At 32.0% G+C, this 130363-nt stretch overlaps 3 protein-coding genes and 1 long non-coding RNA gene across 9 annotated transcripts; 3 read left to right on the top strand and 1 right to left on the bottom strand.

Annotated features, from left to right (window-relative positions):
• Positions 1 to 10956: 10956 nt before the first annotated feature.
• Positions 10957 to 11361, top strand: LOC127722305 (uncharacterized PE-PGRS family protein PE_PGRS20-like). Its single transcript, XM_052229195.1, has one exon. It carries the CDS (start codon positions 10957 to 10959, stop codon positions 11359 to 11361), a length of 405 nt encoding a protein of 134 aa, XP_052085155.1.
• A 7444-nt stretch (positions 11362 to 18805) lies between these two features.
• LOC127722304 (uncharacterized PE-PGRS family protein PE_PGRS20-like) lies at positions 18806 to 24123 on the top strand. The gene is made up of 3 exons (XM_052229194.1): positions 18806 to 19044; positions 20622 to 20783; positions 22887 to 24123. The coding sequence occupies exons 1-3, from the start codon at positions 18972 to 18974 to the stop codon at positions 23984 to 23986; spliced, it is 1335 nt and encodes a 444-aa protein (XP_052085154.1). The 5' UTR covers positions 18806 to 18971; the 3' UTR covers positions 23987 to 24123.
• Positions 24124 to 35538: 11415 nt separating this feature from the next.
• Positions 35539 to 44912, top strand: LOC127721450 (uncharacterized). Its single transcript, XR_007991257.1, has 4 exons — positions 35539 to 35687; positions 39302 to 39399; positions 43295 to 43371; positions 43982 to 44912. It is a non-coding gene; the product is annotated as an uncharacterized LOC127721450 (long non-coding RNA).
• A 2864-nt stretch (positions 44913 to 47776) lies between these two features.
• LOC127721449 (mantle protein-like) lies at positions 47777 to 74940 on the bottom strand. Of its 6 annotated transcripts, XM_052228186.1 has the most exons (31): positions 74819 to 74940; positions 74460 to 74474; positions 70647 to 70664; positions 68325 to 68336; positions 67820 to 67870; positions 67242 to 67277; positions 66686 to 66727; positions 65665 to 65688; positions 65343 to 65360; positions 64791 to 64826; positions 64302 to 64331; positions 63727 to 63744; positions 63355 to 63366; positions 62909 to 62986; positions 61912 to 61935; positions 61466 to 61507; positions 60596 to 60655; positions 60144 to 60203; positions 59645 to 59656; positions 59197 to 59226; positions 58809 to 58850; positions 57013 to 57036; positions 54237 to 54272; positions 53407 to 53436; positions 52692 to 52727; positions 52059 to 52106; positions 51327 to 51356; positions 50682 to 50729; positions 49184 to 49226; positions 48584 to 48618; positions 47777 to 48112 (listed from the first exon to the last, which is right to left on the bottom strand). In XM_052228186.1, the coding sequence occupies exons 1-29, from the start codon at positions 74850 to 74852 to the stop codon at positions 49204 to 49206; spliced, it is 969 nt and encodes a 322-aa protein (XP_052084146.1). In that variant the 5' UTR covers positions 74853 to 74940; the 3' UTR covers positions 47777 to 48112; positions 48584 to 48618; positions 49184 to 49203. The 6 variants fall into 6 exon arrangements, with proteins under 6 accessions (XP_052084146.1, XP_052084149.1, XP_052084147.1 ...); XM_052228189.1 differs by lacking the exon at positions 50682 to 50729; XM_052228187.1 differs by lacking the exon at positions 51327 to 51356.
• Positions 74941 to 130363: the final 55423 nt, after the last annotated feature.

The raw sequence follows: 130363 nt of genomic DNA, 5'->3' as shown, positions 1-130363 counted from the left end.
CCCGCTATCTATACTTAAGAAATAATTCTTTCATGCCATGCTTTATGCTCATTTTAACATGGGTAGGCATTATATTTGTCAATATCTTTATACCGAGCGTTAGCGAGGTGTAAAATATTGACAAATATAAAGCCTACCCATGTTAAAATTAGCATAAAGCATGGCATGATAGAATTATTTCGATTCTGATAGGAATATTTAGATCTTTTGTACTTCGAAGCGGACCTATAATACACATTCAAAAGGCAGCCATGTTGATTTGATGAACCAAAAAACGTTATAGAAAATCAACAGTTGAACGATAAAAAAATTACCTTATATAACTTACTTTTAGAATGATTTTATTTAATTTACTAGCGAGCAACACCAACAAAACTGTCCATTTCTACCTCCGGCGTTGTTCAAACTACAACTGACGTTGCAATTTCAATTGTGACGTCAATCACGTGCAGCCCATGTTTTATTGTCTTTGTTTTCAAAGCGAAAGAAGGACGTCATTAGAATAGTCAACAAAAGTAACGATACACAAGTTTGAACTCCAATTTATCATAAAATATTATAAATAGGAAAAACTGTTAAATTATCCAATGAAAAACATTCATTTGCAAAGCAAATGCAAATGCATATGATTAAAAGAATCTGACCGATCGGAAAGTGAGAAAATACCGTGTTATTGAACACAGGAGTCAAATTTATTTTGCGGAAAATGATGACAAAAGTCGGCACTTAATTTCGAAGATTAGAATTAAGTATTCAAATATCTGCAAAGGCATTCAAAATTTTAAGCAGACCATGTTTACGTTTAAAGTTTTATGTTCTAATATCGATTTTTGAAATTTTGGGTGAAAATACGATTTTTGAAATAACAAAAATTGCCCCAAAAAAATTCGCGTAAGTATTTGCCTTAAGGTAGATGGGGTGTCTAAATTATAATCCATAGAATTTTTTAATAATTTGCCAAAATGTAGTTTATATCATGCTTTTTTAAAAAAAATAATAAAAAGAATGGGTCACGGGCCTTATTTTCACGCTACAGGTTGTGCAAAATTGACAGATTTTGTATAGATTATGCATGGAAAATCCAATTTTCTGCCATAAAATGAAAACTACACCATAGAATTTTGAGATAAAATATGAGAAGATAGCTCTAATAGTATGCTTTCAGATAAGAAAAAGAAAAAATGGGGTCACCGGACCCGTTTTCTTGCTACATAATAAAATAGGTAAATTCCTAACACATTCTATTGTAAAAGTAACTTTATGTGAATTATCTGCCCTTACATTTGAGTTGCCTCCCCTTATATGGCAAAGTTGGAAAATATAGAATCAAACAAAAGTATTCCGTTTTTTTTGTAAAATACAACCATAAATATGATAAAATATGTCATTTTCTATATTGAAATGAAAATTCTTACACATGAATTACCTACTACTCTCAAAATTTGCACCTTTTATTATAGATCTAGACCGATTGTTTTCTGGTATTTCAAAATCCAAGATGGAGGAAGACACCCTATCTACCTTAAATCAATGGTTTTGATAAGAATATAACTCTGTAAATATTAGACCAATTGGGCAATTATTCACCTTGGTACAGTGTATCCAATTTCACTATATATGGAAAATACATTGCCTTGTATCGTTTCTTTTGTTGACTAAATAAATATATAATTGATCTTTTGAAGAATTTTTGATGGGATTTAGGATCGATAATTGTTTTTCGTTTATTTGGTGCTTACGGGTAGCTCCAGTATTTTTGTTTGGGGAACAATATCGTTCAAATTTAAGTCAAATATGTATATATTGACCATTATAATATTAAAGTATTTCAAATTACTCATTTTTAAGTATAAATTGAAGGAAAATTTAAACGGTTTCTCTAGATATCTAGTTTATTCATATTCCGCCCTCCTTTCAATCTGCCTTAATTCTCCCAATTTGTTTAGTTACTCATTCAGTAATAAGTCCAATATTAATCTCTCCAATAACGTACTATCGAGACTGACTGTTAGTTAGCGATTCTAAAGTCCTGGTAAAATGTGACTGAGCGGACAAAAAATGTTTAAAAGTTAAACAATCCTTGGTTTAGTGACATAATTTAGTAGTGTTTTTAATCCGATATCATGCAGTAATAAAAGTCTGCACATTAATTTTCTTGGACAAAAAATGTCTTTGACATAATTTTACTAGAAAAATTACTACTGAAAGAAAACCTCGCCGCGATATAGCAAGCAAACAATAATCAATCAATAAATCAAGCTTCTGAAAGAAAATCATTTTGATATAAACAATGGATAACGTTTTATTATGTTTGAATTTTTGATAGGTGCACGTACATTGCTCTTTTGTTCTGCGGGTTTCCTTAAAATATGTTTTCTTAATAATAATAACACCGGACTTCCTCGCAAAATTGATGTCACCCGACTTAATTTTATCACGTTTACAACCAGGAAATGGAGAGTATCCTTATTTTACTATATATATGTATATATATATGTATGAAATGTATCAGAAATGAAGTGAAGGGGCCTATTTTCCTAGCAAAATTGATAAGTTCAACATAAACTTTTATAACTAATTTTTCTTTTCAGGCTTTTTTCAGATATCTTCATTTACATATGAGCTTTGTTATAAATTTGAAAATCGTCCTGAATATGCTTGAAATATTTCCTACTGAATGTTTAGCAATCTATCAAACTTGAAATGATATGATTATACATGTCAAAGAAAGAAAGTTGTAAAGGGACATACTTAAGTCTTTTCTTTTAAATCATTGATAATATGAACTTTTATTACTAGAAAAAAACTGATTTTTTCAAATAGTAAACATTGTTCCCAGTCTAGCTTTTGCTTCCTGTTCAACAGGTTTCCGCACTTCAATTGCGCCCTTGGTAAATTAGTCCATGTTCCACGCTGTGAGAAGATGATGTTCATGTACATGTATTTATGGCAAGCCGTTGGGGAATTTATTCCCTATTTATTTATATTAAAAATCATTTATTAATATTAATAGATCCAACTAAATATTTAATATTAAAAAATGATTTTTTTTACTATGATAAAATGATTTTTTAATATTAAAAAAAATTGGTATGATTTTCTAATATTAATTTAAATGATTTTTTGATCTCAATGAATGATTTTTAATATTAAAAAATAGGGAATAAATTCCTCAACAGCTTGCCCATAAGTATATGAACAATTTTCCTAGGCTGAAAATCAGTACTAGCCATTTTTACTTTCCAAATATGGATTTATCTTCTGAGGAAAATTATTTCTTGGACTTAAATTTCTAGTAAAATTATGAACATATACTTATTTACCTAGGAAAAATTCTTGGGGACATGATTCAACTACTGGACTGGCTTTACTGTTACATGTTGTTTACTGTGGTGGAACTAGTTGAATAGCCCGACCTCGAAGATGTCCGGGACCATTTGAATTGTAATCAGCGGTCACTTTGTATTTCAGAAGAAATTCATACTTATTTTTTTCCTTTATGGTATACGTAAAAACATATAGAAAAGTATTCGTTTTACATCACTTCATCCCGGAAATTCTTTCAACACCTAATCCGTCCATCGTTTATGCTTTTAGACTCCGACCAGTTTGTAAACAAACAAATACACCGGCATGGCATTTAACGTGAATTTTCTAAAGTTTCACACTAAAAATGCATCAGAAACGTTCTTATTTTATGTATTTATCTTTGGAGGATTATTTTTGATGTGGTATGAAGCTTTTCACATTCTTCCATACTATGTCAACAAAGGTACAACGAATAACCAAAGCGTTCATTTGTTTTTCGCTATGTGGTTTGCTGTGAATATTTATGGAAACATGTATAAAATGGTATCTGTAGATATTTCAGGAAGACATATCATTTCTCCAACAGGAGATGCACCGAAGGGATGGAAATACTGTCCGGATTGTGTAAAGAACTGGCCGGAAAGATCGCATCACTGCCCACTTTGTGATGTTTGTGTTCTGAAAAGAGACCATCACTGTTTCTTCGCCGGTTACTGTGTTGGTTACCATAATCACCGTTATTACGTTGCCATGGTATTTTACATATCTGTAGCAGCTATTTATGGTAACATTTTCAATTTTGAATTTGTACGTGACGTGAAAGGAGAACTTGGAATTTGGGGGATACTTTCATTCCTCCTCCCACACGTTGGTTTTCTTTTCGGAGGAGACGATTTCTACGTTACTGGTATAACTATGCTGACATTCATCGGTCTTCTATTGCTCATCTTGTTTCTTTGGTTACTTGGAATTCAGATAAATCAAATATTGAAAGGACAAACGAAATATGAAGCAAAGAAGGGGATCACTACATATAGTGTTGGGCTAAAGAGAGTTTTGAGAGAAATCGGCGGCAAAAATTGGTTCCTTATTTTGTTGAATCCATGGATACCGTCCGAGTTACAAGGAGATGGAACTTCATTTGAAAAAAATGAGACAAAAACACTATAACCACATGGTAACATTTGAAATACAGCCGTCAGCGTCAGGAGACTTTAACATTTTAAGCTGGTGCCTTAATTTTGAGCTCAAAACTAAAGAAATCCGTGTTTTTTATTTGCAGCAATTCAAGTTATGCATGTTGGAATAACTAAAACTCAGTAAAATATTTGTATGTTTTAATAGCAATATACATGGCAGTGCTTATTTTTTACATGTTTGAAAGGTTTATTTTTGTATTTTTTTTTTAGTTTTTCATTAAAATGTTAAATCAAGGACATATATAATAGTTATACGTCCTTGGTTAAATGTAACAGTATATAAAAGTAACTTTTTTAGTTTTTCATCAATGACAATTCTTTAACAGTATAATACCCAGTATTTTAGCTACTGGCTGATTCAGATGGAATGTTCCCTTTAAATTACGGCATTGGCATGATACAGACCATCTTACTGTGACAACAGATTGAAGATTTTCAGGCAACAAGTTCCCTCTAGACATTTTCACGCCTTGAAGATTGATTGATTGATTGATTGGTGATTGCTTTACGCTGCATCATACACGTCTTGAAAATATGAGGGTCTGAATGGGGTTTACAGAAAAGAGAAAATCTACAGAAAAATGGGACAAACAATAAAGAAAAGCGAAAAATGTGATAAACAAATAAAGAATATAGAAAATAATGGGGTACTAAATTTAAAAGAAAAGATAATAACGGACACTGAAAAATATAAAGAATAGAGAAAATTTACTTTAAAAAATAAAGAATACAGAAATGAAGGACCGGGCCCCATTCAGACTCTCATAAATTATTAGTATAAAGCTTTATATTTCAGAAGGTAAAAGACCTTGGCTGCTTCATAAGTTCATTGTGTATAGATGCCTTGTATTACGAAGTTTCCTTCTTTCATACATGTATATCCGTTGTCCTTGGCCTTGTGTTCATGGTTCATTGATTGCCGTAAACAAAATGAATTCACGTCAATTTTACATTTACTATGAGTAATTATACTTGGTAAATGGGATCCTTGCAAGGCCTTCATGTCTGTCAGCATGACCAGAAAGGGCCACCTGATCTCGAACTCATTTCTTTGATCCGTAATAAAGGTTAATTTTCGTGATTATGTCCGTTACTCTGACAGATACTGAAGACAGAAGGTCAATCATATTTGGTGTATGGAATTATTGTAAGGTGTACATGTCCATCTGCTTGGGTTCATCGGACTGCATCCTCATTTCTATTGTCCGCCAATGTTGGAGGGCAAAGCGATTGATTTTCTTGTTTCACTAACCAAGTTAAACTTGTGGTACACACTAATAAGATAAGAGATGCTAAACATGCTAAATAGATCGGTAGTGATGAATTAAACAAATTAAAATGGATCCGAAAATAACTTTATCTAAAGTCTAGCGATCAGCACGGTACGATTTATGAACCAGAAGGAATTTAATGTGTCCACGTTGACCTCTATCATGGCGTCAAAGGGGTAATGGCTCCAACTAGGTCAGTCTAAAACTATCTATAACATGGGTTGTACTGACAAAAAAAAAACGTGCACAAGTAAAACCATGATACAGTAGGAAAGAATGCTCACAGTTATCACGGTTACTGAAAGCAGACTCAAAGCTCTTAACCTGATTAATACATCAACACATATAAAAAAATCTTCCCTTCTTACACTCTTATAAATTATATCGACCATTGTACTTCCGAGTAGATGTCGTACAGAAACGTCATGAAGAGTGAGTGAATACATGATTTTTGTCGGTGTCTCTATATCAGATCTAGGGTAAAAAGAGAGGCGGAATATACCAATATGAATAGTAAAACGTATAAGTCGAAATCAACTGACATTGCCATTGCTACAAATGTACAAACGGAAAACAACCAAAAGATAAACAACATTTTATCCAGAACATAACATATAAACCTAAAGACGCAGAAACACAAACCCAAACAAAAACAGGGGGGGGGGGGGTGATTTCAGGTCTTCCGATAAGGTAAGCAGATCCTGCTCCACATGTGGCACCCGTCGTGTTACTCATGTAAGTAAAAACCCGGTCAACCCTTTTTTTATTCATTCATCCGTCTTGAAATAGCCTGATATTATTTTTGTCGTGAAGATATGTCGGATTAAAAGACTAAGGCAGATTTGTCATCAGGTGCTCGGGATTTTTATTTTTTATAACGATATGTGGCTTTTTACTTGCATGTCCACTCGTTTTTCGATCTTTTGCCATGCCGTTGTCACTTTCTCTTCGACCTGTCAGTTTTGAATGGCCCCTTGGTATTTACCACCTTTTTGTGGTCATCGCTTCTGTGGTCTCGTAGTAGCGTGCTCATCTCGAATGCGGGAGGTCGAAGTTTCAATCTAGGAGTGAGTGCGTTTAGAAATAAGAGGAAAGACTGGTTTGCCCGATATCAGAATAATTAGCCCGGGTAGGCCGTGACATATCTCCCTGCGGACTTGTGAACACACATGTTTAAAATTCGACCCAACGTGTCGGTCTAGTATAATCATATCGCATAATTTAATAGGTCCAACTTCTCCTTATATGCATGTAATAGTTGCCACTGGACGTTAAACACTAATCCATTGTTATAATCAGGTTGACTTTGCCTAATGAGGGTGTGGATGGGGGTTTACAGAATAGAGAATAATGGCAAAAATATAAAGAACTGAGAAAAATGGAACAGAAAAAATAAAGAATAGAGAATAATGAGATGCTAAAATATAAAGAATAGAGAATAATGGGCAAAAAGTATAAAGAATAGAGAAAAATGACTTAAAAAATAAAAGAATTCAGAAATGAAGGACCCCCATTTAAATCCTCCTTAATGATCTGTAAGGGCATATACCACTCAAAATACTCTACGAGAAATGACGTTCTACTATTATGTACTAGTTTATAGTAATAGTTGAATATGATAGTGACTTCCTGTAGTCACACACGGAATAAAAGGAGATGAGCGCAATGAGACAGCAGTTATATACATTGTATTATAAACTACGTATCGAAACCACTAAAACACTGCACTATCCACTTAGAAATAACAATTTAAGTTGTTTATTTTTCATACTTATGAACTATGTTTATAATCTTTGTCATATATTATTAATAATTTATCGTAGTTGATGTAACTGGAAGCATGAAGACAAATGTAGTAGTTCCGATTTTGCTCTGCATTTGTCTGGTTTGTGTTTCTGGTCAACGAGTGAGACGTATGTATTCATTATCTCATTTATCTCATTTACACATGAAAACATTAACACACCTTTACAATTTTAAATAGCAAACTGCACATACAATTTTATTATTGATTTAATTCTGGGGCTGGTCAATGGTTTGAGGAGAGAGGTGTAGTTGTACATAATGGTATAAACGTAGCCGAGCGTTGCAAGCCTGAGACTATTTTGACGATTTTCTTTTCTTTTGTAGATACTTAATTGACAGTCGATTATTTTAATAAATTTCAAATTATTCGAAAGAGCACTTCATTAATAACTGACAAATCGCCCGATCGATCTTTATGTTACAGTTATGTTCATCAAGGTTCAAATTTTGTTTATTCTCATATTCTATAGGGAGGCGCCGATGCTTTCAACCTAAAGAAATTGGAGTATGTCGTGCACGCAAAACACGATATTATTTCAACCAAGAGAACGGAAGTTGTGAAGAATTTATCTATGGTGGTTGCCGTGGAAACAGAAATAATTTCTTTTCATTAGAACGTTGCAGAAGAGCATGCGAGTACAAACTATATGAGTTTAAATTATTCTCATGGTACCTCATTGGGTAAGAAGTTCGTAAGGGCAGTGAAGTTATTTAATAAATGTTGCATTACCGCCCTTTACCGGGTGTCCTATTTTTACTAAGCATTTTTTTAAATTTTTTTTAATGAGGATACTTTTTTCTGTATTCAATCAATATTTGTAGGTGTTATGCTATGATTTGATATATTCTTACCTGAACTCGGGCTATATTTGCGAAATTTTTACCTTTACTCAGGCTATAATTTGAGATATCTGTACTCATGCTTTGATTTGATATATTTTACCTGTACTCAGGCTATGATTTGATATATTTTACCTGTACTCATGCTATGATTTGATATATTTTACCTGTACTCATGCTATGATTTGGTATATTCTTACCTGCACTCATGCTATGATTTGGTATATTCTTACCTGTACTCATGCTATGATTTGGTTTATTCTTACCTGTACTCATGCTATGATTTGGTTTATTCTTACCTGTACTCAGGCTATGATTTGAGATATCTTTACTCAGGCTATAATTTGAGATATCTGTACTCGTGCTATGATTAGGGATATTCTTACCAGCACTCAAACTTTGAGATATTCTTTCCTGTAGACCTTGCTTCTTAACTAAGGCAATACTTGGAGATAATAGTTCATGTATGAAGAATGAAATATTATGAAGAATATTATATTTGAGACATTCGGTCCTGTAATCTGAACAATTCATACTAAATCTCTTTCTTGCAATAATACATTTAAGATATTCTTCCTTGCATTATCTTGGAATATATATTTCAAGTTTAAAGTCAAATGTTACTAAGTTGTGTATTGGATAACTTGTGAATTCTTACGGTTCAGCAACAGCTGTTTTGTACGCAACTGGCACTCTGGACTGAATATTAATCTATTAGCGCACAGGGTAACCTTCAAGAATATAACATTATCCTGAAACAATATATGATGCTAAAAGGTAAAAGACAGGAAAATACATAATCCTAAAACAAAACAATATGACACAGGGTAACAGTCAGGAATAACATTATCCCGAAACAATACAATATGCTACCAGGTAACAGTCACGAATAACATTATTCTGAAACAATACAATAAGCCACGGGGTAGCAGTCAGAAATAACATTATTCTGACACAATATAATATGCTACAGGGTAACAGTCAGGAATAACATTACTCTGAAACAATACAATATGCTTTATCCTGAAACAATACATGTTGCTAGAGAGTAACAGTCAGGAATAACATCATTCTGAAACAATAAAATATGCTACAGGGTAAAAGTCAGGAATAACATTATCCTGAAACAACACAATATGCCACAGGGTAACAGTCAGGAATAACATTATCCTGAAACAATAAAATATGCCACACAGGGTAACAATCAGGAAAATACATAATCCTGAAACAATACAATATGCTAAAGGGTAACAGTCAGGAAAATACATAATCCTGAAACAACACAATATGCCACAGGGTAACAGTCAGGAATAACATTATCCTGAAACAACACAATATGCCACAGGGTAACAGTCAGGAATAACATTATCCCGAAACAACACAATATGCCACAGGGTAACAGTCAGGAATAACATTATCCTGAAACAATTCAATATGCCACAGAGTGTAACAGTCAGGAAAATACATAATCCTGAAACAATACAATATGCTAAAGGGTAACAGCCAGAAAAATTCATAATCATGGAACAACACAATATGCAACAGGGTAACAGTCAGGAATAACATTATTCTGAAACAATACAGTATACAACAGGGTAACAGTCAGGAATAACATTATTCTGAAACAACACAATATGCTTTATCCTTAAACAATACATGTTGCTAGAGAGTAACAGTCAGGAATAACATCATTCTGAAAAAATACAGGATGCTACATGCTAACAGTCAAATAACTTTATCCTAAAACAATACATAGAGAATATTATATGGCATTTTGAATATCACATCCGTATCAACCCGGGACATCAATGTAATACCAAGAGCTCTGTTCGAGGGATTATATTGGTTGAGGGTTGATACGGTGTGTGATATTTGAAAATGCCATATCATATACACTTTATTATATAACTCAAGTAAACTTTTTTTTCACGTGACATGACGTAATATACATTAGGGGTGTGATTAAGGCTTTGTAACCGTGACTGATATCGATGACGTGACGTCATATATATTAGGGGTGTGATAAAGGCTTTGCAACCGTGACTGATATCGATATCATGCATCATGGATGGCTGATACCGCATGGTTGACATTGGTCGTATTACACATACAATTTACATGTATTTACTACTAATTATATAATAAAGGAGCTTAATAAATGGGCCAGTGTACTGCAATCGTATAAACCCTCTGTAGAAAGATTTAACTTCAGGAAAAATAATATGTGCTGTATTGGTATATGAAATTCAATATATGGCATTATTGCATAATATATTTTTAACTTTTTTTAAAGAAGTAGAATACCTTGCTATATATTAAAGAATATGGAATAGATATTAGAAGCCGGTGAAAAACTGTTAGTTTGTAAATTGTTTTGTTTAGGTGAACAGGAATACAACCAAAAATTACTCAACAGAGGAAATGGTTTGGATGGCCAAGATGGACAAGACGGCCAGGACGGGTTGTCCCTCAGCGGTTTAGGTGGAAGAGGTGGTAGACGAGGCATAGGAGAAAGAGGTAGAAGAAGAGGTATGGGAGGTAGAGGTGGTTCTGCAGGAAGAACAAGGAATAGCGAAATAGGTGGTGTGGAGAATATCACCTGTCAGGATAACCAAGATAGTTCACACAACATACCACTAAATGGTGGCCGTGAGGATAATGAAGGCCATGGGGGTAATGGTGGCGGTGGAGGTAATGGTGGTAATGGAGGACAAGGTGGTAATGGTGGTCGGGGTGGAGGAGGGGGTAATGGAGGACATGGTGGCAATGGAGGACATGGCGGTAATGGTGGTGGTGGAGGTGGGGGTAATGGAGGCCATGGGGGTAATGGTGGTAGTGGCGGTAATGAGGATGTTTGGAATGACGGTAATGGAGGCGATGGTGGTGGTATTGAAGGACATGACGATGAGTGGTGGTGTTGGCGTTGGGGTAATTAAGGGCAGGGCGGTAATAGTGGTATTTAGAATGATTTTGACAGAAGGATCCGATTCAGATGACTGATAAGGCAGTTACGGTGGACTCATTTTAATTGACAAATAAGCCCTAAAATTTCTAAATACTTTACGCGTTGTTCATTTTAAGAAAATAATAGCATTTATAGCTTCATATTTTTTTTTATTTGCATGAAAACGTGCGACTCTCTGTCATATATACATCATGTTATGTACTTCCGCTAGGAATTCTGAAGAATATGTCAATTGGTCCAACTTTATTTTATGAAGATCGTGTATAATAGACCACTTGAATGTATAAAACCAAAGCCCAATTAAAACGAAAATTGTCATAAGGTTGAGCTATACTTTTGAAGCTTTCAGTGGAGGGTTTTTGGGGATGGGGCGTAGAGGGCGTACATACCCTTTGATTAGAAAATACATGTATATCATTTAAGCTTCAAATCTTCCATTTTTGTCTCGGTATATAATGACTACTGAAATGAAGTTATTAAAGATGGCATTTTTTAGAATTAATATTGATTCACTCATATTGTTAAACCAGTTGTTGGCATGTTACGGGTCATGATATTCTTATACAATTTATAATGGCATGATACTAAAATACCTACGGGAGGGATTGTGCTTGATTTCATATGATGAACACATATTAATCTTTCGATCAGTTTAATTGAGGTCTGGAGCTAGCATGTCAGTAACTGCTATGTTGTTTTGTGTACTGTTGTTTGTCTGTTTGTCTTTTTCTTTTTTAGCCATGGCGTTGTCAAATTATTTTCGACTTATGAGTTTGAATGTTCCTTTGGTATCCGTCGCCTCTCTTTAACTGCTAGTAGTCCTTTGTTGATTTATGTTGATCATTGCAATTTTGCTTAGTTTCTTCTGTTACCAAGTCTAACATCAGACTTCTTTTTTAAACTGAGTTTTACTGAGCGCATTGCTGTATGTTTGTTTATTCCACATTAGATAGATGTATAGGGAGAGGGTTGAGACCTCACAAAACATGTTTGTTCCAGCCGCATTTTTGCACCTGCCCAAAGTCAGGAACCTCTAGCCTTTGTTAGTCTTGTGTGCTTTTTTTCACTCTTATGTTTCGGAGTTTAGTGTGGTGTCTCTTTTGCTGAACTAACATACATTATTGTTTAGGGGTCAGCTGAATCCCGCCTCCAGGTGCAGGATTTCTCGCTGCGTCAAAGACCCATTGGTGGCCTTGGTCTGTTTCTTGCACTTTGGTCGGTTGTAGTCTCTTTAACACATTCCCCGTTTCCATTCTCTATTCTAGTTTTCAGGAATTACGCCCCCTTCAAAAATCCTGGATCCGCCCTGCATTTGTCATTTTTGATAATAATTAACGGTATGCATCATGGGCAGTATACTTGCCTTTAGATAAAGAACTGTTCGTTGGGCTATCCATTGATATACCAAAGCAAGTATATTAGAAATTAGGATATCTGATTTTTCTATTTGAAATTGTATGTATCATATATTTTGACGTTTATAAGATAATGCACTTCCTATTTTAAAGAATAGAAATTAACATTCGTAACAGTGAAGTTATGTATAAGCAATTACAGGTGCACAGTTTACTCAATTTGTAATTCCAACGAAGTGACGTCTAAAATATGTAAGATGAGACCTGTTGGCCATTTGGATAAGTACTCTTTCAAAGTTCATGGAAACGACTTTCATTTTATCATTTCATTTAAAATTTTTTACTTAATTCAGACGGAACACTATTATTTGTTTCTTTCACATATTATCGGATTTCCACGAATAATTAAAATTCAAAATATTCATTTTTCCCTTTGACATGTTAGATGTGCTAATTAAATCATTACAAAAATATTTATTGGTTTAGTTGTGTCCTGTTGTTGCTATCTCATTTACATGTGCCACAAGTGAGTCGGGATCTACTTACCCTTCCAGAGCTCATGAGATCACCCCTGGTTTTTGGTGGGTTTCGTGTTGTTCAGTCTTTAATTTTCTATGTTGTGTTGTATACAGTTGTATGTCTTTTAGTCGTTTTTCGCTTTTTAGAATGGCGTTGTCCATTTGTTTTCGACTTATGAGTTTGAACATCCCTGTGGTATCTTTCGCCTCTCTTTTACGTCTATCTGAGGCTAGTTAAAAGTTAACATTCTAGATACAAATATTTGATTAGTAAATTTGGCTGTACCTGTAGAACACTTATTAAAAACGGTATTTCACATCCTAAATTTTACGGTAATATTAATTGTACTAAAAGCGCGGAAATCACTATGTGATCCGCGTAAACTCATCGAACCTTGAAACAAACTTATTAGTAAAGGTTATCTTACCAATGTTGTAATTAGATCTTTGAATATAGTTTACATTGGCACAAATATCGATTTTGTCATCAGCAAATTAAAACATAACTAAATTTGTATTCTTTTCAAACGTTTTTTTTAGATGTATAAATACACATCCATGCACGTCCATTTTCTATATAGAGATTACTCTATCTATTATAATATATTATATTATACATATTTATTAACAGGTTTACTCCTAACTATCCTAGTGCCTGTCGATACTTTTATTTTGGCATTGCACAAGTCATGTCTTCTTTGACTGTCCATGACGTTAAAACACTAAATCCCTGAGATGTGTTTTAGTTGATTTTAGATCCTGATGCATGATTTATTTATTAATAATTGTTTTTGGCTTTTAACTAGCTTTCAGTAACTGCGAGTACTCTCAAATCGTACTTTCGTGTTAAGTTGACATGTTGATACAATTTGTAATGTATTTTTGTTATTCAATGTTTACTTAATTATTCAGTGTTATATCTAGTCTCACTATTTTGAATATATACCAACTTTGATAAGTGTTTAGTATGACGATAAATTTTCACTTTTGTTCTCGTACTAGGAACAACAAAATTATTTATTTTGTAAAAATTATTTCCGTACTCCATGTATACCTTACAACAAAATTATTTTTATTTACCTGTGTACGTTATTTTACTTGGCGGCATTTTGTCCAAGGTTAATATGCCCAGCTAACACAAACTATTTTCGTGATATTATTGACTGGTTATATATATGTTTATCAGAAATATTTTCAAAAAAATATTTTAAAGACATTTTGTTTACATCAAAAATTAGGTGTGAATGATATTTTACCAATAACATTTCATCCAAATGTTTGATTGCTAATATAAAAACATTAAACGTTTAATAGACATTTTTATAAACGAGAACAGTTATATGTCGAGGAAACATTTCTTTACAATATTCAAACAATATCGGATGGACATTTTTATATTATAATTATAATATATATTTGTAAGATGTGTAAAAGAAATGTTTATAAAACATTTTTGATTAATATCTGCGTAAAGCATAGGTTTTATGTATAATAAAATATCCTTTTGATGTAACATCTAAATAATTTTCTTGTCCTAATTAAAAATATAAGCTGGTATTACTAATGAATATTTCAATAACGTCATAACAATATATTTTTCAATTTTATTTAGAAAATATTAGTTGAAGGCTATTTTATAAACATTTTAACATAATATGTCTTATAGATATTTGTAAGATGTATGCCACAAATGTTTATCAAATGTTTGTTAGTAATATTTGAGTGAAGCATGTGTTTGATATGAAAAAGAAATATTTTTTAGATATCACATTTACATGAATGTCTCCTCATTTTTATAGAAAAGCTTTAATAATTCCAAAGAGGTTATATGAGATAACCTCCTTGATAATTTTAACCTTTGATGAACATTTTAGTCATGTATTATTACCCCGTTTTGAATGGTTTTACACTAGTCATTTTGCGGGCCCTTTATAGCTTGTTGTTCGGTGTGAGCCAAGGCTCCGTGTTGAAGGCCTTACTTTGACCTATAATGGTTTACTTTTACAAATTATGACTTGGATGGAGTTGTCGCATTGGCACTCATACCACATCTTCTGATATCTATGTATAGGAATTTGTCTGTAATTGGTGAATACATTTACGCCACTGTGTTATTTTGCTATGGTCATTAGTTTTCTTGTCTTTCATTTTTGCTTATGTACTTTTTCTATAGAGTGTCTATATGCCATTTGTTTTTCTTTGTTGACACATTTGTTTGTTTTTATAGTGATTAAGATTATAACAATAATGACTGCTGTGTCCCAATTTTTGACGTTTTTACCTATTATGTCTATTTGTTTGTTCACACATTGTTGTCAATATATTGGAATTCTATGCGACTGTCATACAAGTGAGATGTGTAGCTAGCTACACGGTTTACTCCTGGTTTGCCCACTTTTAATTATACCAATTATCTATTAGTAAAGAAAACAAAAAAGACGAAAGGTTTAATGAACATACAATTGTATAGTCTGTTCCAACTTAGGAATATAGTTTATTAGTGTTTTCTATATATTCAGGTATTTTTTATTTTGTACTTCCATTTTCATTCGTATAGAAAAATAACAATTAAATTAAAAAAATTTTTCTCAATAATTTAATATCAATTCAATGGATTCATTTAACTTACATGTACAACTATTGACAAAACAATGACATTCAGTAATAAAAGTGTCTTAATAATTCATTAGTTTCTGAATGATTTTCATGATATAAATACACCAATATATATAATATATATGAATCAAGTTTATAAATGCATTGCATATTAAGGTAATAATAAAGCACATGTCAAAATAAGTAGTATGGGGCACTATATGTATAATGATCGGAAATACAATATTTTATATATATGTATCAAAAGTCACAAAACATTAAATTTACAAAGTCACAAATTACAATATTTCACTAAGTTGTTCAGTTTAAATTGAGAAGGTGGGATGTTGCGTCAGAGTAGTTGATGAGTCCTTGTTGGTATCTGTCTTTCAGTAGTTGGAGTCTATCACTCTGTATCTTCGTCTTTTTGGTGGGCGGGCTCCTCCTGCTGCATACTGGATAATATTACATTCTGTTAGTGCATGGGTCTTCTTCAGTAACTCAATGATCTCATAGATGTAAGGGTGGGCATGTTGGAGTCTCTTCTTGATTTTGTTGTGCCATCCTTCCAGGTGATGCGTGGTCCTTCTGTGTAGTAGTGGTTCCATAGAAAGTGGTATTCTTCAACCCAGAACTCTGTCACGTAATCAGTAAATGATGTTGTTACGGGTATGTTGTCAGCTTCACCTATGTATTCTAAAGTTGTTAGCCAAACATCCTCAACTAGGTGGGGTGGAAATTATAAGAGTTAATACTGTTCAAATGGTGTCATATACAAAGCTTGGCTACTGAACAGTTGCATTTTATATTCTATTTGTTAGAATTGATAGGATATTTTTTATATTAAATTTCAGAACAGTGTATTTATCAAAATTTAAAAAAAGAATAAGTTGAATAAATATAAAGAAATTCAAATGACATTTATTCTAATCTTTTCTTAGTTTCATTATTTTACTTTAAAAAAATTTCAGAATGTACCAATAATTAAAACTATTTGTTGACAAATGCTAAAATTTAATTCACATTTTTGTACACATTTTTAGAATTTTTTTTTTGTCAAATTCAATATATTTTCCTGCTAAAAATTATATCAAATATAAAATATTTTTGCACATTTTCCTTGCTTTAATAGCAGAATATAATATCTTTCATAAAATTTTACAGGTAAAATAATAGGCAAAAAATATGACTATAATTCAGAAATAAACTATAATTGTTAAAACAACAATCCCCCCTATGTTTACATATGCATGTAATTAAAAGTGGGCAAACCAGGATGACACCAGCTACACAACCAGGTTTAATCCACCATTTTCTACATAAGGAAATGCCTGTACCAAGTCAGGAATATGACAATTGTTATCCATTCGTTTGATGTTGCCAATTGATAAAGGACTTTCCGTTTTGAATTTTCCTTGAAGTTCGGTATTTTTGTTATTTTACTTTTTATGTACCTCTTTGTGTCTTTATGTTGTCGAATTGCTCTCTCATTGACGTATGCCAACATTTCCTGTTATTCATATTCAGAAGGTGCACTCAAAACCAATCTTTGTTTAAACTAAACACATAAAAGGTTTGGCATTACAAAACTAAATCGACCTAGCGTACTTCAGTTGGAGCTTTTAAGAGTTGTGTCCAGTATTGGGTCTCTAAAACCCCATATACTTATCACATTGGTAAACGATTATATCACATTCATGTTCGCAATAGGTCTACAGTGCACGTTTACATCTAACAATCATTTTTAGTCGATTTTAAAAAAATGATAATATTGGGGGGAAAAGGAGATAAATGGTCTAAAACATGAAGAATATAAGGACCTCTATCCAGACACTGGTTTATTTCATACGCATGCTAATACCGAATTAAGCAGATGTTAACCTCGTTTCGTTACTATCACGTTTCGTACTTTATGGACATCATAAATCCAGACGCTATAGATCTATTTCTAATGCGTCATTCTATGATGCGGCTGAATGGTCGAAACTAGAATATATGTCGGATTAAAGGACTATAAGAGGACGACCATTTGATTTCGGAAAAGGGGGCGGGGGTTTCTAGATTGACATTTTTTTTCATCTGCTACGCATGCTCATTTATTTTCACTCTTGTACACATTTGTATTCTCAACTTTCTTGCATTAAATGTTGCAGAATATTCATTTTCGTCTTGTCTTGTACAAAGTCATTGTATACAGTTCTTAACAGGCCAAAAACTAATCTTTTTTTTTAAATCCTCCTCTCTTTTTGCTTTTGTAATACCAAACATCCGGGAACCAGTGCGCTCTAATCTGCAATTAAAGGTATGTTGAATTTTTCAGCACAAGTCAGGATAAGGTATTATAGTTCTGACATGAAATAACTGCCACATTATTTGAACTTAAGACAACTGAAGTAGCCATTAACGCTTGAAATTGCAAAATTTAACATAGACAGCAATGAGGCCATAAATAAGTGGTTTTATTCCTTAAGGACACCGCCACAGTGGTCTTGTATTAGAGTGCTCACCTCGTGTGCGAGACTGGGTCGTAGTTTCGATTAAGGAGTGGTTGAGTTCCGGAATAAGCAGAAAGACAAGTCGGCCCGATATCAGAATAACGTGCCTGCGGACTGTTAACTTGTATACAAGCACGTTAAAAATTTGACCCAACTGTCGGTCTAGTATAATCATATGGCATAATTTAATAGGTTCTCGTCCTTATATGCATGTAATAGTTGCCACTGGACGTGAACACTAATCCATTGTCATCTATCTTAAGGTTGGCTTCGGTTAATGACCAGTAGCAATTACTAGTACATGTAGTAGTTATAAGGGCATATAGCACTCAAAATAATCCATTGTCACTTGACGCAATGTACTTTTATGTACTAGTACTGTTAGTAACAATTAAATATTGTTGTAACTTCCTGTAGTCACACCCGATGAGTAGTATTCCTCAATGAGACAACACTTATATACATTGTATTATAAACGACGTATTGAAACCACTGAAACACTACACTATCCACTTAGAAGTGACAATTTATGTGGATTATTTTTCATACTTAGGAACTACGTTAATAGTCTTTGTCATAAATTATTAGTAATTTATTATTGTTGATGTAACTGGAAGCATGAAGACATATGTAATAGTTCAGATTTTGCTCTTCATTTATTTGGTCTGTGTGTCTGGTCAACGAGGGAGACGTATGTATTCATTATATCATTTATATATGAACACATTTACACTTTAAATTAGCAAAAGGCATATGAAATTTCATTATTGATTTTCACGTCTTGTACGTGTTTCTTTTTTGTTGTTGTGTTACTGTCTTTTGACTTTTATCCAACATATTCTGTTATATAATTTGGTTCTTCTGAGAATATAATCAGGTATTCATAATAATTGTTAGTATATGAGCTGTCTGGTGTGTTATTTAATCTCAAGACCAAATTAAGGAAACCCAATAAGTAACTTCACACAGAGTAACGCTTTAAATGGAAATAGGACTTTCAATTTCTCTTTACCACTTTTACCATGAGATCGTAGTTATAAATAGATAAAATTTCAAAATGAAACGAATTTTTATCCTGATGATGCCGCGATGATACAGTTTTCTTCTTTTTAAGAAACAAAACCTATTGAAAAAAGTTTCCAAGAATATCAATTTATCGAATTATGAAAATGAAGCAATAAGCTCCCATATATAGCAGACAAAATCTTGTCCAATCTGTATAAAATTAGATTAATTTGATGCCAATGATATAACTATCCAGCAGAACATAAATGAATTTATGCTTGCAAATGAATAAAGACAAAACTGTATAGAAATAAGATTAATATGTTGCCAGTGAAACAACTATCCACCAGGTAAAAAATGAATGCAAACCGCCTCGTAGGTCTCGTGTTTTCCTCGAGTGCGGGAAGATGTGGCTTCGAACCCGGCGGGGTCAAACCAAAAACTTTAAAATTAGTATTTGCTGCTTCTTCTCTTAGCACATAGCATTAAGGAGTAAGAGCAAAGACTGGTCGGGTCGGAGTCAGACGAATTTGTCCGGGCAGGGTGATAATATATATTTTCCTGCGAGCTGTTACCTTGTGAACTAGCACATTAAAAATAAATCCGGCTCAGCGTGTCGGTCTAGTACAAAGCAGGGTTAATATTCATATTACATAAACATGTTCTAGTCCTTAGTATGCAGCTAATTTTCCGCTGTATGTTAAACAGCCATCCATCATCATCAAAATGAATTCATGCTTGAAAAGAAGTAAATATGTATGGGATGCTTTCCTGTTAATTTGTACATCTACCTCCTATCTATTATCTACCTCCTATCTATTATCTACCTCCTATCTATTATCTACCTCCTATCTATTATCTACCTCCTGTCTATTATCTACCTCCTATCTATTATCTACCTCCTATCTATTATCTACCTCCTGTCTATTATCTACCTCCTGTCTATTATTTAACTCCTATCTATTATTTGCATAACTTGTGTTTCTGAGAATGTTTTAACTCTCCATTACCAACCGAAACAGTGTTTACATGTAAAAGTACAAAAAAGATTTGATAAATAGATTTTTTTTTCTTATTAATGCATGCATTATAATACAAATAAGAATGACGAGATTTATTCGTCGATACTTAATCGACAGTCGATCAAGCTCGATCTCAAATGGTTCGAAAGAGCATTTATTCATTAATTACTGACACTAGCAATCTTACTGTTCCAGTGATGTTCCTCAGTGTTCATATTTTGTTTATTCTCATTCTATATAGGGAGGCGCCGATGCTTTCTACCAAAGGAAATTGGAGTATGTCGTGCTCGTAAAACAAGATATTATTTCAACCAGGAGACTGGAAGTTGTGAAGAATTTATCTATGGTGGTTGCGGCGGAAACAGAAATAATTTCTCTTCATTAGAACGTTGCAGAAGAGCATGTGAGTAGAAACTATATGAGTTTAAATTATTATAACTGTAACTCATTGGGTAAGAAGTTCGTAAGGGCAGTGAAATAAATGTTGCAATACCGCCCTTTACCGTATGGCCTATTTATACTAAGCTTTCCTGTTGTTTTTTTTTATATTAACGATACTTTTTTCTGTATTCAGTTTTTTTTTTTTTTAGGTATCTTTTCTGTATTCAGGCAATACTTTCTGTTATTCTTTCTTATATTCGCGGGAAAAAATTCTGGCTATAACTTGAATTATTTCATATCGGTTAAGAATTAGCTTCTCTTATTGCATAAAAAGGGGCCACATGACATTCTTTTTTCTTCAGTAATAATTTCTATCGGTCTTTAACAGAAAAAAAAACGGACCGGAAACCGGTCGTTAACAGACTTTTACATGTTAATGACCGGTGGGGCGTGGTTTCCCTGTTTAGAGAGATGTCCCTTTAATAAAACATTTTCCTGATTTTATTTTTATATTGAAGTTGTTGAATTGTTTACCATATATTTTTAATTATAAAATTATAGAAAACTTTTTGTTTTCATTTACTGAAAAATTTCATTTAAATGAATGGTAGTGACTTATAGTTATCACAGTGACTATGACTGGTCTTCACTCTTTCCTATAGAAATCGTACAATGACTCGAGTTTGTTTTGAACAATTTGAATTTAAGAGAATTTTTAAAAACATGGTTCCTCAATGAAATAAACATAATAGTTATTGAAGAACTGGTCATTATCGTGATACAAGGACTGCCCGTAGGACAGTGATATTGACTGCGACAGCGATAATGACCTCGCCTACGGCTCAGTCAATACCACTGTCCTTTAGGCAGTCCATATATCACGATAATGACCGGTTTTTCAATAACTATTATGTAAATATTTAACCTGTACTCATGCTATGATTTGATATATTCTTCCCTGTACTCGGGCTATATCTGAGATATTATTACTTGTACGTAGGCAATAACTTGACATATTACATATGGTGTAGTATTCTTCTTTTTTCATTGGTGATTACGATCACTTGATTCAAAGGGTATTTAAGTATATACTATGTTTCTATTTATATATATGACGATCAATATTAAAAATCTTACAAAACGCTATGTTTCTTTTTATATATACATGTATATATATTGACCTTTATACTTACCTAAGGCAATACTTGGAGATAATATTTCATGTATGAAGGATATAATATTTGAGAGTTTCGGTCCTGTAATCTGAACAATACTTTCGAAATCTCTTTCTTGCGACAGTGCATTTAAAATATTTTTCCTTGCATAATCTAAGAATGTATATTTCAAGATTGAAGTCATAATGTTACTTAAATTGTATATTGGATAAATTATTGATTCTTGAGTTCAGCAACAGATGTTTTGAAAGCGACTGCTACTCTTGACTGATTTTTAATCTATAAGCACACAGTGTAACCATCAAGAATAACATTTTCCTGAAAAAATACAGATCAATGCTATAGGGTAACAGTCAGGAATAACATTATCCTGAAAAAAATACAGGATGCTACAGGGTAACAGTAAGAAATAACATTATCCTGAAACAATACATGATGCTGCAGAGTAACAGTCAGAAATAACATCATTCTGAAACAAAACATGATGCTACAGGGTAACGTCAGAAATAACATTATCCTGAAACAATATAGAATGCTACAGGGTAACAGTCATGAATAACATTATCCCGAAACAAAACATGACACTAACTACAGGGCAACAGTCAGGAATAACATTATCCTGAAGCAATTGAGGATGCTATAGGGTAACAGTCAGAAATAAAAAAAAATATCACGAAACAATACAGAACGATACAGGGTAACAGTCAGATATAACATTCTTATGAAACGATACAGGATGTTAACAAATGAGGCAGTGTACAGCATTGAATTTCGTAAAAATCATATGTATTTACAGTTCTAATATATAAAATTACATGTATGGCAATGAAGTATCTAATATATATAAATATATTTTTATAAATTTTAAAACGAAGTGGTTCATAGAATAAATTGCTATAAATTAAAGAACATGGAAAATAACTTCTTAGTTTGTAACTTGTTTTATTCAGGTGAACAGGGATACAACCAAGAATTTCTCAACAGAGGCAATGGCTTGGATGGTCAAGATGGACAAGACGGACAGGACGGACAGGACGGGTTGTCCTTCAGTGGTTTAGGTGGAAGAGGTGGTAGACGAGGCCAGGGAGGAAGAGGTGGTAGACGAGGAATGGGAGGAAGAGGTGGTAGACGTGGAATAGGAGGAAAAGGAGGCTCTGCAGGAAGACCAGGGAATAGCGGATTAGGTGGTGTGCAGAATGTCACTTGGCAGGATAACCAATATAGTTTAGACAACGTATCACTGAATGGTGGCCGTGAGAACAATGGAGGACATGGTGGCGGGGGTGGTAATGGGGGTAGTGGGGGTAGTGGTGGTAGTGGGGGTAATGGTGGTGTTTGGAATGGCGGTAATGGTGGCAGGGGTGGTAATGGGGGTAGTGGGGGTAGTGGTGGTAGTGGGGGTAATGGTGGTGTTTGGAATGGCGGTAATGGTGGCAGGGGTGGTAATGGGGGTAGTGGTGGTAGTGGGAGTAATGGTGGTGTTTGGAATGGCGGTAATGGTGGCATGGGTGGTAATGGGGGTAGTGGTGGTAATGGTGGTGTTTGGAATGGCGGTAATGGGGGCAGGGGTGGTAATGGTGGCAATGGGGGTAATGGAGGACAAGGCGGTAATGGTGGTATTTTGAATGGCGGTAATGGGGACGATTGGGGTAATGAAGAATATGACAGATATGCTGGTGTTTGGAATAGGGGTGATGGGGGCAGAAGGGGTAATGGAGGACAAGGCGGTCATAAGGGTGTTTGGAATGGCGGCAGTGGTGGCGGTGGGGGTAATGGAGGACATGGTGGTAATGGGGGCAGTGGGGGTAACGGAGGACATGGCGGTAATGGAGGACATGGCGGTCATAGGGTTGTTTGGAATGGGGGTAATGGAGGACATGGTGGTAATGGCGGCAGTGGAGGTAATGGAGGACATGGCGGTAATGGGGGTAACGGAGGACATGGCGGTAATGGAGGACATGGCGGTCATAGGGTTGTTTGGAATGGGGGTAATGGAGGACATGGCGGTAATGGGGGTAATGGAGGACATGGTGGTCGTGGGGGTAACTGAAGATTTAATCGTGATTATAACCTTTTGATCCGGTATGACAGCTATAAAGGTGCACGCACTGTAATTGACAAATAAACGCTGAAATATTGAAATATTTTAAGCGTTAATCAATTAAAAAAATTCCAATAGCATTTTAAGATTCATGTTATTTTCTATATGAATGCAATCCTCGTATATATGAGAGTGTGGATGGGGTGTACAGAAATGAGAATAATGGACGAAACGGGCAGACGAATACAGGACAAAAAATATAAAGAATAGAGAAAATTAGGTGAAAAAATAAAGAATTGAAAATAATGGGGTGCTAGAATATAAAGAATTGAGAATACTAGGAATAATTTAGAAAGAATAGAGAAAATGGCTAAAAAAATTAAAGAATACAGAATTGATGTCCCCCCCCCCCATCCAGTCCCTGATATATACACCTCATGTTATATGTTCACAAGTGTTGAAAAGTATCACGACTGAGAGATATATTTTTTTTTATCTTTAGCTAAAGGTAAGTTATATTGGATATTGCAACATAGGAAAGGTAATGTCATAATCGGTATGTTGAAGTAAAATCGGAGCCAATTTATAATCCTTTTTTGTAGTTGTAGTCAAATCTAGGCGTATCTGTTGCATATATTATTCCAAATTCTATGGGATAAATGCAATGAATATATAATCCTCAAACCTAAAACAATTCAAATGATCGACACCATATTTCATATACAAAAAAGGTAAAAAAAATTGGGAGAAATTCGTTTGCGCCTGAAATGCGTCCTTTTGCATCAATGTGTCCTTTTACGCAACTCATTTGCACCAATACTACATTTGCGCCACTAGTATTAACAAGAGGCTCATGAGAGCCTGATATCCCTCACCCGTAATTTCAGTTTCAGGCATTTGACTTATTTGTAGATCTTACTTTGCTGAACAATTTTGTCATTTACACTTTCTCACTTTCTATAATAATATTAAAGATGATACATAACCCAAAAATGTAAAATTTCCTAAAAATTAACTATTTCTGGACAGTGACCCAACAATAAGTTGTCCTATTGGTCTAAAGTTTTCTTGACAGGTAGATCTAACCCTGTTAAACACTTTCACCTATATCAGTTTTGCTCTTACTGCTTTAGTTTTTGAGATGACTTCATTTGACCCCTATGTTCTATTTTTAAAAACTGCCGCCATGTTTTTGAATTGATCAAATCCCCGAATACAATCTATAAACTAGATTCCCTAAGAAACATTGAATTATAGTTTTTAAGTTTCAGAGAAGAAGATTTTTGAAAAAGTAATTAGACTTTCCCAAAAAAAGGAAAAAAAAAAAGTTTTCAGGGCAATAACTCCTTAAGGGGTTAATTGACTATTTTGATCATGTTGACTTATTTGTAGATCTTACTATTTTGTAGTATCATAACAGATAGATCATAACCCATCTATCACTTAAACTCACTTTCACTTTTGCTCTAACTGCTGTAGTTTTTAAGATATAAGCCAAAAACTGCTTTTGTCCCCTATGTTCTATTTTTAAGCATGGCGGCCATGTTTGTAAATCATGGATAAAAACTTCGGATATAACTTATAAACTAGATACTCTAAGGAACATTCAGTTAAAGTTTGGAAGTATTTGGCCCATTGGTTTCAGAGAAGAAGATTTTTTATAAAGTAATAAAATGTAAAAATGTAAAAAAATAAACGTTTCAAGGGCAATAACTCCTTAAGGAGTCAATTGACTAGTTTGATCATTTGACTTATTTGTAATAGTTAGGTTAACTCCTAACTTTCCTACTGCCTGTCGATACTTTTATTTTAGTTTTTAAGTTTCAGAGAAGAAGATTTTTGAAAAAGTAATTAGACTTTCCCAAAAAAAGGAAAAAAAAAAAGTTTTCAGGGCAATAACTCCTTAAGGGGTTAATTGACTATTTTGATCATGTTGACTTATTTGTAGATCTTACTATTTTGTAGTATCATAACAGATAGATCATAACCCATCTATCACTTAAACTCACTTTCACTTTTGCTCTAACTGCTGTAGTTTTTAAGATATAAGCCAAAAACTGCTTTTGTCCCCTATGTTCTATTTTTAAGCATGGCGGCCATGTTTGTAAATCATGGATAAAAACTTCGGATATAACTTATAAACTAGATACTCTAAGGAACATTCAGTTAAAGTTTGGAAGTATTTGGCCCAGTAGTTTCAGAGAAGAAGATTTTTTATAAAGTAATAAAATGTAAAAATGTAAAAAAATAAACGTTTCAAGGGCAATAACTCCTTAAGGAGTCAATTGACTAGTTTGATCATTTGACTTATTTGTAGATCCTACTTAGCTGCACATTTTTGCCATTTACACTTTCTCTCTATCTATTATAATATTAAAGATAATAACCAAAAACAGTATAATTTCTTAAAAATAAACTATTTCGGACAGTAACCCTACAATGGGTGGTCCAATTGGTCTGAATATTCAAGATAATAACCAAAAACTGCAAAATTTCCTTAAAATTATCAATTTAGTTGCAGCAACCCAACAATGGGTTGTTCGGTTCTTCTGAAAATTTCAGGGCGGATAGATCTTGACCTAAACAAAAGTTTTACCCCTGTCAGATTTGCTCTAAATGCTTTAGTTTGTGAGATATAAGCCAAAAACTGCATTTGACCCCTATGTTCTATTTTTAGGCATGGCGGCCATGTTTGTAGATGGATAAAAACTTCGGATATAATTTATAAACTAGATACCCTATGGAACATTCAGTTAAAGTTTGACGGTATTTGGCTCAGTAGTTTCAGAGGAGAAGATTCTGGAAATAGTTTACAACGACGACGACGACGGACGCCAAGTGATGGCATAAGCTCACATGGGGCCTTTCGGGCCCAGATGAGCTAAAGATACCTATCATCATTTGCACCAAAAATAAAGTATAAGATTACGCAATTTTTTCTTAATAAAAACAATAAATGACTTCACTTCTCCTTTTTAACCGGGTATAGGACCAGTAATTGACATTGGCCTAGTTAAGGTCATTGCTTCGGTACTATTTACAAAGACGATTTACTACAAACTTTTCATGATTTTTCCGTTCAAAAGCTCTTCGGATTCACGTAATAGATATAGTGTTAATTTAGTTTACTAGCATTGGGTCGATGCAGCAGCTGGTGGACTGTTAGTTCCCGGCTCAGTGGTCAATGCATCAGTACAATGACATGGTTTATTACAAAATTTCCGTAATTTTTCCGTTGAGAAATAATTAAGAAACTAAGGTTCTAACTCCCTCTGGCAAAGTTGACCTTAGATGAAATTGGCTATTTTAAATCCCTTTCGGTCATACAGCTCTTCGCGTGTTCCTATCTTGTTCATCTTTGGCTTTCAAATAGTGCTCTTTATTTCATCTATTTTTTTAGTAACCACAATTTAATAGGGATTACTATGTACGGTAGATACTAAAATATATGTAAAGGTAAACTGGCGCAAATGAATTCCGTAAATTGGCGCAATTGAAACTTTTGAAAAATAATATTTGGCACACACAAGTGATACATTTTGAGCAAAAAAACTGCTGCCAAATTTATAATGCATATTGGTATGTTGGTTTAATTTTGCTTGAGAAGCCATATATTAGGTCTGAATGGGGATTTCTTTGTTCTTCAACTTTTTAGACAACTTTTCTCTTTTCTTTATATTTTGACCATTATTCTCTATTCTTTAATTTTTTTTCACCCTATTATTCTCTATTCTTTATATTTCTTCACCCTATTATTCCCTATTCTTTATTTTTTAGGGCTTATTTTCTCTATTCTTTATAATTTTTGCCCGGCTTCATTCTGACTATTTGCACATTATTTTCTATTCTGTAAACTCCATCCAGACCCTTCTGTATGTAATAGAAAAGAAAGGATATGGGGTATCCATCCAGGACACAAAACCATTATGGGCACAGCAAAAAACACAAAAAACAAAGAATCAGCGCTTTTATTGCAGTTCTTTATCTCAAAGTCACAATGAGGCCTTCAACACAAAGCAAAAAACTCTACCCCTCACAGTAAGATTAAGACGGTCCCTAGCACCGGTTTGAGTGGAATTCTTGGCAAACTCCACAACCGTGAATTGAAGAACAAAGCCATGGATTAATATCAATAAAATCAATCTGGCATAGAAATCAAACATGTACTGTCATAATTAAGTTTGCTTGAAACGAATAGGAAGTCGGCGAGAACAGAAGTATAGTTGGTTCTCCGAATCAAAGGAATATAAATCGTGATTGTCTGTTTAAAACATATTCATATACATCATGTCAATCTTCAATAAAAAATCTAGACAGCACTTTGTCAATGTCAGTCTCATAAAAGTTTGTGTTAGAATGAGAGTTTTATATATAAATTTCATTAATTAATAATTCATTTATTTATTCATATTTTTTAAGTAATTTTGTCCATCCATAATTATCTTTGAAACACAATATTTAATTTTCTAGAATTTGATGACACAAGTAACAGATATATACACCACATGAGGGTCTGACTGGGGGTCCTCATTTCTGCATTCCATGATTATTTAGACCACTTATTCTCTATTCTTTATATTTCAGCCTATTTTTATATCGTCATTTCTGTGTATCTGTAGTATTATATCGAGGCCACATATTCTACTTATGAACTTTTCAGCTATTCCAAGTTTTAGGTAGCACAGTGAACGAATGCTCACAATTGAAATTCCTACAGCTAAAACTAACAGAAGTAATGTTATTTGTCTTATATTATGGGTTTCGACTGTGACCCCTAAAACAAATAAAACGAGGTCTTCATATTCAAATAACCAGACTGTTTTAGGGAACAGTCATTATTTATCAGCTGAGGGGGTCGGTTCATTTTAGGGGGGGTCATTACCAAACATATCATACAGTTGGGGGGGGTTGCCATCAAAAATTTTATTTGACTGGGGGGGGGGGGGGGGTCACACAATGAAAGTTTTTATGTCTGACAAGCATATAAATTGTTGACGATATTGAAGTGAGTGTGCAATCTTTTAAATAATTTCTGTCATTAAATCATTGGTCATGTACAGCACTAGCAGGATGTCTAAGTTCTCAAGGGTAGTGAATCTGGTCACTCCTTATCACAGTCATCTGTTATGGTTCATTATCCCATGGAACTATCATATTGACTCTGTCAATATAATACTTCCATGATTATCAATAGGATGTGAAAGTTTCCATCCGACTTATCTCAAGATTAACAACTGTATAAAACATTTGTCTCTAGTTTTGACCACAGGAAACAATGAGTTTTAAAAGTTTCTGAACATGTGTATTACAACTTTCTAAAGTGTTCAAATCATTTTGATGCGATTACGGATAGATATACATGTAGGACTGTAAAAGGTGTGTACGTTCTAAAATAATTTGTAAATATGTATAATTATTTTATGAAATTATTACAAAGATATCGAATAATAATAAGAATTTTTAATGTTCAAATCGAGGGCCCTTGTTGGGCAGCATGGCATTCACAAAACAAGACACTGGGGTTTCGTAAAATATTTTTCACATTGAAATAAAATATTGAATGTTCATATAATTATTAACCTACATTTATATTTCTTTATCTCAAATAAATCATGTACATTTTTGTACATATTTGATCCAGGAAGGACTAGAACCATAAAATCAGCAATATTTGTAATGTGCTATTTTTAGTTGCACTTCCAAGAGTGGGATTGAAATAAAAAAATAACTATATGATGAGAAAATTAAAATCCACAAAACATTTATAAAACTTCAAAATTTTAATAAAGGCATTAAAAGAATTGAGACATATTGTTTACTCTTTTTTTATGTTTTTTCATTCACAAATAATTCTGTGTCAGACAGTAAATTTACATATATTCATAATAGAGGGAAAATCATTATTGAAAGTTTTCTTTTTACGTCATTTCATTCATTTATAAGAGCACATGCTCATGTATATAAACAAATTTGGCTAGAATTAGCAGTTTCAAAACCAGGGACAATCTGTATTAAGATATGACTTCATTCTGTTCATGAAGGTTCAAGTTAAAATGCAATATATTTTTTTTCATTTAAATGCTTATTTTGTCCATTTTTCTTCTTGCATGTGTCAGATATTCATATTCGAAAGAAAAGAAAAACAAGAAGAAAAACTCTATTGTATACTCAGGGTTTTCTCAAAGAAGATTACAACTGAAAAATGTTTACTAAAATCAGTTGCATCAGCTTCAAAAGAAAGAACATGGAAGGTCATGATGAAACATCAAGGCAATATAATATTTACAGAATATCACCAGAGACATATATACACATAATATATGTCTCTGATATCACTTACTAGTGTTTGCTAACCAGACAAAGTAAATTATCTTTATCAAATTAATTAGTTCAAGCTACTTATATAAAATAACAGAACTATAGTGTAGAATGTATTATAAAATATCAGTTCAAAATCAAAGAAAATGAGTACTGCAATCAAGGAAAATCTTTTTATGCTGTATTCTGTTACGGAGAGTGTCAATGTCCACATACTTCTCATAGCTATTTTTCAAGTCAATGCCTGCAACTTTGTACTATGTAACTTGCAGTTATCATCTTCTCCCAACTGTTAATGGATAGAGATTTTTGTTTGGTGTGGGGGGGGGGGGTCAAACTTTTCAAACTATGTTCTCAGGGGGGGTCATCATGTGATTCATAAGAATCATGGGGGGGGGGGGGGGTTGCCAACAAAACCTTTTAATGTGAAAAATTTGAACCGACCCCCTCAGCTGATAAATAATGACCATTCCCTTAAGCAGAGACATATATTTGTATACATATTTCACTGTTGTAAGTGAAACAAAGGAAACATAGTTTTTGTAAGTATCAAACAACCGATGTGATTACCGAAAGACCAACGCAAAACGGTTTTTTTTTATCGACCGATAAACGATAAACTGCAAACCCCACTCCCTCGGAAAAAACAATTAGACACACAACCACACAAATCACTTTTATTACAGCTTGCCGAGGAGATGTCATTTTGTTATATATTATTCCGCAAATATGCATATAGACAACGAATCTCTTACGTCAACTTAACAACTGGGCAATGACATGAATACAGTACAACATCACCCAACAGGCGTCCATGCAGAGTCAGCTTTAATATAAGGTTAAAGTATTGCTTTATCACAGGTTACAGTATTGCTTTATATATGGCAAATCAGATGTAGATCCTGGTTGGATTCTGAAACAGGGAAAAGTAGAGTAGGGAAAAGTAACGTTTACTTATGAGTTGGACTTTTAATATATATGTAACTGGATCCATAAATCCGCCTCTGTGTAATTAGGTTTGGTCAGATAGATGAATACATTACATAGTCAAATCAAATCAAACAAATGTCTTTATTCCTAATTAAAGCTAGGGTCCATAAAGTGCATATAAATTAAATCAATACAAATCACAAAGTTCATACAATATCCACACAAACAACACATGCTATCTAACATACATACTGATTGTTGATAAAATAAAATGTTTAGAACAAATATGGAAACATGATTATGAATTTATACAGTACAAAGAGGGATAACTCCATTTGTTTACCTTAACTTGACTGGTGTGTCTCGTTTTTCCTGTCTCATCTGGAAAATTTTATTTAGATACAGACTAAAAACTGTATTAAAATCTAAATCTTCAGATAACAAGATTTTCAGAATTTATGTTTCTAAGATTCGGAAACTGTTAAATCTGATCGACTATATATAATTGTATATTGATATTTATATATACTGAATTAACAGTTATGTTCTTATTCAATACTTCAAACGAACATAAAGCATTTACAAAGTAAAAACTCAACACAGTTTTTGGTTATCAGCTCGCCCCGACAGCACAGAAAGCTTATTTTTATTATAAACAATAAACAAATGTCCAATTTGCTGTCATCGACCGCTGCCATCACATATAAACACAATCTACAATAGAAAAATGTTCTATAAGTTGAAGAAAAAATCATTTCGATTTACATACATGTATTTTATCAACTATTTTCTACATAACATACTGATTCACATTCCTATGAAGTCTTAATAAAAGGGGTGGGTGGGTGGGAAAACGAACCTTTCTGTCGGATAGGCGAACCTCGAATGACAATTCTAGATATCTTATTATAATTTTAGCGCTAAAATTCTAGCATGAAGTTATCATGATTGATATAACTTAAACCGGTAATAACTTACTGATGGTCCAATCAAATTAAACATAAACATGTTTTGATTTAAACACACGTGTTAAAAGTAAACAAATACACGTGTTCCCGAGTAACCTTTATAAATACATGTTAACTCCTAACTATCCCACTGCCTGTCGATACTTTTATTTTGGCATTGCACAAGTCATGTCTCCTTTGACTGTCCATGGCATTAAAACACTAAATCCCTGGGATGTGTTTGAGTTAATTTTAGTCTCTGATGCATGATTTTTTTTATTATTAATTGTTTTTGGCTTTTAACTAGCTTTTAGTAACAGTGAGTACTCTCAAATCGTACTTTGACCTGTTGATACAATTTGTAATGTATTTTTGGTATTTGATGTTTACTTATTCAGTGTTATATCTAGTCTCACTATTTTTAATATATACCACCTTTGATAAGTGTTTAGTATGACGATAAATTTTCACTTTTGTTCTCGTACTAGGAACAACAAAATTATTTATTTTGTAAAAAAATTATTTCCGTACTCCATGTATACCTTACAACAAAATTATTTTTATTTACCTGTGTACGTTATTTTATTTGGTGGCATTTGTCCAAGGTTATGGTTGTCTTTTTGATATTGTTTTACATATAACCCCCTTGTTTTATTAATTTTGTATTTACATTGTGTCATAGATCAAATTTATTCGTTCAGTGTATGTTCACTTGTTTTTGTTAATATGTCTTTTGATTGAGTTAAGCCATTTCAATTGATATTTTATAGTGTGTCTTTCTATGTTGTCATGTTACACTATTGTTTCAGGTAGTGTGAAGGTTGGCGCCTATTAAAACGTTTAAACCCGCTGCATTTGTTTGCACCTGTTCTAAGTCAGGAACCTGATGTTCAGTGGTTGTCGTTTGTTGAAGTGGTTCATAAGTGTTTCTCGTTTCTCGTTTTTTTATATAGATTAGACCGTTGGTATTCCTGTTTGAATGGTTTCAAACTAGTCATTTTTTGGGGCCCTTTATAGCTTGCTGTTCGGTGTGAGCCAATGTTCGTGTTGAAGGCCGTACTTTGACATATTATGGTTTACTTTTACAAATTGTGACTTGGATGGAGAGTTGTCTCATTGGCACTCATACCACATCTTCTTAATTATATCTATGAATCAGCTAGATTCTCTAGACTTTAAGCAACGTATCAGACTGTACTGAATAATACGCCACATGCACGTTTCGTCAAAATATACGGTAGATACATGAGATGTAATTACAGAATAGGTAATACTAATATTGGACAAAAAATGCAGAATTAAGGTTGGCTAGGGCAGAAAATATATAGAATAATGGGGTGCTGAAATATAAAGAATTGAGAATAACTGATAAAAAATATAAAGAATAGAGAAAAAAGGCCGTCAATTTTAAAGAATCATGTGACAGTAATAAAGGACACTCATTACATAAAAACATCTTTTTGGTTTTATGTATGACATCATAGTTTGTCAAAACATTTTCCATATAAGTCCCGACATCACCACTTTATCCGATACGCTAAATCTTGCAAGAATTCAATGGTCGAAACTGAGACTCTTTTCACAAATCTTACGAAAAAAAAACCACTTGTAGGTCATGAAATGATTTCAGTATAAATCGTAAGATATTTTATGAAAAGAGCCTCTGGTCTTTAATTGGAAGGATTAACTTATCTCAGATTTTGTATAAGGGAAATAACTGTAACATGCATGGTATGCCACTGAATTTCCAAACTATCGTAGATGATTTTAGAGAGAGAGAGCAATTCCTTAAACAAAATACATAAGGAAAGTGCAATTAGTTTTTTACGGAACATTAAATACATTCAAATGAAAATGCTCAGTAAACTAAGATTCAACTGCAATTTTATTTTCTTAAATATAAAATTCTTTTAAAATTGCAGATGTAACTTTTCTTATTAGTTGTTAAAAAGTCGTTTAATATTATTCATATCAAACCCTAGTGTTTCAACTTTACTTCATTTATATGACCATACTGTAAAACCAATTTTAACCTATGGATGTGAAGTCTGGGGTATGTTTTCTGTAAACTCAGCTGCATGTAAGAAAAATGATCAATATATTTTAGAAAAGGTGTTTTCAAATGATACATCTGAAAAATCACATATCAAATTTATGAAATATGTACTAGGTGTAAATAAGAAATCCAGTAATCTTGCTGTGACTTCTGAACTAGGGAGATACCCAATGTATTTTTATATTATATTAGCAATGTTAATATATTATCATCGACTAGATAATTCTAAGAACATGTTATTATATGATGCATATTTATGTAGTAAAGAACTTCACAATAATAAAGTGAATACATGGTTCTCAAGTATAGACTGTATTTTACAAAAGCTGGGCATACAAACATGTAATTTAAATACCAGTATCTACTCTTTCACAAAATTTATCAAAGATAAGCTATATAAGAACTATCTCCATTTCTGGAAGGAAAATAGAAATAAAATTTTACAATCAGATCAAGGTAAACTTAATACCTATTTTTCCTTTAAAACTCTATTTTGTTTTGAAAAATATTTGGATCTAAAAGATTTTAGATTAAGGCAATCAATCTGTAATATTAGAATAAGCGCTCATCCATTAAGGATTGAGACTGATAGATATGCCAAAATGTATGTTAATAGAACACTTAGAAAATATTTATACTGTACATTAAATAAAGTTGAAGATGAGATACACTTTGTGACTGAATGTCCACTATATGTTGATAACAGAAATGAGTTTTTTACTGAAATTTCTCTAACTTGTAATAATTTTCAATCTTTAGACAATTTTTCAAAGTTTTCATGGCTATTTACACAAGAAAATTTAAATATGTATAAATGTTTGGGAAAGTATTTATCAAAAAATCTTGAGAGAAGAAGAAGTTTCAAAGATAATAAATGCAAATTAGCCACAAATACACATATTTTGAGTGGTACATGATTTTGAATGGTATATTTCAAAGATGTGAATTGTATTATCTGGTTCTGTCCTGGCCTTTTATAGCATTTTTTAATAGTATTAAACGATGTTGTTTTCTTATATGTCTCTAATTCATGTCTAATCTTATGTACTTGTATGTAATGTGATGAAAGCTCTTTATAGGGCCCTTTAATTGGAAATAAAATATTCTTATTCTTATTCTTATTCTTATTATTGGCGCATCCAATGACAGTTTGAATACATATATTGATCGAATTTAACACTTTCCATAACCATCTTAAGATTGTCAAAATAATGTTGTTACTCAATGCAGTTTAAGCTCGGAAAACGTAACACTTATTTTGTGACATTGATTTTGACTGGTTTACTGTTTGGATTCAATCTCACATTGCCCTTCCGTTTATTTTTATAGATCCAGTAGATACTGACAAACATTTTTTTCGTCACTCAACTTCAGACAAAGTCAAAGAAAATAAAATACTATTCTTGAGTCTTGACAGGAGGATAAAAGTCATGGGAGTGAAAGTACACATTGAATATTGGTTAGCATTTGTTAGGTTGGATGTAAGATAGGTGTTAACTGTGAGAGAGTACAGCAGAAGTAGTAAATTTTCATAGGTTTTTGGTCATTAATCCAAATTTTAAAATTATGACGTCTTGAAAGGCTATAATCGTTACACTCTACCTAGTCCAGGGGGAATCTTTCTGGCCACAACAAATGTTCTTTTCCTGTTTTGCTGGTGGTATTTGGCATTTTTACTTTTGTATGATATATCACCCTCATTTGATTCCCACTTCATAAATAGTTCTTTGTTTCGAAACTGGCAATGATCCTTAGTTGCCATACTTGCTAACCTCTGACAATGAGAAATCATGTCATGACATGACATGACATGTCAAAATGCGTGTGAAAATGCGTGATGTAGATGCAGACTTTTTAATATGAACAATGTTCATAAAATTAAATCACATTTATCATGTTTATATACAAATTTGTTAATATAAAAAACAATATTATACTATAAACTTTTATTGTATTCAACAGTGATCTGTTTTGCTGCTTTTAAAGCAACACCACTAGGAACAAATTCAAAACAACTGCCAGTTTGGTTACATTTACTTGATTACAAGGCACACAATATATCATTGTCAAGTTCTGATCAGAATTCAGTGTGATATTCTTTATAATTGAAAATGCTCTCTCACAGTCAGAATTGATATTGGCTGAACTAAAATAGCTTAATCAAGCTTTGAAAGAGTGTCGTAACGTTTTTTTGCCATCTAAAATGTCATCTATTATCTCTGCCATTGCTCCCAACAAACTATATATATATATCATGTATATGTTGCTATTGCCTGGTCAAAACTAGGTAGTTCATCAGAAGACAGCTGGTACTATGAGAACTGATCAAACAGTTCCGTGATATTTCCATCCCCTATGGCCTGTGGAAATCTGTTGGCTAGATTTGAAACTGAAAAAGAAAAATATTTTATTATTTGATTACCATTAAACACATTAAATGCTTAATCAAATAGCTACATTGTAGTTCTCCTCTCACATGTATTGTTATGATTGCAACATATGGTGCACAATGCATTACTTGTCCCTCGATCATTTAAACTCAACTCCCAAATATAATTTATAAATCTTGAATCTTAGACGTACACATCGTTTTCACTTAACAATCGGCTCTTTAGACGACGGTACAGGTCCTGAAAGCGACCTCTTTCTGTGGACATTTCCCCTACGTGAATTTGAAAGAAAGTCACAAAATCGTAAAAACTAATCACAAACTACCTACCTTAAGTGCTTTTTGCTGTACGTCCATATAGAAAAATAAACAATGGCGACCAAACAATTACTTCGAAATTTTCAGTATTTATCGTCTAATAATAAAAAAAACAGAGAATCGCAATATCACTAACGACCAAAAAATCAAAACAACGAAAAAAGGTGTAATTGCGTGTACAGTGGTGAAAAGTGTGTACACGCCATGTGACAAAGTCCTTGCGTGTAAACCGTTGAAAAAGTGTGTATTACTCACGAATATCATGTCAGTTGGCAACTATGTTGGGTGCCTGTACTAATATTTAGCAATACTTGTTGCATGGTTTCGGGCTGTCCGCCACAATAGGTTATATCGATCAATAGCTGCATAACCATAGCTCATAGGTCCTTATGATATTTTTTGACACTATCTATGGTCCGCAAATTGTCAAAAAATATCATAAGGACCTATGAGCTACGGTTCCGTAATCAACCAATGCATCATACCTCCAGGACTGTTGATTGAAATCTCTGCCTGAACAATGTACAATTGAATCCGATTAGCTAAGATAAAACTAGTGAGGAAGGATTTTCCACTTTCTATTTTGGTAAAGCCAAGAATTTTTTACTAGTCTGTCAGGCATATTGGATTACAAGTTTTGTTTGCCAGAGGCGTAAATTTCAAGGTCAGTAAATCAATGACATCTCACAATTTATTAATGATCCTGTTAGTTCAACGAAAGGGACATAATCATTAAATTTACTCACCTCTCCTGATTACTATTCAGAACCATTAATTCAGGAGCTGCCAAGGAGGTATTTATATCTGTCATATGCTGAACATGAATAGAAACTTTAAAGGAAGCTAGTCATTTCATCACTTAACCATTTTGTATCATTGCCATTTTACCCCAAAATGACCATTTTGTACTCTTACATTGTAATTTGACATTTTGAAACAGTTTGAACAGGAAGCTAGTCATAACCTACCTAAACCATGTAAACCGTTTGGTACTGTTTTCATATTGTGTGCTAGTACCCAAAATTATCATTTCATATAAGTTATTATTAGTTCAAGTATCAATAAAATCAGATTGATCAAGTTTGTTTATTTACAATGAATAATATATATCTAACATGTCTATTAAGGTCACCAGAAGGAATTGATAAATAAATGTATTTACACACCAAAATTTTTCTCTAAAACCATGGAAAAATAATGTTGGTTTCCCCTAACATGTAAAAATAATTAAGGCCTGGCAGACAGGAAAAACTTTTTATTTTATTTTATTTTTTGGTGAAAAATCAGTTTAGCTCTTCCATGTCTACAGAGAACTATGCTGTTAACCTGACAGTAATCTTTTGTTTTACATTCTATATTGTGGTTCAAGCTATGTGAAACTAAAGGAATGTTAATTGAGCAATGTTGACACTCTTTGAAGAGGTAATCAGACAATTTTAAAAAGCATCATTGAAAATTGTCAAATGATACCACAGCAACATTTTTTTTTCATCTGCCAAAAAAAAAAAAAAAAAAAAAGAATGGCCTAAGTTCAGACACACCTGTGCATTTAGTAAAGTTTTAAGGCATGGCAGGAACTAGATAATTGAGTGTTTTCATGTTTTTATTCCCTTTGACTTTTATGATTTTTGTTGTTACATTTAATGTATTTTTTGTATGAACTTGCAGCTCTGGATGAGGTTACTTATCTAAGTATTTAGACCTCCGTAAGGTTATACTGCAGGAGGTTCAGTATGCCAGTGTGTCTGGTACCAAAGGTAGACTCTGTAAGTTACTGGATACAGTCTGTTGTAATACTGTGTTAGTCTACCTACAATACACACATAGTGATCAAGTTAAAAGTCCCCTTTGATTAGTGAATCACTGTGATTGCTGAGGATTTAAAGTGAAAATATCCTAAATTTCAACCTTATGTCATGAATATAATATGTATGGAATATACAGAGAAGTATTGCAGAGTTAATCACTAACAAGTATCTGCATTCACAAGTATTGAAAAAAAACACTAAGTGACATACAATGTATGTTGATTCATAGTTTCGTGTTACTGTGGATACTGTGTAAATACAACATGTGTACAATGTTTTATTAGTTTTTCCATAGATTTTGTGATAAAATAGAAATTAAATATATGGAAATGAACCATGCTGTTTATAAAATAATCCTCTTACAGACACATTGCCTTTTGGTCTTTTTTTCACCAGAAAACACCTTGTTTCACAGTCATTACTGATTCTCCATAAAGGGTGATTTTTGACTGACTCATCTTGTGTGTACTGTACCCACACTTAACCAATAAAAACTGCTGTTTCTTTAGAGTGTATAGATCTGTGTTGTAATGTTGTGTCTGTTTGTTATCTTTACAGTGGCGGGTGAGGTTATGGACCTCGGTATCAGGAGCTTCGCGGGGCTGTCCTTGCTGAGGTTCCTACTGCTGAGGTCACAGGACAAGTTGGAAGGTCATGTAAGTATTAGATCAGTCTGACCCAAACAGTTATTGACCATATAGTAATTTTTCTATTTGCCTTAACCATGTTAACAAATGTTTTCTAATTTTCTCTAGCCCCAACCAATTTTTACTCCCAAAAGTATATTTCATAATATTAACCAATTGCTAAAAAAATCAAAAAGTCATATAAGGGTCATGTCATCCACAAATAGGGGCCTCGGTGGCCGAGTAGTCTAAGTAGTTACTACTGTAATCACTAGCCAGTCAACACTGAGGTTGTGAGTTCGAACCCCGCTCGTGAGGGTGCACTCGACTCCAATCTTAATTGACTAGGATTGTCAGTTTTCCTATCGAAGGTCTGTGGTTTTCTCTGGGCACTCCGGCTTCCTCCACCAATATAAACTGGCCACCATGAAATAGCCCAAAAGCGGTGCTTAAAAGTGGCGTTAAAACACCAAAAATCAAAATCAAATCAAATCATCCACAAATTATTGGAGATAACTCTTGTTAAAGGAAAACATTTGATCATATCCACCACTGAAGAGAAACTACTTTGATTGATTTTAAGATAAGATAATTTATCCTGATTTAGAGTAATTTCTCGCCATTTGATTGTCTGATATTGTCCTAATAAATTTCAGTGCAATTTTTTATTAAGTCAATTATCTCCCTTATACCAGTCAAGGGTGTAACTTAAATAAGTTATTAGAGAAAAATAACATACATTTGTTTAATATTGTGGGCTAAAAAATCATAAAACTGTGATAACATATGTATGTTACATGTTTCAAAGGTGCAATATACATCCTTTATTTTGTTAAATTGTATACAAGTTCTTTTGATATTATAATTGTCTTTATGTATACTAAACTTTAGAAAGATATAACAGTCCATAGTTTGCCAATCATGCATAGTACAGCTATGTTATTACAGAAAATATATGCCTGTAATAACTAAAGGGTGTTATTACAGCTTCTCTACGTCTCTTCAAAGCCTTTTCTCAGACATATATCACTATGTATTTTAATTTATTGTAATAAATAATGATCAGAGCATGTAATGAGGTACTGCGCAAGCTTCCAAATCATTCCCAAGTGTCTCATATAATAAGTTACATGCCTGTAATAACTAAGCCTTGTTATTACAGCTAAGTTTATCACTTAAAATCCTTGTCTCATTGATTTACCATGGTTGATCAAAAATGTATTAATTGAATTGGTTTTCAAGGTTATGTATTAAGTTACTGTTTTAAGAATTCCCAAGTGCCCACTGAAAATAAAAATTTTTATGATACATTTAACTGATAACAAACATATGTTACTACAGATTAAGAAAAAAAGAGTAGACAACTCATGAAAGTATCTGTAATAACACATGTATGTTATTTTTCTCAAATAACTTATTTTAGTTACACCCTTGACTGTATACCATTGACCATGTTGACCTAATAAAAAAAAAAAGGGTTTTTTTTTTTTAGTTTTTTTTTTTTAGTTGCTTCATTTTTCACTGTTTTAGAGTAAATATCTAAATATATTTGGTTGATATTGTCCTAATAATTGAATTTGAATATAATAAGTGTTGATACATGTATAACAAAATCAGGATGAATTCGTTACACAGTGTGCAATTGACCTAATACGAAATTTATCGGGTCAATAAAATTCATATTGGGTTTGGCTTCGCCTCACCCGATATGAATTTTATTGACCCGATAAATTCTCGTATTAGGACAATTGCACACTGTGTAACTAATAGTTTTCTTTTGATGTTAGAAATTTTGTCATGTTCCTACATGTAGAATTGATTTGTTTTAATATAATTTTGTAGGTAGAGTTTTCTCACTTAGCCATTTAGATTTTTTTAACTTCTGACAGTAAAAATGCTGTATTTTCTCTTTTTCTTGAATTTCTCTTGACCACATTGGTCTAACATACCTAATCATGCTAAAAGAGTAGTCATCTATCTTTATAAGTTGTCTTATCTATTCATAAGATGCACATAGAATGATAAACTCTTCATTTCATTTAGTACAGAAATATATGTCTAACATGTTTAGCAGTGTAGAGTAGCTATTTATATTACAAATATTTTCAATACACTTAGCTTATTTAAATCATTTACATTGTAAGCATATTTTCATATAACATGTTCTTAGTCAAACATACATAACTATGCCCTGGCCTTATGGAGGGGGTAATAGGTGTTACCCTTGTCAGACTGTACCTCCTTCCGTCCGTATGTACGTCCCAAAATTGGTTTCAATTTTCTTATTAAGTTTGCCTCAACTAAATGTTATGAAACTTCATGAACTTATACACAATGCTTATTTCCATAAAACACAGATCAAGTTCGAATTTGGGTGGCGTCACTTTTAAAGTTCTCTAGTTATATCCCTTTATAACCTTCAATCCAAGCGGGGGCATCATCTGTGTACCATGGACACATTCTCCATTTATTTTACATTATACTAGAAAATGAATACAGGGAGGCTTGGACAAGATTGCTTTGATGTCTCACAGCCTTTTTTAGGACTTGATGTGGCGGTGTGCAACAACCCCAACAAGACTTGAGCAAGCCTTGAAAAAGGGTTGTCCGACACAAAAGCAATCTCTGACTATGGAGAGGCACACATTAACTGCTTCCAGTATGAGATTTTTTTTTGGTTTGAGTAAGAACATGTAAATAAAACCTAATATATAAGAACTTTTATGTACAGTATCTGTAACACAAAAAATAATAAATAATCCATGTGCATGGGTTATTCAAAGTCTTCATTAAGAATGCTCAATGATTGGAATGCCTAAAATGAATTCATAAAGTATCAATTAGAGCTATAAGATAGTTGCCAAAATTATTTAAGTTTGTTAATCACATGTACTTTTCTGGAAGGGAATGAAACTTACCTATCTTACATATAAAAGAGGGTCTGGATGGGGTTAACAAAATACAGAATAATTGCCTCCCAATATATTAAGGATAGAGAAAAACAGACCAAAAAATCAAGAAAAGAGAAAATAATGGGGTGCTTAGATATAATAAATTAAAAGAATAATTGGAAAAACATAAAGAATAGAGAAAAATGGTCTTAAACAACATTACAGAAATGAAGACCCTGAAAAAATGTATCTACCAAAAAGTTATCAAAATGCACATGTACTTTAAAAGAATATCTATACTATTAAACGAGAAGACCTCATTTTGTGTGTCGCTTCTCTTCCTTCCCCAATAAATTAATCATCATGCCTCTGTGTCCTATAGGTACCATGCATAGTCGCATTTGTCATCCATTCTTATGATTATTCAGTTTGGGTTATTTTGGGAGAAAAACGAAGAAAAAGGCGTCCGGATATTGTTTCCGTCATCAGACCGACTTTTAAGTCATACCCAAGACTTCCTATTTTAAACTTTAAAAGAGGGGGTAAAGGGTTATTTTCGTGCAATGTGTTTTGCCACTTTTTATTTCACGTGCAGCCGTGAAAAAGGTTCGTTATTCACCGTGTTTCTTGAAATCGATAAAAAGATCAACGTGCAAGAAATTTTTAATTGTTCGCTCATCGCGAAATGGCAATTTTATTTCGTGTTCTTCTGTGTAGGTACCACATAAAATCTTTTTCAAAAATTCATCCTACAACAGTTAACATACTTTCAACCAAGCTTTAAATACCCGCGATTTCTCAGGTGTGATCTAGTATAATAGAAAAACAAAGGATATGGAGTATCCATCCATGACACAAAATCAGTACGTACACAGCAAAAAACACACAAAAAATATAGTCTGTAAAGAATTTTTCAATACTAATAAGGGTCTCGCTCTTTTTTTTGCATTAATGATATAGTACTTGAATCATTGATTATGTTTTATTTATGAAAGCTTTTGTAATATTGCATACACTATTATATCTAATTTCAGCATCATTTGAAGTAACAGTGAATGATAAGTTGATCTTCTCTAAACTGAAACTTGGTGGATTCCCTGCAGCTGAAGACGTAGGTTTATTTTTATCTCTGTCACTGTTGTGATTGAAGTATAAAAATAAGAAGATGTGGTATGATTCCCAATGAGACTACTCACAACCAGAGACCAAATGATGTAGAAGTTATCAACTATAAGTTACTGTACGGCCTTCAAAAATGAGCAAAACCCATATTGTAAAGAAAGACATAAAAGGCCCAGACATGACAAACATGACTTATAAAAATATATTTCAAACGAGAAAAATAATGGACAGATTTATGTACAAAACAATTAACAATCAATTTATGAATTGAAACAACAAATGACAACCACTGAATTACAGGCTGCTGATTTGAGACAGGCACATACAGAATGTGATAGGTTAAACATGATTGTGGGAGCCCGACCCTGCCTTTAACCTGGGATTGTAGTGTACTAGTACAACAAACTATAAAAATCAGTTGAAATCGGCCTGACTCATCAGATTGATACAAACACAAAAACAACTAACAAAAACACATTTATAGTTTTTACCTTAACAAAATTCAAGGTTTCCATTAGGAATTGAAAATATTATAATTTTCAAGTATGGACATTATCAAAAATTATTCAGTATAACATGAATCTCATTTTCTTTTCAAGGTAATTGCAAGTATACGGGAAGCAGAGAAGGGTCTAGAAGCAAAAGAAATAACAACAGCTCAAAGCCCAGGATGCAGCATATTGTAAAACAGGAAATGCAATGAATTATGGGAAATTTATACAGGAAGATCAAATGTACAGTGAATGAATGAAAATGTTATTGTTATATAAAATTGGGAAAATTAATTTGTTTGTAATATGCTTCATTCAAATCTGTCCGTTTTGTATGAAAATAAAAACTTAAAATTTGTGTTTTTATTGGATGGTTAAAAAGAGGTTGATTTGAGATGAGTATATTCCAAACAAAAAGATTGTTACAGTTGTCACAATGTGTCTATAATGATATGCATTTTAATTTATTTATTTGTTTATTTCGTAATAATATAGTTTACTTTTGTAATAGGTTGTTGTAAATTTCTTTTAGTCAACACATCAACTTTATCTCACAGTTTGGGATTCAAGTGGTGACATTCATTTTTTATTGATCATAGTACAATACCTCATGAAATATATTAACCTCTCTTTTATTGTTTACATTTTTTGACAAATATTTACACAAAAAAAATGGGGAAAGTTTATTAATTTGCCTTGATTTCATTTCAAGAAATCCTTGATTTTTATACCCACTTTTGAAGCAATAGCAGCAGATATTTAGCATTCAGTAAGCCCTTAAATCAGAATTTTCATGTTAAGTTGAACATTTGCTTCTTAGGTTTTCAAGCTCGTATATTTTATTCCAGAGTTGAGCTTGAAAATATAAAAATTTGCATAAAGGGATTGGAAGATATTTTTTTATGACGGGTTCCTTTAATAAATTAATAAATTTTCATTAAACTAATATAACCTGTATTACATTTTTGTTTTGAACTAGATATTTAAATAGCTAAATTTGTTCTTATTATTTGTTAATAAAATTTCTATACATATAAAATCTTTTTTGTTTAGTCTGCACTGAATGTGACAGTTGATTAGACTTATGTGTAAATTTCAGGCAATCATCATTGTTGTTTTTGAATGCACCATCAACAAACACCTTTGTTAAGTTTTATGATAAGACCAAGACAAGAAAACTCAGTCAATCATCAGAGGTGTTTTTGCAGGGATAAGGCCAAGAAAAAAATGTTGTGTTTTTGGATAAATTGCTGTTCATGTAGACTGCAACGAGTCATTCTAGTTATGACAGATGAGGACAGATATGTTCCAAATGTCATTACCACAATCCCCTTCTCTTTCATTGAATGTGACCTACCGAATAAGACAAATCATTAAAATTGCACTTGAATGAGCAACATGATGGGTGCCACATTTAGTGCAGGATCTGTTTACCCTTCTGGAACACATGAGATAACCCCCCAGTTTTTTTTATTGGGGTTTGTGTTGCTCAGTCTTTTGATTGTTTTTTGTCATTGTGTTGTCAGTTTGTTTTCCACTCATAAGTTTGTTATCTTCCACCTCTCTTTTAGACAAAATATTAAGGCAATCATCAGAATATTTTTGATTACACCATCAACACCTATGTATTATATTTTTAGTATGCTGTGTTTTCTGATTAGTCCATGACAAAAATATGCAGTGTTTTCTGGTAAAATCTGCAATGAATGTCACTGTAGGTGATTCATAGGGTTAAAAATTAATGTTACAGGCAATCATAAGAGGTGTTTTCCATGACATCATCATATAGCTATTATACGGTATGAGTTATGTTCATGTTGAAGACCATACAGTGACCTTTATTTGCTTACACCCACGTCATTTGGGATCTACTGCATAGTTTTCCAATTCACACCCATACCATATCTTTTTATTTTTGATATGAAGGGATTAAAAAAGTACTATAAAAAAAAATATGGAACTCCAAGGAAAATTCAAAATGGAAAGTCCCTCATCCAATGACAAATTCAAAAGCTTAAACACATCAAACAAATGGAAAACAACTCATATTCCTAACTTGGTACAGGCATTTCCTTATGTAGAAAATTGTGGATTAAACCTGGAACCATACAAGATCATAACACCAATAATTTTGAAATAACAAATACTTTGTGAGAAAAAAAATTGTACCAATTCCAATCGAAACTATATCCACTGCCTGGTTAGCTATTCTACCTAAATGTGTTTAGTGAGTACGCATAACATAATACAGTGAGGTATAAATTCCTCATATCGTAGTCTCGCCCATGCAGGATTTTTTTCAATAATATGTGATATGCAGACTACAAAATATGTGTGTGTGCACAACCTGACTTGTTGAGGAAAACCATTTAGTTAAACATTACACAAGTAACAGAAAGTAATGCCAGTTTGTTGTATTAATCTATTTTTCAACCTACAATTTTATCGACAAAGGGAAATAAATCTGGTTCTTTGTTGATAAATACAATGCAGTGTTTCAAGTCAAGTTTACAATGCTAATTGAAAGCAATCGTTCTCTCCTCAGAGTTCACAGACACTTGGATTGGTGTTTACCAATGACTAATACTGTATTTTGAGGAATATGTGTGCGAGTTAACTTTAGTATTTACTACGCGTCTTCCACAGTTTGTATCATTTGAATGCTAGACAAATGACAAACAAACGACCACAGAGTAACTGTGCCTTATTAAGCCCTTTAGGTCAGTTCTATTGTTGATGACCAATTCATTGACAGGTGTGAAGACACATCGAAGTCTTACAAAGTCCTTACGAGGACTCATATTTCCCATGTACACAGATTATACTATCCAGATACCTAATCTGAAAACCACAGGGATATTCCAACTCCAAAGTCGATGACAAACCTATGTGAAAAAAAGAAAACGGACCAAAAGACAAAGAACAGTATACATAAGGCCAAGTAAATTTAATTAGTAGATTTTCATCCAAATTTTTTTAAAAAATGGGGTGGGTGGGAGGATTTTATTTTTTATTTTTTATTAGATATGAAACGCTCTTGTGACGTGTTCTTCATATATGCAAGTGTAATAATAAGGTTCTATCATGTATATACATGTATAACGAATCAAACATACAAAGAAATGCAAAAACCAAAATTTGAAACAGGATGTTATTAATGAAACGAAATTATCGACAGTTACCGGTAACGAAAATGAACAAAATCCGAAAATCGTAAATTTTTCAAAATAAAAAAAATTCGGGCGGAACGATTTGAGAGGGGCGGGCGGGGATGAAAATCTATCAATTAATTTTAATTGGCCTAACAAGAAACTAAAGACTGACTATATTGAAATTGTTGATTGTTAGGAGTTAAGATGTGGTGTAAGATGGAAATATAATTGCTTTGGTTTGGTTTAAGCAGCATATCTTGCATGTTCAAGAGCAAATGGCCACATAACTTGTATTTGATTTATTCTATGTTAGGACAGTAGTGGACATGGTAAATGGTCATGTGATATTTTCAGTTGAAGAAGTGATATGGTTATTTTTCGGGTTTGCTCACATTAGGTACAAAAACAAATCGAAACTCTATTTATAAACAGAATTTGGGTCACTGCATATACAGGTTTACAACTCCCTCAGGCAAACTTGAGCTTAGGCTGATTTTAGCTCCCATTTGGTCGTACAGTGTCTCACGTTTTAAAGTATTTGTACATTCTTTGCTTCATAATTTTGGCTTTGAGCGTTCCTGATGATGGTTAACCAGTAAAAGCTCTTCGGACGCACATACTTAATTTAGTGCTATTTCACTTACTATAGATTTACATGTGACTATGACTGTCTTTCATGTCATTCGCCGCTTTAGAATGTAAAGGACTGAATAGTTGTATTGTTTACACCCAAAATGAGAATAACACGTAGTCATTGGTTGAAGTTTTATTGTTTAGGACGTTTTAACCAATCACAACGTTTTGGTGTACGCTTTTGAAAATATTACAAAAAATACATTAGATTCTGAAACGGCTAACTTCCTGATCAATTGTGAGACCTGTCAGATTTTGATTAATGCAATCAAAAACATAACAACTAATAGAAACCAAGACAAATTTATGTAAAATATATATTTTAGACGCCCGAAGATGATGAATACATACTGAAAAACGATGGCAATATTTAATATCTACATTATATGTAAACAGAACTAAAGCCCCGAACTGTTAAACTGCATGTTTGGCTACAATCTCAATTAAGTGATGCCTGCAAAGAAAAAGAAAAACACGAAATTAACAATCACATTTTTGAAGGAAGTATACAGTAGTCATTTTCAAATCTTTTTAATTGAGATACAATCAACACATTCCATATAAAAATAGCGACAAGGTATGACCATGTTGACTTGATTGATTTGTTTCTTTTACAGAATTACATCTAATTTGAAAAAAAAACACTTTATGTTGTGTATTGTAGACTGTTATTTGTCCTATGAAAGTGTTTCGTTTTTTTGTCATGGCATTGTCAATTCGTTTTCGACTTATGGGATTGAGTATCTCTTTGGTATCTTCCGCTTCTCTTTTAAGTTCATTACTTCTTTAAAATAAAAATATAAAGCCTTAAACTGGATATCAAATTACGAATACAGAAAGGAAATGGATCAATAAGAAATGGCAATAGGAAACACGCTGCAGAAATGTTGAAGGACAAAGAAATGTCAATAACAAAAATAATTACCATGTAAATTCTGCTAAACTTGCCACCGAAATTGGCTGTAATAAAATAAACTAAAATTATATCTATAATTAGCAATCGAACAATTTATAAATTATATAATTCATTTGTAAGTATGTGTTGGAACTATGTAAATACGAATGAGTAAACCAAACTAAAATATTCTTGAAAATACACATCAATAAATTGTATTGTAAAACTTGAACAAAATAAATGTTTTTTTAATTGAATATTTAATGTATATAATATTTTAGTACGGATTGCAGTGCGCACAGATATGCTTTTCTGATAAAAAAAAACTTGATGGGTGGATTATGATGAGGAAATATAGGATATCAATGATCCCTCTTTTCGAAATTCAATTTCAGAAAGAATGATTCCCTTCTTAATAAATATTTATTACATAGCTTGAAAGCACGTTTAGTTAATTACGTTTTAATTACGTCTTAACTTCATAAATTAGTTTCAACATATCACCGGGTTTGTGTACTAACATGAGCAACACGACGGGTGCCACATGTGGAGCAGGATCTGCTCACCTTTCCGGAGCACTTGAGATAATGCCATCCGAAACATTAGAAAAACTAAGAAATTATTTCTTACCAAGTTGTTAACGTCTAAACTTAATAGAGTGGTTGACCATAACCTGCAAAATTAAAAAAAATATAGAAATAAAAAGTTATATTCAACAGAGTTAACCCTAGATTACAACCACAAACATTAGTTCTTGTTAAACATACAAAGAAGTTGACATGTTAAGTCAACAGGACATTATGACGATGACTTGAAGAGTAGAAAATTGCAAGCATGACATACGTATGAAATATGGTATTGAACTGACCAAGACGTTTGTAAGAAATAAGAAAAAAAATCAAAATTGTAATTTTAGAAATTATATTTGACGAAATGAAAGCCTAAAAGCACAAAAGAATTGGAAGAAAGCACAAGGAACCTTAAAAATAAATAGAATTATCCTAACATAAAAAAGGTGCTTGTAATCTTTAAATTTTGTACTGAAAATTTCTTGTTTTAATCCAAATGGTAGAACTGATGTTAATTGTTAATTTAAGTAACAAATAGGTAACATTTTATGTCTTTATGATAATGGAGTAACATTTACTATATTTGATGTATAGATGTATGATAATGGAGTAAAATTTACTATATGTGATGTATAGATGTATGATAATGGAGTAAAATTTACTATATTTGATGTATAGATGTATGATAATGGAGTAAAATTAACTATATTTGATGTCTTTATGATAATGGAGTAATTAACTATATTTGATGTCTTTATGATAATGGAGTAAACTTTTCTATATTTGATGTCTTGTTGTTTGATAATGGAGTAAAATTAACTATCTAAATTAAGTATTATGTGGTGATACATATTTTATAAAATATGTTTCTGCTACGCAGTCTTTTTCTAATACACTATGAAATTATATGATATTTCTCATGCAGCAAATCAAGAGATGAGTCATTCTAAAATAACAGCTAATATATAACTTATTTTACTACAATTACTAATGGATCTTAAGAATATATATATGGTGGTGCTGTTGATTGTAGATACATATATAACTGTCAACCCCCAAAAAATGCCACTCCCAAAAAAAAAATTAAAAAAAAACAAAAACCACACAAACAAGAATAAATAAGGGATCAACTATTTTTTTGTATAAAAAAATTTATAATTATTAAAATAAAGCGCAGATGAAATTTCCATTCAAGTTAAAAAAAAAAAAAAGCTCTCGGGTATCGCCTTCATATGGAAACAACTTATATCTGATAAGAAATACATTATATCTTAAATCAACATAGAACTACGATATCAAATATTATAAACTATCTACATATATAGTAAATCAGGCCAACTAAATAAAAAAAAATTCAGGAATTACATTTTTCGATAGAAAACAAATCATTAAATAAATGAGTAAAAAATACCTTTTAACATGATTAAGTGATTTACACAATAATAAATAATGAATTGGTATTATTGATAACTACAAAAATATTTTAACAAAAAACTATTGAATCCCTCATTATTTTAACTGGCCTTCAAGATACACAACATTCGCCAACACATTTGTACCTTGTTGTTGATTATATCCATAGTTTAAACCCTGGTTTAAGTACATTCCTACAAAGTGTTGAAAGCTATGATGATAAAATCAAAGTGCAGAACAAAAAAGCAGTTTTTAACAATACTTTGTAAATTGAACTAAATAACACAGAGTAAAATAACTAGTGTGTGAGGGTAGAATATGTATAAATATGCATTGTATGAATTACAAGTGTGCAAGTATGATACTGTTATAATGCATACTTATGTTAAGTTATAATTGGCAATGCAGATGTGCAGTGGGACAATGTTCATTTAAAATTCTAAATGCACAAGCCACAGAAAAAAACTATATGCCAATGCAATGATACAGAAATGGAAGGTTCAGTGGCCTAAGTATAGTTGTCAAGTAGTCAATGAAAAGGCAACAGCGTGCAAAGCAATAATTCACACTATTCAGTTGTGCACGTGGTACAGGTTTAAAAGAGTACAGCACATCAAACGTTGTAAATGTAAATTGCAATGTTTACCACACGAACATCAAAGTATAAACCAATGAAAAAAGAGAAATTCACAACATGAGCGATGATCCTAATCACATGTTAATTTTGAGTCAGATGCAATACCACACACTATTTGTACATTGATATATGAAACAAAACTACGAATATGTACCTTGTTGAATACCACCACCCAGACCATATCCTATAAATGAGAAAATCATCTTATTTGTAAAAGCACAAATAATGTCACACAATTTGGAATGAAATTGGCTCAATTCCGTTAAAATTGTATGAATACTAAAACGTACATGGATTAAAAAGTGAAGAAAAAACAACAGACATTTAAAACATGACAAAAACTGCAATACTTTTCGGAAGCACAAATAAAGCACAATCATAGCACACAATGGTAAATTATTTCTTACAGTTGAGTGAAAAATACCATATACATATATAAACCTTATTCAGTGAAAATTACTGTTCGAAAATTAATGATGAAACGGTTATATTTCCTAACTTGAATTTCATTATTAATATATGTAACGTTCTAGTAAAGCAATGCCACTATTTTTATTCCATAGACCGGATAATGTCGTTTATAGTCCAGTTTTATTTTACCGACTTTGTTTCGAATCTTAGAATTTGAAGTGAGAATACAGCGTATATGATTGCTGGTTCCTGCTATGTAATTATGCTTGTGCATATGGAGCATTATGTGACAGTTAGCTGAAGTATCCTACTGACTTGTATACACAGTGTCTTTATATTAAAGACGAACTGCATTAAAAGAACTGTTTAGGTTTATCTTGCATGATGATTTATTTCTACCATCTTGTAATTGATACATTTTGCTAAGACGTATTTCGATGAGGATTTAAATTTAAGATATACAAGCTTTATGTACCTTGATTGAATCCGGCATCATATATTTGGCCTCCATTGTATGCTACGCCTAAATGGAGAAGCACACATAACATAAACAAAATGCAAGACAGACAAACGTAGAAGCAAAAACATATAAAGCAACAGGGTGACTTATATAAAATGATTTAAAGGTATGTTTTCTCTTTATAATAAATAATTTTTATTATACAATTTTTCTTCTTCAGAATATTTACAATCATTGTGAAATAAATGAATAAAACAAATATGTATATTTTTTTCGTTTGTTCACCTGTTATTGCCTAAAAAAAGTAGAAGACACGTTAAATGTTATAGATATCTAGAAGTTAGTTTTCTAATTTCCAAATAAAAATTATTCCTTTATATAGATTTTTTACTGTAGATATTATATATTTTGGTATTTCTGCTTGTGTTTATCTTATACAACTTACAATTTTGTGTTTATCGTATACAATTTATGAAATTTGAAGTTCTATGAGAAGCTAATATCTTACAGATCATTTGCATTTACAACCTTATTTGATAAATTGTTCATATAATTCGTCGATTCACAATTCTTACTAAATTGAATATAGATATAAGAAGATGTGGTATGAGTGCCAATGAGACAACTCTCCATCAAAGTCAAAATTACCTTGATTAGCAAATCCGTAATTTGGTTCAATGTAACCTGTTGCAAATTAGAAAGCATAAATAAGCCACAAGAAAAGCATTGACATGTATTAAGAAGATGAAGCAGGGTTTAAACAGATATTGTTTAATGCTATGGAAATTATAGCTTTCGAGTTACTGAAGGTTTGATTTTAATTTGTGATGAAGTTTGATTAAAAGCATAATTAAAGCTATGACAATGTGAAGGACATTGCATGAAACACTTAATCAGGAATCACATTTAAATAACAGATAAAGCTTAAGCGAGACACAAATTCACAATTAAACAAATTTATTAAGTTGTCTTTCACACAACAAATGTTGCATTTTGAGGAAAATGTTCACAGGAAAAGATATGGACCAAGTGAGATTATAATAAAACTACGAATAGAGTCGAATGTACTTGTCAAAACAATATTTTGAAAAATAGACTCGACTGAGATTTTACGCAATATTTCCATTTTTTGATAAAACAATTTAACATTGAAGGTTTAATCTTTAGGCATTGAATTGATTGATGCTTTATTCTTTATCACATACAATTTGAACTATTATCCTAAATTTTTGTAGTGACTTGATCAAAATATGGTTATTTAGAAAGACAATTCTAATAGACTACTAAAGATATACAGCTAAATCGAAATCTACTTTGCAAATATAGTATTTTGCATTGTACTAAATCGTGCAAAATTAAGTACCTTGGCCGCCGTAGTTTTGTTGTCCATATCCTAAAACGAAGAAACGAATTGTTGCAAAGCAAAGCAAATACACTGCGCTTAAAAACCATTGAAAATTCATCATATGACAACTCATCAGCAGACACTTTTCTCCACACGTATCAATTGTACGATTGAAGGAGTTTTATTGTCCGTAATAGATTGACACGAATGATATCATGTAACATTAAGAATATCAATCCTAGTAATCTTGCAAAGATTAAGAGTAGACAAAAGTATTCATGTTGACCTTCAATCAGATAACGAACTATCAATGGTAGTTTGTAACGCAGTGTACCAGTCGACAAAGCTAAAGAGAATGACCGACAGCTATGAGTAACTAGTAATAATTGAAGCATTAAAAGCCTGGTGCAGTACAGAAATATGCGATAGCACAATGATTGTAGTTAATCGTCTTTTAATCTTTTTTAACATTATTTATCATCCGATAGTTTATTTGAAAATTTACGACATACAAAAAAAAAATACATTACATAACCCAATGAATATATAAAAAAATAATAAATGAAAAAAAACAAAAAAAAAAAACATGAAAAATGAATAAAAATTAAAACGAGGTAAAAAAAAAAGGAAAGATATATACAATTTTTAAGTTTTGAAATAATCTGAGTAGTTAAACAATAGAAAAATTTTAAATCTTGAATTATAAAGTTTTGTATTAATCTGAGTAATTGAAAAAAATAGAAATACATTGCATTTTTATTCTCGTTATTATGTATACGAAATGAATTTTTGAAAATGACCTGATAAACAGTTTTGATAATATATTTATTTAAGTATATTCAATTTACCTTGATTTACAATTCCGTAATTTGCTTGACCGTATCCTGTTGAGAGACACAAAGCATAAATAAGCATTGAGGTAAGCAAGGATAGGAAGCCAATAAAAGCTACAACTCAATAGCTATGATAGTGCAATGACATTAAACGATATTAATATTACTAATGAGCATCATTTCAACAATGATGTATCTTCAGTGATGCTGTTGGCCAAAATCAAAAACCTTATACAAACTCAGAAGAGCTGACATAACAGAAAAGGAACAAAAGTATAGCAAATCCCAGACAAAGAATCGAAGCTATGCACCAAGGATATATATTCCTGAATTCAAAATGATTCAAATGTCATTATGGTATAAAAAGAGGTTCTGAGAAATCAGACATATAAAATTTGATGTTACACTTTGGTTTTCATACATTTTAGTCTGTGTTCCTGTACGTTAACATATGCCACAAATGTTAGCAACGGTATCGAGTGTATATAGTCCACTTCCCAAAAAAGATACTTCTAATTGCTTCAACATAACAAGTATTGCAATCACTACGACATACCAATTAAGTAATATTCCATTTATTTTTGCCTATTGTCGCCTTTTTATAATTTTAACAATTGGTTATAAATCTAAATAATATTTTGTTATACGTTTCATTTTATCAAACATGTACCAATAAAGGTCTTATATAGTGCAAGATGTCATGCAAACTACACATTGATATATAATTGAGGGGAAAAAGAATTTTCAACTAGAAAAATTACATGTTCAAGAGTTGATATACTGAAGACAGATATCGTTAGAACAAAACAAACAATCAAAATCAGTAACATTTCCAGTGATTGTTTTCCTGTACAGCACACACTTTTGTGATCCTGAATATGTGATGATGATCTGAACTTATATTAAAGTTATCTATCCATTATTAAAATAATCTAATCATACTGTTTAAAATAATGAATAAATAGAAAAATCAATAGATTGCAAAACATAACATATCGTAGATAAGTTGCCGATGGAAATAGAAATTAAAAAAACGATATAGGTTTGGGATAAAGCAACAATATAATATGTTAGTTATGAGTGACACACCAACTGACTTATTTGTGCTTATTAATGCTATGATTTGGTTTGGATAGTTTAAGGGCAGGTCAGGTTTTCCCAGTTTAGGTTGGACAGGTAATGTAGGTTAAGTTCAATCTGGTTTAGTTAAGGTAGAGGTAAAAGGTTAGGGTTCATCCTAGGTTTAGTTTGATATTTAAAGTGTTAGGTTCAAATTTCAAATTTAGTATCCAGTCATAATGATTATCATCGAAGACAATATGTATTTGTTTGATAAATAATTGTATCAGAATGTTGAAAATCATAAACTGGTAATCTAAAATATAATTTTATAAAGAAATATTAACTCCATAATAAAAAATATCTATCAGTTAAATTAGTATAACAAAAACGTGCTACGGTACAGGTTATTATTTTTAAAGTGCAAAACTGTTAAGAACAATGGGTTTAAGTGTTCAAAGTACTAAAATACTATGTGCAAGGCAGATCATTTATACCATGTCAACTAGGAATTATTACCGTTCCACATACAGAAAACAAGGGAATAATAAGGACAGACATAAACTCACTCCATTGAGTATAAGTGGGATATATACACCAGAGTATTAATCTATTTATTTCAACTGACCGAACGTGACGTAAGCGGTTACGTATCTTAGTGATATTTTACTAAAGAAAAGGTGATACGAGAAACTGATTTCAAATCATTCAAGTAATATCATCATTCGAATGCACAAGAATACATAACCAAACACCTTTTCGTAAATAGAACATGCCTTAGTTAGATAGTTCCTGAAATTACAGGCGGTCAGATGAAATTCATGATGTAATACGTATATACGTATGGAAAAAAACTCGCTAGGAAACAAAGGATTATTTGTAGACAACACATTGATTGGTTATTTTTTTGTTGTCGTACCTCCGCCGCCATGACCACCTCCTGAGCTTATAACTTGAACATTTCCTCCTACTGCTCCTAGAATAAACACAGGGGACAGACTATTGGGTATTGTTCGTAAAAGTTATTGACGGTTAAAAGAAACTTCTCAAAGATATCAGGGATATAACTTGGAAGGTTTTGACAACCACAATTTTCAAAAAACTAGACACAATTATAGTATTTCGCAATAGAAATAATAGTGAGGACCAGCAGATTTTATACATGAACCACCAGTGAAGAAATTATTTCGAGAACGTTGTTGATATGTTGATATGAAACATCATTATCACTTACAACTGAATCTTGTATGAACAAATTAGAGACAAATTTATGGGAAGAGAATAAAGAGGATCAAAGATATGGAGTACTAGTATCAGAATTGCAGAATGTGATAACTACAGGGGAATTCATCAAGCGATATCAGGTGATAAAATATTTAGGATATAACCAATGTAACACTTTTTATAAAACACATACCTCCATTTGATTTTATCATGCAGATGGACGTGTTTTGTATTATCAATTTCAATCAGAATCATAAAGATATTTGTTTCAATTTTAGGCCTAATTCCTTTTGGAAAATCCTGGCTCCCCCTTTTAATGATAATTATAAAGATATGTGTACCAGTATTAGGCCTAATTCCCTTTTAAAAATCCTGGCTTCCCCTTGAAGTGATAATTATAAAGATATCTGTACCAATTTTAGGCCTTATTCCTTTTAAAAATCCCGGCTCCCCCCTTTTTTCGTGATTTTCACTTTATTTCAATTAATACATGGGCACGTGATCTTACCTCCAGCTTGGTGTCCACCATGAGCTAAAATATACAAATAAACCAGGTTAATTCAGTATATTATGGTAAACAATGTTCTTATTCCATCATTATTAATTATAAATCTAAAATGTTTCTATTTTAGTTTCCATTAAAACCAGGTTTAATCCACCTTTTTCTGCATAAGGAAACGCCTTTACCAAGTCAGGAATATGAGAGTTTTGAGCTTTTGATTTTGCCTTTTGATAGGGACTTTCCGTTTTGAATTTTCCTTGGAGTTTTGGTATTTTTTTTATTTTACCTTTTTTGTACAACGCTTATGCATGCAGGTCTGGAAGTGGGATTTCTCATTTCTTTATTTTATTTTTGTACCTTTTTGTCTATTCTTTATCTAATTTTTACCATTATTTTTTATTTTTTTTATTTTAGCACCCCATTATTCCATATTCTTTATTCTTTTGGCCTATTGTTCTCTAATCTTTAATTTGTTCGCCCTTTATCCTGCATTTTGTTCCCTTTATTCTGTATTCTATAAACACCATCCGCTCTGACATAGTACATAAGTAATTTTGAAAATAACACTTTATAAATTTGTTGCGTCCGAATCATTTTTCAGCGTGTACCTTAATCAGTAACGCTTAAACTAAAAAAATGAAGCACAAAATGTGTACGTTTTTAAATACGTGTCCAAAATTACCTATCTATTGTACACAAAATTTATAATAGATCTTTATATTTTATTCCGGGTTAACTTAAGACACACCCAAACCGTAAAAATTTATTGATAATTAGATCTTCACATTCGGAAATTTTGATATAAATACATCAGAAAATAAACATCAGAGTTTAGTTTTTGTTTAAGAAAAAACTAATGCATGTTATGTACATGTTAAAAAAATACATTGCTATGTGTTTCTTTATTCTACATTGGCTAGAGGTATAGGGGGAGGTTTGAGATCTCACAAAACATGTTTAACCCCGACGCATTTTTGCGCCTGTCCCAAGTCAGGAGCCTCTGGCCTTTGTTAGTCTTGTATGTTTTTTAAATTTTAGTTCTTTTATATGTTTTGGAGTTTAGTGTAACGTCCATTTTCACTGAACCAGCACACAATTTTATTTAGGGGCCAGCTGAGGACCACCTCCGGGTGAGGGATTTTCTCGCTGCGTTGAAGACCCATTGGTGGCCTTCGGCTGTTATCTGCTCTTTTGTCGGGTTGTTGTCTCTTTGACATATTCCCCATTTCCATTCTCAATTTTATCATAAAAAACATTAAACCAAACGTTTAACAACCAAAAAAAGTTGCACCGCGGGTCTTAAGGATGTTCGTTGATCTGTTTCAAAATAACAAGTTTTTTAAAAGACTTTCATATATTGACAGTATATAAATAACGGAACTAAAACAGCAGAAAAATATGAAAGGTCCGTGTCATTGATACATTTTTTTGCAAAACCTATGGAAACAACACAAGATCAGTGGCGGATCCAGTAATTTTCATAAGAGGGGGCCAACTGACTGCCTAAGAGGGGGCCCGCTCCAGTCATGCTTCAGTTATTCCCTATATAATCAACCAAATTTTTCCCACAAAAAGGGGGGACCCGGGCCCCCTGCCCCCCCCTAAATCCGCCCCTAAAGATTTTATAAGATTTTCAGAAATGGCTTCTTAAGCTATATGTAATAAAATTATGAAATGAAAAGTAAGTGTTAGCGGGAAAATTTTTTGATGTCACTTCATGCATAAAACTGAAGGAGTCCGAATATCTAACAAAAACATCAGCGAGCATCCGAACGAATAAAACGTATCTATTTACTGCTTACCTTTTGGGAAATATGGCACTTTTTTGTGGTGAATGACTGGTTCTGTAAAGAAAAAAAAAACATTTTATTAATACTGCAGAAAATATGTTTTTCATAAACAAGAATGTCTTCTTCTGTCGTTTTTCATTGTAAGTGAATCTAATATAGAGTTGAAATGCACATTTCTACATTATTTTTTTTTAAATCATTGTATCTAATTTTTATTTTTGAACAACATTGTTTTGAAGTGGAACTGATATGAGACAACGGTTACATCATGACCATGTGTTCACGTGCAACGACTTATTTACAAATATATTGAAGTTTACATTTTAATACCGTGAATATACTAATACGGTATACGTATTTTCTCCCGTCGACATATTTTTTTATATAATAATGCACTTACTATCAACTGTCAGTACTTTGTTCTTAGGGTCTGTTGAAAAAAAAAGAGAATATATGAGTCATGAATGTTATCAATAAGCATGTACCGGTTTAAGATGAACACAAAAATATACTCGGAAGACCATATGAAGCGAATGAATAATACTATTTTTAGGAGCAAATAAAACATGAACTATATAATTATAAAGTTTTCTGTTTGTGTGTGTGGATCTTCTCTCCAAAGACACCGAACAAAAAATACTAAATAGCTGTTGTTGATCTTTGAATGAAACAATATTTTAAACTAAACCGTTTGAAAAAAAAAGGTTAGAATTAATAAAACATTTTAATCACGATAAATAACACAAGAGGGTGTTAAGGTAAAATGTGAGAATATCACAACACAACTGTTTATCATTACATCCACGATTTCCTATGTTCAAGTTACCATACTGTTGAAATTGACTTACGTGGTACTGGTTCTGAAATGTAAAAAAGGACGTATGATTAGCAAGATATAATAGTCAAAACAAATGCAATATAACTTCTTTATATTTTTAAAATATTCATACAAAACATATTTGTAATATTTGTGTCATTGCAATCTAGTTTTTATAGGAATTGTTTATAAAACGTTTTCTCCCATCAAAAACAATGTATATCGTTGTCCGACAAATTTTGCACAACTCACTGCAGTCATAGATTATGTTACTTGTCATGTGTACATGAAGAATCATTCGCCGCACCTCGGCAGGTCTAAGTTAGTTAGAAGGGTGGCGGAATCTGTCGAGGTTTGCCGATTGCACGAAGAATGTATAATGAAACGGAAATTTCCTCTCCCGATTCAAGCGTTTTACAGATCTTGCCTATTTGTTCGACTTACTTCTGAAGCTTCAATGCATGTATTACATGAAATGATGACTAAATCAATGAAAAGAACAATGAATAATGTAATATAAAAATGCTTACTTCTGATAACGTTTGTGATTTCTTCAACAATTGGGATTGGCTTGTCGAATGGATGTTCAACTGTAAATGAAAAGAAATATTCATCATGATAGGATACACATTTTTTAAAGATTAAACTTTTTTAAATGAAAACTGTCTTAACTACTGGAACACTTTCTCAATAACGCAAACCACATGATAACATATACTAGTAGCCACTTTAGTAATACTGTATTTTTGTTTTCCTGTTTTAAAAGTTTTGAATGGTGAAAACGTCTTTAACGGTGACGTAGATACTGCTTCACGTTATCAAAGAAGATGTGTATCTCTGGATTATATTATTAAACGTTTATTAATATTGCGTTCAATCACATAAATACTGTCGTTGATGGACAGGTATAATTCTTAGAAATTGTTAATAACTTTGTTATATTAAGATAGCTGTAATTATGGAAAAAAAGACGTGTACTCACCAACCCTAGGTCTCTTTCTGATAACCAAGTTTTCTACTGGGAATGGTCTGTCACGGCTGACTGAAATTATTCATTCATATATGAAAAACAAAGCATACTACTATATCCAAAACTTGTAACTATAGGGGAACTAAATATTGACCAAAATACATGTTAAATTAAACGAGTCTGAAATTCCTGAAACCACGTTCATATTTAAGGATGTTCGCTCCTCTGTTTCAAAACAATAAGCTTTTTAAAAGACTATTATACATTGATATTTATAAATAACGTACTTAAAAAGCAGAAAAAAATGATAGGTTCGTGTCCTTGATTTTGAGATATAATCATTTGAAAATTTGGCGGGAAATAATTCTCTCTAGACTTTTCATTCACATTAGCTCTTTTTTTCTCTCAAAAACTATGAAAAAATAACATGGATTTTATAAGATTTTATAAGATTTTCAAAAATGGCCTTTTAAACTATATGTAATAAAATTATAAAAAGAAAAGTAGGACTTAGTAGGCAAATTCTTTATTGGCACTACATGGATAAAACTAAGAGGATTCCGAGTATCTGACAAAAAGTCAAAAACAAGAGTAGCAAACATCCTTAACTTCATCCGTAACATTGTTTATTATTAAGGACAGGAAAGATACAGTTTTCATTTTGTAATTCTACATTCAACTATTAGCCAAAAAAATATTATTAATGTATTGTACAAAAATAAGAGATCTTATTTTTTTCAAATGTAAACCACTGGTAAATGGATCAATAATATATATGTTTTCTAACAACTGTCTTCCTTATGAAACGCGTATTCTATTGTTGACATCATTCAACTTTAGCATTAAATAATAAGACTGTATGCTTATAATATAACTACTTACTGATTCTCAATTCTGGTCTTGGGATTGGTTTGGGGATTTTGTCTGCAATGCAAAAAGAAAAAATAAACAATCAACTTCACATGCCTTTTTTAATAGAAAAAAAGTTTGTTTGTATGCTGACGACAAGATGTTCTCCTAGATTTTTGTTTCAGTTATGGATTTGATACTGTCACATTTTACTGTGTCTGTCTTAAGTCAGGAACATCGGTAGTGGGTGTCTTTTGGTATACTTAAAAGATAACTGTTTCAGGGGAATGTGGTACTCACACTAGTACTTTCCTCCACTTCGGTATTTCTAATGAAATCTTGTATATTAGAAATGAAAGGATGTGGTGTATAAATTAATGACAAAATTTACACGCAATTGAAAATTACCAAAAAGGAAAGGGCCAACGCTTGTATTGCTGTTCTTCAACTTATGTCTGAAAAATTACGATCATACTTACGGACTCGTTCGAAAACTTGAGTAACTGAAAAAGAAATAAGATTGATATATTATATATTGTGATTTGTCTTTTAAAAATGCTTTCAGAATATATATTTGGGTAGATACAAAGAACAGTTTAAATCATATACATTGTAATATGTTATTCAAATATGGTTAAAAACCTTTTTAATCAGTTTGTTTCTATATGTACTTTAGCTTATAAAGAATTCATAGTTCACCTTACAAACAAGCAAACTGATAGTGTAACACAGCAAAGAGTTTAGCTGTAATAGAGATGCAGAAGATAACAGAGGGATATTCGAACTCATCAGTTGAACACAAACAAACAAAGGATATATTTTTTTTGCCAAATCTAACTCCTTAACTTATGGTGGTACATAACACTACAGGGAGATAACGCTGTAAAAATCAGCTGAACGTTTTGATCACGTTCTATTGGTAAGGAAATATTAAGCTTCTCAAAGATCAAAAATAGTGTTTGTCAAACTGCTATATATCCAATGAAATTTTTCCTATAAAGTGTGTGGTTCAAGTTTTTTGAATTTTTTTTTATATTTTTGACAAAGGGTCAAAGTAAATATTTTGTCAAAATTTTATGAAAATTGAACGAGCCAAATTAATTTTAGTGAAGGTGTTTGGTACCACCTTATGCAATTTATTAATGATTAAACGTTTTCATACCTATGATTACTTTTGTTATTTTAGTTAAATAAATATATCTGCATAGAATTTTCTGAGAATTGATTTACCATATATACTATGCATGTTCGTATGTTTGTTTGTCATGTTGATTAAAACAAGAGCTCCCCCCCCCCTCTCTCTCTCTCTCTCTCTCTCTCTCTCTCTCTCTCTCTCCCTCTCTCTCTCTCTCTATATATATATATAGATTCGGTGATTACCATATATGTATAATAAGAAAATTGAGCTGTATAGCCGAGGTTTTCATAGCATGATTTCTCTGTTAGACCCAAAATATTTTATAAATCATTACTTACCAGTCTTTACTCTGTGGTATGGTTTGTGTACAATGTGTGGTTGGGGAACTGCAATGATTTTAGTTCTGATGATTGGTCCTAAAATGGCATAAAATGAAGTTAGTTTTAGTTTGGTACTTTGAAAATTGTTAAAATATTTGCACATTTCAAGAAATAGATAAATGGTCTGGAATTTATATGTTTCCCGAACATTAATCCTAACACCAAAGATAAAAGAAGTGGTCGATTTATACATTTACTTTTTATAATGAATTAAAAAAAAAATGAAAAAAATGAAAAATACCAAATACCATTTTGTCCAAATGTTCTCGCAAATAACATTGACAAGTTCGAAAATTGAACTTAAACTCAAAGGCATGCATATAGATAAACTGACCAACCAAGCAGAAGTTCAAAATAAATTCAAATTCTTGAAAAAACATAAAACCATCAAATAGTATACTTACGTGGTACTTTAACTGCAAAAAATAAAAGAAACAAATTTTCAAATTCACTTATTGCAAATTTAAATGTTAGACAATATATAAGTTCTTTTACACGTAGTTCTAAATAAGATTAATATTTTTGATAAAAGTAAAGTATATATTTAAGTTAGTATTTATTCCTCCACTAAATAGAGAGATAAAAAAAAATCTAAATCAGAAATCGAAAATAATATCATTAAACTTTACTTTTATTTTCTTGTATATTATATAGAATATGCATAACCTATAAAACTTAGACATATCAAAATTTTGAACTTTTAGTTAATTCCACTATGATAAAGACAACGACTAAGTTTTTCCATGACAAGGAAAGTCTATTATGATTATACTCACCCCTCTTTCTGTGAACAACTGAAAACAAAGAAATAAAAATATAAATACTATGTAGCTTTTTCCTTTATTCTTGCACATTTTTTAATAGTCCGTCTCTTATTTTTTCTACTAGAGTTATTTCCCTCTCATCAGGTGTCTTTGTGTTATAAACTTAACGATATTTTCATTTCATGCTTGGTAAATTGCACAGCAGCATCTTCATCGTGCACGGCCAAAATCTAATATTTGGAAGGTCGATTAAGTGAAGTGTTGTTTGTGCATATGAAAACTTTAATATCAAGAAAATATAATATGAACACAGAAAATCAGACTCCTTTGAAAAATTAATTCTGCCCAAAGAATCTTTGAAAATAGATAGTAAGTAGGTACGTACTTTTATTTAATGTACAACTGGTTCAAAAAACGGTTTTGATAGTACACATCTCAATAATTGACAAGTAATGTGTATTTTGAAATGGACAAGAAGCGATCTGGTGTATTAACTTGTTCTATAAAATCCCTTCATTCTCTTACAAAACCAAGAGTTGTAAAGTTCATTCATAGCTACTGTAAAAAAAATATAATAGAATACTTACTAGTTCTAGTTTTATGGATGGGCTTGATGACTGAAAAAAAGAAAGTATATACTTAAACATTGTAATAAAAAGATATGGAAACACATTATGCGTCATATTTAATACATTTGATTAGAAAGATTTTTATACTTCTTCAAGGAAATCGCCCAATGGACACATCAATAACCTCAGAAAAGATGTGTGTGTTTTATCCGAATAATTCTACACTCAAACACTCAAACATGTTATTTTTTTCTTTAGATTTCACCTTTCGCGGTAACCAAGGATTCCACAAGAAGATAACACAGTGAAATCGACTAAGCGTTAACAGGTAATGAAAACATTCGGCATCATGGTCTATTGAAATGTAAACCGAGGAAAGAAACTCTTACGGACCAATCACATTCAAATATTTGCAGATATAAAAATCATATAGGAATGATGACAAATATGATCAAGGGTGCAATCAAAACCCGAAAGTAGAAGTAACGATAATTGACAATAGCTTACCTCTTCTGTGATGAATCACTGGTTTTTCAACGGGGTCTAGAAACAAAAAATACATTTCATACATGTATGATTAACACATACAAATTTAATTGTTTAAACACACTTTCATATAGCTAATATATAACGATTTCACAATAAGTCTGTTTTCCTAGAAAATGCTGCAATATCATTTATGTTACTAATATTAACATTTTGAAATAAATTCAAAGATTTGACAAACTAACCGTGTCAGGAAAGTTAAAAGAGAAAGAAAAAAAAAAAAAAAAAACATAAACAAATAAAACTATGCACTAGTTTAAAGATGCTTAAATGCGTATTACCCTTAAAAAGATAGTATATATTGCTAAAACACATATGTTGATTAAAAAGATCAGATATATTTCTAAAATCATATTTTCCTTACAAAAAATAAGCTATATTGCGAAAATAACTATTTAAGCCTCACTGCTACAATACATATTTTCTTGAAGATACAAGGATATTTTCATAATACCGAGCACTATCATAAGATCCTACCATAGTTACCGTAGTAACACTAAGTTTTCTACTCACACTTTTCTCTGACAGCAACTGTAAAATAGAAATAAATATAAAATGAAGAAATATATCATTTTAATTTGAATCACATTTTAAGGACATGCAAAATTCTGTTAATGTGAAAATATATACTGAAATATGCGCTACTGGACGCTTAATAAGCAGTTATTAATCCAATTTATACATGTAGGAGATTATAAAAAAATGAACTCTGTTTACCAATACTTGCAAAATATAGGTTAAATTATTATAAAGGTTTCTTTTTTATTATAGATAACGCATGCGTCTTTCTCTGAGCTAAATATCAAATCATTGCTTATCAAATATATATACTTACTTTCTTTGACGAGAAGTTTAGGTCCTGAAAGGAAAAAAAAACAAATGAAAATAAACGAATAGACTAAGATATGTTATTGATATAGCTAATATAAAGGAGGTCCGTCCCACTGACATGATGTAGCGGGGTCTTAAGAATATATCCCTCCCATCAACAGATTAAAAAAAAATATTAATCTGTCTTTTTTTACGGATGGGGGATTGGGGGGGAGGGGTTAGGATTGAATGAGTTTCTATTACCAGTATCTATTATTTGTGTGACAGGAGTTTTGTCGAGCTGAACTAGCGCCGAACAGCTGTAAAAATATAACAGACAATTTGAAACGCGTTACAATTGTCTGTTTCAGAATCTAAAGGACTATGGGTAATTTCGTTTCTCGTACCCAAAAATAAAAATAACGTCGCGTCATTAGTTAAATCACAACGTTTTGGTGTACGCTTTTGAAAAGATTTCCCTGGATGCTCTAAATTCTAAAACGGTGAATTAAAATTGGTAGAGTTTCTAGTCTAATCCTAAACAAGTTCCCAACTAAAAACCATAACGTCTTGATAATTTTTAAACTACATGGCCAAGTATGAAAGTTGGGAAAAAACAGTTTTTAGAATAAAGGATAGAGATGAATAAAGAAGTACATATACAAATGATTCTTACTTAACATCATTTAAATGTTTATATTGCCATATAAACTTCAAACAGTACATGTGTGACAATTACAAGTACAAAATTTTAATATATATACAATCATTTATTTCCAGTAAATAGTCCAAGAATCCCCTGGAATCAGTTCTAATAACCTTTAATGTAGGACCCAACATTTATTTACTTGTAATGATTTTGATGAATTGAGTACTGAAATCACATTTTTCAGCAGACAAAAAAGAAAAGACTCTCTCAAATTATTTAAAAAAAAGCTGTTTCGCAAATCCCTACTTAATTCACAATTTTATAAAACAAGCTTCTCGCTCTCTGAGATCTAAGAATATTAGGTTGTCTACCTTTTCTATATTTAGATGGTACTTACTTTTGATGATGTTTGCTACCTGGTCAACTACAGTTACGATTTCTGGAAAACAAAAGAAAATCACAATTTTGAATAACGAATAATTCATGGTGATATCGGCGGGAGTTGATATAGAGTATAAACATGGTTGACCAATAGATGTCTTTTATTTGTAAGGTTGTTGTCTACCCGACATCTTTATTCATTCATATATAAATTATAAATCGAAAACTTGTTCAGCCGTTCTTTTTCAATTTGTCTTGAATTCTTAGTTTTATCCGACATATTCATTCATTCATATTTATTCTAAAGCGAATAATTGTTCGGCTGTCCTTTTTCAATTGTCTTGAACTTTGACTTGTATTCAGTTGCATTTTATTGTAATATAACCTTTTGACTTTAAAAAAACTATAAATATTAACATTTATCTTTCTTTGAGTTTACTTTTCATTTATACTTTGATGCTTCTTTGTCTTTTATTCTCACGAATTATACGTTTTTCTGCCAAACACACATCATAAACTCCATAAAACGTTTTTAACCATTTACCTTCTTATATAATATAAAATAAACTTACGTTTGTGGTATCTGGGATGTTGCTTCAAAAGGGGAACTGTAAAGAAAAACAAAATATGAATTAAGTATTATACAAAGATACTAAAGGTAATATTTAGTATGCCATGTGTCGTTGCTATTGCGTTGTTTTAAGTCTTTTTTTTCATTAACATACACCCCACAACTGGATAGTAAGGTAAGGGTGTTTTTAAGAGTTTATAATGCTCTGTGAAGAATATTGTAATGCTGCTGTTAAGAGCTTGGTAATGCGACTGTTCAGAGTGTGTTAATGCTGCTATTTTCGACTTGTGCTATCACTGTTCAGAGTTCGGTAATGTTGCAGTTTTGGTCTCTTGATATTACTGTTTACGAACTGGTGATACTGCTATTTACGTCTCGTGTTCATACTGTTTTGAGTAATGCTGTTATTTTCGTCTTGTGTTATCACTGTTAAGAGTTCGGTAATGCTGCAGTTTTCGTCTCCTTGTATTACTGTTTACAGTTCGGTGAGGCTGCTATTTACGTCTCATGTTAATACTGTTCTGGGTAATGCTGCTATTTATGTATCGTGTTTTGACTGTTCAGAAGTTATTAACTCACCATTCTTTCCAACGAGAGCTGGTTCTTCGTGAGTTACAGCCTTTGGCACAGCTGTAAGTACAAATAGTGTTATAAATGAGTGTTTCTGGTAAATATAAATAAAGAGTATTTAAGTAAAAAAATCTTTTCAACTATGCATATAAGAGTAAGTAAGTCTTTGAGTAATGGTCCTTTTACTTTTTCTTATATATAGTATTATAAATTTGCAAAATTGTACGGTGTACACCACAGTTTTTTGAGATACATGTATTTCATAATTAAAAGGCTCAAAATGAAATAAACAATAAAATATATCATCAAGAAATAGGATAACCTTTATTGTACATGTATATTAACTTTAGGCATTAGTTGAAAATTGTGCTACATATCTGACCGGACTTTGACTCAAATTGAAATAAACAATAAAATATATCGTTAAGAAATGGGAGAACCTATTTTGTTCATGTATATTAACTCTAAGCATTTATTGAAAATTGTGCTACTTGTATGATATATATATACTCACGTTGAAAGTGCACTGTAAAAAGAACAAATATTTTATTAAAATAAAAATTACTATATAAATGACATTGTCAACAATTCTTTGTTTATTCATTCAGTATAATATAGCAATTTGTTTGAATTTAAGAGAAATAAACCTCATTCTATCTGACTCGATATCGATGTTTTTCTTTTGATATTTTAGATATTTAGAAAACACTAGAAAACACTGTAATGAAGCTTGAAAAGCGGCAAATTATAACTGTCTGTCCTTTTGTTTTTCGTTTAAGCATAAACAGTTGGTTTTTTTCGTTTGAATTGATTCATCATTTTGTCATGCTGGAACATTTTAGAGTTGAAAGCTATACGGTAAGTGTTTTGTCCATTCTTGAAGGCGTACGGTGACCTATATATAAAAACCAGCACATTTTTCCAAGTTAAAGTATAAATCAGGTGTAGATAACTATATAATTATTCTACACACAGGTTAAAAGGAGTTTTTGAGAAATTGTTTTTAAATTTTGTATTCACTGCTTTTAAAAATAGCTGCAAATCAATAGTGTTCCTAAGTTTATAGAGCTAGAGGGAAAAAATGACGGTCATCATGCATATACTAATATATAACAGAAGTACTTCAATAAAATGTGTGTGCATTTTGGATCAATGTTATATAGTAGTGAAAATTATAAAAACGGTACCATTATTCATATGGCCCAGAAAATATCACCATTCAATCTTCAAAAAATCGGTAGTTGGGAATGCATATAAAACTAAACCTCTTGGTAGTTGGGAATGTGTATAAAACTAAACCTGTTAGAAGTTGGGAATGTGTATAAAACTAAACCTCTTGGTAGTTGGGAATGGGTATAAAACTAAACCTGTTAGAAGTTGGGAATGTGTATAAAACTAAACCTCTTGGTAGTTGGGAATGTGTATAAAACTAAATCTGTTGGAAGTTGGGAAGGAATGTGTATAAAACTAAACCTCTTGGTAGTTGGGAATGTGTATAAAACTAAACCTGTTAGAAGTTGGGAATGTGTATAAAACTAAACCTCTTGGAAGTTGGAAATGTGTATAAAACTAAATCTGTTGGAAGTTGGGAATGTGTATAAAACTAAACCTCTTGGTAGTTGGGAATGTGTATAAAACTAAATCTGTTGGAAGTTGGGAATGTGTATAAAACTAAACCTCTTGGTAGTTGGGAATGGGTATAAAACTAAACCTCTTGGAAATTTGGAATGTATATACAACTAAACCTCTTGGTAGTTGGAAATGTGTATAATACTTAACCTCTTGGTAGTTGGGAATGCGTATAAAACTAAATTTCTTGGTTGTTGGGAATGCATATAAAACAAAACCTCTTGGTAGTTGGAAAAGCTTATAAAACTAAACTTCTTGGTAGTTGGGAATGCATATAAAACAAAACCTCTATAAAAATAGAAAATTTGCGTGTCACTTAGACGCATGATTTATTAGCCGTTACCCACTAATGATATTCAAACATAAAAGAAAGGAAAATATTCTGATTGACAAGTGGAGTAAACAATAATGATAAATATATATGTATACAACATGATATATGTATAATAGATGGGAAAACTATGACAGATAATCTTGTTCACACGACAAGGACCGAAAGGCTGAGAGACATATGATATAAAATATGTTACAGATTATGTCCATCGGAGAATTATTATGTCAGTGTTACGTCAACTGTTTTACATATCTATCACGCAATTTATCATTATTATCCTTTTAAGATGTCTCGAAACTAAAATATTGATAGTATATATACTCTTCTTTGAATAAATAATTTTTGATACCAAATTTTTTTTGTAGTTTATTATGTTAGTATGTATCGATCATTAAGACATTTTCTACTATTACCAAATTTATTTTTAAAACATATCTTTAGCAACAACAAATAAATACGAAAAATGATTCACATACCAAAAAAGTCAAAGAAAAGCAAGGGTCAACTAAACCCAAGGTACTAGTAGCTGGAAGTTTTTTTTTAAATTAAATTTACATGCATTGTTATCGTTCACTACATTTCGATTAAAACTGTATGTCTTCAAACGATTTTGTAACCATTGACTACTGAGTACATGTACAGTGGCATAGAAGCAGACTGAAAAGTTTGGAGAAGGGACGTCTATAATTGACAAGCAAACAAGCTTATCTATAGTATTATAGTCTAGAAGTTATTCAGTGTCCTCTTTCCTAAGAAATTTTTTTATTTTTTAATATGTTCTTGACCAAAAAGTCGGGGAAGGGGGGGGGGGGGGGGGGGGGGGGGGGGGGGGGGGGGTGAGGGGCAAACACATAATAGAAAGTAAATTCTTACCTTTCTGTTTTGGTGGTCCTGCAAGTAAAAGTAAAATAAACAATTAACATAGACACAAACAAACATAGATATATATGACAAAATCTAAGTAAAACTTAAAAAACCAAGAAGGTACATGTACTAAAAGGGCTACATTGGCATATAACGACAAAGCATTAAATTCATCTATAAAACATAGGCACATTATACTAAATATAATTTTGTTTGTACGAACTTTAGAAACAGGACGAAAAGTAAGGCTGCCGAGCTTTTCTCCTGTTTACTAACATGTATAATTTAGCAAACTTATAAAGTAGTATGTAATTCAATTACAAGTCCCCATACCCCTCAGTAATAACGACTGTCTTACACGGGACCCTATGCTTGCAATCTGATTTTGTGTTGATAGATAGAGACTATATTTCATTTTGTCATTATCCTTTAAGTCATTAAAGTGTTCTATTGAATTTTTCTTTAATAATATTTGTATAAAGGCTGGCCAGATGATTGAGGTTTTCTGCAATTAATAGAGGGTTTTTCTCATCTACAATTGATTGCAAGACCTGAATTATCGGGGTTTTTTTCTCAGAATGTCTAAGTATCTTTCTTTGTCAATCAATAACTTATGGTAACGCAATCTAAGTTTAGAAATCAACATGGCGTAAGCGCGGACTGCAAAGAGACCCACAAAATGAACAGTGACGTAAACAGTACTCTAACTACTTTCTGTTCGCTCAATATAAAAACAGAATAACAGGATATTTTACATGAACACCAAACAAATAAAATAAAAATTTAGTTTACTGCATGTTATTTATACGAAAGCTGGCTGATTGAAGGAAAAAAAGAGTTCGTCAGAGATTGCAAGTTTAAATATAATTCAGAAGTATTGTATTATTGTAATACTCTACAATGAAGGATGGTCTGCATGGGGTTTACAGAATAGAGAATGATGGGCCAAAAAATAAAGGATAAATAATAATGAGGTGCTAAAATATATAAAGAAAAGAGAAAACTGGCCCGAAAAAAAGAATTGAGAATAGAGACCCACCCATTTGCACCCTCGTAAAACTGTGTGATGTATGGCGAAAAACCGTTCAGGTTACAAAGAGAAATAGAAAATTGGAACTACACAGTAATGGCCTACAGGTTATTTACACTACACTGTTCTAATGCGACAAAATTCCATTTGGTTTTTATAAGCGGTATCCCCTTCATAGGAGAGATTCAATTGAATGGAAAGTAATGGCAAAACGCGGATTTTATGTATAGAAACAAATGTAAGGGTTCTATTCATTTAGTTAACCACGAATGACATTAACAGGTATTTTTTTAAAAAGTTATGAATTACCGTTTTTTACTCAACGGAATTATGAATGTCATCAAAACTTGAGAATATGATTGAAAGCATTTTTCCTGGACACATTTAAGCATATATAGCATTCAATCATGTGAAATATTAAGCTTGTTTCGATGCAAAAAATGTCAGCGGAAAAAGAACTATAACATAGTGCCTCCCATCATAAAAATATAGAATATGATGGATGAACCATCAGTTAAACGACTTTTTATGAATGTTGTACAAAAAACTATATGATTTTTTATATGAAAAAGTACCATTAATAAGACGGATACGCATATAATTATTTCATGCCTACGCGTTTACAATGCATGACCATGCAAATACCTAAGTCATATGAATAGAAATGATATGTGGAAGAACAAGAGCGTGCAAGTATACTGTACATTTTCTGAGAAGCGTACGATTGGTCGTTCCTTATGTGTAAAAACACATCCGTGTCCGCGTGACTCAGCGATTAGTAAATACACAGCCACGTCCGTTAGAATGCATGCGATCTGTAAATACACAGTCCCGTCTTATTGTTTGCGGGATGTAATCATTCACTTACTAGTCTGCTTTTCATTCAAAATAAATAAATAATCAATAAGAGATGATAAGACTATCATGTAAATAAGAATGTTTACACGCAGCAATGCCGGATTTGGGTCGGGGCTCGGGGGGGGGGGGGGGGGGGGGGGGGGGGGGGTGATGGATGAGGGAGGGAGGGAAGGACATAGAGGGGCAACACCCCCTTTGATCGGAAAAAATATAATTTTCTTATCCTTAAGAATGTAAAAAGATTTGAACAATTTCGCCCCCTTTCCTCGGAACTCTTACATCTCAGCACATTTATAGAAAAGTGCCAGTACCAAGTAAGCACTATAATCTATGACTGTTAAACCCTCAATATCCATTTTAAAATGGTATTGACTACGTGCGTACCCCCAAATGAAAAGACAGTCATAGTATTGGATGCATTTCCATTGTTTAGAACGCTGTAAGCAAATCACAACGATTTGGTATAACTTTTGAAAATATTACTATGATAGCATTCAACTAAATAAAAGGTGAATTGCTTAAATGAGGAAAGTTTGACGACCTAGCCAGTATACATAGACATTGATTAATTAAAATATACCTTGAAGTTTATTATATCATATATATTATTCCCTTTTTAAAAGCTAACTGTATAAATGTCAAAGGTCAAAGCCATGTAAGCATCGTGAAAAGAGAATTGGAAATTTAAGCCGGTAGATTTAAGGGATAAGGGAGATTTCTCTTTAAAATCAGTAATACGTTTGCAACAGTCAGTTTCCTCAATGCCTTTAAAAGTGTTCTTGTGAAACAGAATTAGAAGAACTCGTGTTACTAAGAAGCTTTGAACATATCTATAAAAACATGGCTAACTTAAACGCACCAGTGATTTTAAAGAGTTATGTCCCTTAATAAAGGTCAACCTCATAAAAGGCTTTTGAGTGAAACATTCCTTCTTGTAGCTGATCATGTCAAAGGTAATCAAACATAAATTGGCAAATAAATAGACAGCTGGTATTAAATAATTTAAATGTTCTTGCTATGATCTTGGTGTATTTCGCGTATACAGACCAAAATTTCCTCTACAGTTTGTTATTTTACAGATTTAAAGATAAGGAATTAAGCACACTTTGTTTTTTCCGAAATTTTATTCGATGAATATGACAATAAAGACGTATTGCATTTCAACGAAATAAAAAAATATCACAAACATATAACACTGCAAGGTCTTCCATATGTATGTAATTAATACGATTTGTAACAAATGGATATGTAAGCATGCATATAATTCGTTATTAATTATTTTTTTTATTTATACTCGAATGATATGGATATTAAAGTTTGGATCCTTTGACTTCAATTACAACATGAACAACATGTTTTCAAATTTCAAAACTGATTGCCATACGCATTAGCAAACAACAGTTAGCGGATGACAGTAACATTTGATTCATTCCAATAATTTTATGTTGCCTAACGCCACGCGACAAGGTTGTCCAATGTTACTCTTATACATTATATTCAACGGAACTGCTTAAATAAAATCGCTTCATTATCTAAAAGATTTATTTTTTTCAAGGATGTTTACTTTATCGATAATGATTACATTGCAATATTAAAATTGTTTGCTTATGTCGGCAAAAATAAACCTTCATGCATGAACAAATTTGTTTATTATGTTGTTTTCACTGGGAATAGAATACTGACATTTATTAAGTCCCAGGTTTGCAATACAACTATTTTTAACAAATTTACACTCATTGTTCAAAGGAAATAACATGACCAAACTCTTGTAAAATCAAAAGATGATACATGTCACTTCAATTTTGTTATATTGCCTGCAGTTAATCGTTTTGTTGTTTTTGTCTGCCATTAATTGCAAATGTTCACGAGTGTATTGTAAACTAATAAAAACAAATTAAATATGGTATAATAAAATATCAATAAACTGAACATACCTGCAACCACGGAAGCTGAAATTGAAAATAACGGGAATAAGTATACGAATGCTTTCATTTTAAATTTCAAATAAAGAAATATATTTGGTTAAATATTTTTTCTTGTTTGTTAAGCTGATGAAATACGCATTCAAAGAGAACTAAATTTCAAAATAGATAAGAACAGTCTACTCCTTAAAGACATATTAAACAAACTAAAATTATATAAAATCATATACAATTAAAATTAAATAAACTTTTCCTGATTATCGATTCATGCAAGATTTTGATTTCTTAAATTTATCAGTTTCATCAACTTCATGTTGATTTATTTTTTTGTCACAGTTCGTTTCCTAAAATTAATTTGTAAATTGACTTACCCACAATGGTGGCTAAGATGAGAACTGCTAGCATTTTGCGTCCACCGAGATTGTAGCCGATAATGCAAGATATTCCCAGAAATTGGTAACTGTAATGGCCTTCTAGCAGTATGTAGTAACTATTTTACATTTATATACTACGTCATAAAACTGACATAGTCCTATCATCAGGGAGACATTTACAGTGGGTTAATTTGATCTGTCTGTCAATTGAAAAGCCACGCCTACCAAATTGACCCATAGAAATCAGACAACACCCTTGAAAGGCTCGAATAAGGAATAAAAAATGAATAAATTTAGAAAAGGTAATATAAATGCTGAATTATTTTCATGGATTTCAAAAAGATAGAAAATAATGTTTATTTAATAAAAAAAATCAATTCCGATATATTTCAAATGTCTGAAGATGAAAACAATAGGATTTAAGAAATAACCTTCACAGTCCCCTGTAATTTGTCGGTTTGTCACCTTTTCAACATAAATGTCATTTACTATTGAACAGATTGTTTAACTAACACGTCAGAAAAATAACATCTTTTGTAGTACATTATAATTTAACATGATAAAGATTATGATATGGCTTAACCTTGAAAAATCGACAACATTTTTTTATATAGAATTTATAATGAAGACAAATGGTCAGTTTATCGAATAAATATTTCATGGAAATGTCAATTTGAAAATTTATATGGCGATTTGAAGACAATTTATTATATTGTCAACATAACATAACTAATTCTGTTGCAGATACGATAGTCGAAGTACATATTTCTTAAGGCTTTTTATTTTAACAATATTATGTTGATTTATGACTTATAATTGTGAATCGATATAGAAAGTGAGTATTGTGCATTTCATGAATGCTATTTTTGTTCTTGTTGAGAGATAATTTTTCATTTTTACAGAACTTGCTTTTTTGCAAAATTGTTTTAATTGTCAAAAATGTATAATAATAATATTAATATTATTAATGATAATAATAAAAAAAAAATGATGATAATGTACATGAAACACATTTAAATGTTACTAAAAAATAATCGAAATCAAAGGTTTTATTGAGCCAACTATTTCAGAACTGCTTGTTATATTTGAGTATCTTTCTGATATGACTATACAAATATTTAATTCCTGCTAAAACTGGATATTGATATAATATGTGTATAATAATTCAGTTTAATATATATTTGTTTAATAAATTATATAATAAATTCAATTATAACAGGTTTTTAGAAATAATTTAGTGAAATAACTTGTACTTTTCTTTTTTATCTTGAAGATGCGAGACTATCAGTTTTGTCACGTTTATTTTCTAACTTAGTTGTCATTAATAATTACACGAGTGCTGTAATATTTATTTTTTTTTGTACCGGTTTGCATCTTCCAACTGCAGCAACCTCACCAGGAAGCAATTTGTTTTATATATACTATTCATAATTTTGATACGCATAATACGTATTTCAGGATTAAGCTTCTAGAAGTGCACGCGATGTAAAAAAGTTTCACCTTTAAAGAGGTAAATGCTCAGGCAATTCCTACGATATTACCATTAACACTGGTCTAATAACATAAGTCTATATTTAAAAAAGTGTTCAAGTGAGTCGCATCATCTAGCTTCCACTTCTTTTTATTTTGTGTTTTCGTTTCTTTTATTTTTTCGAACTATGGATCTTTTCACAAATTTTCTGTAATATGACTAACTTGCTTGGTAATTTATTGTTGCGATTCAGAACTTACCCTTTGTTTTTTAATATTTTTACAAATAGGCTATACAAGTTTTGTGTTTTATTTAAATTATTTCTTTCTATATTTGATAAAAATAACACTTTTTAAATTTTGGTGTTTCCATAGCACTTTTCTGGAGTTATCTTTATCAGTTACGATCAAACATAAAGAAATTAAAAACAAACTTGTATAAACACTTAAATACGTGAAGGGACAGAAAACAAATAAAAACCAATTCCATGTAAGAATAAAATTCCCAAAAAGAGTTGGAAAAAAGTAAAATAACAAAAATACGGAACATTTTATTATTTTTCTTCAAAAGTTCTAAATTTGTCAATGGAGAAATTTTTTTTTTTGAATAAATCATTTCCGTACAGACGCTGACTATACTAACATAGAAGGGAGAAGTGACGATTTAATCTACATGAATTTGAAGTAAACATAGTTGTGCTGATTAATCTACTATGATTTTATGTAACGAACAGAAATTCCTAGTTGTTGGTACATTTCACGGAACGTTTGCATTTAATATTTATTTCTCATTGTGAGTTTTCATTTTTGAAAAGAAGAGAGGCGAAAGAGGGCCACTGAAAAAAAAACTCGTCAAAAGAAAGTATCAAACATATTTGAGGATTTTCAGTCATGCAATTATTGTTTATTGTTCCTGGATTTTCTATTTCACAATTTGTATTTAAAGATATATTATAAGTAATAACTTCAAGAATAGAATTCCCGAGCAGTTGTGGAAACGGTATCAGAAGGAATATGTGAATTGTAACTGTAAGGAGTTCTGACGTATGCTCGAATAAACTCAAGTAAATGCCGGAACATTTCATATAATTATATGGAATAATGTCTTAGCAAAATATGATTTTCTTGGTAAGCAAATCAAACATGAATTAGAGGCAACAGTGGTTTATTAATGTCCAAATCTTAGACATCAATTAAGAAGATACAAATCAATGTAAAAATCCAAAAACTTTAAGCTTTAAAAAGGAATGCATGAGTTACAAAAGATGCGAGACTGTGTGTGTCATCTGCCATGAATGTTAAAGATATTAACAGCATTTATATTGGCAACAAATATCAAAGTATTATTTATCTAAAGTCAATGGACTTAAGACTTAAAATCTTACTGGTATTATTTTTTTTTATTTATCATTTTTTTTCTTGTTTTGTATCAACAAAAGTTATGATGTTGCCGTTATATGTTGGCAATTACAGTATTACCTTTCACACTCCACAATAATTACATGTTACCGTTCATTTCAATTTATATTCAATACTGTAACGTTGAAGGGTAAGCATCAAAATGTTGAATTGACCGTAATTTGTATAGGGCAATTTAAAAGATATGACAATATATATATATGTTACGATTTCTGTTCCGAAATCGGTGTATATACAGCTACCCGGAAATTTTTGCACCGTCTTGGGATTGCATAATAAATTTTGCGTTCAAGTTGTTTTGACATTTGCACATCTGTAAACGTCCTGTAACAATACCAATGACATCAAAAGTTTTGTACCTATTTTATTTTTGAAGTGGAAACTATAGTGCCAAAATAGCGAATATTTAAGGGTCGTACATTTTCTATAATACAGTCAGAAAGTTTTCAAAGGTATACAATTATCTGTAAAACAACAGCAATATTTTGTCTGTTAAAGCGCACATTATGATAATTAGATACATATCTCATACAAGATGGAAAAGACTGTCAAGATCTCTAATTGTAACCTCTATCTTTTTGGAAATACTATGTCCTATGTAAGATAATTAATCAACGTTTGCTGAAATGATAACCGTTTGAGAAAAAAGGAAGGAAACCAAAGGGAAAACCAGAAATCATATGCCCAATATAACAAACAAACAAAACCGACGGAAAGACAACAAATGCAAAATATTACGATTAAAAGTATAGACCAAGCTCAACGAACCCAAAGGGGTTGAACTAGGGTGCTCCAGAAGAATAAGCAGTTCCGGATTCACATGTTGCGCGTACCGTGTTGCTCCTGCAAATACATATTCTTTTGAAGATTCTTTCCTTGAAAAGGAAAATATATGAAAAATACGGCTTTTTGTTACTTTAAGGGTTAAGGCTAGTGTTAGGGTTAGGTACGTTTGCGCTATGAAAAGGTTTGGGGGTAAAGGATAGTTCAGTATAGTTTTATATGGGTTGTGATTCCTAAATTAAAAAAGGCTCGAAATACATCAAATAATAGACCTAAGATAGTACATTTGCTACTCCTCATTTTGCATTTTTTTATACCTGAAAATATATTATCACTACTAACTTTTAATAAAAAGCACTCGTCAGTAAAACAAAAATAATCAAGACGAATGTTAGAACATTCGTTATACAAACAGACTATTTTGTATTTGAACGCCTGCGGAGGCAATTGCAAAAAAGGTTTGGCACAAAATACGTGGGGACGACGTAAGTGGCAGGTATATCAATCTTAGTAACAGTACTTGATTCGTTAACCTCTGCGGTCTAGAAATCTGACAATGAACGATGTACGTATAGGTGCTTCAAAACAAGAGAATCATCCATTCATAAACAATTTTTTTGATAAATTGAGGTCGTATAAACTTCATTAATATCATATTTTAATATATAGAATTTACTGATACAAATTATGTTTCTGATAGATGTCTGTGATAGAACATACTGTCTGTCATGCTTGAATTATTTTAAATTAAGAAATACATCTCTCCGTGCAAAGGTCTGATTCTTTGTCCGGGGTTTTCTATGCTTCTTGTTCTTATTGGTTTATAAGCTCTTCATTTAAAAAAAAGTTTTGGATTTTCAAATATTTGGGCATCGAGCATCACCGATTTATTGTAGAAATTCTGCTGAAGAAACCAACGTACCGTTAATGGTGCTATCAAAACGAAATAAAAGATATCATATTTTGTAGATATTACTGGTGCTGCTTGATACCAAATTTTTGAAAACAGAAAGTATCAATAATTGAAAATTTCTACGGAAATGGACGCAAAAACTAAATAAGGAACATCATACCATTTTAATAAATACCTTAGAATGTAATATGTTATTTGTTTTTGGGTTAGCTAAAATGTTTTCTAGCATCAATTTTCAAGCAATACATGCAATGCCACCGTAACAACATTGAAAAAATTTTCATGTGTCTGAAGAACTTTTCTGGATTTACGCTCAAGGCCGAATATGACTGTCAAACCAAAAGCAACAAGTGACATAAACGCATTGATAGTTGTAAATCAGAAAATATTTATAAGGCACTTTAATTACGGTAATTTTATGTAAGTCTAGACACTTGATGGACACCACATATGGAGCAGGATCTGTTTCCCTTCCGGAGCTACTGATACAACCCCCGGTTTTTATGGGGTTCGTGTTGCTCAGTATTTTATCTTTTATGTTGTTTTTGAATACGGTTGTTAGTCTTGTCAGTTTGTTCTCGATTGATTAGTTCGAATATCCCTTTGGTATCTTCTCTCTGTCTGTTCTTAACCGAACAGTCATAACAGACTAGGATCAATTTTGTCTTAGGGATATGCAACCTTGAGTTCCAGTATTATTGAACTGAAAACGTTTTGACGAAATATATTTGTTTTAATCATTATAAAACGTACTTATATACATTTGCGGAAACTAGGTCTATACCTAGGATTACACTTAGACTTACGATTACAGTTGACGAAAACCAAGGGGTCTTCTCGAAATAAAAAAAAAAACAAAACAAAACAAAACAAAACAATTAAGATACATAGTAAAATGAAATGATATTTTTTATCCTGTAAATAAGTCTTTTCGACGACACGGAAATGCAGCGCTTATGGTCACAACAAATGTGACTCGCCACAATGTCCCCATAATTTTGTGTTTTTTTTTACACTTCCTCTGCATATTCGGAGGTTTGCAGTATATACTGGATATCTGTTCGGATAAATTTTGTCGCCTGGCAAAACCAGCTCAGTCGGTAAAAGTAATTCTTGTCCTAATTTCTCATCAACATATATTGCTGATGTTAAAGGTATCCGCACTCAGCATAACATATCCTGTCTTCATTCGATATTACAACATGAGTGTGAATGCAGTGACAATGTCTGTGTCCCGAGGAAAACTGTTCCTGTGGTTCCGTTATCGGTCATTAACTTGCAGTTCAAGTTCCGTCGAAAGCATCTACTGCAAACGGAAGATATTGCCACCCACCTTATAAGTTCTGCCAATCATACAAAGAAGGCCAATTAATAAGACGGTTATATGTTTCTTGAAATATGAATACATGTATGTGTTTCATCTTTGGTAGTCGATGCACTTACGTCATTTATTTCTGAAATCATATGATAAATAAAGGCAACAGTAGTATATCGCTGTTCAAAAGTCATAAATCGATTGAGAGAAAACAAATCCGGGTTACAAACTAATACCGAGGGAAACACATCAACTATAAGAGGAAAACAACGAAATAACAGAACACAGAAGTGCAACAAAAACAAACAACAATGCAACATTCATAGAAACGAACTATTAAATAACAACTGCCATATTCCTGACTTGGTACAGGACATTTTGGATTTTGGGTACAGTTGTGCAGCTGGGATATAACCCCCCCACCATTCATATATTAAATAATTGTAAAATCCCTACCTATACATATATTTCACAGCGAAATCACAACCCTTTCAGTGATTATCGTTGCACAACAAACTAAAAAAATTATGACCCATTGATATATCACAATTGGTCAATTACTACCTTTGATATATTTGACGTATCAAAAAAAGGAACACATTCCAGCGGCACATATGTATATGCCTTCATATAGGAATAGACCCCCCTCCCGTGATATTGACCAACCTCAAGCTGCCAAGATGCCATTTTTTACCGATATTTCTTTAACATCCCGTTGTTCGACTATAGAAAATCATCGAAGGAGTTAGGTTTTTGTTTCGAACCGACGGTTTATATTTACACTTTGAAACGACTCAAGATTTAAATGCTACCTATAAGTGTAATTGTAATCCTGACAGTTTCCGGAAATGTCTAAAAGCCGCTATGCAAATGTACTTATTAGTCCTTACAACTTGTGCTAGTTAGGATATGTTCTGTTTTTCCTCGTAAAGATTAATAAAATCTTAGTCAACAATTTCAGCTATTTCTTGGATGGACAGTACCTGTGATTTAACAAATGCAATTCACTCTATGAATCTGAAACAGAATAAAAATAATAACTCTGATAATAATAATAATAATAATAATAATAATAATAATAATAATAATAATGATGATAATAATAATAATAGTAAAAATGATAATACTAATAATAAAAAAAATAATAATAATACAAATGAAATTAATAATAATAATAATAATATTAATTGAATGATAAGAATAAGATAATTGTAAAAACGTTTCCTAACAAGTTCAAAATGTATATTTCTGAATAGCAAAGATATTCTAATTTCTCGTTACTTGTTTATTTTCATTCATTACATAGTTGTTTGGAGTAATATATATGAGATTTTAAAATGGAAAAAATAGGTTACACACAAAAATATAACCGTAATTAAATTGTAATAAGTTATAATGTCTAATGCTTGATTCATATTGATGAAAACAAACAAGCACAGATCATTAACCATAGTCAAAGTCAGTGTTCAATGTATAATAATGAATATTATTCGATTCAATAAGCGTGGCAAAATCTGGGGGTTATTTTTCTATTCATTCACAAAAACATATAAATCATCAATTAGTTAATACGTGCTGTTATCTGTTTTATTTGGCAAATTGTTATTAGGTATGAATATATAACTTTACTAATTTACTTTTTGAAAAATATACATTAAAAGTTAAAAGTTTCCTGTATAATGCCTCAAAATGGTATAAACTGCTCTACTTATGTTTTCATTGATCAGGAAATAATAATGTTATAGACGAAATACCACAGAAAGAATGGACTGGTATCATGATATATTGTGTGGTATCGGAATGTATTTGCAATTAAAAGTACAATTACTTCGAGGAATCTCTTTCTTATACTTTCATTTGTATGTGTATATTGTGTGGTATCGGAATGTATTTGCAATTAAAAGTACAATTACTTCGAGGAATCTCTTTCTTATACTTTCATTTGTATGAAAGGATTTTTTCACTATTTGAAATGCATTTATCTTCTATAATGTTCAAGATTCGCCGATTATAGAGGTCTTTTAAATACATTCTGTAATTATAGCTGTGGTGCTATATGATGAATGTATACCTTTATCTGTGTGGCGTTTATCCAAACGTCACGGTCACTTTGCTTTGTTTTGTTTACTTTTCTTCCATGTTTGATGGTTTTGTTGGTATTAAGGGGACAAAGGTTTAAGAAAATAATTTTCAAACGGCTTGTACGTTTTATAATACACAAATTATTCTAATTTTGGTTTCACCCGAATGCTTAAAAAGCATTGATTAAACTAACTATCGCAAACGCATTTCTGATTAAAACATTTTTCTTCCTTTACAGTTATCTTCCTTTAAGGGGTCTTTCCCCTTAAAATCGGTCAATTGTTTTCTAACATGCCGTAAACAGATCAAGGATAATAAAATGCGATAAAACAATTGGCCGTTTCAGAATCTAAAGGACTATGGGTAATTTTATTGTTCGTACCCCAAATGGAAATAACGTCACATCATTGTTTGAATTGAAATTATTTGGTACTTATTTAACAAATCACAATGCTTTGGTTGGTGTACACTTTTGAAAATATTACCCAGAATACAAGTATTGGAGTAACTTGTATGATATTTCTTTTCATTTAACCTTCTATAAAAGATAAAAATTAACAAAAACACCAAAAACTGACAAACGGAATAATATTGTTCCCCATCAAAATAATTTTGTTCTAATTTCCATTTGTTGTGTATTGTTGAGGACAAATATTAACTGCTGAAACTTGTACCTAACACTGGTAGGATACATTTGTTTGTAAAATTTGGCGTTTTAGTGTTCCTACTAACAAAGGTTAAAATGAAAATCAGTGGAAAATAAGTATTTTTCAAACATTTCGCTTGCAGTAAATCTTGTGTTGTTTCATAGCCTTTCAGACAATTCAGCATTTTCTTATTTTATTCGGATAAATACAAGCTCCTGAACAATATGGTTATAGACTAAACAGATCTTTATTGACTGCTAGTGAATTTGAAATACCGCTGAATTAAGTTTGAAAATTGACTGAAAAACTGACCATGGCTTAGTAATATGTTAGTATTTCAGTCTGTGCAGACCTGTTAAGTCAAAATCGATTTCTATTTAGTTTATTAATATTAACAGCAATCAACACTAATTAATTTCGTATTTTTATATACCAAAAATATTGTAAAAGTTTGCAATTTGTTATGTGAACTTAAGATCAACCAATTTGGGGACATGCAACCTTTATTGCATGATATCTGTAATTCTAGCAAATTACCACGTTGCACTTTCACTAGTGTTATCGAAGTTTATTGAGCTGCTAGATAGAATCAATCATTTGTGATATATATTGCACGTTGTATTTACACGTTTTTTTTCTAAATGTATGCGTATTTGGTCTTTATATCTTATAATGATATAGGTGATTGATTCATGGTGATCATTCTGAACATCTACATATGTGTTGTATTCATATATCGTTTTTGCTTTTGTAGTAACTGCATTCCATTTGACATGCAAGCTTTGTTTCTTAATCTTTTTTTCTTGATTCTTGATTTGAACTTATATGATGATATATATGGAATAATGACTATTGAAATATTTCTATTCCTAAATTCCTTTAAAAAATTATAGCATTGTTCTCCGATATAAAATTCCATATCTGATAATGGATTTATTTGTTATAACACCTTTAAAAACTTTGCATTGTCAAATAAGAATGTGTGGTAGGATTGCCAACGAGACAACTATCTTCCAGAGATCAAATGTCGTAGATATATGAATCTGTAGTTATATACGTACGGCCTACAACAATGAGAAAAACCCATACCGCATTGCAAACAATTAAAGGTACCGACACCATAAAATGTAAAACAAAACAAACAAGAAAACTAAAGGCCAAATTTACGTACAAATCAACTTCAAAAAACAAATATGACATACAGAAACAAACGACCACCACTGAATTACAGGCTCTTGGTTTTAGACAGACATATACAGAATGAGGCTACATGCATGATTGGTATTGGCAGTATATTTTGTTGTAAACTCTAGCATACTTGTTTCGACCTCAAAAGTTGATTTTAAATTAAATGTATTTTACTTCTGTATTTAGATTTCCAATGCAGCGAACAAGTACTTAATTAATGGGAGATAACTCGTATCTAGTCAATAAACGATTCAGGTAATAGCTTATTAAAGTTTGTGATGAAATGACGAAGGAGGAATCATAAATTTGACCTACAAGTACCAAGTATCTTCCAAGATGTTTTTGGGTAATTAAAAATGAAATGACCTTTTCAATACATCTTTATAAATATAAATTAATGTGATTGATTCACGATGTGGGATCTTAAATAATCACATTTCCCCTAGCTTTTTCCTCCAAAAAGGTCATCTACATGTGTCATGTATGTAAATATAAATATTAAATATGGTTTTTATATTCAAAACTGATTATTCTTATTCTTCTTTTCTGCTAGATATATAAAAAACTGATTAGCATAAGCACTTCATTTATAAAAAAAAACTTTATTTCCTCTAGTTTTTTTCTTTTAAAAGTTCACCTTACACTTGTAATGCATGTAAATATTAATATTAGATATGGTTTGTAGATCCAAACTAGTTATTATAATTTTTCTTTTCTACTAGATACATATTAAAAAAAACCTGTTTATCACAAGCTCTTCGTTCATAAAAAATATCTCCTCTAGTTTTTCCTATAGAAAGTTCATTTATAATGAATGTAAATATAGAAAGTTCACTTATAATGTATGTAAATATTAATACTGAATATGGTTTTTATATCCAAAATGATTATTCTTGTTTTTCTTTTCTGCTAGATATGTAAAAAACTGTTTATAACAAGCTCTTCATTTATAAAATAAATATCTTCCCTAGTTTCTGCTGTTGAAAGTTCACTTATAATGTATGTAAATATTATTACTAGATATGGTTTTGATATCCAAACTGATTGTTCAAATTAATCTTTTCTGTTAGATATGTAAAAAAGCTTAGCTGTTTCATTCATAAAAAACTTTTCTCCCTTAGTTTTTTTTCTGTTGAGAGGTAACCTATAATTTATGTAAATATTAATAATAAATATAGCTTTTATAGTCAAACTTTTTTTCTAATTTTTCTTTTCGGCTAGATATGTACAAGCACAAGAGCAAGCACTTCATTCATACAAAAAACTTTATCTCCCCTAGTTTTTTAAAGTTCATCTATAATGTATTTGAATTTATATTTTAAAAACCGTTTTTTATATCTATAATGATTTTTAAAGTTATTTTTCTTTTTCTTTTCATTTGAATATGTAAAAACACGTTCTATCGCAAGCAATTCATTTGTATAAGACTTTATCATGAGAGGAAGAATGGGAACCCCAGACTAGATTCATTAGCAATGTATTATCTTTTATCATTTTTATGTTTGTATAAATTACTCAATTCCATCAACCGCATTACATTTAATGCCCTGAAGGATAAGTCTATCCGTCTTTAGGTGGAATTTGCATATTAAACAAATACTGATATTTTTTTAACATTATTACATCAATTATATTTAATGATTTTTCTTGTTTGCTATGAAAATTAGCAGCAAAAGTAGGTTAGTCTGCAAGTTCTTGAATACGATTAAAAAAAATGGATTAATTTCACAATGTACATAAATTTCAATTAATTCCTCAGCGAACATTTCTTTAAGTTAGGCACTTTTTGTTTTTCATCAACTTTGTCATAAACAAATAGTTGATTCTCATTTAACTTTGATTGCAAATTCCTATCCTTTGTTAAATTTACACTGAAATGTAATATAGCTTTTCATTTAAAAATATACACAGGTACACATAGCCGACTATGCATTATGGTTTTTCTCATTGTCGGAGGCCACACGGTTGCCTATATTTGCTTACATCCATTTAATTTGAAAAAGGGACGAAAGATACCAGAGGGACAGTCAAACTCATAGATCGAAAACAAACTGACAACGCCATGGCCAAAAATAAAAAGACAAACAGACAAAGAATAGTACAGATGACATAACATAGAAAACTAAAGACTAAGTTTTTTGTGAATAGTTGTCTCATTGGCAATCATACTATATCTCCTTATTTTTATACATGTACTTGTCCCAGGCGAAACGTTTTCATATATAGTAGTATGATAGCAAATGAGATTAAAAATATATCTACTCGATCCAGATAAAATGGTAATAAATGGATCTAGATAACATGCAACAGGATCGAGGAAAAGTACTATCAATTTGATTTTTACCTTTTATTTTCAATGCTCTCAAACTTCGTAATTTCGTAATTGACTTGATCGTCCAAATGTTTTCATTAGAATGCCACTGATAAGGTAATGTAGACAAAATGGCGTAATAAATTAAGAAGCCTGGTATCTACACTATTATGATAATTTCAATGTCAAAGTGTTACAATACAGAAAAACGAAAAGAAACAAAACTCTTTCCAAATTAATCATGCTTTCCATACGAATCTGCCAGTCGAACACATTCCTTTGGTCAGACATGATAATTTTATATTTTTCGTACTTATATCTTGTAAATAAATACAAAACACTAAAATGTACAAACAAGACAATCAAATCCCATAAGTCAACACAATTTTTAAAAGAAACAAAAATTGAAAATACAAAACCAAAAGTCCATTTAATCTCAAGATTACTCGGTACGAGAAAAGCGATCAACAAAAAACCGAATGAACACATGTGCACTGGAAGGCAGTGTTCAGTTTTGTACTACACATAAAGATCTTTTGCTTTGAAATAATTCCATTTATAATTTCTGTCAGTTAGCTGGAGTAACCCTAGAGAACCACCAATCTTCGATAGAAAAACTGCCTATTTGTTCATGTCCGATCTTTAATAAAGAATTTTAGATATATTCTAACTTTGTCTAAAATATCTGATCAGAATGACTTTATTCGATTAAAACTGTCAAATACTTCACCATTGCTGGATCTCGTCAGGGTTACACTTTTAATTAAAACATTAAGGAAATATAATATAAAAGACTGTAAGTAAATTTCAAACTTTCATGTGTAACTGAACATTATCCTCAATTCTACTGATTGTCCTTATTTGTGCAAAGACAAATAGACATGGTTTTCGTCGGGTGTGCACTTTTGTTTCGAAAATTAAGGATGGGTAATATCATAGACTGTTTGTTTATTTCAATCTATGAATTGTGTAACGGATCTTTTTGGTTAATTTACATATTAAATCAGAATTTACAGCAGTAAAAAAGCAATAAACTATGAAACACTTTTTATGAGTTGCATCATCTATCAAACTAGTGACGAGATCAAGGTAACACTTTTTAGAATGTAGGTACTAAAAATTAAAATAAAGTATATTCGTCCGAAGCACTTTCCTGCAACATTGCTCGAGGGAGTTTAACTAAAATGACCTTGATAAACAGCTGTTACCTATGTTATTTCTCAATATTTCGCTACTGTACTTTCTAGGCAAAAGATACAAACATTCCACGAAAACAAAGTGTCTAAAAGTACAATACACAAATCAACTAAAAAGAAACAAGACTGGACTAGGTAAAAAAAACAAGAATGAATACCTGCAGAAAATATATATCATGACCAATGTTTGGTAACATTCACCAAAAACTGTCAATCTGGTATGCAAAGATTTAAATTTGAACTCTGAAACTTGGAGCTATATGTATGAGCCTTATTGAACGGGTACGATCAAGTCGAATGAATGTTTGCAGAGAATTAAAAAAATATATAAAACAAATGAAGGCGGTCATGCAAAGTACACCTAAAAGTAATATGGGACACCATTTGTATAATATAAACCACCCCGGAGAATGTTAAACAGTATTAAAAAGTTTAGCCAATTAGGTTAGAAACAGGAAAAATCAATGCACCTTCCGGTTTTTCTCAAAAAGCAAGACGAAATTAATATATCATTTAAGATAAATGCGAAGTATGCCTATAAATTAAATTAGACGATATTTAGCAGAATACTTGATACAAGGCTATTTCGTGTCATGTTAGTTTATAATAATTGCTATCTGTTTGCTAATCGTTCTGAACGTGTAGTCAGGTACTTAACAACGTTTGTTTTTCAATTATTTTACTGTGAGCTTTCCTGATCATAATTATTCATTTTCATCTTGGACTTCTTCGATCATCTAAGAATAAATTATATATTAAGGCGACAGTAATTTACCAATATTCAAATCTCGTTAATAAATTACGAAGATACAAATCAAGGTAACAAACAAAAACTCAAATAAAAAAGGAGCGATACCGATTACGTCGACATGCTAAGCATCTCCTGCTATGCATGCTTCAAACGACATGTGAAATCACACTCAGTCAAAATGTCATAATCGAGAATTCAATACATAGGTTTGATAACAGGTCAGACGACTATTCTGGCATCTAAAGATCGGAGAGCTCAAAACATGTTGCTAGTGGATTAACATTTTGTACGCCAGACGCGCGTTTCGTCTACAAAAGACTCATCAGTAAAGCTCGAATAAAAAAAAAGTTAAAAAGGCCAACAGTACGAAGTTGAAGTCATTCAGGACCCGACAAGTTTTGCCAAATACAGTTAAGTGCAAAGATTGATAAGGCATCCAATTTGTGTTTTACATAGATGTTTGATTATCTTTTCGTCTTTTTCGTTTTTGTCTTGCAATGGTTTTGTCCTTTGAAAAAAAAAAACATCCCTCAAATACTGACTGCACATTTTAGATGCATTAAACACGACATTAAAACGAACAAATTGATCAGTTGAATTATGTTCTGTCCCTTTTGACTTGAAATTCGTGAATAAAAGTCGTCCGCTCCCCTACTGTATGAAGATTTGTTTGATAGGCAATTTTGATGCGTATTTTTTTCATGAAAGTCGGAGTAAAATACCGTGACTAAACCTAACATGAAAGATGCCGTTGTATTGGAAGAACTGTTTATTATTATCTTTCAATGACATTCATCCCATATTACCATTCATACATACTGTGCACCTAATACCCTGTGTAGTTCCTTATGCATGAGGTATGGGCAGTCTGGTTTAGGAAGGAACGAAAAAGTTCATTCTTGATTATATCATTTATAATCGTAGCTTTATCAAGTAAAAACAAGTAAGGTGAAACTATTCATCTAACAAGAATTATGAATTTTATGCGATTTTTCTATATAAGTGTGGCAGTGATTTATCAATCAAAATATGACATTTCCCACAATGAGGTTTGATTTGCGTATAATTTGCATATGGTTTTTTTATATTCATTGATAAAAAATGAAAAAGATAACATTTAAGGTCAGTGAGATTATATTCAGCCTGTCAATTATATTTAGCCTTGAAATAAATAAGAAAATTAAAGTAATTCCGAATTGGCAATCAACATGGTGTTTTGTTAGGTTTACAGAATAGAGCATAATAGACAACATATAGAGAAAGCAAATATGATAATAAATAGATAAAAGATAAATAAATCAGAGAATAATTATGTTAAAATATAAACAGAGAAAATATGAAAAACATATAAAGATTAGTTTTCTATATAATGAATAAATGAACACACCAAGGGTGCAGTCGAAAACATGAGTAAAAAAAACCCAATACCATGACAAAAAGAAAAAGAAAGAACAGACAATTACAGATAGAAAAAACAATAATCCACAGAAATCTACCGAGAATCACAACAAAAACCGATGGAATATTCATTTTTGTTCTTTTATTTGATGTATCAATCCTTTGTTGCCGTTTTCTGTAAATTTCGACTGACTAATATTTAAAAAACAATAGACTTTGACTTTTATTAGCTACGCCTAGTCTTTAAGTTTCGTAAAGTCACCTACATTAAATGTTTTAAACCATCAGATCCAGACGGACCTCAATGAAACAGTTAAAATAGTCGATAATTTAATTCTGATTTTAAGTACAAGAATATTATAAATATGAAGAGATAGTGTATGATTGCCTTTGAGACAACAATTCATACAATACAAATGGAACAAGCACGTTAATAACTACAGGTGAATAAACAACCTTCACTATTTGGGCAAAACCTTTCCGAAAAGTTGCCTACCCTAAGAAAATTCTAAAAAGAAATATGTCAGTTATCTATAAATACATATCAACTGTTATTTTCTATTTTTAATTATATATACTTAAAGGGAAAAAAAAGCACAAAAAAAAATCCCAGCATCTTATTAAAAATATGTAACCTTCGAATAAAATATGCTTCTAATGCAAAGTAAATATCTCGTTTCATCTGATGGTGGCTTCCGTTATACTTTTGACATCAATCTAAAATGGACGCAGTCATCATTTGATAGAAAGATGTATACCAAATAAAGAATGTGTATATCAATGGTCAAAAGCCAAAGGGGGAATGTTATGCGCACGTTTGATCGCTCATTGAGTTTTTTATTTTTATTTTACCATGATTTATATCTTCTAAATGGTTTTATGAAATTTGAAAATTAGTAAACTACTGTTGCCTTTAATTTAATCTCCACCACATGGTGTGTCTGTACCCAGTTAGTCTATCTGAACCATGTGCTTATTGTTCGATGCTGTGGGTCATGTTTTTATGTCTATTTTTCTCAGTCAAAGTTTGAATACAGATGGTTTTGTCTAATTTCGTAGATCCTTTTTGGTCATACAACTCTTTCAGTTCTTTTATTAGGCTTTGACCTTTCATGGTGAAGGTAAATCCATAAAAGCGCCTGGAATGCATAAAATTCATAAGCTGTTGTTTTCATTATGTTTTCAAAGGATTCAGGTGTAGGCGGTTGATATGATTTATTGAACTGACCAACATTTCTGGAAATGTCTGTTATCTTTACGATGCATTAGTAAAAATAAATTGAGTACTAGTACTATACAAACAATAGGTCTTAATCATCCAAATTCCTCTTAAGTCGACTTTGCCTGAGGAAGTTTTAATAGTAGTAATGTCATCTAACCCTAGCTTTGATCGTAGCAGATGTATCGACACAATAATAGTAAATCAAAATCAATGCACTAAACATCATGTCTTTTACGCACTTAAGATTGACCTGAATAAGAAAGACTACAGTTTGGGTCAAATGACAATTTGGAGAAAAAATGGACGTTATCACGTTGCACCAATATTAATCATCTGTATATCTATCAACATCATGTCAAATGAGAATCAATAACCGAGGAATAATACTAGTTCATCAGTAACTCATAGTCATCATACATAAAAACCTTTTGGCGTTACACAGTTGGAGACAGGCCTTTTCTCAGCCAAATTAAGGCGATATTATGTATGATGACCTTTGTTTCGTACAAAATAAAATATAATTATCTATAAATTGATCTTTTCAATTGATGACTTCCGTTATACTTTGGACTTCAATCTTAAACTGATTCAATCATCACGTGATTGAGAGATGTATTCCTATAAGGAATTTAGATAAACAAAATCTATGCGCATATGTGATCGCTCATTTAGGAGTTCATGCGATTCCCTCAGTTTTTGATTTTGAAGCATGATTTGTATCTTCTTAGTGGGTTTATGAGATTTGAACATTGATAAACAACTGTTGCATGTAATTCCACCACCACTTCATGTTGTGCTGTACCCAGTCAGCCTACATGTACAATATGATTATTGTTCGATGTTGAGGGTCTTTTTTGAACGTCTATTTTCTCAAATGATTCAGATGTGCCTGTACCCAGTCAGTCAGAACAGCGCTTCGAACACATGAAATTTATAAGGTGTTGTTTTCGAAGGGTTCAGGTGTAGGTGGTTGGTGTGATTTGTTGAACTGACCATCATTTATGGGAATTCCTGTTATCTTTATGATGCATTAGTAATAATAAAATGAGTACCAAGTACTATACAAACAATAGGTCTTAATCATCCAAATTCCTCTTCAGTCGTCTTTGCCTCATGAAGTTCTAAAAGTAGTCATGTCATCTAACCCTAGCTTTGATCATAACAGATGTATCGACACAATAATAGTAAATCAAAATTAATGGACTTAATGTGCTGTCTTTTAACCATTTACGAATGACCTGAATTAGGATCTTGAAAACACTTGGAATATATCACGTTGCATACCGATCGCACCATTATTAATCAAATGAATTCGATCAACATCAACCGTTTAAACCAGGTCAAACAAGTATAAATAAGCGAGGACAACAAATAGTACATCGGTAACTTGCAGTTATCATACCGTTGGAGTTACAAAGTGAGAGAGTTTTCCTTCTTTCCATTTCCACTGAGGGAAGATTATGCATGATGACCTTTTAGTTCAAAATTGTGTTTCAAGATAACACAGTATTGTAATATTTGAGAACAACAAATACCATGTAATTATATATACTTCGATCTTTTTAAAATTAGTTCAAACAACATTCTTGATGACCAAAATGTCCCTTCAGTATCCAAATAAGCATTGTGCTTGGAATACAGTGAAAACAATCGGAGATTTTCTTTATATGTGCACAACTCAAACAATGAAAAAGGTGAACATAGGGTGATTTATTGTCAAAGGCAGTGATTTTGATCTTAGATTTTAAAGGAAAAAATATTGAGTTTTTCCTTTGAACTGGTTCGTTGGGCAGATAGCAAAATGTATGAGTCATAACATATCTAAATGTATCAATTGTATTTCTGCCATACGAGTTCATGAAATAAAGTGCACTTTAAAGACACACATTTCTTTTACCATCGATACACATTGTTGATAACACGCTACCTAGAGCTAACAAGAGTCAATAGTTATTGATTGAATATTTGCATGATAAAACGTTACCATGGCCATTATCTCATCAAAGAAAAAAAAATATAGTTACCTAATGAGTTCAATCTATTACGACTTTATATCCTTTTTATTGACCATGATGATAATAACATCATGTCTTGCATAGCTTTGTAATCTTACATGAACGTATACTAGTTAACTTCCTGTTTTATTGCTTATAAAAAATGGTACATAATTGATTATCGATTTTCTACGTTTTTTACGATATAAGAGCAAGTCATGTATAAACACGTTTTGTGTACAGTAACAACGTGCTTTTTGCTTAAATTTTGATTTGTTTGATTGGTTTCATGTTGGCTCAGTCTCTTGCTTTTCTGTAGTGTTTTGTGGACTGTTTTTCTTTTGTAATAGTATTGTTTGTATTTCTTCAACTTTAACCTTTGGTATCTTCTCCTGTTTCTTGATCGACAACATATTTTTCGAGATAGGTGAATAACTATTTATATTGCAGAGCCTCCTCATGGGGTTTTGGATTATGTGATTACTTTGCCGTTTTTATAGAGATTATTTGATTACCAGACCAAATATTTCATGACTATCTGATTATTTGATACTCTAGGACTGTATTTTTGATTATTTGTTTATCCTTGTTTAAAAAAAAATTAATGATTATTTGATTATATTGGCAAAAAAATTGTGATTATGTGATTACTTGGACACCCCCATGAAGGGCCTCATTGCAACATCTAGTTCGGTATTCCAATGGATACTCATTGTGCACCCCACCTGGCCAACTTGGTTTTGAATTCATATTAAGCAGAATTCATATAAAACCTTCTCAAAGACAGAAAGAAAAAGCCTCCTGTAAAGTATTATTGATATCCTGTCATTTAACAAGTGCTTAATCTCATGTATCAAATTGAACTACTACTACTACTACTACTGCTACCATTTCTATTTCGGTCATCTTAAATTGCATTCATGTATATCCTTTTTTTTTCATAAACATGTTTTAAGTGTGAATAAAAGTCGTAAATCAGCAACGAAATAGGCCAATAAACCAATGACTCGTTAATAAAAGAAAGATGGAAAATGGATAAAAAAAAAAAAAAACAACATTTTATTAAGTAAACGTAATTGATAGATTTTAGACCTAAAACATCAAAAGTAACACAATACCCTAAAGGTAAACAAACATGTAAATAAAGATGGACACTTTTGTTATTCTTATCAATTACCCTTACTTTGCAATAATAATCAAGAAATACGATAAAACAAAAAAATATACATGGTGTTTATTAAGACGAATTTTTACAATCATTCATTTGAAATAGAAGAAATTCATGCACAGGAAATAGTTACTGCTAATACCAAGAAATACTGAAAAAGCCCAGAACATAATATATATATATCTCGGGGAGTAAAGAATCAGATCTACTCTAACGTTGTTAGGTTGATTTTCTAGACACTTTGTAGTTTTTACCGATTTGATTCTTTTATTACACACTTTTAACACAAGTCGCTTCCCTTTTACAATTGTAGACTTGTTTTTAACCGGACAAAATGGGTATCAGATGATGAAAAGCATAACAGCATTGAAGTGATATAAAGGCATTTTAACTGATTTTAATAGGAAAAATATTATTGATATCAAAAGTGTTTAGCTTGATGAAAGTGTAAATGTTCTTAAAATATTTGAAAAATTGAAGATAACACCTGTTACGAACAGATAAGTTTGCTCTTTCCGATAGCTCAACTTTGTAAAAGAAAATGTATGTCCTTTTAGGGGAAGCAACTAGTCCAAATGTATCTTTAATTTAATTGTCAATTACAAAACTGGGAAATAGATAATTGTGCTAGAGTTATTCTATCGATTTCAAATTTTAAGTGGTATTGTCAAAGAATTACAAACCATAGAAATACGTTTAATCTTCTTCTAAAAATAACCGACTAAGCATTTATAATGTAGTTATGTTGTTTTTGAATCGGAAACAAGATCTGTAAAATTGTGTTTTTATATTGCTCGCATCCAATATTAAAAAAAATTATTCTTGAATTTACGTCAAACATTTGCTGCTGGACGTAGTGAAATAACCATCATTTATTCAAATTATTTGAAGTCAAAATACACAGGAAGTGCCAAAATTTAATTGGGTCACTATCCTAAGTACTATGAATCACCAAGGTGATATAGTCAATTGAATTATACATAAATGAGAAGTATCTAAGTCGATTTCTTTAAAAGCAATAAAACACGAGACAAATAAACAACAAATAGACACATTAGCAATACCATTCGTAACCTTTCGATGTTTTCTATATCCATAATTGATGTAAGTATCGAGAAAATTGCTTCTTTTGATCTAATTACGTTTTAAATACTTCAAAATATCATAAACAATTTTGTTTATGATTTTGATATTGATGAACATACATTAAGAGCCATATTCCCGAGCTTAGTTGCTATAAACGTCCTCTGTGGATCAAATATTTTACTATTTTTCTAACCTTCAATGAAAAATGTATAATAGTTAATATGATCTAATATAGTAGAGGTAGGAGGGTCTGGATGGGGTTTACAGAATAGAGACAAATGGGCAAAACGTGCAGAATAATGTGCCGAAAAAAAATAAAGATTAGAGAAATATGGACTACAAAATAAAGTATAGAGAGTAATTGAGAGCGTCAATTTTAAGGATAGAGAATAAAAGGCTAAATTTATAAAGAATACAGAAAAATTGGCCAAAAAAAAATAGGATACAGAAATGAAAGACGCCCCACCCAGACCCTCAGGTATTGTCCGAGACAAAATACCGTGCCAGGTTATAAATCATTATTTACAGACATACATATTGTCAGTTTTGTGGTAATACGTCACGTTTGTCGCTATAGTACACTTTAATCTGGTGTTACAATAACCAAGTATCTCAATATTTGTGTATTGAACATACTTAGAATTTTACCTAAAACACATTAACGTTAAAACTGTTGACAACGACAAAAAGTTTAGTGTACTTTTATAGAAAAACTTCAGTTAACTATGTTTCAAGTTTTTTTTTACATCTTATCACCAGTTTTTTTCTGCCTGTCAAAGTCGCTTACATATAAATATTATTATAATAGTATAAATTTTACTCTACGAACATATAGTTTCCAATGTAAATTCCAAAAACTAAAATTGTGAAATGTGTGATTTAAAAATTATAATAGTCTATTTATTTTGGCTTACAAACATATTTTCCAATGTCAATTCCTAAAATTAAAATTGTTAAATGTGTGTTTTAAAAATTATAATAGTATAATTTTTTGGCTTACAAACATATATTTTCCAATTTCAATTCCTAAAATTAAAATTGTTAAATGTGTGTTTTAAAAATTATAATAGTCTATTTTTTTTGGCTTACAAACATATATTTTCCAATGTCAATTCCTAAAATTAAAATTGTTAAATGTGTGTTTTAAAAATTATAATGGTATAATTTTTTGGCTTACAAACATATATTTTCCAATTTCAATTCCTAAAATTAAAATTGTTAAATGTGTGTTTTAAAAATTATAATAGTGTATTTTTTTTGCTTACAAACATATATTTTCCAAGGTCAATCCCAAAATTCAAACTGTGAAATGCGTGTTTTAAAAATTATCATTGTCTTAATTTAACCGCTTACGAACGTCATTATTTTTCCAAGGTCAATCCCCAAAATTCAAACTGTGAAATATGTGTTCTAAAGATTATATTTGTTTTATCAGACTTAAATATTAACTTTTTATTCTTACAAAAGTGCATGAATTTGTTATTTTTTCAATTTTATTTTTCGATGCAAAAGAATAGAATCGTTCTTACGAAATAACAAATTTACTACTTTCAGGGTATCAAAAATCAATATTTATGTAGGCTACAAACTGTAAGGAAAAATGATCATCACAAGAATCGTCATTAATATACATGAAATATTTGCCACTGGACATTAAACAAACAACAATCAAGCAAACAATTATGAATATAACAATTGGAAAACGAAAAATATCAAATTTGATAAAGACACTTTTTACAGTATACAAACTTGTATGACAATCACTCTGATGTCTTTATTCCGTACAACCGACACTCTAGAAACCAAGAAGCAGTACACACAAATGCAGAAAACTCTGATGTTTTGGTTCCATGCAGAAGGAACTCTAGACACAAAGGATATCACACAAAAGTAAACACTCTGATGTCTTGGTTCCATACAGAAGGAACTCTACACACCAAGGATATCGCACAAAATTAAAAACTCTGATGTCTTGGTTCCATGCAGAAGGAACTCTGGACACTAAGGATATCGCACAAAAGTAAAAACTCTGATGTCTTGGTTCCATGCAGAAGGAACTCTGGACACCAAGGATATCACACAAAAGTAAACACTCTGATGTCTTGGTTCCATGCAGAAGGAACTCTGGATACCAAGGATATCACACAAAAGTAAACACTCTGATGTCTTGGTTCCATGCAGAAGGAACGCTGGATACCAAGGATATCACACAAAAGTAAACACTCTGATGTCTTGGTTCCATGCAGAAGGAACTCTGGACACCAAGGATATCACACAAAAGTAAAAACTATGATGTCTTGGTTCAATACAGTCGAAACTTTGGATACTAAAGAGTAGCACACACAAAAGCTAAAACTCTGATGTCCTTGTTCAATATAGTCGAAACTCTCGATACCATGCAAATACCACACCAGTGTTAACACTCTGCTGACATGGTTCTATATAGTGAACACTCTTGTTCCAAGGAGCAGTACATACAGATAAAAATACTCTGATGTTTTGGTGCAGTACAGTCCAACTCGAAACTCTGAATACTAAAAAGCAGTACACACAGAAGCAAGACTCGAATGCCTTTGTTCTGTACATTCGAAACTCTGTTTATCAAGGAGCAGTACACTCTAAAGCAAAAAATCAGATGTCTTTGTTCCGTACAGTCGATACCAACAAGCAGTACACACAATGCAAACTCTGATGTCTTTGTTTCGTACAGTCGAAACTCTCGATACCATGCAGGGACCACATCAGTGTAAATACTATGATGTCATGGTTTTATATAGTCAAAACTCTCGATACCATGCAGGGACCACATCAGTGTAAATACTATGATGTCATGGTTCTATATAGTCAGGGACCACATCAGTGTAAATACTATGATGTCATGGTTCTATATAGTCAGGGACCACACCAGTGCAAATACTATGATTTCATGGCTCTATATAGGCAGGGACCACATCAGTGTAAATACTATGATGTCATGGCTCTATATAGGCAGGGACCACATCAGTGTAAATACTATGATGTTATGGTTCTATATAGTCAAAACTCTTGTTTCCAAGGAACAGTACATACAACAATTTAGCCACCAACAAAGGAACAGCTACCTTCATAAAAACATGTCGATTTAACAGGTCAGCTATTATAAACCAGTCGTTTTAAAGTCTAATTTTTCCCAATCCATAGATGGTCAGAAAGCCAGATTTGAAGCAACGTTTCATGTTTTTGTTCTTATTGCTCTTCAAATTCGACCTTGATTTGGTCATTGAACTGTTTCGATTCAAGTGCCAAATAAGAGTTTTATGAATACAAAACACACGTCTTGCGCACTAAACATTATTTACAAACAAAACAAAACAAAACATAACAAAAACATAAACACCAAACAAATAACAACAAAAAGTAGGCTGCAGATCAATATGATAATGGTAGAAAAAATTATGACTAGAAGTATTATTGTACAGAATATTTCTTAAATGACTATGGTCCGATACATCCAAAAGATGTTTCGTCTGTACTGTATGTATCTGCCGTGTCAACCGTTTGCCCTTTACTGTATTACAAGAAATTCTGAAAGAAAAAACATCATTGTGATATTATTAGGTACATGAATATGAAGGAAATTATCTATATCTGTATGCATACTAATTCACCGTAGGCACTATATCAAAATTATATAAATTAATATCGGTGGTATTTCCTGAAATATGAAATATTAACGCCCAATCGATTTGTTTTATACCATTTTTAACACCATTAAAATATTTAATTGCGAGATTAATACATGTAATGTTCACTTGTATTTCCGTTGCACTGAAAGGCCATTGACGGATACACTGTTAAAACATGCATGATTATAAAATAATATACACATCTTACAAGATGCTTTCACAATTAAAAATGCATTAATTTGGTGTTTACAAAACCACATCAGTTAACTAAAAAAAGAATACTTTCTCACTTTTTCCGTGTTTTCCAAATGACCTTGCACTTTGTTGTCACCAGCGAGACAGTTTCATTTAAAGTAATCGCATTACTCAGCAATGCATAAAATAACATAGAATTTGGTGTGTAATTTACTAAAAGTTATGTAAAAAGCTGTGGAAGATACTATATTTATTTGCAGTAAGGGCGGTACAGATCACCCGTACCAGACAGTTCTATGTAATATGAACATAGTGAACTAAATTCTTCAAGGTCAGGGACGTGATAAAAGGTGACGTGTAGGTAATTAAATACGTGTGAAGTGTCAGTCAAAAAATTATCGCATTTGTTTTTCAAAATGAGGAACTTCAAAGTAACAATCAGTGAAAGTAAAATAGGAATTACCAAAATCTTGAAAGAGGGACGAAAGATACCAGAGGGACAGTCAAACTCATAGATCGAAAACAAACTGACAACGCCATGGCCAAAAATAAAAAGACAAACAGACAAATGATAGTACAGATGACACAACATAGAAAACTAAAGACTAAGCAACATGAACCCCACCAAAAACCTGGGGGTGATCTCAGGTGCTCCGGAAGGGTAAGCAGATCCTGCTCCACATGTGGCACCCGTCGTGTTGCTTATGTTATTACAAATCCGGTAAATAGTCTAATTCGGTAGGTCACATTCGTGAAAAGGGAAGGGTATTGTAGTTACGACATAAGGAACATATCCGATATCATCTGTGAAACGGTTATTCCATAACGGTCAACCAACTCGTGATGGCCTCCGTAAAATTTACGAAGGGATGATTTCAACTTCACCATTTGGAACTCTTGGTTTAATAGCTTCCTTGTGAGCAGCAATCCTCTATCAAGGAAATCATGATAGGAAATACAAGCCCGGGAATATCGTATCAATTGGGAGATATATACTCCGTATGCAGGCGCTGCTGGAATGTTGCTACATAGAAATGGAAAGTTCACAATTGGGAAGCTGAACTCATCTCTTTTGTCGTAAAGTTTTGTTTTCATCCGACCCTCATTGTCAATTTCTAGATGTAAGTCAAGATATGAGGCAGACTTAACTGTACCTGTAGTATCCTTTATCTCTAGTTCGATGGGATAGATTTGTTCAACATAGTCACCAAATTTTGTATTATTTAGTGAGAGAACATCATCTATATAGCGGAACGTAAAGTTAAAGGATATTGCTAACTTCTTATCTTTCTTCCTAAGAAGTTCTTGTATGAAGTCAGCCTCATAATAATAAAGAAACAAGTCGGCAAGAAGAGAATCCCGACAGTCTGTTGAAAAACACGTCCTCCAAACGTAACAAATATGTTGTCAATCAAGAAATCAAGCATCTTGATAATGTCAGTTTCAGAGAATTTTTTGTTTGAATCAGAGTGATTCTTTACAAAGTAGGATTTATCCCTCCCCAAGACAAGATACTTGTATCTACGTTCGCCATTCTTTTTAATGAAACAAAGTAATACCAACTCTATCAATTTGTCTTTTAGTTTGGAATGGGGAATACTTGTGTAAAGTGTAGAAAAGTCAAATGTTTTAATACTATTGCAAGATGAGAGAGTCTTAGATTGAAACCGTCTCAGTGGTCTTTTGATAGCGTGCTTTCCTCGTGATTGGACTCCTGGTCGAGTTACATAATACCCGTTGAACTAGAAATTATTGGTTGTGCTAATTACGGAGAATTTAGCATTTACAGGAACGAATCGTCATCACGGATTTAACATATATATTTGTATGTCCTGGTAGGGAAACATGTCTTGCAAGGCCTCGCATGACCAACTGTGAACAATTCAAACTAGAAAACCAACAGTCTGACAGAACAATTATCGAAAAACAATATGACAGACGAAAACGAACAACCACTGAACTTCAACTTTTGTTGTTTAAAGAATAGAGAATAATGGGCTAAACTATAACTTCAACTTTGGATGTATGAACAATATAGAACAATGGGCAAAAAATATAGAGAAAAAAATGACTGAAAAATCTAAAGAATACAAAATGAAGGACCCTCCTCACTTTGAAAGAAAGTGCTAACTTACATAGAGATAAGATTTTGACTGACATTTCACTCGTTTTTAATTACCTACACGTCACCTTTTATCACTTTCCCGACCTTGAAGAATTTAGGTCACTATGTACATATTACATAGTACTGTCCGGTACGGGTGGTCTGTACAACCATTACTGTAAATAAATAGAGCATCTTCCACAGCTACATGTATTTACATAATTTTAAGTATAATTACTTTTATAACATATTGATATAATTTCGTACATAGTTGCGTAATGTAAATAAATGAAACTGTCTCGCTGGTGACAACAAAGTCCATTAATCTCTATTCTTTATAATTTAGCACCCCATTATTCTCGATTCTTTATTTTTTGTATCTTATTTTTCTCGATTATTTATTTTTTGTATCTCATTTTTCTCGATTATTTATTTTTTTGCACATTTTTACTGTAGAATTGTCCCATTATTCACTATTCTCTAAACCCAATCCAGACCCTACTACAGGATCCTGCCTTAGTAAGGGCACAACAAAAAGTGACGGTGTTAAACATGTTTGTGGGCGGTAAAATCCCTCTAGCATGTGTCATTGAATAAAACCACAGACTGCTAAAAAGTTTTAAATTCTGTTATGATTCTTAGGTCTAATTCAGATTGTTTATTACAGTTAATTACTTAAAAGATATAAGAAGATGTGGTATGAGTGCCAATGAGACAACTCTCCATCCAAGTTACAATTTGTAAAAGTAAACCATTAAAGGTCAAAGTACGGCCTTCAACACGGAGCCTTGGCTCACACCGAACAGTAAGCTATAAAGGGCCCCCAAAATGACTAGTGTAAAACCATTCAAACAGGAAAACCAACGGTCTAATCTATTTAAAAAACAAGAAACGTGAAACACTTATGTTCCAGATCAACAAACGACAACCACTGAACATCAGGTTCCTGACTTAGGACAGGTGCAAACAAATGCAGCGGGTTTAAACGTTATAATAGGCGCCAACCTTCACCCTACCTGAAACAATAGTGTAACATCACAACATAGAAAGACACACTATAAAATATTAATTGAAATGGCTTAACTCAATCAAAAGACATATTAACAAAAACAAGTGCTACAAGTACTTTATGTGCTCAGACTTCAGATCTTGTAAAACTATATGTTATCACTTCTTTTTTGTTTTCAAAATACATTGTAACTAATCAACAAAGTGGAAAACTTTGGGCTTACTTCATTTTACAAGAGTAATATATATATATATGTGCGAAATGGAATAAAACAAATAATTCATGGCTTCGTCGCTTTCTATATTAAATTCTGCAATGCTTAGCATTCATGGTTCAAATAAAGTGACAGTCATTTCATGTCAAAACAATACCTTAGCCTAGCTTGTGCTGAAAAAAAAATTGCATATAAGAGCGCACTGGTTCCAGGAAATTCGGGAATGTAAACACAGGTACTTCTGATCTTAGAAACAGACAAAATAAGCCTTTTTATTTCAATTGCATACAATATTTTAGTCATTCAAAACAAAACATTAAAAAAGAGTTCAGCAGTGATTCTAATTTCTTTAGCTTTCAATTAATACCAAAATTACCAAATATTTTACATATTTTGAAAGTTACAGCTTTGCGTATAAACTATAGTGTTTGAAATGTGTACAACGTCCATGTATGTTCTTCCTAACACGACCAAAATCAGTGGTTCTAAAATAAAATATACATGGTCATTACTTTCATTGACCTTATTAACAAGGAATTCTTTTAAATAACCTAAACCTCATCACTCGTAGATAACATAGTTTCGTTTTATTTTAAATGATTGTATTTTGATTAACATTAATCATTCTTTATGTAAAGAAAATGTTTATTATGGGTTTGTTTGCTTATTTGTTTGGTAATAGAGGTCATCGTTACTTATATTTCAACTTAGTGAAGTTTTAAATTGAACTGCCATACTTCTGTTTTTTTTAAGAAATCGGTCTTACGTGTGGATCTAGAAAGAAGTCATGCCGATTTCTCCCATATTTAAAATCACAAATAAAAAACCTCATAAATTGATGTAACACTGCGAAATCTTAATATTAAAGAGTCTGAACAGTATACTAAAAGGATTTTACAATTTTCCTTACATCCATAGAATCGAGATGATTTACAGTGCTACATTTTGTTTTTCAAGACAGTTTATGTGAAACATAGCAATGTTTTTCATGTTTAGTAAAAGTTTGCATTATTTCCGAAATAAGATCTACTTTGGTTAAGAATGTCCATCTAAAAATTTGTCAAAAATTTAAGATTAAACAACGTTTTCAAAATGGCCCAAGTGTGCAATAACTTCCTTGAAAATTTGGTCCTACCTCTTTTTTGATTAAAGAATTTAACCTTTGGCGATGCTGTGGTTCATGATTTATATGCGATAATTTGGAACTGAAAAATCTTAAGAAAGGTAGTTGTAAACTGAAAAATGTACATATGAGGGGCAATGAAAAAGTCATGAGTCGCAAAAATTACAGATTACCCAAAGGCAAAAAAAAAAAACCCAACAATTTATAAAACAAATAACACTGAATACAATAGGTTGAGCAACAAGAACCGCATCATAACACAAGGGTGAACTCATGTTTTCTACAAGGGTACATGTAAGAGGGTCTGGATAGGGTTTACAGAATAGAGAATAATGAGCAAAATGTACAGAATAAAGGGCTAAAAAAATGAAGAATAGAGAAAAATAGGAAAATAAAATAAAAAATAGAGAATAATGGGGTGCTAAAATATAAAAATAGAGAATAATGGGGTGCTCAAATATAAAGAATAGAGAATAACAGGCAAAATTTATAAAGAATAGTGAAAAATGGCCTAAAAAATTAAAAAATACAGAAAGGATGGACCCCCATCCACACCCTCATTTAAGCAGATCCTGCTCTAATAGTGGCATTGGATAAGATGTAAACCTATTTGGCGATACGGACATAGAAAGAAAGCATTGAAAATGTTCTTGTAATATTGGTGTAATGATGTTGTTTCAGTTATGAAATATACTTGTCTATCAACAACAACAATAACAATAATAATAATGATAATAATAATCTGAAACAAAGGAGATAATCACAAGTGATAAAATAAAATCACTAGCATTTTAGAGGCATAGTAATATACATGTGTTAAAAAGAGGTTAAATTGAATAATTCAAATCAAATGAAGTGGCATTCTTGTCTGCCTTATGTAAGCTTCTCTGCAGACTCATTGTAAGATATAAAGATAGAAAATAAAATACATTATGCTGAAACATTTCATTATAGAATAAGGAGATGTGGAATGATTTCCAATGAGACATCTTTCCACTAATGTCAAAATGTTGTGGATTTAAGCAACTATAAGTCACCGTACGGCCTTCGATAACGTGGAAACGTCCTTCGACAATGAACGAAATCCATTCTGTATGGTCAGCTATAATAAAAGACCTTGATATGACAAAATGTGAAACAATTAACACCAGACCACCGACGACCTGATTTATGTAAAAAAAAAACCAACGAAAAACAAATATGATAGATAGCAATTAACAACAACCACTGAATTACAGAATCCTGACTAAGATACCCATTTAAACAATAAAAATTAAATATTTAGCATTTTGACAAGAGGAAACAAAGAAGAAAGTATGGTTTGAAAACGTAAAAGATAAACGAAAAACAAAATTGATAGACAGCAACCAACGACAACCACTGAATCACAGGCTTCTGACTAAGATTCCCATTTAAACAATAAAAATTAGATATTTCGCATTTATTTTGATAAAAGGAAACAAAGAAGAATGTACTGCCAAAAACGTAAAAGATAAGCGAAAAATGATAAGACAGACAGCAACCAAAAACCTCCACTGAATTACTGGCTCCTGACTAACACGACCTGATTTATTTAAAAAAAAAAACAACGAAAAACAAATATGATAGATAGCAATTAACAACAACCACTGAATTACAGAATCCTGACTAAGATTCCCATTTAAACAATAAAAATTAAATATTTTGCATTTTGACAAGAGGAAACAAAGAAGAATGTACCGTTTAAAAACGTAAAACTTATATTAATGATCTTTGACAAGCTAATAATGGTCGTATTATAATAACTACATGTAGTAGTCCTGTCACAGAGCCCAGGGTTACGTGTAATTGTAGCCTTACATATAATAGTATGTTTAGTATTACAATGTATATGACATCGTGGATGTTAATTACAAAATATACACGAAATTGATTCTGGGTCATGTCCATTTCTACATGTAGAACAAAATTATGATTATAATATATTTATGTAACACACCGATGCGATGGTTGTTTATGATGTTGACTAAACTAAAATTTTTATGAAACTTTTATCTCGAGTTGTTACCAAATTCACATTTTCCATAAAATGCAATCAAACAATTAATTTTATTTTTGTAATGAGGTTTCCCCGTGACATTTGTATAAAATGGTCTATTTTATACTTTTTTTCTGATTTAATACAGAATCATTGCATTTTTAGATTTTGAATTATACAGGTCATGCAAAAGGCCTCATAAACATTGACAAACATCACAAGTAATATAAAGTAGACCAAGTAATTAAAAAGAAAAAAAAAGAAGAAAATTGACGGATAAATTTACTATTTAAATGAAATTGATGACCAGCAATTGGAAATAAATGCACTTTCATGTGTCCTTGAAGAAGGTCTGGATGGGGTCAAAAGAGAACATAGGATTTGCCAACATTGTACAAAATGACGTGGATGTAAGCAACTATTATAGCGCACTGTCTTTCTCAATCAAATGTTAACCCCGACCACCCCCCCCCACGAGTGTGGTTTAAGTGGAAAATATGAATACGGGCAGATGTTGTGTGTGGGGGATGGGGACTGTAACGCATATGATACACTTGATTTCAGGCGTCGATTTGAAATATTTTTCTGTGATAAACGGAATTATTCTGAAATATTAAGTCATTGTCATGGTTAAATCAGTGGTCTGTGCATAGAAAAAGACAATAAAAATAGATGATATAATTAAGTAGTGAATAAGATATAACCAATATAAAATAAACAGAAATAAGCACAGACTATGTAAATAATAACACTTTTTTTTGTCATGAATTATTCATTAGTAATAAAGTTCCGTCTACAAAAAACTGCAACATTGTTCCGTTTTATTGAAGTTGATGAAATACCACATGATTAATAACTAAGAAAAACATTGGCACATAAACTCGAAGGTTAATTGACAAAAGGTCACGACTACGCCTAATCATCTACTTTATCAAGTATATGGGAATGCGTTAAATGTTTCTTGTAATGTGTCTAAAAACTTATAAAAACATTAAGTAACAGGAAAGACAGTATTAAAAGATTGATACCGTTTCATAACAAAAAGACAAGTGTTGTAGATATAGCCTTCGCCAGGTACGCTCGACACAAAAAGTGTAGGCTGATGCAACATACCACGCGAAAATTACTGTACTGGTTTTTGATAGAAAGCGATGTTGGGTATTTGGCAATGGGACAAATGGCCAACAACACAAACACTCCAATTACAGTATTGTACAATGGTACATAACATATACTATATGTCAAGGTTAAAGTAGACCCGAGCAAATCCAAATTCTTTTCAGCATAAAAAAATTAAAGGTTTAACCATTGTCGAGAGTCCTGACTTTGGAATGGTACATTTATATGTGGCATGGTCAAACTTGTAAACCCGCGATCCTCGAGCTCGGTGGCCAAGTGGTCAACATAGATCATCTACTGTTCCGTACCTCTAGCCAGTCAACACTGAAGTTGTGGGTTAGAATATCGAATGTGCCAGGTGCGTTTGACTACTATCTTAATTGACTAGGATTGCTTTGTTTTCCTACCAAAGGTAGCTTCTCCGGGAACACCGGCTGCCTCAACCAATAAAAACCGACAACCACAAAATAGTCAAGAGTGCGATAAAAGTGGCGTTAAAAGACTAAAAATAAATCAACAATCAATTTGTAAACCCTCGCGTATATTGCATACTGGCATTTACATATATTTATACTTCGGGCTCATTTATATTTTATATTGAATATATAGTCCTCACATGATATTCAGGTATAAAAAAAAACATAATAAAAATTACAAGACTACAAGGGTATATCTACTATATTGAGCATCATTATGATATATAAGTCAAATAGAAACAAAGGAAACAAAGACATTACTTGTTTCTCTTCAATACCAATTCTAAAGATTGTCGAGGGAACGCGAGGCTTGCCGAAGTATTTGTACAAATTTTCATCACCCTGGTCACATAGGAGAAACACATTCTTGATAGTTTAAAATTAAATTCCATGCCATATCTGCAAACTGAATCAATACAAATTGTAGGTTAATATTCACAACATAAATAATTTTCATCTTGATGGCAGCTGTACTATTCGGGTATTTCATTGTTCAGTTTACTCTTACGTCAAATAATTTTAGGTAGGTTTGTGCGCAAGTAGATCTTGTTTAACCCCTACCTCATGTTATGTGTATCCCAAGTCAGGCTATATGAACTACGTGTTGTTCGTTGCTGTTTGTCGTTGTTTGTAACGTCTTTTGTCTGGTGTTGGTTGTTAGTATGATCTTTTGTACTAGCCAATATGTTTGTAATATGTTTGTTAACTTATTATTGTTGTTCCTTTTATGTATTATTCATATTATTATATTCATGCAGCATGATATTTATATATTATCATAATATAGCTAACATTTTTCTAAATTTTAAGTTAGTCCCAATGACGTTAGAGATATATATATTTCATTGGAATTCTGTCCAGAAGTAGCCGTTTTGTTTTGGGTGTTCTTAAGCAGCAGTTTTCATCCACCAACTGTGGCTACCTTAGCATGTTTTTTTTTGGGGGGAGGGGGGGGGGCATCTGGTGATACTCAATTCTTAGTTTTATGGGTAGTATTTTATGGATTTTTTTTTTGCAGTGATGTTGTCCGTTTTTTTCAACCTCCATGGTGTCTTCTTTTTTAATACTTCAGTTATTGTTTTTGTCTTCAAGGATAGAATGCACATATATTTGCATTTGGATTGATACCGTAGCTGGAGAGAATAATCAGCTCAGTAGTCAGCACCTCAATTTCTGACAAGACATATTACATTTATTTTTAAAACTCTCAGCATTAATAAAAAAATATATTAATCAGCAAGTAGCTAAGGTTCAAACTCCAACAGGCAAAGTTGATCTTGAATGATAAGCCTATTCTTTTTAAGTCCTCTTTCGTCATAAAGCTACTTTGGCATTCATACATCCGCGACTTTCAAATGTTTGGCTTTGAGCGTTCCTTATGAAGGTAAATCCAGAAAAGCGCCTCAGACGAACTAAATTCGTGTTGTTTTTAATTACAATATTACTTCTATACGATGAATTAACTTCTGATGTTCTATCAGTTATATTTAATTGTCTTTCTGCACATTACCGTAATTAACCTAATGATTGACGGGGTCAACCTCTGGAGTCGATTAGTCTTTCTGATAAATTGTCATACAAATGCATAAACACCATTATACATACAATACGATCTACATTAATTTTATTAGTGAGATTACAATGAAAATTTACAAATGTGAGACCTGACAGGCAACAAAGAGAGAAGAAATTTAAATGAATGAATAAATAAATAAATGAATAAATAAATAAATAAATGGAAGGATGGATGGAAGGAAGGAAGGAAAGATGAATGGATGGATGGATGGATGGAAGGAAGGACGGACGGACGAACGAACGAACCAATAAATAAATAAATAAATAAATAAATAAATAAATAAATAAATAAATAAATAAATAAATAAATAAATAAATAAATAAATAAATAAATAAATTAATTAATTAAAAAAAAAATAAAATAAATTACAGTCTTCCACATAGATAAGTGTTTTAAATATGTTAGGCTCTAGTCTCGACAAATTCTGAATAAGTTTGGAAAAGACTTCAACGATATACCATTTACATCAAATTCCTTAAACTTTAGGTATAAAAAAGGTAGGAAAAAACAAATACAAAGTGTCTGACAAATCAAATAATCATTTACCGGGATACCAGCAAGTAACAATTTAAGCATCGTTTGTTTGACTGGCCGGCTACTAAATATAATCAGAGGGAGTTGACTGGCCGGCTACTAAATATAATCAGAGGGAGCTGACTGGCCGGCTACTAAATATAATCAGAGGGAGTTGACTGACCGGCTACTAAATATAATCAGAGGGAGTTGACTGACCGGCTACTAAATATAATCAGATGGAGTTGACTGGCCGGCTACTAAATATAATCAGATGGAGTTGACTGGCCGGCTACTTAGTATAATCAGAGGGAGTTGACTGGTCAGCTACTAAATATAATCAGAAGGAGTTCACTGGCCGGCTACTTAATATAATCAGAGGGAGTTGACTGGCCAGCTACTAAATATAATCAGAGGGAGTTGGGTAAAGGATATTTTACTATTAAAATGTAGTAAGCTTTAATTCGATTCTCTCAGCAATTTATATTAAACCACAATTACCACATAATGTTTCATTCCCCTAACCTAGTAGCAGTAAACAATAACCTTTCATGTTTTGTCTTAAATCTGCATAATTTTCAAATTTCTCAAAATTTGAAACTTCACAAAGACTATAGGTCTTATTACAACACTATGTCATAAAGTAATTTTTCATAATTCATAATATTTCAGGTTTTTAATGTTTATTGTAGAATAAGACAAATTAAATGAAATGAATCAAATTTTGCGGTTACAGCCAAAATGACTTATTATCCATGTACTATTAAATATAACAAAAACCAGCACAATTCGTCTAAATGAGCACCATTGTTTATTACAATTTTACAAAAAATTTGAGTTTTTGTTACGTGCATACCTACAGCTATACTAAACCCATTGTATGCAGTCTGTCATATTTGTTTTCATTTTTATTTTATCGTAAATCAGGATGTTGATTTTCTCGTTTAAATTGTATAAGAGTTGTCAAGTCGGGGGGCTTTTGTAATAGTTGACGATTTGGTACGTATTGGTTTGCTCATTGTTGAAAGCCATACAGTGACCTATTGTTGCTTACATCAACGCCATTTTAACTCGGGTGGAAAGTTGTCTCATTGACAATCATACCACATCTCTTTTAATTTTAGACTAGAGAGACGATCGAACGAACGGCCTCCAAGCTAGAGGCACCATGAAAGCACTAAAAGAAAAGTATATTCATTGTGCATAACAAAAACACATTGCTACCAATCAATGAAGCATTTTGAAAATTTCGGTCTTTTATTTACACGATGATAAACAAATTTTTCAACTACAGTTTAAATTGGCACAACGTCGCACTCTCCACTTGTATCGTCCTGAATAACGCAAGTGCTTCATTACTGTGAAAAAAAATGGAAACAAATTATAGCTTGACATTTTGCATGCACACCTATTCATTCTTGAATATCTAATATGTACCTATAAAAGTAAGCACGATCTTTCATTTTTTTTTGCAGCCAAACACATAATTTGTCATAGAACATCAAAACCAATTGAGTAAACAGCCACAACAAATACCAAATCTGTTTGAATGAGCTAACAACCTTATTTGATGCTTTAATTGAATGGTGAAAAAAAAAATCAAGAAAAAAATGTTGCCAAATTGAAGGTAAACAGTCTTTAAAAGCGCTGTACTTTTTGAAGGTTTATAACCATAACAACAACAATACTATACCCCGCAACAAATTCATGATTATATGTTTATAATCTTTAAAAACGTTTCCTCAGCTTCAACAAAAAATGTTATACAAATTATACAAACACCAAGACCCAATATTAAAACGATAAGACCCAATACGACGAAGCGATTTATTTTCGCAACGCTTACATTTCATGATTTCTAGGACCAATACTGATCGCGAGGTTTCAAATTTCGCGTTTTTCTTATCCGTTATTTTGATCTTTCTTTTAGATCACATTGACACGAATAATTTTTTTCGCTATTTAAAATTAATTGCGAAAATAAACCTCTGGCGAAAGTTTCACACTTTACAGTAATAACATTCACTCACCGCTAAGAAAGAAACAGTCGCTTACAAAATTGATAAAAGGTCAAACTTTGTTTGAACCCAATAAATAATGAATAATAAACAACAAATGATGTAATTGAATGTAATTTTAATAAAATATGATTTATAATATTATTTATGTCCAACAGTTTTGATTTAATGATTTAATGATACATAGTTTTTTAGTGAGTTATGTGGTCGTACAAACATTGTAACTCTTATAGATTAAGTTGATCTTCGGTCGTTTGAACTAGACGAAGATGGATTTTGAGATGAAGAGCAGGAATAAATACACGCTGCTCCTTTTGTTTTGTCAAATGAGTGTAGTGCTTTTGTGTCAATGAGTTGATGCAACGTATATCTTCTTTTCCATGAGGCCCTGTCTGGTTACTTTTTTAAATTGTTTTGTGTAAATTCCAATTTTCAAAACATACCGGCATGCCAGGAAGAAAAACGCACACAGCAATAAAAACACACCCATTTAAAGTTAAACATGCATACAATTTGATTTTAAATTTTTATAATTTTTTTTCTTGCAAAATGCACATTTATATAAATAAATATATTATGTATATTTCTAGTGGGGGATGTTTTGATACACAGCCACGTAGGATCCGGTCGGAATAGGGCTGGATGGTTAATAGGATGTGTCGTGTTGCGAGTGCCACGCTGTCTAAACGCTTAAGATATCTTTGAGGGGTTATTATTAATTCGTTCTGGTCCTTCATATGCATGAACTATTTGCCACTGAACGTTAAGTAAACAACACTCAATCAATCAATCCAATATTCAGTTTAGCGCTACTGACGAGAATCATTATTATTGTAGAAAATTAATGACCATATGCTGCATTGGTATCTTAAAATTATTGTCCAATACTTAATTATCATGAAATCGCAACAAACACTAAAATAGTAATAATATCATCGGTAATATTGCAGTCAATTTTATATTACTGCAATACTAGTAGGTCTAGATGGGGGACCTTCATTGTTGTATGCTTTAGTTTTTTATGCCATTTGTCTCTATTTTTTTATACTTTTTGTCCATTATTCTCTATTGTTTATATTTTAGCACCTCATTATTCTCTATACTTTATTTTTTTTTGTCCATTTTTCTCTATTCTGTATATTTTTTGTCCATTATTCTCTATTCTGTAAACCCCCATCCACACAATCAACATGATATTACCTGGATTAATAAAAATAATATTATATCTATCGGAATCTTGAAATAAATATGAACATTACAATCTACATGAAATCACCTTGATTACTAAAATTATAACATTCCCATTCTTGATATTGATAATAAAATTGTAACACCCTAAATGTTCTTCTAAGATGGTTTGCAAGAATTCAGAATCAGAATTCTTTATCCTCTAAACAAAAAGATTGGTGGGGTAAAAACTATACCCAAACATACAGCAACCAAACAACCAAAACAACATGACATAGATAGAAAAAAAAAACCAAAGGTTACACATAAAGGGCTACACACGTCACTAGTCATGGTTTAACTTAGTACATAACGGCTACACATGTCACTATATAGTAATGATTTAACTTAGTACATAACGGCTACACATGTCACTATATAATCATGGTTTAACTTAGTACATAACGGCTACACATGTCACTATATAGTCATGGTTTAACTTAGTACATAACGACTACACATGTCACTAGTCAGGGTTTAATTTAGTACATAACGGCTACACATGTCACTATATAGTCATGGTTTAACTTAGTACATAACGGCTACACATGTCACTATATAGTCATGGTTTAGCTTAGTACATAAAGGCTACACATGTCACTATATAGTCATGGTAGGTACATAAGGACAGCTCGAGAACAATCTGTTACTTATTGTAAAAGTGTCGTCTGAATATATTCATGGTTAGTACATAAGGGTCGCACAAGAATAATCTGTAACTTATTAAAAAAGTGCTTTCTGAATCGGTATCAAAATGATGTTTTTTTTTATGAATTTGAATAATGATGAAATTGTTGATTATCAGTGAAAACCAAAGTTCTTTTTGTTGTAATAGATGTAATATAGGTCTTATAAATATTTACCGCTTTTGCAAATGCAAAAAATTAAAAAGTGAGTAATGATGTTGATGAAACGTTTGACAATGATATCAACATTTTACAATTTCATAATCCACAAGGTGCTTAGACTACAGTGGTGCGGTCATACAAGTGTCATATTAAGACATAAAGTTGGGAAAAAAAGGATAAAGGAAAGATTTATATTTGAAAATAAAAACCAACAATAAAATTATATATTTATTACTGTTAGTCTAAGATTTGAAAGTTAAAACAGAATATTTGCTTTAAATGTAAAAACGTCTTGTGTAAACATGCTGATTTACTGGACGAAACATTCACTAAATAAGGAGACACACCCTGTTAAATGGATGATAGCAATTCAAATAAAAAAATAGCACTGTCATTGTATCAAATAACGAGAAATGCAGGGGCACCGAATTTCAAGGATGTATCATTTTGTACGAGGCGTTTGGGAAATACCCTTCAATAAAATTGAGAATGGAAATAAGGAATGTGTCAAAGAGACAACAACCCGGCCACAGAGCAGACAACAGCCGAAGGCCACAATGGGTCTTCAATGCAGCGAGAAACTCCCGCACCCGGAGGCTTCCTTCAGCTGGCCCCTAAACATATATGTATACTAGTTCAGTGATAATGGACGTCATACTAAACTCCAAATTATACACAGGAAACTAAAATTAAAAATGATACAAGACTAACAAAGGCCAGAGGCTCCTGACTTGGGACAGGCGCAAAAATGCGGCGGGGTTAAACATGTTTTTTGAGATCTCAACCCTCCCCCTATACCTCTAGCCAATGTAGGAAAAACAAACGTACAACAGTACGCACAGTTAAACTCAGTATAAGAGAAGTCAGAGTCTGATGTCAGAATAGGAAATAAAAGAAAATAAACAAAATGACAATAATACATAAATAACAACAGACTACTAGCAGTTACTGACATGTAGCTCCAGACCTTAATTAAACTGATTGAAAGATTATGTCTTCATCACAATCCCTCCTGTTAGGGGTTAAGTATTATACCGTCATAAAATATATGAGAAGAACATAACCCGTGTCATGCCAACAACTGGTTTTAGAATAAATGTGTTTAATTCCGATGCAAAGACCCTACACATGTATAAGTGAATCAATATTAAAGCCAAAATATGCAATCATTAATGACCTGACAACAGTATCGTAACTATATCCCTTCTTAATAATAGATATAAGAAGATGTGGTATGAGTGCCAATGAGACAACTCTCCATCCAAGTCAAAATTTCTAAAAGTAAACCATTATTAATAAGTCTGTTTAAAGGTTTTGTTAGCTTTTGAGGTGAATACTGACATTTTTGTGCTTTGTAAAGAATATTACCATAAAAGATTGGATGTGATATACCCAAACGTATAAGATGTCTGCATGTTGAGTTATATTTACGAATGATGTCCTTATACCGATGATAAAATTTAGTAAATGTTTTGACTAGTTTATGATATCGAAAACCCTGGTGTAATAATTTTTCAGTAATACATATATTTCTCTCGCTAAAATCTAATACGTTGTTACATACACGAGCGAATCGTACAAGTTGAGATATATAAACACCATAAGATGGTGACAAGGGAACGTCACCATCTAAAAATGGATAATTAACGATAGGAAATGAAAAAGCATCTCTTTTATCATAAATTTTTGTATTAAGCTTCCCGTTAATGATATAGATATCAAGATCGAGGAGAGGACAGTGGTCATTGTTAGTATAAGCTTTATTTAAAGTAAGTTCAACAGGATAAATTTCTTCAGTATACATACTGAAGTCGTCATTATTGAGAGCCAATATATCATCCAAATATCTAAAAGTATTGTTAAATTTTTGTATCAGATGTTGTTTCGATGGGTCTTTGCTGATTTTAGTCATAAATTGTAACTCATAACAATACAAAAACAGGTCCGCAATAAGTGGTGCACAGTTAGTCCCCATTAGAATTCCGATAACTTGACGATATACGGAATCTCCAAAGCGAACAAAAATGTTATCAAGTAAAAATTCAAGGGCAGATATAGTATCAAAGCATGTCCAATTGACATAGTTCTTTTGTTTGTTGCTACTAAAAAATGACCTAAAAGAGTTTGAACATATGTATTCGCATTCCGACTTTTTAAATGCCCATTTAATTAGGTGTGTGAATTTTTTCTTAATAAGAATATGAGGCAAAGTGGTATATAGGGTAGAAAAATCAAAACTTTGAACAGATTCAAAATCACCAATATATGCATGCAATTTATCAAGTACTTCCAACGAGTTTTTGACACTCCAAAAGTAATTAATTCCACTATTTTCAAAAGCCTTATTTGAACAATTTATTATCAGGTTTTTGATTGTACCAAGTGTACTAGTAAATAGAATAGACAATTTAGTAGTGGAACAATAACTTGAAGACTAAATAAATCTATATTTGTAAGGTGATTTGTGTAGCTTCGGAAGCCAGTACATAGTTGGGACTTTCATTGTATTTGGTTCTGCTTGTAAAGAGTAGCTAATAGTTTATGTTTGTTACAGATATCATTTTCTGAAAATGAAGTCAGTCGGAATGTTGGTGAATTCGTGATTTCTTTTTGCAGAACCTCAATGTAAAATTTACGTCAAACTATAATAATATTATTAGCAGCTTTATCAGCCGGGACAAAAACAAATTCCTTGGCTAGTTCTTTTAGTTTATGTTTGATACGAGAAATAGGATTTTTATGGTTGTTGTTAAGAGTAAAATGTTCTTTAAAATGTTGTATACGTATATCAACTATCTTCATTATTGAATTAAAAAAAAGGTTAAAGATTTTTTGTCAGCTTTTTCCCGTTTTATCCATTTCAAACAGTAAGCACGAAGTGAGTCGTGGATGATATTACGACACTCATTCCAATTTATAATTGACGGGGGCGATATTTAGGTCCTTTACTGAGGAATGATTTAAACTCTCGGTCGCGAACGATGTTAAGGTCTCCTGTTATAACATGGGAAATGGGGCCATAAGTGTATTCGGAATTACTACAATTACAGGACGTAGGTGTATTTTCACTGATATTTACATCTTTACAGACTTGGCTATAATTAAACACAAATTTCCGGATAGATTTCTTGTAAATATAACAAATTAGAGGGAGTTCAGTATTATCAAAATATCCAGGAATTTGTTCTTTAACAGAATGGTCGTTAAAAATACCGGCAATATTTACAAAATCAAAACCTTTATTGACATACTTTATTTTAATAAAATGTTTTTTATGATCTTCAGGGCGATCAATTTTGGGAAACAGTTTAAAATAACAATATGCCATTATAATTTGAACGATTTCATACTTACTGCAATATGAAATTGTGTTGCAATCCTCTAAAATTTTATTTAATCTATTTATAGGTAAAGAACAGAGCTTGGTTAATAGATAATGTCTGCCGTTGTTTTTTGAGATAGAAATTAGGTCCGAAATATTTGTATGGTTGGTCCGAAAATTTCTTTGATTGCGATTTTTTCTACGCCCATGAGAACGGTTTTTACGAACAGTTTTAGAAACTATATCCAAAATGTTAACAGAATCGGTTCTTGATGTTCATTATCCTATTTTGAATATAATGACACATACTCGAACTTAACGCCAGTTATTTTTGAAATAAGTTCTACTGAGTTGAAATTTCTTTATAATGCGGCATCAAAATTTTGTCTTTTTGAATGTAAATGAAAAGGTTGAATCAGTATCATGTGTAATTCCATTTTTTATAACTATTTCAATTATTAGTTTTTTTTCGCTTAATGCCCAGTGGCAACTATTTGATATATATTCAGAACAAGAACAAATTTAACAATTTATACACAATGTAGGTAAGGAAAGTCAATGGAATTAATGGCGGTAAATTTAGACTGCCACTGAAAATTGAGGGTATGTTGGATTAGGGAAGCCATTTTGTATTGCAGCATGCAACCAACGGACCCCTCAGAGAGTGGTTACAATGATTCTTAGATATGCAGAGAAGGACGTACTCACCCTACACGGGGCATCGGTCCATATTTGAACTAAGCTTTCTTATGTGCCTGTCTCAAGTCAGGAGCCTGTAATACAAGGGTTGTCGTTGGTTGCTGTCCGTTACATTAGAGAGAGGCGAAAGATATCAAAGTGATATTCAAATTGACAATGCCATGTCAAAAAATAAGAAACGATAAAAAGACAAACAGTATACAAACCACAACATAGAAAATGAAAGACTAAGCAACGCAAACCCCGCCAAAAACGGAGATGATATCAGGTGTTCCGGAAAGGCAATCATATCCTGTTCCATGTCTGATTTTAGTTTATTGTTTTGAAATACTAGTATATAAGGACTTTTTTTTGGTTTGATTAATTTGTTCCACGGGGCCTTGTTTTAGCTGACTATATGGTATGGTTTTTTTCTTATTATTGAAGGCCGTACGGTAACCTATGATTGCTGAAGTCCATGTTATTTGGACTCTGTTGGATAGTTGTCTCATTGTCAATTAATATACCACAACTCCTTATTTTTGTCCTGAAGCCTTATCATAATAATGATAACACAATTCGTTTTTATTTTTACTCTAAAAGTACATTTTTATAGAATGCTGCTGTGTTTAAATTGCTCAATGACAACACATAAATCTGGTGTCAGACCACATCATATTTCATATTTCCGTCTATACCACAAAACATAAATTGATGTGTTTATAACAATTAACAGGACAAAATATTTGGAGTAAACACATACTTATTATTCATTTTTTTGTTATAATTATGTAATTATTGTTTATATCGGTAAATTTATTTACACAACTACATGTATTGTATTCTCAATCTAGAAGTAGGGGATTTATTTTAGAGTCAACCATCAAAGCTTAAGGAAGGTTGTGGTACGCTTTCAATGTGGCCACCAAATCCGTCATGTTGCTACAAACATCTATCTGTTTTTCTAATCTAAAAGAAATTATTTAAGTGATTCAAGTTTGATCTTAAAAAACAAGTATTTGCCCAATTTTTTTCATTTAAATGCTTCAAGTTTTATCTAAAAAAAAACCTTTGTTGTTGCTAGGCAACATGGTGGTTGCTAGGCTGATACTATGCACTCCTTTTGAAAATAAAATTCAACCACTAGATATTTGAAATGTTAGGTACCAAGAAAAACAAATGTACACGTGATGTATATATATTGCATAATGTAACCATTTGTTCATGTAAGCACAGAATTTTTAGCTTATTTGAAGTCAAAATACAAGTTTTAGAACGAAATGAATGACAATACAATTATGAAGTAATTTCATGAGAGTGAGTGGAAACGGGTGAACATAACTCTCTTAGTCATAAAGAAAGAACGTTAAACAATTATCCCAGTAATCTGTTGTTTTATTATGTCGAAACTTTCAACATACAAGTTCTAATACATACAAAAAGATTTATTTAAGTTACCCGTATGTAACATAATCAGCTCACAATCTGAAATAACACTCAAGTAAAATGGCATCGAGAATTGTACACGTGCAATTTATATAAATCAAATATATGTATAAGAAACAAGAAAATACCTAAAAAATTGTAATCTGGAGCAAGATCTGCTTACCCTTACGAAGCACCTCAGACCCCTCCGGTTTTTGATGGGGTTTGTGTTGCACAGTCTTTAGTTTTTTCTATGTTGTGTTTTGTAAAGTGTTGTTTGTTTTTTCGTTGTCATGTCCTGTCATTGTCAGTTTGTTTTCGACTTATGAGTTAAAATGTCCTTTTGGTATCTTTCGTCTCTCTTTTCATGTAAACATTCAGACCGTAACATCCAGGTGTAGAACATTGAACCAATGGAATTCACTATATACAAATAGACGACCACATCGATTGACAATGTTTACTACTTAGTCGCTATTTTGTAAATAAACATAAAAAACAACAAGAAAATCAATCTTTTGGTTATAGAGTATGAAATTGGTTGTTGTCAGGAATGAAGAATTGGTGACCAAGGTTCGTTCGGAACCTATCGCTTATTTACGTACAAAAGTATAATTAATGAGTGTTATTGTAAATGAAGGCATTTTTATGAAATGCTTATTGTTTTAAGTACACCGAATTCTGCTGCAAAAAAAAATGGTAAACATGTCCCCTTTGTAAAATAAATGTCTTTAGGTAACTTTCAAACAACGGCAGGTGTTATACGTAATATGAAAAACAATATGTTCTGTTACTTGAATTGCTAAATCGTCGCCATTGTTGGTAAGATAGATCATTAATCTTCTTACAGAAGAACAAAATAATTGTTATATTACAAGTTTATCGATCATTATTTATGTCTAAATTGCAAGCAGTTTTTTTTTAATAATTTACATATTTTAAGGATAAGTCATAGGTATGCTCATTGGGATCAGTAGTCTGTCAGCATCTGCACATGACGTCAGTATACCGGCGATACGATAGGAGTTAAAGAATTTAAAAACGTCAAGGGGTACTCGGTTTGCTGTAGAATAGAACAGAACAATGTATATTGCAATGTAACAGCGCCTAAACGTAACTGATTGATACTGAAAAGAAATTGAATGATGTGTGATATTAATAACAGCGGCTTAAGCTGAGCTCAATAATAACATCAACAATTTAATTTAGATACAATGATTGTAATGATTTTAGTGATTCTTTAGAATAAACAACCATGTAACTAAACAAAGTGAATATAATGTAATCGAATTATAACCAGCAATACAATCTAACTAGTACATTCAAATATATATACCGTTTCGATTCCTAACATCACTGAAGAGACATTAATTGTCGAAATCCGGATATGGTGTACACATTTTTGCACCTCATGTTTGCGGTATACCATCTTTTCCGCAAGTTTATTGTTTTTATGTTTAGTATTAAATTAGTAATTAAGATCCATTTTGTTACATTTGTGATCCGTTTATTTGGCAATCGCCATGGCAGTCAGCAGGGTTTAAGAACATCCGTTGTTCGACCTGCTAGTCAAATACGTTTTGTTAAAATATACTTTTTCACTTTTTTGTTTTTTTGGAAAATGTTGTTTGTGCTGTATTTAGACCCCTCTACCAAGACATTTGTTTTGCATGCACACGTATAAAAATTGCGGTTTTTATCCAACGCAATCATAGGTTTGAACGTTGTTTTCAATTTAGACTTATATTTATATATAAAACGCCTGCCACTTTCTATCTGCAATTGTAATAAAGTATCGCTATAGTTCGATTTATAAACCATCAATATATATGATACAGTTTTTCCGGATCACGTAACGGGTCGATCATTTACCTTGTGATTTCTTGTTTCTCCATCTACAAATGAAGCCGTCTTATCTAACGAATTAAATCCAGTAGATTGTTAATTATTGAAAATAACACTCAATAAAAGAGAAGCAAAAAATACCAAAAGGATATTCAAACTCATAAGTCGAAAACAAACTGACAATGCCATGGCAAAAAAAAAATAACCCGAAAAATGACCAAAAGACAAACAACAGTACACAAAACACAACTTAGAAACTGCAGACTGAGCAACATAAACACAACCAAAAAACCGGGGATGATCTCGGGTGCTCTGTGGGACCCGTCGTGTTATAAATTTCGTGGGTCTGTAGAGCTTTTCTGGATTGACCTTCATTAGAATAAAACTAATGAACGTTATATGAGTGGTAAAAATACATTTCAGCGTTCAAAAATTAAAAAATAACACATTAAAAATTTGGTCTGAAGAGCCTCTCTGTACTTACCTTGATCAGCAACACCCAAACCTAAAACTTTGAATGTACAATCTATTTATAAAGTAAAAGCTATTTGTGTTTACTTTTTATTGCTATTTTCCACCTTATCATTAGTACAGAAATCTCTCCAGACAAAAGCTTACGTTCATCAATCAGCTGAAAAAATGAAAAATTAAAAATGAACATTTTTTTATTTTATTAGGAAGTTTAATATGACAGCAATTATAAAAGTGACAAATAAACAAATATAAAATTCAAAAATTAAAGGAGTATCTATATGTTAAAGTTTTATACGTTTTTCCTAACGAAGAAAAATGAAAATACACTGAAGTTACCTCTTCGTCATCATTTATGATTTTTTTCTTTGAAAGCATAATAATGTAGATCCACATGGCTAATGTTATGACAGCCATTTTACAGTTTGTTTTAATGTTGTTTTGTTACACCTGGAGCCTGTAGAACAGTGGTTGTCGTTTGTCGCTGTGTACCATGATTGTTATTCGTATAATGTTATAAGTTAAAAACCAGGCTGTTGGTTTTATTTTTTGAACTGTTTCACATTTTGTTATCCAGGAGCATTTTATAGTTTACTGTAAGGTATAGGTTTTGATGATCATTGTTGAAGGCCGTATGGTGACATTTTTTAAATGTCTTCCACTTGGTCCTTGGTAAGTAGTTATAACTGGCAATCATCCCGCATCAGCTTACTTTTTATGTTAATTATTCTAGGACGAAAGCAAATACTGATTCGAAAGACGTCAGAAGTATTGCAAGGGCTAAAAGCATACTGGTCCCAAAGAAGTCAGAAGTATTGCCAGGGTTGAAAGCATACTGGTCCCAAAGAAGTCAGAAGTATTGCCAGGGTTGAAAGCATACTGGTCCCAAAGAAGTCAGAAGTATTGCCAGGGTTGAAAGCCTACTGGTCAAAGACTTCAGAAGTATTGCCAGGGTTGAATGCATACTGGTCCCAAAGAAGTCATGAGTATTGCCATGGTTGAAAGCATACTGGACCCAAAGATGTCAGAAGTATTGCCAGGGTTGAAAGCATACTGGTCCCAAAGAAGTCAGAAGTATTGCCAGGGTTGAAAGCATACTGGTTCCAAAGACGTCAGAAGCATTGCCAGGGTTAAATGCATACATGTCCCAAACAAGTTAAAAGTATTGCCAGGGTTGAAAGCATACTGGTCCCAAAAATGTCAGAAGTATTGCCAGGGTTGAAAGCATACTGGTCCCAAAGAAGTCAGAAGTATTGCCAGGGTTGAAAGCATACTGGTCCCAAAGAAGTCAGAAGTATTGCCAGGGTTGAAAGCATACTGGTCCCAAAGAAGTCAGAAGTATTGCCAGGGTTGATAGCATACTGGTCCCAAAGAAGTCAGAAGTATTGCCAGGGTTGAAATCATACTGGTCCCAAAGAAGTCAGAAGTATTGCCAGGATTGAAAGCATACTGGTCCCAAAGAAATCAGAAGTATTGCCAGGGTTGAAAGCATACAGGTCCCAAAGAAGTCAGAAGTGTTGCCAGGGTTGAAAGCATACTGGTACTAAAGAAGTCAGAAATGTTGCCAGGGCTGAAAGCATACTGGTCCCAAAGAAGTCAGAAGTATTGCCAGGGTTGAAAGCATACTGGTCCCAAAGAAGTCAGAAGTATTGCCAAGGTTGAAAGCATACTGGTCCTTAAGAAGTCAGAAGTATTGCAAGGGCTGAAAGCATAAGGGTCCCACAGAAGTCAGAAGTATTGCCAAGGTTGAAAGCATACTGGTCCCAAAGAAGTCAGAAGTATTGCCCGGGCTGAAATCATACTGGTCCCAAAGAAGTCAGAAGTATTGCCAGGGTTGAAAGCATACTGGTCCCAAAGAAGTCAAAAGTATTGCCAGGGTTGAAAGCATACCGGTCCCAAAGAAGTCAGAAGTATTGTCAGGGCTGAAAGCATACTGGTCCCAAAGAAGTCAGAAGTATTGCCAGGGCTGAAAGTTGAAGGGTAGTAGTATCACTGTAGACTAATCAGGCAACTTTATAACAACTCAGTTTCGAATGTCAGTGTATAAAACACATTACTTCCGGTTTGACATTTACATCTATTCAAAAGAAAGTCTGTATTATATATACCAGTATTTCAATCAGTTTGTTCAACACCTTATCATTAAAGAACATATTCCACCACAAGCTTACCTTTATAGTGAATATTAACTCCATCTGAATATTTTGACATATAGTCAACATAGTTTTCGTCATAACTCATATGCGACTATACCACACTTTAAGCTCTTGGGAATTAATTTGAACAAATTATTTCTAAATTTTGCTCCTCTTCTGTAGTGGTTACTTGTTTTTACAATCAATATTCCCATAGTTTGAGGGTTTAAAAGTTACAAAAAACAAAAAAAAAAACAATGACAAAACAAAAATGTAATACGAAAACAAACAGAAGTTTGCCATAGTTGTTCATTTGGCGTCACTCCTCACTTTTTTTTTTATTCTTTTGCGGACCAAATGCTCGTCTGGCGTACCACATTTTAAGCGTGGTATGTATGAGTTTATTGCCATAGTTACAGGCATTTTATTGTCTCAAACGCATAACGGAATATGCATGCGTAAAGTATGTCGTCGCACATTCCAGTTTGACTGTTTTCAGCATATCCGTCTGTCTGTACGTGGAAATTTGAGTTGATACTGGTTTTACTCCTCAAAAATATACATATGAAAGATAGGTTGGGAATACGTCACTAAGACAGTAACCTAACGATATAAATAACAATAAGACACCTAGATATTCACTAGGGGTATGTATGTGGCCCGTTGCAAGGCAAAATTTCTGTCTCTATCCAATTTACCCTTATTTTCCAATGGAATTCCAAATTACACCGACCTTCGTCCCGGACGGCCCTCTGTAACTGGACCTACCTTTTGTATATATTGTAAATTTGTTCTTGTCCTGAACATGCATGAAATATTTGTCACTGGACGTTAAGCAAACATCAATTAATCAATAAAACTAGAGGTTCACATATATTCCTCAACAAAAGACATGTATCTATAATATATCCTAAGGTAGAAATCGCCTAGTTTTAAACCAATTGTAAATAATTTGGACATACTATCAAAGCTTTGCCATCAACACCAAAGCCCCTAAATGACCTACATTTAGATAGACCTAAAGGCAACTACAGATGAGGGTCCTGATTTAGGATATGAACACGGGAATGTGCTTAGATTTATACCATCATAATTTAAATTTTCGTTTGATAATACTTTGATTAAGAATGTACTCTATCATTGGAAGTCCTTTGAAAAGTAGGAGAGATCTAACATTTTTTAATAACTTTAGTAAATAAAATGGTAAATGACGTCTCATGCATGCGATTCAAAAGTGTATCACATCATACGTTAAAGGACTTATCTATTCTGTCAGACTAAATTACACAACAGTGCCCATTAAACTTTAACGAGGAAATCAAATAGAAAAAAGAAGAAAGACAAAAAATTTAACAACAAAAAAAGCGCAGACAATTAGGTATAAATTAAACTGAACTAAATTGTATAGTCCATAAGGAAACCGGGCAAAACAGACGTGTGAAGGTTTTTGTGTGATCTTTCAACGTGAATACTATGATCTTATTTTTATGATCTAACTATTCAGTCTTGTGATCGTGTTATTCGTTTCCTTAAAAAGGTAACATTATTCGTTGTAGATTTGTACTTCAAGGGCAGGACAAATCACCACTTTGTATGCTGAGCCCAAAAAGTGTGATATGAAAATTAGAAAATGTGCTATTGACTGAGAATCAATCTGAAAAATACAGAAAAAAAATGGCCGATTTATGCCGAAAACAACATTTTGGTAGACAGTTAAAAACAACAACCACAGAACTTCAGGCTCTTGGCTGGTATACTACTAATCCAGGCTATCTGGACCATGTGTTGTTCTTTGTTATTTTTCTTAGTTTATTCGTTTTATTTCGGAAGATTCGGGTGTTGTGATAGGTATGGTCTGTTGTTTTGTCCAAAGTTTTGGAAATTCGTGATTTTGTTGATCTAATTTTAACTCTAAACGATTTGGCATTCCAATTGAAAACAAAAAATCATCTAAAACTCCACTTATGAATTGTTTTATTATGCCTGTTGCCTAAATGTGTTCTATTAATATCGTGTGAAGTCATTTATAAGTAAATGTTAAACGTACTCGCACAGTATGGGTCTACCTCAAAACAGTACTGCCAGTATTCGTAGTACGCGATCTTTAGTTTTTGGTCTGTTTTTTAATCGATATTGTGTATTTTAGATTGTGTATGGTGCTTGTATACTTCTCGTTCTTTTTTGTAAGTAAATTGTCCTCTCTTGAACGACATCCATTACAAAAACAAGACTTCCGAACGTTATCCATTACATGCAAAGCAATTACGTAAAGACAGAAGAGGTATCGAGTGTGATCGGTCGTCCCGGGTCATACACGAGGGTCTGGATTGGGGAGGGAGGTCTTTATATCTTTATATCTTTAATTTTCAGGCCATTTTCTTTCTATATGTTTCATTTTTTTGCCAATCATAATTCTCTTTAATTTTTTTCATACCCTTTCTAATCAATTTTTTGGCCCATTATTCCCTATTCTGTAAACCCCACCCAGACCCTGTTACATGTAAAGTCATTTCGTCAAAAACAGAAAAGGGATAGAGTGTTGTCGGTTGTCACAGGTCATCGCTTTATAATCAGATAGGCTTGAAGTCGTCTAACTCATTATCTAAATGAAAAGCGTATGGTGATATGATTTGAATTCATCCACATTGAAACTATATACAATCTCTGTTTTTGTTGCTGTTTTGTTCTTGATTTTATTGTGTTTATTTGACAATAATAACAATTGCATACTTAAAGAATAAATAATAAAGTTAGTGTTATTTGCTTCAAATTTATTATATTTTTCTCGTCATATCGAGGATTTTAGTTGTAATTATACAGTAGAAAGCAAGCACTCTGCTACATACATTACGCCTACTTTAAAAAAAGAGTAGAAAAAAAGCAGCAATCGAAAATTGTATGCCGAAGAAAAATAAGCAATGCTATGTTAAACAAAATTAATGACGAAACGATTGATTGATTGTTGGTCGCTTAACATTTCAGGGGCAAATATTTCATGCATGTTCAGGACGAAAGACATACAACATTCCACAAAAAACACTACACATAAAACGCAATGTTGTCCGTTTGTTATTTTTATGTTTGGGTTTGCGGTCTCATTGACATACATTTACACCCCATAAGTCATTACATTGCCTTTCCTGTTAAGATTGAACTATCCAAACCCATCTAAAATGAACTAGGTGTACTTAGAAATTCCTATCAAACTCGAACCCATCTAAAATGTACTAGGAGTACTTAGAAATTCCTATCAAACTCGAACCCATCTAAAATGAACTAGGTGTACTTAGAAATTCCTATCAAACTCGAACCCATCTAAAATGTACTACATGTAGGTGTACTTAGAAATTGCTATTAAGATTGAGCAACTCGAACTCAACCAAAAAATGGATGTTTACTTATCACCCAGTGAAAGAAACGCAGTTGTTTACATTCGATCAAACTTTAACAATACTAAAAGGTTTTTTTATCACCGGTGATTTAAGATATAGCTTCAAAGATAAAAAAAAACTTTGTTCTGAGTGCAAAGTACTAAACTATCTTATCTTTGACATTATACTGCACTTATTGTGGTACGATCGTTCCTTTAAAAGTCACGTGTCAATTAGTACTTAACAGTTGTCGAGTATCATCAATTGCAAATTTTTAAAAGTGATAGTAAAAGTATACAAATGTATGATTTAAAACTTTGTCTTTGATACAAAATCAAATAAATTGAAATTCAACTAATGTCACACAAACGTTACACTATATATGAACATTTCCATTTCTGGTTGCTGGATTTTCTCGCTGCGTTGAAGTCCCATTAGTGGCTTTGGGCTGTTGTCTACTCTTTGGTCGGATTGTCTCTTTGACACATTCCCCGTTTCCATTTTCTATTCTATTTTCAGTCGTCGAGGTTTTATTTTAAGCTTCGTGCACTCTTTAAATTTTAAATTTCTTTTTTGTTGTCTTTTTGTGAATTATTTGATAAATACCACATGTCAAATTTTAGCATTCAATATTTCGGATCCTAACAAATATGCCAAATCTTTAACGCAGAATTTAAGCAAATCAAATCAATCGACACAAACATCTTGCATTAGAATAATTATCCTTTATTTTTTGTTATTAGTTATTGTAAACAATGTATTAACAGTGCACTTTTATATGCCAACCGTTTATTTAACAAATACGTGGTGATAGACCACAATATTGTTTTGATAGCTTGCTTACGAATTACAATCGGGAAAGTTGACCAAAAACTGGTTAAAATATTTACAAAACCGTTTAATGATATAAAAAAAAAATATGGCGAGTTAGCACCGACCACAAAGATGGTTTTGTTTTAGTAAACTGCTTACGAATTAAAAAAAAAAAACACAAAAAAGGGTAAAAAATATGTAAAAAATATTTCTGAAAGTGCTTAATCACTGATTTATTTACTTTTCCCTATAAATTCTATTATATCCTGATATATGTGGTAACTTGCAAAACCACAACTGTGGTCATGTTTAGAATGAAGAAACAATGTTCAATACACTTTGTTAGTCATAAATATTGGACCACAGCCACAATGAATTACTAATTATAGTTTTATTGAATAACAAAGTTATGAACATTAATTATGTGTGGGTTTTAAACTCCCTGATCAGAATACAATGTACTTTATCTCTGAACACGTGTTAACTCACACCTAAAACGAAAAAGTTCACTCGGCACACATCGGCAGAAATAAAAAGAATACCGGAATCTGCCGAGGTTTAATTGCCGCTCGAGAAGCAGCTATATTTATCATTGAAAATTTTATTAAAAAAAGAAATGTCTTAAACAAATAAACAAATTTATAAAATGAGTTTGAATGTCTCTTTGGTATCTTTTGCCTCTATGTTTCATAGTCTTCGTGAGAGGACACCAGTGTAGTTTGCTCCTCACCAGTGAAGTACTAGTCAGAGCGCTGATTTAGGTCGTTATAAACGTTAACTTTATTATGAAAAATAAAATGTGGTATGATTGCCAATGAGACAAGGGTATAAACAACTATGGGGTATTATTAGGCCTTCAACAATTAGCAAAACCCATACAGTAGTTCTATGTCAAACTGTTTTGTAGGTGGTCTTAAACAATGGAAAAGTATCCAACGTCCGATTCGTTCTCAATCTAGACAAAGAAGATAAAACTGGTCAATTTAAGTTAATTAAGAATAGGGAGATAAAGCAAAAAAACCTATGACAGTATTTCCGTTTTTTTATTATTTTTTGGCAAAGTAGATTGTCCTACATATACGTGTATTTTACAGATAAATAAAAGTTAGATGAATTTAGTCCGAATAAAAGGAGGTGTGGGGTATACATCAATTAGGGTCTGGATGGGGGTCCTTCAATTAAGTATTCTTTTTTTTCAATTTTTTTAGCCATTTTTCTCTATTCTTCTCTATTCTTTATAAATTTTGTCTGCTATTCTCTATTCTTTATAATAAAAATTATCTTAGCACCACACTATTCTCTATTCTTTATTCTTTTTTTTTGCCTATTTTTCTCTATTCTTTCTATTTTTTTGCCCTTTATTCTGCACGTTTTGTCCATTACTCTCTATTCTGTAAACCCCATCCAGACCCTCATCAATGATACTACCATCTGAACGACACAAGACATCTAGAGGTCTAATAATTTGATCACGAACTTTCATTGTTACTCGTTATGTTGTATACATATTGAATTTCATTTAGAATGTGGAGCATCAAATTTGATAAACCTCAAGATCATATCCATAGAAATTGGTAACATTTGTGAAAAAACTATCATTTGTTGAATAAAAGTGTTACGCCCATTATAGCCCTAACTTGATATAGTTACTAGTGGAGCGGGAGCTAAGTTCACCCTCGGTTTTTGATCGGGTTCGTGTTGCTTCACCTGTAATTGTATTCGTAATGTTTATCAGACTGCTGTTTATATGAATAAAGCAGATGTAGGTATACGTCAATGATATATCAACTCAACGACACAAATATCCAGAGTAGGTCGACGTACAGTCTTCAACAATAAACACGTGTCCATATAAAACGTTAAAAATGTTTTTTTTTCAATAAATCTCAAATTTTTGAAATCAAAAAGAAACAAAGAACCAAAAAATACATTTCAACCTATTGATAAAAAGGAGATGTGGATGTAGTTTAATGAGACAGCAACCCAATGGCACTGATAACCAAAAGACAACTTAAGGACAACATACATATACTATCTGCAACAATACACATGTGTCTATACAATATGTTAAGCTCTAAATCGACCCCGAGTCGAAACATATTGGGCACAGACTTAACAGAGACTACCAACTACATGCAATTAATAAATGAAACTGACCAACAGAGATCTACAACTATACATAAAAGAAGATGTGGGTATGCTTCAATAAGACAGCAACCGAACAAATAACCAAAAAGACATCTAATGGCAACATATATGTATAGTCTTCAACAATAGACATGTTTCTATGCATTATGTTAATCTCTAAATCGCTCCAAGTCTAATTAAATAGAGACTGTCAAAGATATGCTATCAAGATGACCCAAATAACCAACAAACATCTAGAACTATGAATAGAGGTAGATGTGGGTATACTTGAATGAGACAGCAACCAA

The sequence above is a fragment of the Mytilus californianus genome, unplaced genomic scaffold, assembly GCF_021869535.1.
Source record: "Mytilus californianus isolate M0D057914Y unplaced genomic scaffold, xbMytCali1.0.p SCAF_12, whole genome shotgun sequence".
NCBI classification, from domain to species: domain Eukaryota; kingdom Metazoa; phylum Mollusca; class Bivalvia; order Mytilida; family Mytilidae; genus Mytilus; species Mytilus californianus.
This window is presented reverse-complemented; position numbering and strand designations above follow the sequence as displayed.

Excerpts from the sequence above, each read along its gene's own strand:
- LOC127722305 (XM_052229195.1), top strand. The coding sequence starts at position 10,957 with ATGGGAGGTAGAGGTGGTTCTGCAGGAAGAACAAGGAATAGCGAAATA.
- LOC127722304 (XM_052229194.1), top strand. The coding sequence starts at position 18,972 with ATGAAGACATATGTAATAGTTCAGATTTTGCTCTTCATTTATTTGGTC. Across the intron at positions 19,045-20,621 it reads GTCTGGTCAACGAGGGAGAC|GGAGGCGCCGATGCTTTCTA; the intron begins GTATGTATTCAT and ends CATTCTATATAG. Across the intron at positions 20,784-22,886 it reads AGAACGTTGCAGAAGAGCAT|GTGAACAGGGATACAACCAA; the intron begins GTGAGTAGAAAC and ends TGTTTTATTCAG.
- LOC127721449 (XM_052228186.1), bottom strand. The coding sequence starts at position 74,852 with ATGCTAGCAGTTCTCATCTTAGCCACCATTGTGG. Across the intron at positions 64,332-64,790 it reads AGTGATTCATCACAGAAGAG|TCATCAAGCCCATCCATAAA; the intron begins GTAAGCTATTGT and ends TCTTTTTTTCAG. Across the intron at positions 50,730-51,326 it reads GGGTGGTGGTATTCAACAAG|GAATGTACTTAAACCAGGGT; the intron begins GTACATATTCGT and ends AACACTTTGTAG.